The 144,179-nt window shown below is 34.4% G+C and overlaps 2 protein-coding genes and 1 pseudogene across 4 annotated transcripts; 2 read left to right on the plus strand and 1 right to left on the minus strand.

Moving 5' to 3' along the window:
• Positions 1–15,351: 15,351 nt before the first annotated feature.
• On the minus strand, positions 15,352–39,449 carry LOC124364095 (sorting nexin-20). Of its 3 annotated transcripts, XR_006922577.1 has the most exons (5): positions 39,168–39,448; positions 30,613–30,744; positions 28,779–29,108; positions 21,766–24,530; positions 15,352–21,608 (listed from the first exon to the last, which is right to left on the minus strand). XR_006922577.1 is itself a non-coding variant. In XM_046819279.1 (4 exons), the coding sequence occupies exons 2-4, from the start codon at positions 30,733–30,735 to the stop codon at positions 24,177–24,179; spliced, it is 807 nt and encodes a 268-aa protein (XP_046675235.1). In that variant the 5' UTR covers positions 30,736–30,744; positions 39,294–39,449; the 3' UTR covers positions 15,352–24,176. The 3 variants fall into 3 exon arrangements, 2 of the variants coding, with proteins under 2 accessions (XP_046675235.1, XP_046675234.1); XM_046819279.1 differs by having other exon boundaries at positions 15,352–24,530; positions 39,294–39,449; XM_046819278.1 differs by having other exon boundaries at positions 15,352–24,530.
• Positions 39,450–49,051: 9,602 nt separating this feature from the next.
• Positions 49,052–73,986, plus strand: LOC124364096 (N-terminal Xaa-Pro-Lys N-methyltransferase 1). The gene is made up of 4 exons (XM_046819280.1): positions 49,052–49,365; positions 53,976–54,159; positions 66,637–66,742; positions 73,728–73,986. Exons 1-4 carry the CDS (start codon positions 49,198–49,200, stop codon positions 73,978–73,980), a joined length of 711 nt encoding a protein of 236 aa, XP_046675236.1. The 5' UTR covers positions 49,052–49,197; the 3' UTR covers positions 73,981–73,986.
• A 15,895-nt stretch (positions 73,987–89,881) lies between these two features.
• On the plus strand, positions 89,882–109,858 carry LOC124365294 (annotated as a pseudogene).
• The last annotated feature ends 34,321 nt before the right edge of the window (positions 109,859–144,179 follow it).

Below are 144,179 nucleotides of genomic sequence, written 5' to 3' on the forward strand. Positions count from 1 at the left end.
TAAACGTGATGTAAATGAAGCGCGCTCCGTCTCCTTCAGGGTAAGTACGTGAGATAGACATTTACACGCGTTCAACGTCAGTAACTTAAATTGTGGTTGGCTGAGCTTTACCGAAGGATAAAACTCACAGAAACAGCAGAAGCCGAAGAAGCAACTAAACGTGATGTATTTTTGTAATAAGAACACCGAGTTCGATTATGGCGCGAGTCACTCCATAGTGTTTGGCTGAGCTTTACCGAAGGATAAACTATCTGAAATTCAGACTTGGTATTGTGCATGAAGCTTCATTTTTGTAATAAGAACACCGAGTTGGATTATGGCGCGAGTCGCTCCATAGTGTTTGGCTGTGCGTCAGCGAATTTTTTATGGTTAACTCGTTTTATCATTGGTAACGATGATGACAACGAGAAAATATCGGAATACATAAATTTGTAAACAAACTCAGTATGTTCGTAAGATTATTTAACACGTGACATATTAACACATATTATCGCAACACATACAACATAATTTTATTACTTAAATACTGATACTAAATCTAATTTAATTAACAAAACTGTCAATGTATCACGTGACAAGATATCTCGAGAAAGATTTCATCTGTTGATTTTAAACTGGAAGTGTGTTTTCCTATACAAAACTGCCTTTACATCACTAGAACAAAATCATATAATATTTTTCATATGTTGCCAAGAAATCAGTATCAGTACTGCCTAGTAATGCCTAGATTATGATAAGTGCATAAATAGTACTTACTTCCTTCAATCCAACTGTTTTCTGCCTAAAATACGGTGATAAACAACACATAACATGCCCATTTTCCTGCGTAAAATGTTTTAGATGATTTCTTATATTGGACCTCAAGTGCTTCCTTCTTGCATTAAAAGATAGTGCGGAGTAAGTAATGTTAGTTCAAAGTTCATACTTACTATACACTATGGAATATCGAGGGATACGGGACTTTAATCAACTGTTGTATAATACATATTTCAATACTCATACAGATTTTGTGCATACCTAGAGTTAGAGCCACTATTACAGCTGGTCTCGTGCAAATAAAATCAGAGTTTTATAGGAAAAGCAATCAGCGGAATTTACAATTCAAATCCGAATTACGGTAGAAAGGTATTAGCATAGTTATTGTAACGTCAGTTTACTGGGAATCTGTTTGGATACAGATTGAGTAAACAGCTGTATAACTATGTAGCACCAAAGTCAAATGCCCTGTTTCTGTGTAGTGTGCACTAAATCCGTATTACAGTAGAAACAGTATTAGCATAGTTATTGTAACGTCAGTTTACTGGGAATCTGTTTGGATACAGATTGAGTAAACAGCTGTATAACTATGTAGCACCAAAGTCAAATGCCCTGTTTCTGTGTAGTGTGCACTAAATCCGTATTACAGTAGAAACAGTATTAGCATAGTTATTGTAACGTCAGTTTACTGGGAATCTGTTTGGATACAGATTGAGTAAACAGCTGTATAACTATTTAGCGCCAAAGTCAAATGCCCAGTTTCTGTGTAGTGTGCACTAAATCCGTATTACAGTAGAAACAGTATTAGCATAGTTATTGTAACGTCAGTTTACTGGGAATCTGTTTGGATACAGATTGAGTAAACAGCTGTATAACTATGTAGCACCAAAGTCAAATGCCCTGTTTCTGTGTAGTGTGCACTAAATCCGTATTACAGTACAAACAGTATTAGCATAGTTATTGTAACGTCAGTTTACTGGGAATCTGTTTGGATACAGATTGAGTAAACAGCTGTATAACTATGTAGCACCAAAGTCAAATGCCCTGTTTCTGTGCAGTGTGCACTAAATCCGTATTACAGTAGAAACAGTATTAGCATAGTTATTGTAACGTCAGTTTACTGGGAATCTGTTTGGATACAGATTGAGTAAACAGCTGTATAACTATGTAGCACCAAAGTCAAATGTAGTGTGCACTAAATCCGTATTACAGTACAAACAGTATTAGCATAGTTATTGTAACGTCAGTTTACTGGGAATCTGTTTGGATACAGATTGAGTAGTATAACTATGTAGCACCAAAGTCAAATACCCTGTTTCTGTGTAGTGTGCACTAAATCCGTATTACAGTAGAAACAGTATTAGCATAGTTATTGTAACGTCAGTTTACTGGGAATCTGTTTGGATACAGATTGAGTAAACAGCTGTATAACTATGTAGCACCAAAGTCAAATGCCCTGTTTCTGTGTAGTGTGGTATTACAGTCAGTATTAGCATAGTTATTGTAACGTCAGTTTACTGGGAATCTGTTTGGATACAGATTGAGTAAACAGCTGTATAACTATGTAGCACCAAAGTCAAATGCCCTGTTTCTGTGCAGTGTGCACTAAATCCGTATTACAGTAGAAACAGTATTAGCATAGTTATTGTTACGTCAGTTTACTGGGGATCTGTTAATCTGTTCGAACCCAGGTTCAGTATACAGTCCCATTACTTTGCTGTTCCCATAGAAAAATAGACGGGTTCTTGTTGAGTGTGGACCAAACCTGTATCACGGTAGAAACGACGATATATATTTTAGAGTTAGTGAAGTTGACACAACATGGTGGTTGTGATTCCTGACTTATGCGTGTCACAACGCTCTGGTATGATTTGTTTACTTTAACCTAGTTTGTAATTATGTGGTAGGTTAGTTATTTACCTGAAGAAGAGATCAGATACCAGATCTCTAAACGTAGTGTTACTGATTTTTTATAGCATGTATATCAAATATGACTGAATTCATTTTGTTGTTCATTTCCATTAGCAATATTTCATTTAATTCAGAAATAGTAAAAACAATTTTCATTCTTAAGATGTCGCTTCATTAAACAGCGTAGGCCATTTTAGTAATAATCGATTAAAATACAATCATTTCCTTAACCCATAATGCAATTTACGTGCCGTGAAAAGGTCTTATTCTTAACTTCAACTGTTTTTCTTTCGACCTTGTTATAATACAGTAAAAAAGTACTCATAGAAAATTAAAATGCATTTATGTTTCTTCTCCTCAGAGAAGAAATCTTAAAGCTGGTGCAAAAATATTTTAATGTAAAACCATTAAACAAACCAACAGTGAATTATATTACCTAAAACCGTGCCATTTACAAGCCTACATATAATAGGCAGAGTACGTTTTCAAATCCTCTAGTAAAAAATATAAACAAGTATGATAAAACTTAGGTAAAACTAAAATAATACAAAAAAACTGGTCAAGAAAATGAAATCACAAAAACGTGTCCTGCTAAAATTATTAATAATAACAATATCATAGTAAATAGCCATAGTTGTTAAACAAAGATTAAAACCAACATTTAAGCACAGAAATTCTAAATAAGGAAACATCCACTGAGTAAATATTTGCAAACGCATTACCATCTACCTGACCGAACCGTGTATGTATTCAAAAACATTTATTACATAAATCCACAACAATGGAAAATTATCCTTTAAAGAAGACATATTATGATGTCAAGTTATTAAATATGTAACTAGGTTAGATTGATAACATACTACATAGTATATAACCAATTCTGTATTGTATTTCTACTTAGTGAAAAACCAAATAGTTAACTTTGGTATACGTAACTATCAGAGCACACTTACTCTGCAGACTCCGTGTCAAGTGTCCAGTATTATCCAGTTTGTCAAGTATCAGAACACACTTACTCTGCAGGCACCGTGTCAAGTATCAGAGCACACTTACTCTGCAGGCACCGTGTCAAGTGTCCAGTATTATCCAGTTTGTCAAGTATCAGAACACACTTACTCTGCAGGCACCATGTCAAGTGTCCAGTATTATCCAGTTTGTCAAGTATCAGAACACACTTACTCTGCAGGCACCGTGTCAAGAGTCCAGTATTATCCAGTTTGTCAAGTATCAGAACACACTTACTCTGCAGGCACCGTGTCAAGTATCAGAGCACACTTACTCTGCAGGCACCGTGTCAAGTATCAGAGCACACTTACTCTGCAGGCACCGTGTCAAGTATCAGAGCACACTTACTCTGCAGGCACCGTGTCAAGTGTCCAGTATTATCCAGTTTGTCAAGTATCAGAACACACTTACTCTGCAGGCACCGTGTCAAGTATCAGAGCACACTTACTCTGCAGGCACCGTGTCAAGTGTCCAGTATTATCCAGTTTGTCAAGTATCAGAACACACTTACTCTGCAGGCACCGTGTCAAGTGTCCAGTATTATCCAGTTTGTCAAGTATCAGAGCACATTTAACTCTGCAGGCACCATGTCAAGTGTCCAGTATTATCCAGTCTGTCAAGTATCAGAGCATACTTACTCTGCAGGCACCGTGTCAAGTGTCCAGTATTATCCAGTTTGTCAAGTATCAGAGCACATTTACTCTGCAGGCACCATGTCAAGTGTCCAGTATTATCCAGTCTGTCAAGTATCAGAGCATACTTACTCTGCAGGCACCGTGTCAAGTGTCCAGTATTATCCAGTTTGTCAAGTATCAGAACACACTTACTCTGCAGGCACCGTGTCAAGTGTCCAGTATTATCCAGTTTGTCAAGTATCAGAGCACATTTACTCTGCAGGCACCGTGTCAAGTGTCCAGTATTATCCAGTCTGTCAAGTATCAGAACACACTTACTCTGCAGGCACCGTGTCAAGTATCAGAGCACACTTACTCTGCAGGCACCGTGTCAAGTGTCCAGTATTATCCAGTTTGTCAAGTATCAGAACACACACTTACTCTGCAGGCACCGTGTCAAGTGTCCAGTATTATCCAGTCTGTCAAGTATCAGAACACACTTACTCTGCAGGCACCGTGTCAAGTATCAGAACACACTTACTCTGCAGGCACCGTGTCAAGTGTCCAGTATTATCCAGTTTGTCAAGTATCAGAACACACTTACTCTGCAGGCACCGTGTCAAGTGTCCAGTATTATCCAGTCTGTCAAGTATCAGAACACACTTACTCTGCAGGCACCGTGTCAAGTGTCCAGTATTATCCAGTTTGTCAAGTATCAGAACACACTTACTCTGCAGGCACCGTGTCAAGTATCAGAGCACACTTACTCTGCAGGCACCGTGTCAAGTGTCCAGTATTATCCAGTTTGTCAAGTATCAGAGCACATTTACTCTGCAGGCACCGTGTCAAGTATCAGAGCACACTTACTCTGCAGGCACCGTGTCAAGTGTCCAGTATTATCCAGTTTGTCAAGTATCAGAGCACATTTACTCTGCAGGCACCGTGTCAAGTATCAGAGCACACTTACTCTGCAGGCACCGTGTCAAGTGTCCAGTATTATCCAGTTTGTCAAGTATCAGAGCACATTTACTCTGCAGGCACCATGTCAAGTGTCCAGTATTATCCAGTCTGTCAAGTATCAGAGCATACTTACTCTGCAGGCACCGTGTCAAGTGTCCAGTATTATCCAGTTTGTCAAGTATCAGAACACACTTACTCTGCAGGCACCGTGTCAAGTATCAGAGCACACTTACTCTGCAGGCACCGTGTCAAGAGTCCAGTATTATCCAGTTTGTCAAGTATCAGAACACACTTACTCTGCAGGCACCGTGTCAAGTATCAGAGCACACTTACTCTGCAGGCACCATGTCAAGTGTCCAGTATTATCCAGTTTGTCAAGTATCAGAACACACTTACTCTGCAGGCACCGTGTCAAGAGTCCAGTATTATCCAGTTTGTCAAGTATCAGAACACACTTACTCTGCAGGCACCGTGTCAAGAGTCCAGTATTATCCAGTTTGTCAAGTATCAGAGCACACTTACTCTGCAGGCACCGTGTCAAGAGTCCAGTATTATCCAGTTTGTCAAGTATCAGAACACACTTACTCTGCAGGCACCGTGTCAAGTATCAGAGCACATTTACTCTGCAGGCACCATGTCAAGTGTCCAGTATTATCCAGTTTGTCAAGTATCAGAACACACTTACTCTGCAGGCACCGTGTCAAGTATCAGAGCACACTTACTCTGCAGGCACCGTGTCAAGAGTCCAGTATTATCCAGTTTGTCAAGTATCAGAACACACTTACTCTGCAGGCACCGTGTCAAGTATCAGAGCACACTTACTCTGCAGGCACCGTGTCAAGTGTCCAGTATTATCCAGTTTGTCAAGTATCAGAACACACTTACTCTGCAGGCACCATGTCAAGTGTCCAGTATTATCCAGTCTGTCAAGTATCAGAGCATACTTACTCTGCAGAACTATGTTAGTGTCCAGACTCCTTCAGTTCAGTTCAGGCAGCCGAACGGTAAACAGCTGGCGCCACGTCGTTCCACTTATACCGTTTTCAATAAGCAATTAACGTACTCTTATATTTAAACAACTATACTATTTTCCATTAAAAGGTAATTGTGTCATCGATCTGCGGTGTCTGTAATGATCAGTGTGACAGAGACGGAAGTGAGGTTATGTGTGCTGGAGCTTGTGAAGCATTATTTCATAGCTAGTGCGTTAGAGAGATTTAGAGTGGAAGAAACTTAGATCTAACAGAGACTGGAAATGTAAAGGGTGCAGAGGTTCTACTAACCAAACTAACGTGAGTACAACCGTAGATAATGATTTAATAAGAAAGCTTACTGAAGAAATCTCTAATGTTAGGTTAGAAATGAATGAATGTCTTCGCAATCAGTGCAGTTCGTGTCAGACAAAATCGACTCCTCAAATAAATTAATGCATGATATTAAACCAGAAATGAGTACACTCAGGAAAGAAAATGAAGAACTTAGGCTTAAAAATCATAACCTAACCTCTGATGTACGTAACCTGAAGGAGAGAATACGGTCACTGGAACAGTACACGCGAAAAAATAACCTAGAAATAAGTGGGGAGCCAGAAACTCCTAATGAAGACACAATATGCCTACTAAAGGACATTGCTAAAACTATTGGAGTTGAAGTAGACGTAACCCACTTAAATGCTGCACACCGTGTTCCTTCCTTCAATAAGCGCCGACCAACCCCATAATTGTATAGTTCCAACAAAGAATAATAAAAAATATTGGTTAAAGAAATTCACATAAACACGAAATCTAAGTGCCAAGCAAGTAAACCCCGCATATCCAGACCAACGAGTATACATCAGTGACCACCTTTCTCCGGAAAACAAGCAATTTCTGACAAAGCTAAAGGCAAAATGCAGTGAAGTGAGCTACAAGTTCGCATTGACCAGAGATGGTAAATTCTTTGTGAAAAGGGAGACAAATGTCAAAAAATTGATACTGTTGTAGACATTGAGAAGTTGAAATAAACTACTAGGCATGTCCATTTGCTATTTTTCATGTAAGTTTATTTTGTTATTTTTTGCATTTCTAGAAAAAAAAAAAAAAAAAAAAACATATTGTCCCGACTGTCTTCACTACGAATGCGGGTGGTTCGCGTGCTCGCAGTGAGCATTCGTGGTTACAAACTAGCTGCTAGCTGAAGAGCTCACCATGAGGCAGATGGCACGAGGCGTTCGCAGCGAGCAGCCTCGCACTGTCGATACCGGCCTTAAGAAGTCTTAGAAGAAATTTCAATAGTTTTCTAGCAGAAATTCATTGTGTCAAGAATAATGTTCATTTTATTGTATTGAGTGAAGATTCCAGGGTCTGATGAGCTAAATTTGTACAACATCCCAGGCTATAAAATCTTAGCAACTTGTAATGACTACAGGGCAGGAGGGGCTTATATGATGTGTGAAGGATGATGTACAAGCAGATAAAGTAAACTTAAGCATGGTAACTGTTAATGTGCTTATCATTGATATTAAAAGTGTTAATTTATATTTTAAATTGGTATGCGTTTATAGGTTACAAAGTTTTTCAGAAAATGATTTTATTAATGAATTGTCAAATATCCTACCGAAGCTTAGTTACAATATAATCTTGACAGGTGATTTAAATATTCATTTACTAAATGATTGTGTAACTACCCAGAATTACCTTAGTTTGATGGATGGTTGTGGTTTTCAGTCTATGGTCAATACTCCCACAAGAATTACACACAGTTCACAATCTTGTATCGATCAAATTTTTATTAAACACAGAAAATTAAATTCACTTAAAAACGCTGTGTTCTATATTGATCTGACAGACCACTGTACCATAGGTTTTAAATGGGAAATAAATTTAAAGCAGACCGATTAAACACACAGGTTAGTCTAGATTATAACACGATTAGAGAAAGGCTCAGAAAAACCAATTGGGAACTTCGCTACAAAGGCACTGATGTGAGTTACTGTTATGACATTTTCAACCAAATTTTAACTGACATAGTAAATAGTAGTAGCAAATCTAACAATACAAATTCCAAAGTCGATTAGTCCGTGGATGACAGCTAGGTTATTAAGCAAATTGGAAAAAAGGAAAAACTATACAGAACTTACTGAAAGAGGCCTTATGATAATATATTTAAAAATTATTACATTCTATTCTGTACTAACCTAAAAAATGAAATTTACACCGAGAAAAACCAATATTATTCAAAGAAACTGAGCGACTGTAACGGGGATTCGATTTGACGGGTAGGAATTTATAAAAAGGTATGAATCAGATAACTTTAGATAACGGAGTTGTGGTATCGGACGCACACGTTGTAGCAGATGAGATAAACAAATATTTTATCTCTGTTCAATCAGCTGACTATCACGGTCAAGAACAAACAACAAACGGTGCAAGCTGCTTGGCGGCCACGCCGCTATCGGCGCTAGTATCGCCAGCCCATTGCGTTCATTCCTTTTTATTATGTTTCCAACAACAGAAACAGAAGTCGAAAATATTATAAATCAGCTAAAGAATAAACGATCAACTGGATTCGACTCATTCAGTATCAAACTTATAAAAGAAATTAAAATATTTATTACACCAGTATTAACTTATCTTATAAATTGCAGCATGACTACCGAAATTTTTCCAAATAAACAAAAAAAGAGTATCGTTGCGCCGCTGCTAAAAAAAGGAAACTCTACACAATTAAGCAACCTTGGACCGATCAGCCTACTTTCAATTTTCTCTAAAATATTCGAAACAAATAGTCAATATACGTTTAGTTAAATTCCTTAATAGAAGCAATTTTAATATTAACCAGTACGTGTTCAGGAAAGGGAAATCTACCGAAGACGCGTTAATAAACTTCACTAATAATATCTACTTAAATTTAAACGAAAGCAATAAAGTTACAGGACTATTCAATGATTTTTGTAAAGCTTAGTTACTTAGTTAACCACAGAATTTTATTAAGTAAACTAGAATCAATAGGAATCAGAGGAATAGCTTTAAATTGGTTTACGAGCTATTTAACAGGCAGAAACCAGCAGGTAAAAATTGAGAGCTATCTTAGTCCCCCTCTAACCTTAAATTCAGGCGTCCCTCAAGGTTCAATTTTATCGGCAACTTTGTTTCTTATTTTTATTAACGACCTACTTGAACAAACTTTTTGTGGTAAAATTAGTGCATTTGCAGATGACATTGCGATTTTTTATGCGGAAAAAGAAATAGAAATTCTGCATCAAAGGATTACAACTGACATATCCTTAATGCACGATGGTGCTGTAACAATAAAATGCAAATAAATGTAAACAACAAAAAAATATATAAATTTCGGCTTTATAGACTTTCATTTTTAAATTCTGCTTACATATCACCTACAGGATTGTACACAAACTATTCTATGTAACTGCCAAGCTATAGAACAGGTTAGTCATTTTAAGTATTTAGGAATCACTCTTGACGAAAAATTGAATTGGGGAAAACATATTCAGGAGCTGAACAGCAAAATCTACAGTAAGAACATTCTACTTTTTAAAACAATTCTGTGATACATTTTTATTGGGAAACCTCTACTATTCTTTAGTCCAGTCAAGACTTCAGTACGGATTACTCTGTTGGGGAGGTGCGTACAAAATTCTAATAGATAATCTTAGAGTGTCACAAAATCATATAGTGCGCATAATGCAAAAAAAAACTCAAAGATAGCTTGTTCCCCCTATTCCAACAAATTAGAAATCAATCTATTCAACATTTATATGTGTAAAAAATACTGAAACTATTTTATAGAAGAAGTGGAAATTAAGGTACAACATACCTTGTATATGGAACAAGAAACGTAAATAAAGAATTTTTATAGTACCAAAAGTAAAAAAGGAAATATTTAGACTCTGCTTTAAGTAAGTAGGTCCAAAATTCTTTAATAAATTACCTATTAATATTAGATCAACAGATAAATTAAACCTTTTCAGCAATACTGTATTTGACTGGTTAATTAAGATAAATGATGTTAGATTTTTTAATAGAGTCATTAGCTAAAGTTTAAAGTTACTGTTTATTTTACATAAAAATTAATTTGGTTTCATGTACCAATTGTATATAAATAGTTGTTGTATATATGTATAAGGTACTGTGTGTGTTATTGAATGTACATGCATTGTGCAATAGTGAATGTGCTTAAATAGCGCAATGATCTTTCTATGACAGAAGTTATTAATATGTTTTATAATGTGGATTAGTTTTTTAATGTACTATGTTTGCTGTGTATTTTAATTTATTTGTTTTTTTATTCGAATTTTATAAAGAGAATACTAATTGTTATGTTGTTTTTAATGTTAATATTGGATAACTTTTATCTTGACATTATATGAAAAAGTAGTTAGAATTATCTTTATATTAGTAATATTTTTTGTATTCTTATTTTTAGTTCATTTGTAGTTTCAGGCACCTCAGAGAGTGGCCAGCATGTAATCTAATGTAACTGAAATCAAAAAGAACTATTCAGTTTATTTCATTTTGTTAAACCTAATCACATTACTGGACATGTGGTTAGGTTATTCCTAAGAGTTTATTTTTGTAATGTTTTTGTATTTATTTGAAGGAATAAATAATTATTCTCATATTCTATTCTCAGTTTGTAAGTATCAGAGCATACTTACTCTGCAGGCACCATGTCAGGTATCCATTCTTCTCTCCAGTATCATATCATACTCACTCTACAGGCACCATGTCATGTAACCTTCTCCAGTTTGTCAAGTATCAGAGCATACTTACTCTGCAGGCACCTTATCAACTGTCCATATTTCTCCAGTTTGTCAGCACCACCAGAGAATACTTACTCTACAGGCACCATGTCAGGTATCCAGTCTTCTCCAGTATCATATCATACTCACTCTACAGGCACCATGTCATGTAACCTTCTTCTCCAGTTTGTCAAGTATCAGAGCATACTTACTCTGCAGGCACCTTATCAACTGTCCATATTTCTCCAGTTTGTCAGCACCACCAGAGAATACTTACTCTACAGGCACCATGTCAGGTATCCATTCTTCTCCAGTATCATATCATACTCACTCTACAGGCACCATGTCATGTAACCTTCTTCTCCAGTTTGTCAAGTATCAGAGCATACTTACTCTGCAGGCACCTTATCAACTGTCCATATTTCTCCAGTTTGTCAGCACCACCAGAGAATACTTACTCTACAGGCACCATGTCAGGTATCCAGTCTTCTCCAGTATCATATCATACTCACTCTACAGGCACCATGTCATGTAACCTTCTTCTCCAGTTTGTCAAGTATCAGAGCATACTTACTCTGCAGGCACCTTATCAACTGTCCATATTTCTCCAGTTTGTCAGCACCACCAGAGAATACTTACTCTACAGGCACCATGTCAGGTATCCAGTCTTCTCCAGTATCATATCATACTCACTCTACAGGCACCATGTCATGTAACCTTCTCCAGTTTGTCAAGTATCAGAGCATACTTACTCTGCAGGCACCTTATCAACTGTCCATATTTCTCCAGTTTGTCAGCACCACCAGAGAATACTTACTCTACAGGCACCATGTCAGGTATCCAGTCTTCTCCAGTATCATATCATACTTACTCTACAGGCACCATGTCATGTAACCTTCTCCAGTTTGTCAAGTATCAGAGCATACTTACTCTGCAGGCACCATGTCAACTGTCCATATTTCTCCAGTTTGTCAGCACCACCAGAGAATACTTACTCTACAGGCACCATGTCAGGTATCCAGTCTTCTCCAGTATCATATCATACTTACTCTACAGGCACCATGTCAGGTATCCAGTCTTCTCCAGTATCATATCATACTTACTCTACAGGCACCATGTCATGTAACCTTCTTCTCCAGTTTGTCAAGTATCAGAGCATACTTACTCTGCAGGCACCATGTCAACTGTCCATATTTCTCCAGTTTGTCAGCACCACCAGAGAATACTTACTCTACAGGCACCATGTCAGGTATCCAGTCTTCTCCAGTATCATATCATACTTACTCTACAGGCACCATGTCAGGTATCCATTCTTCTCCAGTATCATATCATATCATACTCACTCTACAGGCACCATGTCATGTAACCTTCTCCAGTTTGTCAAGTATCAGAGCATACTTACTCTGCAGGCACCTTATCAACTGTCCATATTTCTCCAGTTTGTCAGCACCACCAGAGAATACTTACTCTACAGGCACCATGTCAGGTATCCAGTCTTCTCCAGTATCATATCATACTTACTCTACAGGCACCATGTCAGGTATCCAGTCTTCTCCAATATCATATCATACTTACTCTACAGGCACCATGTCAGGTATCCATTCTTCTCCAGTATCACACCAGAGAATACTTACTCTACAGGCACCATGTCAGGTATCCAGTCTTCTCCAATATCATATCATACTTACTCTACAGGCACCATGTCAGGTATCCATTCTTCTCCAGTATCATATCATACTCACTCTACAGGCACCACGTCATGTAACCTTCTCCAGTTTGTCAAGTATCAGAGCATACTTACTCTGCAGGAACTTTGTAAGTGTCTAGACTTCTTCAGTGTGTTGATATCAGAGCATACTTACTCTGCAGGCACCGTGTCAACTGTCCATATTTCTCCAGGTTTGTCAGCATCACCAGAGAATACTTACTCTACAGGCACCATGTCAAGAGTCCAGTGTTTATTTGAGTAAACATTTTATTTTATTGGTTTTCATTATCATCATTGAAAAACATATGTTTTTTTACTTGTTTGTTCCTTGTGAAATAAACTTTGTATAATTTTTAGTTAATTGTTATCTGAACCATCATATGAAATACAAAGAAACCAACATAGTACATTGGGAACCTCCTTCATTTAAAAGGAAACTAATCGAGGCTTCATTCATTAAATAGGCTGACCATCAAATCAGTCAACCATCAGACAAGATTAGGCCACTTTGGTTGCCAATTCTGTAAAATGAACTAACAAGGAAACCTAAAGTAGAACAGATTACAGATTTGTAATAAACAAATGTGGTGTCATAGTATGGCTTAAAAAGTTTATTAATGAACCAATAATAAAAAAAGATTCACTCCCATTCTCCCTTTTTCCGCCATCTTGCTTTTGATGTGGATGATTGCCATTTACCAGTGGCTTCTTGCCAGTTCTAGGTGTTTGGTCGGCGAATACAGATCTATTGTTACCTGTATTCTGTAGTTCAATTGTAATAATTAATGTGTTTTGTTAGTAATGAGTGCATGTTTTATAGTTAGTCTGCATAGAGTTGACACACAACATGGTTGTTGTGATTCCTGACTTATGCATGTCACGGTCTGGTATGGTTTATTTTAGATTGTAGTTACGTGTTAGGTTAGCTATTTAACTTAGGAAGAGATCTAATTTCAGAACTTAAAACATTTTTTTTCCGTAAACGATAGCAAATGTCTGGAAAAATCCTGTTTCCTTCTCATCTCTTATAACGCTTTGATCAAAAATAATGGTGTAAAAGTGTATAAGGTCTAATATTGCTCTTATGGGGAAAACCTCAAGGTTGTTTTTCTACAGCTGACGATTAAGATTTTGGTTGGAGCTGAAGCTATCTATAGCTTATTGATCAAATTCTAAAATCAGTCAAAGCCAGCATAGAAAGAGATTGCTTGCAAATCATAGATGTTATAAATCCTTCACGAATTGTTGTCAATGTTAATGGCACAGCTTAAGTACTGTAAATGTGTTGTTAAACGTTTAAACCAGGAATCAGGTTGTGTTTCTCCTTCATGGTCCATTGTACTAAGAAAGGGAAGAGACAAGCCACCTCTCTAAGAGTATTAGCTAAAGAACAGTGAAAGTTCATTCTTTTAGTACCAATGTAAATGTATACTAACTGCAAATGTCGAGATTCTTGGGTGCAAGGGTAATTCAATAGGTCTAGTCTACTGCGGGAGATGACTGTTGGAGTTGGTGGGGTTTGTTCCCTAAGTATCAGAGGTTCTTGCTAGCCTCAACAAGGGTGTGCCACCTCCTGCCTTCTTTGACTGGAGAGGCTGGTTCAGAACTGGCCTCCCCTTCTTCCGGGGACACATGACTTTGAGATGTAGTGCCCTAATTCTTCCTCATGGATCTCGATAGGAGGCGGGACCTACCCCCTAACATTATCCATCCTGAATATTCTGTCACTCCGGAAGCAGCACTTAGTTCTTATAGGAATAAGGAGAATTTATAAGCTTCTTGTCCTAAGAGAACAAAAATAACCTTCACCATACTTATTAGAATACTTTCGTAGATATTTTGAATGATAGAAAATGTTCATCCCCTTTTCAAAGAGGTGTTGAAGGGAGTAACTTAAAATGCTCAAATTGCAACTCCTATCTTCTGACGTGACAATTAAAAGTTTTAGTCAATACACAATAACAGGAAGAAAAATCTCTATGGCGTTCCTACCAAAAGTTATGAACAAATAATGCAAAAATATAATAATTTGTAAGAACAATGCCAATGCCTTGAGCATATCAACACAATGCATGCGTGATATCCCTTGGGTAAGACTTTGAGGTGCCCAACCCTTTATGTAGTGGCTAATTTTTGTGTGCATAGTTTTGGTAAGAGGTGTCTTTCTAGGTGGCATTACAATGAAAGGGGTAAATTGTCCATAACTTTTGCCAGGAACGTCCTAGATATATTTTCTTCATGTCATTGTGTTTCTATTGAATATACCTTTAAAATGTCATGTCACAAGATAGAAGTTGCAATTTGAACATTTAAAGTGAGCCCCTTCTACACCCATTTGAAAAGGGGATGAAAATTTTGTATTCACCAAAAATAATCCACAAAAGTATTTTAATGAGCATGGTGCAGGTTGTATATTGATACCTCAATCATTTTAGAATACATCCAGTAGTATCAGGATTTAATTTACACCCTGTATATTACAAATAATTAAATAAATATACATTTCCATGAATATATTATTAGATTATGCATTTTATCAAAGGTAAAAGCAAGTTATAAAACACCTTTCTATAATAGGATCTCCCAACAAATTCAGACAATAAAATACATGCTAAATATAGTAAATGTTGTTCTAGGGATTCAATAAAACCCCATTATTCCTTTATGAGTGTTTTTATTATGCTTCACATGTTTCTACACATGAACATTATTCCAACTTTATAAAATTTTGAGTATATAAATATTAGCAAGGTATATATTATATTTATATCATGAAGTGCAAATATAAATAGTTTTCAGTTTATTGTTAAATCTTTGCATTATTAAAATATATTAAATGTAGTCTAATTGACACTTTCTAATATACAAAATATCAGCCAACCTTATGCATGCATAATACGGCTAGGGATAGGGAAATTCCAAGAGACCTTGAGAATAGTTTCTAAGGGAATAAAACAAGCAGAGTTTAACACTTGATTATGCTATGAAACAAAACAAATTCAAAATTACAAAATTACAATAAGTTACACGATTATAATCTTGTCATTGAGTACAATGATGGATCCTATATACATTACAGTGTGTCCACAAAGTCATGTCACACTTTTAATTGATTATAGCTACTCTATTATTGATCGCAGGTCTATGAAACAGATATAAATTAAAACATTGGTTTATAAAGTTTTGTTTTACTAGCCGAGTTACCCACTGTTCTCATCTGTGGATAACTGTGGGTAACGTTTTTACAAAGACAGCCGTAATGGCAACTTTGTAATGAAAAGTTCAGTATATTTTGTGGCTAGCAAAGTTTTATGCTGTGATTTCAGTTCAGTGTTAGTATCACAGAGTGTTTCATGAAAATCCCTCAGAGATGTAGAATTTATTAATGGGATAAGACGTTCAAGGAAACAGACATTTTTTTCGACAACATAAAGACAGGTAGGCTATAAACAGGAGATCAAACCGTAAAAAAAATTCAAACACTTTTTGTAAGAAGTACAAGAAGTACAAGTGTGAAGTCCAACATGGACATGAGTTGAATGTCCCTAAGTATACAATTCATTCAGTTTTGAAGAAACGACTTAAATTTAACTTAAATAACCTCAAATAGTGCATGCTTTGATACCAGATAACAAATTAAAGAGGTATGACATTGCCGTTCTTATTCTGTATGAAAATTGACTGGATCAAGATTTTATAAACGGAATTGTTTTTTGTGTTGATGTTACCTTTCACTTGTCTGGAAATGTGCATCGTCATAATGCTCGTTTATTGAACACTTAAAGCAACGAATGAGAGCTGCAATTGAATCAGTTAGCCCAGAAGTCCTGATCAAAATATGAGAGAAGATGAAAGCTCGCTTGGAGGTCTGCAGGGTCAGATAAACTGACATAAACCTGTTTACAGTATTCTTTAATCCTATGTTAACCTCATTCTTGTGCTGTATATACTTTTGTAAATAGTTATTTCAAAGTGAGACATAACTTTGTTCACACACTGTATTACATTATTTTTTTGTGTTAAATAATTTTTTGGATAGAATAAAATTTAATGTATTTCAATTCATCAATAAAATAAGACAATACCATCGCCTTCGTTATCACCACCTGTTCTTATTTATTCAAGCATTATTTAGATAGAACAATTTTGTAAAGGTGAATTGTTGTAATCACTGCTTTATTCCATCCTCTGGAGTAATTAAAAAGAGGTGAACATTGTAAATATGGCTATTAAAACAGTGTTCATTTTGTACACAAATTTAAATGAATGTAATCAATTGAATTATAACCCATTAGTTTGTGTTATTGATTTTATACATTTTTTATATTTATTAGTTATTTTATTTATTTTTAAATCTTAACTTTTAGATTTATTGCTGTTGTGATGTTGAAACTGTTCTTGGTACTTGATACAAATTATATTCTTAGGCTTTTTTATAATTGAATCTGTGAACTAAAATTATATTTGATTAAGCTAATCATGTTAACATCAATCAGTAACTGTATTAATAAAGAAAATATACGAGTCACAAATAAAATACACCAATTATATTTTATGTAACAATGATTTTCTGTACTAAAGTTTTGGTAAAATGAGCAATCAACATTTCTAAGTGATACTAAATAACAATAATTACTATGAGAGCAGAACAAAGTAGTTATGACTGTTGTTTTGCCATAATCAAAAGATATATTTTACATTCATTGAATTTTCCAATTATTACTGGAAAAACAGCATTTGACAAACACATTAGAGATTATTGTATTTATGCATGGCAAAGTTGGTTTTATTACCTTATTCATTCAAAAAATAAACTAAATTTGTACAATATTTTGAATACAACCAAGAAACTTAGAAAAATTGTCATTTAATTCTGTACAATCACGACAGGTTGGAATTGAACAGTTGTTTGGTTAAATTTTATTATATTTATTATTATATTACAAGTATCAGTCACATAGTATTAAAATAAATATAACTATTTCTTAGTCACTTAAAATAATTATTAAATAATACTGTATAGATTTAACAGGTTTTTTTACAAGTTCCGGAAAACTTGATAAATTTCCCAAACAATTAATTCTCAATATATTGTAAGGTATATAGCAATATATACTCACTCTGTCTGCAGATTGCAGAAATTGCCACTTATGGACTAAAATTTTGCTTTAACTTGTAACACTTTATATTTCATACAACTTGATTAATAACAAACTTAACAATATTATAATGATAAATTACCAATAATTACATTTAATTACAATTATGACAAAATAGAGTAATCAAAAAGCATAACAAGACATTTTGTTATAAAATGTATTATAATGAGTATATTAACAGTGTAAAATATAATCAATAAATAACAATAAATAGAAGTGAACACAAGCAGGAGTCAAATGTACAATATATTGTTGAAGAATTTAAAAACTGGCTGAAGTACAAATTATTTCAGTAAAGTTCATAAAACATTTCAGAACATATTGTGATCATTGTATCATTTAATGTGTGATTTAATATCTTTTAATATTCAATTTTTATTTTTATTTAATTTATTCTTGAGGGAACAACTATGTAAATTTAGCACTTTTTATTTTTTTCTATTACAGGGTAAGACTGCCAAACAAAAACTTACGCTTTAAAATACAACATCAAGCAATTAAATTCAAACTGAAATAACTTTTAATTTTGTTAGTATAAAAACACATTACACAATAAATTTGTACAACTATTCCATTGTTCATATTTAATTCTCTAAAAATTAACAAATATATATTTTTATATTAATATATCTAATTTAAACATTCCAAAAAACACATTTAAATTTGCAAGTAAACTGAAAAATATACTTCCAACTCTAAACTAATCAATAACAATTACAATCAATAAATTGTAAGAATCGTTAAATTCTTCTACCGTAGTAGTATCGCAGTTACCAAATTATCCGTAATTAATGACAAATACTAATTATGGCTGTAATTAGTCTTTTTGAGTATTAGTATTAACAAATACCAATTTTTTGTTAGTATATGAGATATCTTTTATTTCAGTATTAAAATGATGCTCTATTTCTTCAGAAATTTAAAACCCATTATTCCTCTTGCAATACATTTAAATGACACAAATCTTATGTCCCACAGTTCAAATAACTTTTTTGTTTTTCAACAGTATTACTTAACTTAGTCTAGTGTGATTTGTCGTCTCTTTCACTATGAACACAATAATACATATTAAACCTAAAACAATATATTTAATCTCTTCATTATAACCAGAGATTTTTGAATTCAGTATATATCACAATATAACAAACATATTACTTAATAACAAAAACTTAACAATATATAAAGTGAATCACACCTTCTTCACAACCAAAAATAAATAATATAAAGCTGATTGTTTTATAAATATAACTTTTATAAATAAATAATAATAAATAAATAAAATAAACACTGATACTCCACTCATTTCATTGATGAAAGCAAAAATATACCCTTAATTATAATCAATTAGATATATTGATTACAATCAATATTAAAACAAACAAACACTACAAATATAACGGAATAATTATGTTGCATCACTAACCTTCATTTCACCATAAATTAATTTAACTTGATAATATTAGTCTGCCTGTTATTATTTTAAGGTAAATTTTGAAATCCTTCATAAAGCAACATGTACATCTGGTACATGAGTTTATGTAGATTACAAATTCGTAGTTAATATGACAAAGTTAAGTAGAATCTCACAAAAGTGTACAGATTTTCTATTACCTTCATAAAGCTATCAATAATTACAATCCGCTCTGCAATCCTTCTTCTGTTAGTTTTAGTTTGATTAAAAAGTAACTATGGGTATTAATCTAGATTTAAACTTGTTAAACAAACCTTTTAAAACTTAATCTGATATTATATAAGTGTATTAGTCATCTTAAATAATCTAATATATAATTATAGCTGTCATCTAACACAACAAAAATATCATCCAACAAGATTTGATTAGATTCGAATATATTTCAAAACCTAGAATAACGATTTATGGCTTAAATTATCTTCATAAATAATTAACTAATTATAATTAACTTGTCATAACAACTAATTAAAATTAAATTACAATCCTCATAAAAGATCTAAATGTTAGCTTTTTTATTTTTATTTGACCATTTTACAAAATTAGCAATATTTAAACATGAATTAATTTCAAAATCTTAATTGTAAATTTACACCTTAAATTGTTTTCATAAATCATTTTGTTATTTACCAACGGTTCAGTCAGAGCATGAGTACCCCAGGTCACTGTGTTTAGTATGGGAGCCACGATAGTAACAGACTATAATTGTCACAACACATTTGCGATCTAGTTGATTTCTTTCCATCAGATCACACAGGTTTGTCCTCTGATATATAATATATATATATAGTTTATATAATCATATCTAGATAATTGCAAGCACTTGGTTTATGTAATGGTAAATGGTTGGAAGAAGTTCCGCGATCTGTCCCAGACCTCTACTCTTTTTAGTTTATATAAATGATTTACCATAACTCAAAAAGCATATTATATATAGCATATATGCAGATGATAGTACACTTTTTAATTTCAGACAAAGTATTCATGATCTGGAACTATTAGCAAATGATACATTAGAAAACACATTAAATTGGTTTTATGCAAATGTTAAATAAGGACAAAAAACTTTATTTACTATTAGGCATCATTTTTGTTTATAGGCTTTTCAAACACAGTTAAATTTTTGGGTATCAATCTTGATAAAATCTTGATGGGCAACACAACACATATTCATTGTCTAAATAAAAGACTTTCTCGAGTTATTTATCTTTTGAGTAGACTAAACGATATTGCACTGCTAAATTACATAAGAGCCGCATATTTTGCCTTTTTCAACATGGGTTAGTTTTATATGGTAACTGTACCAGAATTACAAAAATATTAGTATTACAAAGAAGGTAATCAGGGGTTTTAAAAATTTTGACTTCAGAAAGCATTGTAAATCTCACATCAAATGTTTTCATTTCTAAACTGTTAAAAAATTGTATGTGTGTGTGTTTGTGTGTGTGACTTCCATACACTACAATCCAATTTCCTTAATATTAAACGTCAAATTCATGAACGCAACACTCATAATCGAAACAATGTTGAAATTTGACTCTTTTATTTAAGTAAAATCCTGATAAGTGATAAGTCTTTAAAAATTTATAACTTTTTGAAGAAAAAGATTTTCTCATATCCCTTTGATATTTTTAAAAATAAGTTCCATCTCTGGTTGTTGGAGAATTCATTTTACAACTTTAATAAATCATTCAACTCCAGAAATATGGATTGTTAATAATTATTAACAATTTGTGGATGAACTGCTGTATACCATGACTTTTTCAATAATATTGTACATTTTTATAGCACAAAAGATTATTATTATTGTTGTTTTTATTAGATCTGAAGGTATTTTAATACTCTGCATGTACCAATTGATTTGAAATTTGCTGTCACAAATGTAGTTTGCTGATTTTTAATTGTGTGTAAATATTCATTGATCATTATGTTTTTGTACTACATGTCTTGGATTGCTTTTGGTTCTTCCTTAAGAAAAAACATTTCATCGTTTGTTGAGAAAAAATGTGTCAAAAAAATTAGTTAACTTCCTGAGCTTCAATCCCAATCCATCCCTCATAAGCTGAGCATTAGAAAAGTTTATCATTCAAGGACACGAAAAATTGTATTTCTGTTTGGCCATCTACCCCTACAATACATCATAAACGAACAGACCTATAGACTTGAATTTTGATAGTCACTCCACGGGATTGTTGTAAACAAACTGAGTACAATCACTCTGTCAGTAACACATTATGTGTAGTGTAACTATCAGAATGAACCTCTAGCGAAGGTGGGAGACTCCTACCTCGTAATACAGTTAAATATTGAGTACAGACCCGGACTGTGGCGTGGCAACGTACTCTGATCGCTCATAGTGCTAACTTCGTGAGAATCAAGAAGGCACAGCAGTTCGAGTGGCAGGTTGGAGCCATATCTTGTAAACATAGTGTGACTACAGTAACCTCGTAATACAGTTAAATATTGAGTACAGACCCGGACTGTGGCGAGGCAACGTACTCTGATCGCTCATAGTGCTAACTTCGTGAGAATCAAGAAGGCACAGCGGTTCGAGTGGCAGGTTGGAGCCATATCTTGTAAACATAGTGTGACTACAGTAACCTCGTAATACAGTTAAATATTGAGTACAGACCCGGACTGTGGCGTGGCAACGTACTCTGATCGCTCATAGTGCTAACTTCGTGAGAATCAAGAAGGCACAGTGGTTCGAGTGGCAGGTTGGAGCCATATCTTGTAAACATAGTGTGACTACAGTAACCTCGTAATACAGTTAAATATTGAGTACAGACCCGGACTGTGGCGAGGCAACGTACTCTGATCGCTCATAGTGCTAACTTCGTGAGAATCAAGAAGGCACAGTGGTTCGAGTGGCAGGTTGGAGCCATATCTTGTAAACATAGTGTGACTACAGTAACCTCGTAATACAGTTAAATATTGAGTACAGACCCGGACTGTGGCGTGGCAACGTACTCTGATCGCTCATAGTGCTAACTTCGTGAGAATCAAGAAGGCACAGCGGTTCGAGTGGCAGGTTGGAGCCATATCTTGTAAACATAGTGTGACTACAGTAAGACGTTTTACTGTACATTATACTGTTACCTTGCCAACTGATAGGAATTCTAGCTCAGACAAAATGTAAAATAAACATGAAAATTTTAAACTATCCAAACAAAACTTTAATTACCCACCCTATTTGAACAGTATATAACAAATGTCAAGGACCAGAAGATAAGTTTGAATGATCCACTATCTTGAATCATCCACTTTTCACTCTATCTTCATAATGAGGTTCGACAGTTACATTTTAAAGTTATTATTACTATCATATATATATATATATATATATATATATATATATATATATATATATATATATATATATTTATATATATATATATATTTATATATTTATTTATTTGTTTATTACATATATATTTTATAAGTTTTTCAAACCCAGAAATCAATTTTTCCAATTTTGAGTGATAATATTAAATGCAATTTGACATTAATTTGGTAATCTAGTTTGCACTGACTCATATTAGAAGAATTGACATTATGTAAACATAACGATGTAATTGGTTAATATTTTAAAATATAATCAACTTATTAAAAACATGGTTAGAGCAGGTATGCTAAGAAAGCATTTAAAACTTATTAGAAATAGTGGCAATATAACACTCCTGGACCAAAAACATGTGTTCATGTTTATTTTTCAACACTCTCTATTATGTTAAATACAAGTGGTGTGTATTGTATTAGAGTCTGTCCAAACACAAGGTATTGTGCCACTCTACTTCTGTAGTACCTCTCTCTGCCACTGTCACAAAATACACCTCTTCCTCATCAGTTTCAAACCAAATTCTCCATACACATTTAAATCTAAATTACTAGAAAAACAAATATCATTACATGGATTTGTTGTGTTTAACACTTTATCCATGAATCGAACAGGCAATCATTGAATGCATCTGGGTGGTTTGATCACAATGCATCTGGGTGGTTTGACCACAATGCATCTGGGTGGTTTGATCACAATGCATCTGGGTGGTTTGACCACAATGCATCTGGGTGATTTGACCACAATGCATCTGGGTGGTTTGACCACAATGCATCTGGGTGGTTTGACCACAATGCATCTGGGTGGTTTGACCACAATGCATCTGGGTGGTTTGACCACAATGCATCTGGGTGGTTTGACCACAATGCAACTTGGCGGACCGCAATCGGTAGAGGGACAACACAGTCTTACTCACAGCAGCATCTTCAACATACGATATGAACACTAAAACCAACTCAATTCCATTGCCCTATAATAAAAATACACTCAATGTGAACGCAATGTTTCGTTATCTCAGACGATTTGACTTGAGATTCTTTAGACTAGCTTTAAAATGTAAAGCACGACAAACATTAAAACGGTTTTATTAAGAAGGATCAAAATCTGGCCTGTTCTTGAAATTACATAGCCGAACAGAAACTGATCGAATCTATAAAAACAGAAGGAAGAAACAATTTGGTAGAATGGATAGTATGGTACCCAAAATACATTACTATTAAATAGTACTTAAATATTTCACCTGATTGAAAACATGATAGATACTTTGTTTACAAACACACATTATTTTGTATTAGCCAACATTACTTTCAATCAGTGTGTGGTTTTAGTATGCATGGATAAAGATAAGCAAAGGTATAAAAATATATATTAGGCATTGACAGCAATTCCTTGGGTGCTCAACCTCACGTTCTTTTAAAACATAATAAGCTAATTTGGTCCAAGAGCGTCTTTTACAGAGAGCCTTCAAAGTGGCTTTTGAGTGTAGGCTTAAGCTAAAATCCACTTACTAGTTTACAGTTATGTCTGCCCTGAAGTGGAGGGAAAGTCGGCCAAGACGGCGTCCAGCAGCGGAGGACACCCCACCACCTTCATCCCTCTTCTCTTCATAGAGCTGAGCCGTTCCTGCAGAGCTTCTGCGCCGGGCAGCAGTCGCACACAGAGCTGCAGTAGTGGCACGTAGTAACGCAGCGAGTCGGCGTCACTCACTGCCTCGTACCGCGTCACTGCTGTCTCAGCGTACTTCTGTGTCCAGACAACACCCGCCGCGTCACAACATGCCACCAGCAGACACAGCGCACGCAGCACCAGCGGATGTCTGTTGGTGAACAATTTGTTCAGCAGTCGGAAAATCATCTCCAGCGGTGCTATTGCCTGTAAGTTAAAACAAACAACATCACATAAAATGTACTAGTACTTCATGGATGGAAACAGCTATTAAACAGCTAAATAAGAGGCGTATTCACAGAGTAAGGGCCAGTTGCTTATATTTAAATATTAGCGCTTTGGAACAGTTTTACTCTTGTAGCGCCATCATGCAAACAACAATGTCCATGACGATCGATGATCCCGCCAACTGTGAAGTGCGTTCTGTGATACGATTCTTAGGTGCGAAACGATCATCAGCTACTGAAATTCATCGGGAGTTTAGTGGACCTACAGTTATGAGCGAAGGATAGGTTAGACAATGGTGCCATGATTTTAAAAATGGACGAACAAATGTCCATGATGAAGAGCGGAGCGGCAGGCCCAGTATCCTGAATTGTTTCACCACAAGTGGACCAAAAGCTGTGATCTGATCATCGATTGACGATTAATGGCCTAGCTGAAAACTTTTCTCAACTTGGACGCACTACTGTCTACAATACTGTCATGGAAACCTCAGATACCACAATAATGGTGTGCAAGGTGAGTACCGAAAACGCTAACCAACCATCACCAAAAGTAAAGATGTCCAGTGAGTGAGAGTTGTGGGCCGTTACCAACAAGATGGAGAAGATTTGTTTCCTCGTATTGTTACCAGGGATGAGACGTGGATATTCTACATCAATACAGAAACACAACAGTAATCAATGTAGTGGGGACACTCATCTTCACCAAGACCGAAAAGGTTTAACCAAACTCTGTACTCAAGTTAAACATATGTGTCTACCGTTTTTTGGGAAATAGAGCGTTCTTATGGTAGATTTTATGGAACATGGGACAACAATTACAGCTGATGTAAACTACGAAACATTCAACAGACTGAGACATGCGATCTAGAACAAACAACGCGGGTAACTTCCATTAACAAGTATCCTCACACTGCTGCCAAAACCGAAGGGGAAATTCAAGATTTTTGTTGGGAACTCCTTGACTATCCACTGTACAGTCCTGACTCTGCATCTAGCGACTACTTCCTCTTCTGGCACTTGAAACAGTGGCTTCATGGACAACCTTTTTGTAACAAAAGAGGAACTGAACAACAGCGTTGTCAACTGGTTCAATTCTCAGACTGCTGCTAGCTTCTATGCCGAGAGGTTAAAGAAGCTGGTGCAGCAGTACAAAAAGTACTTACAAATGGAGTAGGCTTATGGCTAACTAAATGTGCCTATAAAATGTATTTATGAGTTTACTTTCTCCTGTCACTAAATGGCCCTTACTTTATGAATATGACTCATATATACACAGTCCACGTATTACAGGACTAAACTTATAGGTTCTAAATATTCTTTTATCAGTTTTACCATATTATTATCTAACAATTATGTATTTTAATTATAACTACCCTACTACCTCTTTGGATATTGAGTTTTTAAGAATAAACTAAACTGGACTATTCAAGATAATGACAAATTTCAAAATCTAGGAAATAATATAGATTCTAGATGTTTAATACAGATATAATTGAACCGTTTCCTGTTGACATGATGTATCTGACATTTCCAATTTTCCCTTGCACTGAATGAACAAAACACATGGGAGTAGAGATTCATGAGGTCATAGTAATAAATATTCGAAATTGCAAAGTTTACATGTAAGTTTAACTTACAAGCACCATTTCCAGGTATTAAATAAAAAATATGAGTTTGCCATGTTGCTGCCAAAATACATGAACCAAAATGATATCTGTGGGGTGGGCCTAGTGGTTCAATGTACTTTGGAAATTGCCCATGAATTTACTCAATTAATGAAACTTTGAAATTGACTTCCCTGAACGTTAGGCGTTGACTCACAATCCATAGTGTCAGCATTCCTGGCTTGACATTGTGGCTTTAGTTGCAAAAAGGAAGATAGAATCAAAGTAGAATGGAAGAGGAATGTAATTTAAACAGACCTAACTCCGCCTCAAAATAAAGAAATATTTCATTTCAATCTATTTGAAGAAGAAATAAGCTCGAGGACAAGGCACGCAAGCTCATCCTCGGTACACAAGTGTTCAGCTACGATTCAAGAGAGAAAAGATTACTATGCGTGCCAATTAGTTTGTTATTCGGCCAAGAATTTAGGGTACTTACGTATTATATCAATCACACCCCTACATTTCTCCAAACACAAAAATTCAACAAAAACAAACTTTACCAAACAAAAACAAAACTCTTTATTGAAAAAAAACACACAAAACTTGTTTTTATTCTTTATTACACTCCGCCACCCACACTCTTTTTACATTTAGGTAGCAACTCTTTGTCCTGCAAAAACCTTATTGTCTCCTCTTCAATGCTAGGCAAATCCCAAATTTTAATTCGGCCACCCATTACAACAATGCACTGTTAACACAGACAACAATAACCAACAAGTACACACAACAATTAGTTACAATCGACACGATGCACAGCGAAACATGCACTGGCCGTTATCGCTGGAGCGGCCGGTCGCTGAACCTTGACCAGGGGGGAAGGGACAGGTATTGCGATAAGATAACACCTTACGTCTATTGTGGGCAGTTACCTTAACAACAACCATGCTTCTAAATTACCAAATATGTTGATGTTTTAAAATAATAATAGTGTGGTAGATATAATACGTAAGTACCGAATTTAGTTCCAAGAACATCGGGGAAAATAATACTAACCAGTAACAAGTACCAGGATTGTAAAATTATATACATAATTAAATAACAGTACACCCTATACTGCAGACGCTCGATACATTGGATCTATAAAAAAATGTAAATCTGTTATATTTGTCCAATCACCAAATGCATAAACACCGGCTGCAAGAGAACAATTTTAAACAACTCTGAAATAATAAAATCAGTTTTACACAACTTTGTGTAAAATAGCAACAGAAATTGTGAAAGGTGAAAAACGGCACATGTTTGAGAAAACCTTTCCATAAGTTGGGATATTTGTAATGGTAAAACAAACAAATGTACCATTTTAATGCGTATTTTGAAAATTTATCCACACTTTTTTTTCATTGCTCAGTTAAGTTCACACTAAATAATATTTTTATATAAATTTGTAAGTTTTTGTATATGAAAAAGTAAATTTCATTCAATTACAATTTCTGTTACACATATAATGCCCTGTTAATTAAAAACAAAAAATACAATTTCAATAAAAAGAACAAAAGTGAATTTTCTGAAAACAAGTATTTTGAACAAATAGGACTCCGGCAGGTTTCACATTAACCACAGTAAAATGTCAGACAGCAATGGGGTTAAAACATGTGTAATTTACAATTGCAAATAAAAAGAAAACAAAGACCAAAGATTTGGACACAAATAAGAGCAGAAGCACTAAGTCAAGCAGAAAACAAGCATTCTAATTTCACTTTGCCAAATTGTCCATTTTACATGCTATAGTGAAATTTAATGTTGAGACGGTTTGATCATTATACACATATTGGCCATTCATAGACACACATTGGATTCATTCAAATACACATTATTTATTATATTTTAACTCACACAATTTTATGTTATTAAAAGTTTTTGGTTAGTTAAAAATATATATTTGATCAATTCTTTGTGTTAGCCAGTTTCACAATATCCAATCATGAAGTGCAACGATTTTATCTATTGCTGCAACTCATCCAGTGATAAGTCCAAGTTCATAAGTTGAATGTACGCAAATGTTGCAATCTTTACAACGCTAAAAGCTTCTTGTAGTTTTAAATTGAATCTATTATTGGTATATTTGTGCAAGTTAGTATAACAATTTAACAGGTTGTACAGTTGAGATTTTGCTGGTATATTGTGTTTTATTTAATTGTCATAGGTTTGACATACAACATCGATGTGCAGTTTTACGTTAGCTTTTTCTATTTATAATTAGATTTTTTTATTTATAATTAGAGTACCGTAACTCTGCAATGCCTCCCCAAAAGCCATATAAAACAGGCTATAAAATGCTGTAGAATGCATGAGTATAGCAAAGTAAATAGCAGCAGGCAGTATGAATTCAACATATCATGGAGTTAATGCTCAAAACATAGTTTTAAGACCTTACACAAAATGTCACATGAGAAAAAAATAATATCTTAGATTTATATTGAACTGAGGATATCATCCATTTTTATTTATTTTGATGCAAATATTTCTGCAACCTGCAATATTTTGCTATATCAATATCTCACAAACAAGCTGACCCAATTCATGTGAGCATACAATACACTTGAGCGAAACTCTTCACTTACCGCACTGTAATTTTTTTCACTGATAAGTTTGAGAGCTTCACTTTGCTCCTTCCCAAGAAAGAAATTGATCACAGAACTGGATTCCCGGATTTTTTCGTTCTGAGCCACAACTGACAGAAGAACCTCGAAACCACACTTCCTCATATCAATAGTCTCGTTTTTGAAGTTTCCCAATACTACTTTCTTTGGGAAGTTGTAGTTTGCCATGATGGTGGGAAACTCCTGATGAAGGCCTGTGTACAGCTCCAGAAACTCTGTGTAACGCCGCTCTATAACACTCGGGTGGCTGTCTGGCGATGATCCTTCTTTCACAATTGTTATTGTGTACGTCTGCAAATTTGAAAATCAATTACATGAGTAGCACTAATCAGAATCTTACATTTGAATAAACTTTAACTCATCTGATGAAAGTATACAGAAGTAATGTATTCTTTAGAATAATGCCACATTGCATATTGATGATACTAATATTACCATATGAAGGGATGCATTAAAATCAAAACTTTTTTAATGTGTCCTATAGAACAGTTTTTTAAAGCAGCTCACACGAAAATAGTCTGTTGGTGCCAATTGCGTCTGAATCCCCCTTTTACTCCCCACCTTCTACACTTTTATAAACTTCAAACACTTATAAAATTACTGGTCCATTTCAACGTCTCTTGCAATAAGCAAACATCATCAACTGGTACCATAAACAAATATCTGTACATTAATTTGATGTCATCCATATATCTTGCAGACAATATGTGAACACGTCATAACAGGAACAGTTTGTGGTCAGCAGGGATACGACAACACCATGTCAAATGTCATTGGACTATTTTCGTGCGAGTTACAACAGTTGATTTTTAAACATTTAGGAGTTCATTCTGCAAAAAGGATATTGAAATCCAGTGGAAGAATGCTATGAAAATATTTGGAATAAGGAGTTTTTGGACACGGCACTCTATTGGCGTAATGCTAAAACCATGATCATTTAAAGCAAGAAAATTCTTACTTTTAAATAAAAGAAGAAAATGTATTCTTTTTAATTCATTACAGCAATAATAAATAAAGAAATTAGTATACAAATAAAATATGTGTGCACCATAATAACGTGAATTTTTTAACATTGATGGTCAACATTAGGGACAAAGTGTTGGGTGCTTAATTTGGACCAGTTGGGAGGGAGTGACTTGTGGACAAGACGGTCAGGAAAAATGACTTGTCTCAAATCATAGAATTCTATGTAGACAAAGTACTGCATTATCACGGTGTATTTTCAAGCTGTAATAGATAAACCCTGTCTTCCTAAGCATGGCTTATTCCCTTCACTACTCTGTTTTATAAGATAAACTACAAATAAACAAAACCCAGACATAATCTTATATGATGACATATTAGAACAAGTGAAATATACAAATATTGGAGTCTTTTATTTGATACAAATTCAAATTATGTTACAGGTCAAATGTTTTCAGTCTAGCTCGCACCATTGACCTCCCCCCTCCCCTCATTATTACATGTTTTTCTTTTATCCTCCTTTCTCCAGAATAGTACACATACCACAGAACAAAATTAACTATAAAACCAGAGTGTCAGGCCCGACAACAAGCATCGCTGATTTGTACCACTTGGGAGACCCTGCTTCAGGTGAAAACTTACATCATTTTTATGGTTTGAAAACATTACTTGCAATGTGCTCTTTTACTTTCTCTTTATGATTTAATTCTAATAAATATATGTATAAATTTAAATTGTTAAATATCATAATACTGACTGTTAAGAATTAAATAATAAATAACTTAAACATATACAGTATACTAAAGACAAAGCCTTTAGTCATTCCTCTCACCACGTGTTTCTTGGGGCTTAAAGTAATATGAGCAGAAGGAATTTTAAACTCCAATTCTGGTATAACATATTCCCCATTCTCAGTTGCGGCTGGCAAATCCTCCGGAGATTCTTCTGGAAGCATTCCTCGATTCTACAACAAAAGAGGAAAATTCAATCCACAAAAAACATTAGTCTACTAATTAATTATGTACTAATGTAAAGATTTTTTCTTGAATGGTATTTTACTCTAAATAATAAAACAATATTAGGGGCAATTTAACTTTCCTACAAGTTTATTATACAACTCACTGAAACAATCAGTAAATTTAGTATCTGTGTTACAATTAGTACAAGAATCGATTCAGGGACAATGGTCTGGTTAGCTGAGCTTCTATTGCTATCCTTAAAGAAAATCTTAATATACATAATTTTAGAAGTTATGTTTATAACTCTATAGTACTAAATCTTGGAACTTCATTAAGTTCCCACCTCAAATACTTTAGATTAAGTAAAACTCAGAACAGCTACATGTACATCAGTGTAAAACTTCTTTCCCTACTACTTTCAGATACATTTATCACTACTTTAAGGAATTTCAGAAATTGTCTTGTGAAATGGCTGAAGTAGAAAGCTTTCTATTCAGTAGACGAAATGTTTTTACATGTTTTAAGTGGCCCTCAATTTTAATAATCCAATGATATTTATACCATTTTTATTTATTGTTTTTATTGTTATTTGTTGCTATTATTTATTATGATTTATTTAAGCATTAAGTTTTAATTTAATACTAAACATCATTTAGAACATTTTGTTAAATTGCATTTCCTACAGAGGTGGTTTCTGGACTGTAAACCTAATGCGTATAACATGTGGGACGACAATAAATGATCAACTATCACAAGAGTCACTTCAAGGACAATGCATCTTTAAGGACTTCATTTCAGACAGTGGGTTACCTTATCAGACTGAGATTTCATATTCCCCAATGATCAACTATCACAAGAGTCACTTCAAGGACAATGCATCTTTAAGGACTTCATTTCAGACAGTGGGTTACCTTAACAGACTGAGATTTCATATTCCCCAATGATCAACTATCACAAGAGTCACTTCAAGGACAATGCATCTTTAAGGACTTCTTTTCAGACAGTGGGTTACCTTATCAGACTGAGATTTCATATTCCCCAATGATCAACTATCACAAGAGACACTTCAAGGACAATGCATCTTTAAGGACTTCATTTCAGACAGTGGGTTACCTTAGCAGACTGAGATTTCTTCTCAAGCTACTGATTATCCTATGCCAGTGGCGTAGCGAAGGGGGGGTCCAGGGGGTCCGGACCCCCCCCCCCCCGAAATTTTAAGATATTAAAAAATGAAGCATGGAGCAGGAGAAAAAAGGAGAGTTATCATTACTCTTGTCTACAAACATTAAATTGATTGATTTAATTGATTAAAGTGACCGTTGTTAAAAATATAATTGTCCTTTCGTTTAAATCGTAAAGTATCAAATGATACTTTTGGGCTCGGCCTTTCGCATAGTGTAGTGTAATCACGGTATTTCTATAGGGCTCGGTCACGTGACGTCGCAAAGTAACCTGAACCGTAACACGGCGAACAGTTTAAATTAGCGACCACTTCGTTCAAATTCGTCTTCGGGACGTAAAATGACCGCTTAGAATTAAGTTACGACGTTGATTTTAGGTGTCATTAAACTGTAGACATGTATATAATTATTGAAAAAAAAAAATGACTTTTGGTCGGAAAATACACTTGAAAAACTCTACTGATTAGAACTTCAACTAATTTGGACTTCAGTGATTGAGGTAAACGTGGTGTTTTCGGTTGAGTTAGGACGACGATTTTTGTTATCATTAAACTGTACACTGTACCTATATAATTATCAAGAAAAAAAATCACTTCCGGTCGGTAAATAGCGAAGAAAAGCTCTCTACAGATTCAAGTTTTGACGATTTTGGATTTCATTGGTTGAGTGGTTGAGGTAAAAGTGGTACTTAGAATTATGTTAGGACGTTGATTTTAGGTATTAATTCAACGCCAACTAATACATATATAATTATCGAGCAACAAAACAATAAAATCACTTCTGGACGGAAAATACCGAAGAAAATCTCTCTACAGATTCAAGTTTTGACGATTTTGAATTTCACTGGTTGAGGTAAAAGAGGTACTTAGAATTATGTTAGGACGCTTAATTTAGGTATTAATTTAACACCGACTAATACATATATAATTATCAAAGAAAAATGGAAAAAAATCACTTCCGGTCGGATAATACACCGGAAAAAACTCTACTGATAAGAAGTTCCGACTACTTTGGATTTCACTGACTGAGGTATTATTTCATTTTCCTTAGTATTTCCGATCGGAAGTGATTATTTTTGTTTTTTTTCTCGATAATTATATATTTATTAGTCGGCGTTGAATTAATACCTAAAATCAATGTCCTAACATAATTATAAGTACCACTTTTACCTCAACCACTCAACCAGTGAAATCCAAAATCGTCAAAACTTAAATCTGTAGAGAGCTTTTCTTCGGTATTTACCGACCGGAAGTGATTTTTTTCCTCTATAATTATATATTCAAGTACAGTTTAATGGTAACAAAAATCGTCACCCTAAACTCAATCAAAAATACCACGTTTACTTCAATAACTGAAGTCCGAAGTAGTTGAAGTTCTAATCATTAGAACTTTTCATGTGTATTTTATTTCCGACCGTAAGTGATTTTTTTGATTTTTTCCGATAATTATGTACTTGTCTACAGAGTAATGATACAAAAAAATCGTCATTATAACTCATTCATAAATACCTCAATCAGTGAAATCCAAAGCAGCCGAACTTCTAATCAGTAGAGTTTTTCCGGTGCATTTTCCGACCGTTAGTTTGATCTGTACCCGAGCAACGCTCGAAAATTGCCCTCCTTTTCTAAAGGGTTTTCGGCCGTCAGTGGCCCAAAGTCCCCGAAGGGGTATTTCATTTTCTCCACACAATATAGTTGTGTCAATTATACGCTTGAGTGAAGCTCTGTTTTGTTCTTCTTCTTTCTTATCCAGTGAATGCAACATCACATCAGTGCCTTCTACTCGGCCAGAATCGAACTTCGTAAAGTTTCTGTAGCTATACAAGACAGTTTGTGGTACTAGAGTTGCTGTGAGAGTTGAATTTGCCTATTACATCTTTCCACTTTTTATAAGGCGTAGTTACTAAAGCTCCATATTTTTGGTATTTACCTTTTACCAGTGAACTCATTGCCAAATAACACACAAAACGTCCCCCGGATTCCCGGTTTCGGACCCCCCCCCCCCCCGAACGAAATTTCTGGCTACGCTACTGTCCTATGCCATACATCTTGTCCTGTATGTGCTTCTGGAACCACAAAAATAATAAATCTGCACACTGGTAGAAGCATTTTGGCATTTCCTTTCATAGATGTGAAAGTTATATTTACTGAGAAATTGTGAAAATTATGACAGAGTAAGAAAGAGTAGTTTATTTTTGCAATCTAAATTCTGAATTAGTATAGAAAATAAAACAATATATGAGTATATTTAACTATTAAGACAAAACCCCAAAGTCTCTGTGCTGTTTTGAAATCTTATTAACCATCAAAATTTAAATAACAATTATATATTTTTAAGATATTGTTGAGACAATTGACAAATATATTACAAAGAAATTTAGATTTTTCTGTCACAACATACTTATTGTTAGCCATATCCACTAGTCATGCAAGACTTATGTTGTGATGCAAATGTACTTGATAACTTCACTCTGATATGTAATCAAATTGAGTATTAATTTGAATCACTTGAATTAGTTTGAGAAAGAAAATTATCAAGGCAAAAAGTTCCAAACCAAGCAATTTATTATAGCATAAATAATTTACATCATGCTCAAAATCCAATAGTTAATAATCTATCAGTATGTTATCAGATGACAGTTATGCTTACACTGTTCTTAGATTAATAGTAACTTTATTTACTGCTTTAGTTTGACTTAATATTGACAAGCTATAAGTTAAAAATAGTGTAACCTTTAACAAATTTACATTCACTTTCTACAAATTCAATGTTATATGACTGATAATACTAACTAAGACAAAATCCCGTAAGAAACAAGTATCAAGACAAATTCAATGTTATATGACTGATGATACTAACTAAGACAAAATCCCGTAAGAAACAAGTATCAAGACAAATTCAATGTTATATGACTGATGATACTAACTAAGACAAAATCCCTGTAAGAAACAAGTATCAAGACAAATTCAATGTTATATGACTGATGATACTAACTAAGACAAAATCCTGTAAGAAACAAGTATCAAGACAAATTCAATGTTATATGACTGATGATACTAACTAAGACAAAAATCCGTAAGAAACAAGTACTGTATCAAGACAAATTCAATGTTATATGACTGATGATACTAACTAAGACAAAATCCCGTAAGAAACAAGTATCAAGACAAATTCAATGTTTATATGACTGATGATACTAACTAAGACAAAATCCTGTAAGAAACAAGTATCAAGACAAATTCAATGTTATATGACTGATGATACTAACTAAGACAAAATCCCGTAAGAAACAAGTATCAAGACAAATTCAATGTTATATGACTGATGATACTAACTAAGACAAAATCCTGTAAGAAACAAGTATCAAGACAAATTCAATGTTATATGACTGATGATACTAACTAAGACAAAATCCCGTAAGAAACAAGTATCAAGACAAATTCAATGTTATATGACTGATGATACTAACTAAGACAAAATCCCGTAAGAAACAAGTATCAAGACTACACAGTCAGGGCTGGATTTACACATGGACTTAAAGGACTATAAGGGTTCACTGTTTGAATTTTTAGTTTCTCTTTTTCTTTCTTTTGGTATTCAGCGAGGATGTGATTTTTTTTATTTTTATTATATTAAAAATGTGGTCTAGTTGTGCACTGATTTGTTTTTGTTCTTCTATTAATAGTTTATTCTATTGTATTTTAAGGCCTTTGTTTGCAGATTTTATAAGTTGGATGTTATTATATTGGTGGAAAACTGGTGATCATATTCTAATGCTACATTGGATTTATAAATGTTTTTGTTTTTTGATTGCTCCTTTGTGTTCTGTGTATCTTTGTGGTATGTTTTCTTTATCTGTCCTGTATATTGCAGTAACTGCATTTAATTATATATTCTGTGTCTGTCTTTGCCTTCAAATTACAAATTTTTGTTTTACTTTCTTCAAATCTTTTGGTTTGGTTTGTAAGCTATTTTTATATTTTTATTGATAGTTTTTTTTTTACTTAGCTTGATTTTCAATATAACTATTTTTTTCCAATATATGTTTACTTTCTGAGTTGTTTTTATCGGTTTGTTTGGGTGTTTTCAATTTTTTTTTCTAATTTGTACATGATGTTTGTTTTGTATCCGTTTATATATGTGTATATGTGTGTGTACTAAACATGTCACAGTTAAGAAGTATCAGTTATTTGTTTAAAGCGTATCTTTAAAGTGGTCGTGCTCACTTATGCGTTGACGGATTGCGTTGAAAAAAGTAATTGTTGTTTAAATTGCACAATAGTAGATATCTTTTTATATGTTTATAACGTATGTAAAACAGCTGACGCCTATCAAAACACATAATGTTTGCTGCTCCCAGCTTGTGCAAGCGTACCTTTAAAGTGGTGCTGCTCGCTTATGCATTGACAGATTTTGTTGAAACAACTACCATTGGAATTATAATGAAATTGTTCAAATAGTTGGTGCCTAATACATTTTTTAATAACTATACTGGTTTTTTGTTATTTAACATAAAAATTTTCAGCAGTCGCTATTTTGTTAATATTAAAAATAATAAAACAGTTATTTTTTTCACTTTTTTTTCTTATCTATTCAAACTTATGTGCCAAATTTAGTTTCTTTAGCTTAACTAGTTTTAGAGATAATAATTCCTGTATACAAATTACAAAGCTGCAGCTAGCAACTAAACAAGACAACCTATGTTTATAAGTAATTTTTTGTTTGAAATGATGAATACTATCACACACAGAAGTTTATGATACCCTTTTGTGAACACTCTGTATATAAAGGTTGTATCCGTAATGCACAGAAATATTTCAGGAGGTGATTTCATGGACCAAAATAAAGAAAGAATGTACTATAAAGGTATGTCCTAAAATGCTTCTTTGCCCATAAATCCGCAATTTTGTTTTTTTTTTTTTTTTATTAAATAATTTATATCTCTAGAACGGCTTAACCGATTGAGTTCAAATTTTGCATATTACTCATCCATACAAATATCATGTCTTCAAAAAAAATCATTTAGTTTGTATATTCCATTTTAAAATGGTGGATATAATAATTTTTTAAACTTACATAACTCAAATACTTGAAATTTTCATATAATGTGTCAAGAGCAATTTTTTGTAGACCTTTTAATTTTCTTGGCATAAATTTTTAAACAATGTGATTCTTAAATGTAATAGTTGTTAAAAGAATGCTAAACCCTTGTACAAGTTACTATTTTATTTCTATACGCTATTAATCAAAATACCATATTTAAAGTGAATGAGAATCAGCTGATAGTTATGCATTGTTAGTAAATGCATGGTCAACAGTGAAGAATTATTGTAATAACATTCAAAGTGTGAGGTAGATTTTATTTGTTTGGTACTCAACTCTTTTGTTATTTTTTTATTTCAATTGAATAGAAACTTTTAGTTTTTGCTATTTAAAACAAATAGACCTGCACAATATGTCAAACTATCCTTACTCACATCAAGCAGATATGATTTTTATTTATGGTTGGGCTGTTGGAAACTGTTATGAAGCTGCTAAGTGGTTGTATCAAGAAAGATTTCCGAACACACACACTAGCCGAATCCTAAATCTTATGCTGCTATTTAGAAGATTTTCAGAAAATGGAATTTTACTACCAAACTTAGATGGTAGAGGAAATCAAAGGGAAATTCATACTCCTGAGTTAGAAGAGAATGTTTTACAATGTTTATGAAGAACCTAATGTAAGTACAAGTCTATTCAATAGGACATTACATGTTTCTCATAACATTGTAAATATTCCAAAATTCATTTTACTTTGACGCTGTCTATCCAGTTGTACTGGTCATCGACTAAGGTGGAGGTAATTAAGGTAATTAAGGTAGGTAAGGTAAAGGTAATTAAGGTAATCTCACTCTACAGTATGGAAAATATTGAAATAACAGCAACTTTATCCTCATCATTTACAGCAGATACAAGCTGTTAATCCTGCTGACTTCCCAGCTCGTGTAACGTTTTGTAACTGGGTTCTTCAGAAGACTATGAGATCTCCAGAATTTTTATCTTCGGTGATATTTACAGATGAAGTTACCTTTTCTAGAGATGGTATCGTGAACTTACACAAAATCCATTTGTGGCCTGATGAAAATTCACGTGGTGTTTTTCAAGGTAGACACCAACAACAATTTAAGTTAAATATTTGGGTAGATATTATCGGTGATTGTTTACTAGAGCCACAAGTTTTACCTCCACAACTAAATCGCAATGTATACAGAAATTATTGAATCAATGACTTTCAAGAAATTTTTGAAGATTGATACCTTTTGCAAGTAGGCAAAATGTATACTTTATGCACAATGGTGCACATTACACTTTGCTGGTGAGGAAACATTTAAATGAAGTGTATCGTCAGAGGTGGTCCTGTGGCATGACCTCCATGTTCTCCAGATACAAATCCCATAGATTTCTATGTCTGGGGTCATATGAAATCTATTTTCCTTTCAACACAGATTGTAAACCACAAAATGCTTTACCAGTATATTCAAGAGTGTGACAGTCTTTTGTCAGACGAGTTGATGCATGCATTGCATCCAATGGTGGTCATTTCCAGCACTTAATTTAAATGTTTGATTGATAAAGTTAAATTTTCCAAATTGTCCATGATAAACAGGTGAAATATGTTGTAATTAAAAACATTCAAAACTAATTGTTGTCTGGTTATTTTTAACTATTTTGAAGGATAAACATGTCTGACACAAATACAACATGTGCATAACCCCTCCACTTGCTGCTATTGCAGATTTGCAGTATTAGTGTCAGTAACAGGTTATTTAGTAGTAACCTATTACGGGGATACTCTTGTTTCAGTAACAGCTAGGCTGAATTATTTGTTCTCATAACAATTTTTTTGGTTTTCTGTCACTTGGTTTGTTTTCAATATTTTTAGATGTACTTGGATATCGATGATTCGATAATCGTAATTCAATTGTAATATAATTGTGTTGGTGGCCGCTTATTATACTGCAGCCATTGTGAAAAATACAGAAGTAGACTGTTTGTTTTTATTACATAAGATATGCCTAAGCTATTCACTGCAAGACAAAATGACTATAAATAAATATAATATAAACACAGAAAGAACAACACCACTTTAAATAAATTAAATATAAACACAGAAAGAACTAAGCTATTCCCATATTTATGTAAAAATCTATACAAATATGATGTCATCAAACTTTACATAAGCTACAAGTAAATTGATAACTTACTCGAAAACACCTTAGTAAGGTCTACACCGATGACTATTAAACACCCAATTGTTTTAATATATACCTAAAGTATGCTCCACATAATTCGTATTTTCTTCAATATTGTCACTAAGTAACAGTGTTTACCTTGATGAATAGAATCGCTGAATCACTAAATGACTGTGAATAAAATCACATTAACTATAACCTTCAACACTTAGTTGATTAGCCAATAAAATCAAGTTCAAATTCACGTCCTTTATGTTTGCAAACAACGTACTGGTCGGAGGTGCAATGGAAAAAATTGAGACTTCTGCTAGGTCAGTTCAATATTTGTTACTTTGCCTGGCATTACATAATGCCGACAACCAAAGGGTTGTGCAGTGTTATATGTTATGTTATAAGTAAATCCAAAAATCAAGTATATTATGAGTTGTATTATTAGGCCTCTGGACGAAAAGAGTGAGCCAAACCTGTAGTGAGTTAAAAATTGCATATGAAATAATCTATTTCATTAAAAAATGTTGTTTTCTTGTTTTAACATTCCGAACGACATATGCAAAATATTAACATTGCTTTTTTTAGGAAGAGGCAGAAAAATGCATTTACGCACACAGGTGGCTAGCCTCTAATATCATATATAATGCCTCTAATATATATATGATATATACCTAAGCTGTCAGGACTCGCGCCGATTTGGCTTTTTGAGAACTAAGGTCGAAACCACGTGACGATCGAGATCAGCTTTCTTTTCACTGAGCATGGATGAGTGGGACACACAGAGCCAAAGTTCCTGACCTTTTAGCATCACTTGGCAGACCGAGTCTACCGATTTTGGACCAGTGGGGTAAGCCTTTCAGTCATGTTCCCACATCTCCTGCCATTTCCAATAGGTGCGGACGCGTTCTTCCTTTATAAAGTGGTCACCACCACGTCACTGATATATCGTCTTTCCCTCCCCTCCCAAGAGATTGACAGGGATGACTCCATATCAACCAACAAGAAAGATGGCTCAAAGACTTTGAGTGATGCTTGATCATGAACTCATCCCAGCCGTATCCGAAACGCATCTTCCCACACATTAGCTTGATACAGGAGAACGGACTAGACTGCAGTCATCAAATGTCTTCTACGGCTGGACCTGTGCCACCGATGTTGGCCATCAGCCGACTGAGGGATTGGACCATCTTAGAGGCCACCAGTTCGGAAAGATTCGTCCCTCCAGATCAGCTTACAATCTACAATTACCCCGAGGTACTTGGCGGTTCGGGTGGTCCGGACTGTCATCCTACCCACTCAGAGCAGTGCGACAGTTTCTATCCCTTATTTGATGAAGATTACGATCTAAGTCTTAGCTAGAGCCAGAGAAAGGCCGGGATCTACCATCCAGTTATTAACTACGCGCATGACTTAAAAATATTGTCGTACGAGTCATTCCAGAGTTCCGGAACCATGATCGAGCCCTGAGCGGGGCAAAAAGGTTACAGCCATCATTCGCAGGCCTTCAGTCGTGTTATAAATGAGGAGACGGAACCTGAGGTAATGATCCATTAACCGGAGCAGAAAAGTTGGGATTCGAAGAGTATTTCGCTGTGTGTTTAGCATATTTGATCACTCTAAAGAGTTTCAAACATTTAGGCATTTCTGGCATTATGCGTAACAAGAAACACTACCCGACGAGAATAGCGGCTGTAGTTCTCGACCATCCCCATAATATATATATATATATATATATATATATATATATATATATATATATATATATATATATATATATATATATGTGTGTGTGTGTGTGTGTGTGTGTGTGTGTGTGTGTGTGTGTAAAGTTCAAGTTAATCGAAACCGAAATAAGCAAGATGTTTACAATGAGTAATAATCTTATAGATTAATCTTTCAGTCAACATATTTCATCTTAGACTAAAAGGCATTATTACTGCTTCTGCATGCAAAGCAATAATGGGGGTAGATCAAAATGCCCCAAGTGCAATTTTTAATGCTTGATTTTGAATATTGTCTATTTTGTTTAATTCAACTTTGGCAATATGTCCATAAAGAAAGCATCCATGATCTAATCTACTTGTGATAAGACTTTTATAAATCTGCAGTACAAATTTTTGATGCGCTCCACTTGTTCTGCAACTAATTTATTTAAATATATTTGTCTTTTACACATTGATGCTGTATTTATTGGTAATATTAGTCTTAAAAGTAAGCTTATTATCTATAAAGATACCCCGAATTGTCATTGTATCGATTACAGATAATCGGTGTTCCTTTATAAAATATTGTAGATTAGAATTAACAACTCTCTTTTTAAATATAATTATACTACTTTTCTGAGCATTGTATTCTATGTGTAACAATTCAAAATATCTAACTAGATTGCGTATGGCTGCTGAATATGCGTGTGTACTACAGCATAAAAAAAATGGCGGGAGATGAGAAGTTGAGTGTTTGCGGCTTGTGTGGAAATACAATTAAACCTCGTGGAAATGCTTTAAAGTGCGGAAGTAACTGTGAAAAGTGGTTCCACATCGAGTGTGTTAACATTTCTAAAATAGAATATAACAACGTAAAAATTTCCTTACAAATCAAAGGAGTAAACTGGACTTGTGAACCCTGCCAGGAGCTAACCTCGGCAAACTCTGACAGTGAACGTTCTGGTTTAGTGCTGGAAGAAAAAATTGACAAGCTCTTCGAAATTGTAAAGGGTCTTGTATCTGACAATCTGCTCCTAAATGAAAAATTCGACAACGCTTTTGACCTAGGTAAATCGAAAAACATGTTGCCGGTAGGCTGTTTGACCATAACCTCAAACGACGTTAGCCCTAGGCCTATGAAGGCTAAAGACATTGTTGAAGTTCATGAGACTCCCAATAACGACAAGAGAGTCAGCGATAGAGCAAGTAGTGATCTACAGGATGCCCCTACTTATGCAAGTAAGGCTAAAAATAATTCTAAGCAGTACGTGGCCTGCAGGCCTAAGCCTAACCTACATCAATGTAGTAATAATTCTGATGCAGACAATGAAGGCTTCTGCACTGTCAAATCAAATCAAATCAAATTATTTTTATTGTTGAAGACATTTACATGCATAACAATCGTCAGTGTACATTGAAAATGAACTAGCCTAGTTTCTAAAATAACTAAAGGTCCTTATCAATTAGAAAACAATTAGTACTATAATATTCCTTTTCAGATAACAAGCACTTTATCTTCCTCCTAAATGATATTAAAGTGTTGGCCTCCTTGAACCCAGATGGCAAGTTATTGAAAAATTTTATGCAAGAGTAAAGGGTTTGTTTTTCAAAGAATGTTGTTGAATGTTTTGGAAGAGTTAAGGAATTTGTACCGCGGAGATTATAATTTGACTGTTGTACTGGAAAAAGGTGTTTGTTTTTAAAGAAAAATGTCAAACATTCCAGTATATATAGACTAGGAAACGTCAACAATTTATTTTGTCTAAAAAACCTCTACATGACTGAGAACGATTGAGTCCACATATCACTCTTATGGCTTTCTTCTGGAGGGTAAACAAGGCTTTAGTCTTAGTGGATTCATGACCCCATATGATCAAGCCATAACTCATGTAAGTGTAGAAGCACCCATAGTAAGCTGTCAGCAAAACATCTTTACTAGAGAAAGTAGCCAATCTTCGTAAGATGAACAGACTGCTGCTTAATTTTTTAATTACTTTGTCGATGTGATTGTGAAAGGACAAATTACAATCAATTACCAGACCCAGAAAATCAGCGCTGGGACTAGGACTAAGACGAAAGTCGCCAATGACTATATCAGAAGAGTTTGCATCTGTTCGAGACGATCTTAAATAGAATTCAACAAGTTTTGTCTTCTTTGCATTTACTTGAAGTTGGTTTTTTCCAGCCATTGCAACAAAGAACTACTCTGAATAAATATATCAGTTTCTAGTCGCTCTCTGTTTCCATTGGAAATGCTGAAGGATGTGTCATCAGCAAAAAGACATAAGTTACCCATATTTACAGCTGTAGGGATATCATTCACAAATAAGAGAAAAAGTATAGGTCCGAGAACGGAACCCTGTGGCACACCAGGTAAGGTAGACGGCAAGTTTAAACCATTACTTAATCATAAAGAAAAGACCACAAGCAAGAAACCTAATAAACTTATATCTGGTAAAAATAATAGCAATCAACTCTTAGCTGTGATTAGGCAGTCTTGGGTATATATCACCAGGCTCCAAGTATCTGTAAATGAAAATGATATTATAAGTCACCTTGAGGCCAACTTAAACTCCAAAAATTTTAACTGTGTAAAGCTACAAAGACGACATAATTCCTACAATTCATTTAAAATAGGAATCCCTCCAGAACTTGAAAATGAAGTAATGAACCCTGAATTATGGCCAACTGGAATTTTAATCGGAAAGTATTTCCCTCCTAGGCCTAACAAAAATCACCAGAATGTAAATACTACCAGTAAACCCAATGAAAATGTTTTTTTAGATCCAGTGATAAAAACGACTCAGAACTAAGTATGGCTGGCACACCAACTAAAATAGAAAGGCTTGTGCATTTTTCAAAGTATTGTGTGCTTGCAATACTCTTTCTTAATATACAAGGAGTTAGCGATAAACTTCCACTTTTGGAAGATCTTGCAATGCAGGAGGATTATGATTTCATCTGTCTTTCAGAACATTGGTTGCAGAGCGGGGAGATTGATTTCTGCTGTTTAAGTGGGTATAATTTAACTACTAGCTACACACGAACAGTCTTTGGCAGGGGTGGTACTCTCATCTTTGCTAGGGATGTATATGATTTTAAGCCTATAGACCTCTCTAGTTTTAGCCTTGAAACAACTCTGGAAGTGTGCGCTATTGAAATCGATCACTTCAGCTCATAATTATGTCTATTTACCGTACACCAGAAAGCAACGAATGGGTCTTTCTTGAAAGCATAGAAAAAATTCTCCTCTATCTCAAGAAATGGATTAATTATAAAATAGTCATTGGAGGAGATGTGAACGCCCAGTTTGACGTCACCAAGGACAGAAAATCAGTAGTAGATTTTCTCAATGTTCTTCGGCAGTTTAATTTCTACCACCACAACTACCAACCTACTAGAGGAGAAGCCTGCCTGGATAATGTGTTTTCAAACATAAACAAAAATGACATTTTTTGCCATACTGTGCCCTGTTATTTCTCAGATCATGATGGCTTAGTGTTTCGGTTATTGTCTGAACGGTCTATTGGACCTGATAAGACTGATGATATTTTTGTTCTACGCAGATCATTTTCAAAACAGAAACTAGACCTCTTCAAGGTAAAAATCAGTAAAATCAATTGGCATAATCAACTTTTTCTGTACAATTGGATTACACATGGAAATGCAGTTAATAATCCTTTTACATTGTTTTTTGAAAGTATACAGACCGCTTTTGAACAATGTTTCCCTCTCTGTAAGTATAAAACTAAACCCAAATATGTTAATAAGTCAAATCAATCATGGTATACATCAGATCTTGTCAGGCTCAAGGGTCAAGTTAAATTTGCATATGATAATTTTAAAATAAATCGGAACAACCTCAACAAACTAGCCTATAAGGATTTAGTACATAAATACAAGAAAACAATAAAAGAAGCTAAGCTTAATCACAATGCTAACTTAATTGAAAAATCTAACAATAAATGCATGACAGCTTGGAACCTAATTAGGCCTAACCTACAATCTAAGTCCAACCATAGCTGTATTCCTTTACACTCCAGTGTTCTTAATGACTTTTTTATTGAATCTGTCAGTTCCATCAGAAATAACATTGTAAAACCTGAGACTACTTTTGAGCAATTTCTTAATTTAACACAAATAGATCAGCCTAATTTTAACTTTAAACTTGTAACTTGTGATGATGTCCTTATGGTCATCAAAAAGATGAAAAACTCCAAATCTCAAGATTACTATGGTTTCTCAAATTGGTTGATCAAAGAAATAGTACATTATATTGTAACACCTCTTACTTACTGTATTAACGTTTGCCTTCAAGGAGGTATTTTTCCTGAATGCCTAAAAATTTCCAAAATCTCTCCAAAATTCAAAAAGGGGGATAAATACAACCCAGGCAACTATCGGCCTATCTGTCTGGTACCTATCCTGTCCAAGGTACTTGAACACATTGTACACAATCAGGTAAACCTCTATTTTGAGTCTTGGTCACTCTTTAATGAACAACAATTTGGCTTCAGAAGTGGACAGTCTTGCATGGATGCAATTGGGGCCATGGAACAGGATATTAGAAATGCCTTTGAAAATAAAAACTTTGCCTGGGTCTCTTTTATTGACCTTAGCAAGGCATTTGACTGCGTGGACCATGGCATTTTGCTTCATAAGCTTAGTTTCTATGGGATAAAAAATAAAACTCTTGAATTTTTCAACAGTTATCTCCATAATCGAAGGCAAGCGGTATATACAGGGGGTGTATGGTCCACTGTCGCTACTAGCAATTGTGGTGTTCCACAAGGCTCGGTCCTTGGACCCCTTCTGTTCATTATAGCCACTAATGACTTACCATATTGTCTAAGAAGTAATGTATACCTATATGCAGATGACACTACATTGCTTACATGCAATAGAGACCTAAATCAACTTGAAAACATGGCTAATCATTCACTTAAAACTGTTTCTGAGTGGTTTTCTGCAAACTCGCTCTTATTAAACGAGGAGAAACCCCAAACTATTATTTTTGGACTGAGACCAGTACCTCCAATAAATAATTTTAACACTAGCAAAGAGGTTAAGTTCCTTGGAGTTTGGATTGACCAGAGTTTGAGCTGGAAAAAACAAATAGAGCATCTTTGTACTAGGCTAAGTAGATTAACATTTCTTTTTCGTAGGCTAAGTGACATTTTACCTGATGACTATGTTAAGACAGTGTACTTCTCACTCTTTCAATCTGTTCTCAGCTATGGAATTGTTTTTTGGGGGAATAGCCCACACCTAAATAATGTTCTAGTCATACAAAAAAAGGTGTTAAGAGTTATAGCTAAAGTTAACCATAGAGAACACTGCAAGCCTATTTTTATTAAGTTTAAGATTTTAACTGTTGTTAATTTATACATATTTAATATCCTGTTAACTAGTTTTAAGAACCCCTGCTTACATGTAAAAAGGGCTGAGGTACACAACTTCAACACCCGAAATAAAAACAATTTTGATGTACCTTTCGTTAGACTTGGAAAAAATCAATCTAGTCATAGGATAGTGGGTATAAAAATGTTAAATAAGCTGCCTAAAGAAGTGCTTAATCTTAATTTTAAACAATTTAAAATAAAACTCCAAAATTGGCTAATAAGTAATTCTTTTTATCATGTAAAAGAATTTTTTTACTTTCCTGCTGCTGAAATCTGTAAGTAATTAACCTAAGGTGTTCACTTCTCTCACTGCCTGTACATTGTTATTTAGTTCTAATTTACCAAATAATTAAGGTTGTTTTCTTAAATTTCAACCACAAAACTTTCATATTTGTGTACTTTCAATCTCAATTTTATAGTTCCTTTTGACAATTTGTTGAACAACATGTTTCCTGTTTTTTTGACTATACCTAATGCATGTAAATCTGTGCCTTATGGGTAATAAAGACTGATTCTGATTCATAATGTTTATGTGCAGAGTATCATCAAGCATTTTGTAGAGATTTAATATGTGTCGGTAAAAACGTATGTATATCTGATAATATGTATAAGGAGAATGACAAAGGACTAAGAATACACCTTTGAGGTAAACTGTTACTAACTCTAGTGCAGGTAAACCTCACTACGGTTAGATTGTGCTCATTAACGGTTTGATTGTGAAATTAAAAGTTAGCGAATCACAATAATTAATACCAAAAACAAAACTAAGTTATCAAGATTGATTCAATTGTCATGTGAAGTAAACATGACAACCAAGATCGAGGTAAAAAGTTATCAAGAGAAGCTTTATCCTTTTTAGGTTCTTTGGTCACACAATAACAATTTATAACAATTATGTGATCTCATGATGTTGAAGAAATCAGGAGCTCCATCCGCAGGATTAATCAGATCGATGGTCAGTCCCAATAAGAACATTTTCTTCTGAGCTTACTAGGTAAATCAAACAAAGCTCCAAAAGGAAAAAAGAACCTTTGTAGGATACCCCTTGGTAGCCTGTACATTGCCACTATAGCCATAAATAGACCAAGAATAAGAAATACCATAAATTCAACCTGGTGTTCTTTACAAAACTAACTCAGATTTATAGCCTTAGTTTGCAAAGAGAGTCTGTTGTTTACAAAAATAGAAAGCCAACCACACTTAATGTACTCATACAATAACAGTATTTAAGTTCAAGATTGACAATATTTCCGAAAAGCTTTATTTCCTCTTCTACTAACCAATGTTCACAGACTAACAATATATCTGTGGCCTTTTGGTCACACATAACCTCTCGCTTGTTACTTTTATTACGAATTCATTGCACACTTACTGAACATAATTAAGTCTTTCATGACTAAGCCTAAACTCACAGCTCAGGTCAGAACACACGCTAAACCTTGTCCTTCGCTAAAAAAGTCCTAGAGGTAATATGAACATCACCCTCAGTGCCAAACGTTGCTTTGGCTCTACGAGGCTGAATAAATTCTTTGACAAAGATGTCCCTGGGCCAGAACTCGGCCTTCAAAACAGTATCAAAATTAAACTTAGATACACCTACCTTAAAACTAGAATAGTCTGAGTACCTAGTACTAGAACTCAGTACTAGCGTAGGATTCGCGATCACCATTTTCGATTTCATTTCTGTATTTAGATTATTCGAAACTGATTAACTCTTGGTAGTTCAAAAAAGGAAAATCAGCAGACTCAACGTCAAATCTTTCCGAGTAAAGTCAAACATTTACTGGAACGTCAAATAATGATTTTGTATAAACTCTTTTCAACCGCACCGTCTTAGTTCTGGGGCGAACTCGCAAAATCTTCTTAACTTCTGGAAGAATACTATGAAATCTATACTGCAATTGTGCCAATTTATCAAATTTCTCGTTTAGTGCGATATTACGCTCAACAACAATATTTACAGACTTAATTAACATGTCTCTACAGATACATACAAATTTATAAAACTGTCAACATCACCCACTTTTAAGATGACTTTGGTTAACCTCAAATCGTATGCTCTACACATCTACTTGGATTTCTTGGCAAGCAACTTCATACATTCACATTCTTCATCACTAATTTTAACGCATGAACAATGGAACCACTTTTACAAAATACTGCACACGCAACAGCTTTATCATTTGATAAAACTGCTTTTTTCACGACGGGCAAACATCTTGAAACAACTACTAGCCATTACAGGAGAGGAAAAACCGTCCAAAACATGGATGGAAAGGAGGTCAGGGCTCACTTAAGGGAGTGTTTGATTGATAGGCCGCTGTTCTCCTTCAAGAGCTTGCTAGTGCTAGCCACTCCCAAGCCCATTTTAGCCTTGAAATGTATATATGTAAATAGTGTGTTTTTTTTTTAAATTTTATCATGTCGAAGCTTTGGTGAATGTGACACCTGACACCAGCTGTCCGTTAAGTTCGGTCAACGACGAAACGTCAAGTATTCAAATTCAAATAATTATTCCAATATAATTATCCAATTATTACGGGATGACTTCTCCGTTATTAATCCGCGAAACATAAATATATATTAATACAAATTATCAAATATATTTTAGTAAATTTATGTTAACATTTAATTATTTTTATTGAAATAAACACTAACCGATACAGTGACACAACTAACTATAATAATTAATTGCAAATCTTCCACTGACGAGATAGAGAATAGTGAAACATCATGGTATTGGTATAAAACCAAAGTCTTTGTTTATCGAAATACAAAAAGAGAGTAATTAAACTAAGAAGAAGAAGAAACACTAAACAGTTGCACTTGCTAACAAAAATACATATGTTGTGTTTGGTTATGTTTGTTTGTTTTGCTGATTTTTATACGGAATTGTAAATTATTGTTAATATAAGTATTTACAATACTTATTACAATTTTTTGAAAATGAGTTTTGACGATACTAAGGATACGCAAGAAAATATAAATTATTTGGATGCTATAACGTATTGGACTCATATACCTCCTACAGTTGATGGCATGTTGGGTGGATTTGGATTTATATCCAGTGTAGATATTCAGGGATCTGAGCAGTTTCTTAAAACTTTGTTTCAGGTATATTACCACCATAAGTTTTGATAGTATTATTTATTTACTCAAATCTTATTTTGGGTAAATAGCCTATCGAGATTATTGAGTAGGCCTACTCTACTATTTCAATTTTAAAATGGTTTTAAGAACAATAAAAGGATATTTTTAATTTTCAGAAGAGTATTTTTTGTGTGTATTAAATATAAGTGAAGTTAACGTTGAAATACAGAGGAGTGGCCCTTTCAATGATTAGTACTTTTAGTTACAATTCTAAAAGCATTAACTATACTAATTGATTATATTGTTTGACTATCAAGCCAATTCGCTGTTGGTGAAAAATTAAAAATAATGCTCAATATACAGTACTGCATCTTGCGCTGTCAAATATATTTTTATTAGTTAAATATCAAATTGCAGAAGGTCTGTCACAAAATTTTCTGGACTTCATTGTGGACTGGATAATTGTCACATTAACCCTACAACTGGCAGTCGCCTGATTATCAGTCGATATTAATGTTTCTGTAGTGGCAGTCGCCTGAAAATCAGTCGATTTGACACGTGCCCGTTTGACATCTGTTATAATCAATACACGAACTAAACTGCAATGATTCATATACCACTGGAATCAGAAATAGTTGCTGATTTGATCGATGTATTCTGTTTTGTTTTGTATGCCATGATTTAAGTATGACATATTGAAAACGAGAGTTTTTTGTAAACAGTCGGCCATTGTTGTTGTATTGTTACCCTGTCGCGTTATTCTTGTCCAACTAAAACGTAAGTTTATTACATGAAATAAGTGTTTTTATGTAATAAGTGTGTTTATTTATGCGTATAAATTCTCGTATATTGTGTTTTATCAGTTTATTTTGTCATGTTATGAAGAAATATATGTGAAAAAATATATTAGTTACAGTAGGAACCCCTCATATCCGGCCACCACGGGACCGAGCCCCTGGCCGGATAACGATTCGGCCGGATAAACCAACCTACAGTACACAGCACTTGACGAAACAAAACAATTGTACTGTACTGTACTAACCGACTGGAAATAATCAACGAACTGTTTACAGGTTAAACCTATTAGCTCAACTGAGGACAACACAGGAAAATGTAAAACAAATAGATACACCAAAATAACGCAAGAGTCGTGGGAGACTAGTGCGTGCAACTGCGCGTCTGCAAGCCGTGGTAAATATATTTCGATATTGGCTTCCGGGAAGTGGCCGGATAAACCGAGGTGCGGTAAAACCGAGGCCGGATATGAGGGGTTCTACTGTAGTGAGATTTTGTGTTCTAGGCTATGTGCAGTGTTGTGATAGTTTTAGTTTGCTTTAGGATCAATTTCATATGCGATGATCATGATATAAAGCTTCTTTATTTATTTTTATAGGCTTACTTTTAATGTATTTTATGAATTTTTTGAGTAATAATTAAGGTTTTGATGAATTTTTGTAACACAGTCGTATCCACAGCAACGAATTTAGCCGTATTGTACTATCTTCAGATTAGAGTATTTCATAATTGTTTTAATTAAAAAAAGTGTAGTAAACTATACATTTTCTAAAACTATAAAAAATGTTCAACATTTTGGGTATTTTGGAAATATTTTTTTTCACACAATATGTCTTTTATAGGTGCACCCCCACCACTTTTACATACCTTTTTTATTTTTTGAAAACAAACTTAGTAAAAAAAAAGTGATAAATTTCTTATATTTTTGGGTTTTTATTTCCATGAATAAAAAGTAAATTTTCTTGTGAAAACAGTGATATATAATACATATAGGTTTATAATCAAATTATACTAAAAAAAAATAAAAACCAATACTACTGCAAAACACCTCAAAATGGCCTGCCACTTGAGGAAATTTCAACTGCCAGCTCGAGGGTTAACGGCCGGAGCAGAAAAATATGAGTTTTGTGTTATTAACTTATTAGAATCATCCTACCTACAGAACAAAACAAGGTTTGACGGGGTGTAAATGAGAAATAACCATGTTCTACATCCACATCGGGCATCACGTGACCTTTTGTGACCATGATTCAACCTCGTGATGGTGTCATCGGATGCAGCACCATCTTTGCAAACGTAAATGAAAAATAATACTGGAATGAGCAGAATTTTGAACCAAATTAACAATGTTTTTCTTAAATTTTGAGCTACAAATTAATTAGTGGTTATCGAGTTGAGACGAGTGCTTCTGGCCAATAAATATTGTAAGTTTTCTTTGATATCTAATTCTAGAGATGGTTTTCTTGTTTTATAATGTTGTAAAATTTATGTTATAAAAATTGTAATGTACGAGATTCTTCTTGTTGCAGTAATTTATTATAACTCTTATTATGTACGATTTTTACATATCGAAGTTGGATAATATATCGAATTGTTGATAATAGCAATCGAATAACAAGTGTAGGCCGCTTATTAAAGTCTCCCCTAGTACTTATGGAATAGGGGACACCCAGACTCTGATTACAAATTTCAATCAGAGTGGCACCTTCATTGAGCACTGTATCTTGCATTGTAAGATACATTTTTATTAGTTAAATATCAAATTGGTAAACAAGACCGAAAGTACAGAGGAAAAATTTAAAATCAATCTTCCCCATAGAGGTAGAAACTTTTGAGTAAAAGTACCAAACAATTTTTAAATGATCCTCATATGCAGTTGGTAACACAACTCTGACCTCTAGAATGCATTGTACTTTTTTCATGTGAATATTGGTTTCTTGATTATCCCCTTTATCAATGCCTATTATGCTTCCTTAGCTTGTTAAGCCCCTACCCAGAAATCCTGATTTGGCTGCAATCCCTCGATCCACTAGATTGATGAACTATTTTGGTTATAACCAATTTCAAACATATTGATTATTTTGCAATGTAATGTGACTGCTTAAAAATTCTTTCTGGAAATGAAAACATACTATTTTAAGAGATTTATAAAAGTTGTTTAGATTATTAGCTGAAGTAGCTAATGGAAACGTTATCCAAAATATTGATATTGGTTATGGTATTATATTGAGAAATGACTGTGGTACTTTCAGTATTATACGGTGGCCATTATTATACACCATGTTGCGATGGATAAGTTGGATCACATGTCAGATTATCCAATATGACCTGACATCGAAAAAGTACCCTTTGGAAATGCCCCTGACCTTCAGTGCGATCCCGCACTTGTGGCTAAAAAAAAATCACTCCTTGAGAAAGTACCTAAATTCAAACTCAGATCACTTGAGCGCTCATAGGTTAACGTTAACTTTTTCTGTTTATTATAGTGGGTATGTATTTACCTACTTATATCGTGTAATAACAAGTAATAAATAGGGACAGAGTATAATAGTGGCCTCCGTATCAGAGTACCATTACAAATTTTATAGTTTTGTAAGCTTGTAATTTAATGCCATACTACACTATAGCATGATACATAAATACATTTCACAGTAAAACAAAATTACAATGGTGTTAAATATACAATTACATTGTATACAAAATAAGCTAGTTTTATTGAATATTAAAATATGGAAGAATGGTGATTGGGATATTAACTAACCCCTTACAATTATACAATACAATTAACCCCTTGATATTTAATGTTGTTTTCCTTGATTTTGATTATGTATCAAAAGATCAAATTATAATTTATCCTTTTTGGTATATTTTTTACATCAAATACTACCTCCTAAAAAATCTTTTTGTAATTTAAAATTTTAAACCGTTATTTTAATGGTTTTTAACTTTTGACAGTAAAGAATTATTCAGTGGCAGAAGCTGAATAACTTTTCTCAGAAACCTCCAAAGGCACCTTTAACCCAAATAACACATCAGTTATTTAAAGTATTATAATTTAAATCTATAATTTTTGAAAGAGCCATTCTTTCCATACTTAGGCAATCATTTTTCACATTTTCAAAAACAAAAAAGGGGTAGCCTTGGCATTTTGAAAGTTCAAAAAACAGTTGTCGCCGCTGTAAATTAACAACACCTGCTCAGTTAAATAGGTGTTAAAAATTAAACGTTTTAAATATAGTGCTTTACAAAATTACATACCCAAAATAATGACTTTAAGAGCACCAATGTCGAATGTTTTGAACTGCCCAGCCAAGAATAAAGTTAAGATAGTAATTTAATAACAACTTTATTTATTTGCTGCATATGTTACAAATAACAATAGTTTTTTCTTCTTTCTCCTTGACTTGTACTAGCAGTACTAAATGCACAACAAATTTGTAGCACAGTAACTCGTCAAATAAATTAACTAACTAAAACTACAGCTTTCTCAATACAGCAATTTAAGTTCTAGTAATTGTATTTCTGCAATTGCAATAATAATGTAGATATATATATATATATATATATATACCATTATTGCATTGTACCACACATTTTCAACATCAGTACTTCTGATTTCAACTACTTGTCAATCTATAAGAACTTATATGTCGAGTTTTGTTTCTGTAGATTAAGTGAACAAAGAGAAGTAGACTAAAAGCATGTGAATGCATTTATTTTTGAAGATCCACATTACTTTAATTTAGTGTATACGATCTTAAAAGTCTTATAGTGTTTATACAGTTTATAAATAAGCTTTGTGTAACATTCTTATTAATTTGCTTTAATTTCTTTTGCAGTTGAAAAAGCCTCCAGGTAAAGATAGAGCATTGGACTGTGGTGCTGGCATAGGAAGAGTAACAAAACATGTACTTAGCCGGTTTTTTGCCAAAGTAGACTTGGTAGAACCCATCGAGTCTTTCATCAAAGAAGCTCCGAATTATATTAAAAACAGTGAAAAAGTTGGTGAACTGTTTAATGTTGGTAAGTCAGATTGATTTTTTTTATAGGATTATAATATTTAATAGGTTTCTGTTATATATTCTGACTGTGCAGTAAGAGTGTATAATTATACAACACTTCAGTTTAAAAAATGAAATGACATTTTTGGGATCTGGCCAATGGCCATGTTGGCTAAGACTGAATTAGAGATAGTCTGTGACTATTGTACTTTTTATAAGACAATAGACAATAGACAATAGACAAAATTTCTTTATTACGTGTTCATTAAGAACAGAAATAGGGTCATGAAATACAAGTACAACAAATATTATGTTGTCAGTGTCAATGAAACATGGCTGCGCCTCAGGTCATCTTCTCTTGCAGTTATAAATTCTTCCAGCGTGTAGGTTGGCCTGCTCACAAGGAAGTCATGGAGTCGCTTCTTGAGAGCTGCTCCTTTGTGTTGCTTTATTGGTGTTGGAAGAATGTTCCACAGTTTTACGGCCATTGTAGCTTGGACTTTTTCCATACAGGGTTGTGCGATGTATTGGCAGGACATAGTTTTTGGAGTTTCTTGTGTTATATTTGTGGTAGTCTTCATTGGTCTGTAGATTTAGCTTGTCAACGTATAAGATATATGTGTAAAAATGTATAATGATGTGACTGTTAAGATTCCTAGAGTTTTAAAAAGCTTGTCTGCAGCTTTCTTGAGGTCCGAGCTCAGCAAGAATTCGTATAGCTTTTTTCTGTAGAAGAAGAAGTCTGTTATTGTTATTGGCTGAGGATCCACCCCACACAGCAATTCCATACCTTAAATGCGATTCTACAAGAGCGTGGTACGTTGTTTTGGCAGCTTCCAGATCACTAACCCATTTGATTCGCCTTAAGGATAGATTCCAGTAATGATTCTCTTGCATAGATTATCCACATGTTCTGTCCACGTAAGTTTGTTATCCAGAACAACTCCCAAAAATGTAACAGAATTTTTTGTTGATATATCAAGTATGTTAGGGATAGGGTCTTTTTTTCTGCTGAAATTTACTTGAATTGTTTTGGAGGGGTTTATTGCTAGGTCGTTACTGTTACAATAATTGAGTGCTTTTATTAAGTGCGTTTGTAGCTGTTGCGTGGATTCCCCTGGCGGTGTCATTTTTGACCAGGAGTGTTGTGTCATCTGCATACATAACACAGGTGGTGTGTTGGTCTTGAACATGTTCGGGGAAATCGTTAACAAAGAGCACAAAGAGGACGGGGCCAAGGACCGTTCCCTGAGGTACACCACGGTTGACAGGCAGTGGGTTGGACTTGACTGTGGTTTTTACACCGCAGCTTGTGGTTTGCACCTCGACAATCTGAGAGCGGCCTGTTAAATAGTTCATGAACCAGTTTTTTGCTCCTCCTACTATACCCAAAGATGTTAGCTTTCTTGCATTTATGTCATGTCCTAAAGCAATCGAATGCCTTGCTGTAGTCAAGTAGCAGGGCAGTAACATATTGTTCTTTGTCAATTTGAGTAGTAATAAATTCAACAAGGCTGGTTATAGCAGACGAAGTTGACCTTTCTTTTAGAAACCCGTGTTGGCTGTTATTTATGAGCTTTTGGTGGTTTAGATGTGCCATGAGTCTATTTAGGACTACTTTTTCTATAATTTTTGAGAATGTCGAGATCAAAGAAATGGGCGGTAGTTTTTCACATCTGTAGTTTGTCCTTTTTTATGTTTAGGGTATACTTTTGATAGTTTTAGTGCTGACGGGAATTCACCAAGGGTGAAAGATTTATTAATTATACTGACTAGTGGTGGTGTGAGTTCATTTACACAGTTCTTCACTATTTTTGAAGAGTACTCGTCTACTCCACTGGAGGACTTTACCTTAAGGGGAATTTATAATGGATGTTACCTCTTTGTTATTAGTCAGTTGTAGAATTAGTGGGTTGTTTATGTTTTTTCTTGAAGTGTGGTCTGCTTGGTTATTGTCGTCGGTTGGTTGGCGGGTTGTTGTTTTGTTTTAGTGTCAGCTCAGCTATTTCAGTGAAAAATTTATTTAAGTGTCCTGCAACTATTAGAGGGGTTGTTTGTATTCTCTTCATTTATTGATATGCAGAGTTCATCTGGGTGATCCTTTTTAATTTTCCTCTCTTTGTTTATAATGTGCCATAGGGCTTTACTTTTGTTACTAGCTGAGTCAATTAGTTTTGAATTCGCTTGTTTTTTTTAGATCTCGAAGTTTGATATCGTAGTTCTTTTTCTTTCTTGCCATGTCTTCTTTGTCTAAGTTATTCCTGTCATTATAAATTTACTCAAGGCTCTGAGAAAAAATGTCTTTTTTAGCTCTTTAGCCTCGGAGTCATAGTGTGATTTTACCTGTTTCTTTCTCTGCTCTATTTTTTTCTCTTGGGACAGGCAATGTCAAGAGCTATTTGAAGGGTATTGGTTAAAAATGTTTGTAGGCTACGTCTGTATTAGGGGCATAGTGGATGTTGTCCCAGTTTTTGTTTGACAAGAGGGGATTTCAGATTGTTTAGGTTGGCTTGGCTAAAAACTCTTCTAAACGTGGTCTGTGAACTGTTGTTAATTTTGCAAATGTTTATTTTAAAGTACTTGTGCCGTGTGATCTGATAGACCTGTCATAATAATGTTTGTGTCATTGCCGTCAGGTAGATTAGTACATATGAAGTCAATGGAAGTGGCTGTTTTCATGCGTAATGCGTGTTGCAGGTAGGAGAGAGCCTTCGGATGTTGTGTGTAAGGAGTTCATCCTTAAGTAGGGTGTTTTCTGTGGTGTCTTTCATGTCGTCTATATTTATATCTCCCATGATCACTACAGGTTTGTTTATGGGCTTCTATGTGGTCAAGGATATTTGATAGGCTGTTTATTACAGGATTTGGCACTCTCTTTTGGGGAACGATAGATTCCAAGAAAGTAAATGGTTTTCCTCCATGCATTTAACTTTGGTCATTGCCGCTTCACAACAGAGCTCCTGACATAAGTGGGAGACATCAATGGCTAGGGCACTTTGTACCAGGGGCTGTTTGACATAGATAGCGACCCCACCTAGTTTGTGGTTTTTGCCGACTGAATTCCGCTATTAATGAGTAGTTTTCAATTTGGGGTGCTCCTCAGATGCTCCTTTTTTAGTCCGTGCTCGTTAATATGACTAAGTTTGGTTGTGTTTCATTAAGGATATGGTTTAGGCGGTCTACCTTTTTTCCTAAACCACAGATGTTTTGATGTAGAACTGTTAGCTGAGTATTTGTGATTTTTTTAAAGTCGAGTTTATGAATATTCTGGTTTTGAACTTGCTTATTTTTTGGTTGACCTGGCCCTAAAAAAAGTTCTCTAGTCTTGGTTGCCTGTGAGTTTGGTTTTTGTGTGTCATTGTAGAATCTTGTTTCGCCTGTAACTTTGCTGTAAGGCTTTGGTATCTGTCGCCGTGAAGTTTCCAATCGTGGAAGTTGGGGGTAACAAGTTTTCATATGTTTGTCCTTCTTCCCATTTAGTGGCAGTTATTGGTGGTTGTTTGTAGTTTGCTTGAGGTATTGTATTATGAGAGCTTGCCTGTGGATAGTGAATAGTTATGTCATCAATGGCTTCATTTATAGTGTGAGGAGTAGGAATGGTACAGTGTTGGTGCAGTGTTGTGGTTGGGATTTGTCTGGCATTGGAGTCCTCAAAATGCTTGTCATCGGTATCTTTCCAATTATTGCCTCCTTTTCTCGTATGAATTTTAATATGTTCAATATTTTTTCTCAAAGAATTTTTTCATACGTTTCTCCATCTTCAAGTTTCTGTGCTGTGACTGGTGGTTTAGTTGGTCCTACAGCTATGGCTTTCTTGTGTAAGACGAGACAATTTCTTCAGCAGTTTTGGTGGTGAGTAGCTGTCAGGTTGGTGCATCTGAGCCTCGACCAGGATTTGGTTTTTGTCATTATTAGTTATTAGAATTTGCTTGTGGTGTTTGGTGTATATAATTTTGCTGTATCCACTCCAGGTAGATTCCCTGTCTGTTCAGTTGTCGTAATGAGAGCTTGTTTGGATTTAACAACTTTTAGTGAGACACTGAACTGGTTTTTTTATTTTTACCTTGTATTTCTCTGATTTTGGAGGTATTCAGCTTATGAGTTCGAAGTCTTTTTGTGCTACTAGATGTTTGACTGTCTATTAAGGCTTGTGGATCTTTTGTACAGTTGTGCTGTTTTAATTTGGTCATTAAGTAGCGTTACTGAAAGTTCCATATAATCCAGCTTCTTTTCCTAGCTTTGCCAGCTCTTGAGCCACTGGTGTTGGACTTGACGGTGTTATTGTGTAGGCTGTGGCTGTTTGTATGGTTTGCGTTCTACATTTTTTGAATTTCTTTGAGTCTTGTTGGTTTTTGTCCAGCAAATCTCTTTGTCCAGATTTTTCTCTTTTGAGGTTAAGGATTGTTTGTTCTAGTTCTGATATTTTATTTGCTTGTTCATCATATAAATGAGAGTCTGTCTTGTGTCATGTTCCTCATAAAAGTTTTGTAGTTCTTGTCTATTTTGTTTTTCCTTTGTGATCTGGGCTATAGCTTCCTGTAGTTTTATTCCCAATGCTTCAATTTTGTGTAGGTATTTTTCCTCGGCTTCAGTTCGATCTTCCAGTGTTGCCCTCCATTTCAGAAAGTTTAGCCCTCCAAAGCTGAGTTTCGGATGTTTAAGTCCTCAACATCCTTTTTTCAGCTCCAAGTTCTCCGCCAAAAGGAGAACTGCCCACCTCAGCTGCCAATGCCAGGGATGTCTCAGGGTCATCTTCCTCTTGTCCCTCTTGATCTCTTACCTTTGTTTTTACAGCACTCAAACTCAGCTCCAGATCAGACTTAACTGTGTTTCTATTTGCCTTGACCTTGTGGTATCCTGATGGGCTGGGTGTCTTAAATGTGGGAAAAAGTTCTGATTCTCCTATTGCCACAAAGGTTAATTCTGACATAGAGCCGTTTTGGGCAGTCATTGAGGTCTTGCAATTTTCACATGCCCATGTTTTTATTTCAATCTTGGGTCAATTTTTTTAGGCGCTTGTCAGATATATTCACACAGCCACCATGGTACCACTGGCTACAGGACCCAGTACATATTATACCGGAGTATCTTACCCCAATACTGGCAAACACCACAGGGGTATTTGGAAGTTTTCCGAATTCGTTTTTGGCATGTTAAGTACCATCGATCTTTTACTGTTTTGACTATATTACTTATTCCGTTTGATACGATTCTTGCAAAGGATAGGCCTAGTGGCCCATGAGTAAGGCTTAAGAGCAGATCGGCCTATCCTATTAAAAAAAAATTAAATCGCCTGAAATTTTGAAATACATGTTTACTGTGAAAAGGGGGCATGAATTTCAGATGTGATTTGGGTAGAACTGTGTAACATGTAACATTGGTGAGAATTCGCAAAGGAAAGTCTGTATCAGTTTATAAGATTTTTATGTCCGCAGTACAATCATAATGAAGAAGGATAATTTGTTTAGACTGACTCTGTGGCTATTCACTATAGCTTTAAATTTTAGAAGTTAAGGTCACACAAGCCCTTTTTTTTTTTTTTTTTTTTTTTTTTTTTTTTTTTAACAGAGGGCCAGGTTTCCTAGGCCTGGTAGTTGCCTCTCAGCCATCCGGCTTATTGTGCACCCTCTCCCAGGTTTAAGCTGTATCAAATCCCAGGCCTTTACAAAACCATGAGATCTTCTGAACAATGCTTTCCTGTTCCAACCCCTCTTCCGTATGCATAAGAACACCTAGGGATCTTGAGCGTTTGCTCTGTAATGCCGGACATTCAAATATGACGTGCTTGGCTGTTTCGTCAGCCTCGCCACATTTCCTGCACAGTGTTTCCTGAACTGGAATACCTATTCTGTTCAGGTGACTTCGGAATATCCAATGACCTGTAATAAAACCAGTCACCTTTCTGATCTCCGTTCTACTCATTCTAAGGGCATCTGCTGCAATGTTCCTTGATGGTCCCTTGAGCATCCGCTTTGCCTGTACATTCCCCTCAGTGTTTCTCCAATGTTGTAGGTGTTTGTTAGCCATCCACTTGGTAACTGATCTACGTGCTAAGTTATATGAGACCCCACACGTTGGTTCAGGACCGGTAAGAAGACGGTTGGCTCCCAAGTTAGCGCAACCGTCTGCCCCTTCATTTCCTGTGATTCCTCTATGTCCAGGCACCCAAGTTAGAATAACTTTATTGGTTTTCGCCAGCAATTTCAAGACCTTATGGCATTCCCAGACTGCCTTCGAATTACAGTCATGGTTGGCCAAGGCCTGCAGAGCAGCCCTGCTGTCCGAGTTAATGTAGATGTTTTTGCCTTTGTAGCCCCTTTCCACATTAACTCTTGCACATTCTGCAAGGGCTGTAACTTCAGCCTGAAAGACAGTTGCCAGTTTACCTAGGCTAAAGCTTAAGTTAACCCTCGGTCTGGCTCCCCAGACCCCTGCCCCAGTACCCTTCAGAGTCTTTGACCCGTCCGTGTACCAGGTTAGAGCCTTCTTCATGTAGTCAGGCTCACCTTTTGACCATTCCTTCCTCTCAACAATGTTGACTTGAAATGGTTTTTCCCAGTCCGTAACCTTTGCCATTCTGTCAGACATCATTTCTAGAATATCCAGTTTGAGAATGTCAACGATCTTGGAGTGCTTACTAGCATGGTGATAATGCCAGTTCCCATTGCACTTCAGTCTGTAGGCAGCCATCCTAGCCTCTCCTATGACGAATATGTCTAGGGGTGGGAGATTTAGCACTACTTCCATAGCAGCGGTTGGTGTTCCTCTCATGGCACCCGTTGTCCCCAAGCATGCCAACCGCTGTACCTTTGACAGGTTTTTTGCGGCAGTCACCTGTTGGACTTTTGGCCACCATACCACTGAGCCATACACCATCATTGGCCTAATGACTCTGGTGTACAGCCAGTGTGACATGTCGGGTCTAAGCCCCCATGTGCATCCTACTGCACGTCTCACCATCATCAATGTAGTCTGAGATCGTCTGATTATGTATTCCAGATGACAATTCCAGGTGAGTTTATCATCCAGTTTGACACCTAGATATTTGAACTCCCTGCTTAACTGTATCTGGCCCCCACATAGGACTGGCTGTGTGATTTCCAGTTTCCTTCTTCTTGTAAATGGTATCATGACGGTCTTCGAAGGATTTACTACAAGTCCTTCTTCGTCACACCATCGCTCCACAATGGCCAGTGCTCTCTGCATCATTTCCAGACACGTTACCATATGCTTACCTCTTATGAGTATAACAACATCATCTGCATAGCCTTGAGCATACATACCCTGTTCATTCAGAGTCCAGAGTAAGTCATCCACAACTATGTTCCACAGGCTTGGTGATAATACACCTCCTTGTGGACATCCTCGCTGCGTTTTGACCTCTCTTGTGATTCCGCACAGAGATGCCTGTGCTCTTCTGCTCTTAAGCATGTTACTTATCCACCTAACAACAGTTTTCTCTCCGTACCCCTGGATGTAAGCTTAGACACTATAGAGTGAGTACTCGTATTATCAAAAGCTCCTTCTATGTCCAGGAACACTGCTAAAGCTATTTCCTTTTGTTCAATAGCTTGCTCAATCTTGCCAACCAGACAGTGTAGGGCTGTTTCACAAGATTTACCTTTCTGATAGGCATGTTGATTTGGATGTAAGGGACGATTGATGAGGACTGTGTCCCTTAAATGCCTATCCAGAACCTTCTCCATGGTCTTGACAAAGAAGGATGTTAGGCTTATTGGTCTATAAGCCTTTGCAACCTCATAGGAGGGTTTGCCTGGCTTCGGGATAAATATAACCCTAGAGGTCCTCCAAGATGAGGGTATGACTCCTGTCGCTAGACTAGTTCTAAACAGTCGTAGGAGCAGGGGTATCACCAAGTCCCCACTCTCCTGCAGTAAAGCGGGAAAAATGCCATCGGTACCTGGTGATTTGAACGGCTTAAAAGACTCCAAGGCCCGTTTTATCCCTAAGTAGTTGATGACAGTCTTTGCACAGTTCCAGTCCACCTTAGACGAGCTATCTCTAGGTTCTCGCCGCCATTCACTAACAACTGTTTCACTGGTTTGAAACGATCCTGGGAAGTGTGTATTCAGTAAACACTGAAGAGTCTCCTCAGGATCCTTGGTGTGAGTCCCATCTTCCCTAAGTATAGTACCCACCGCATTTGTGGGGCTTCGAGCTAGGACTTTTTGGAGTTTTGCGCAGTCAGGAGCCTTATCAATACTCTGACAGAATTCTCTCCACGAGTTTCTCTTAGCTCTTCTCACCTCTTTATTGTACTCTGTTAGGGCAGCAGAGTACCTATCCCAGTTCCCTGCACGTTTGCATGTATTATATGCTCTGCGAAGGTTTTTCCTCAAGGTTTCCAGCCCCTGGTTCCACCAACATGCTTTTTTCCTTGAGATTTTCTCAATCACGGGGCAGGCTTTGTGGTACGATTCTATCATGGCGTTTTTCAAAGAGTTCGCCATGTCCTCGACCCCTTGCCCCTGATACCCATTTTCCCTTACTAGATTGTTTTTTAGCTCTGCATTGAAAGCTACCCAATCTGTTTTCTTTGGGTTTCTATAGGTCTCCTTTATTTTATACGACCTCATGTCAAAGGAGATATACTTATGATCTGAAGCAGATGCTTCATCTAGCACACTCCAGTTTAAAACTTTAGTTGCAATATAGTTGCTAGTCAGAGTTATATCTAAGACCTCTTCTCTTACCCCTGTACCTCTTCTTTGTACAAAAGTAGGTTTACGGCCTTGATTCATAATAACTAAGTTAGATTCTACTATGAAATTCAAGAGGCACTCACCCCGATTGTTGATGTTGCTGCTCCCCCAAGCGGTGTGGTGGGCATTCGCGTCACAACCGACAATCAGGTGCCTCCGCGTAAGGGTTCCGAACTCCACAATCCGCCTCATCTCCGCAGTTGGCGGTGGTTCTGGAGAATCGTATGGGAGGTAAACTGATGCAAACAGGATTCTGATGTTGCCATCACCTGTCTGCAAGTGAACCTCTGTCACGGCTGTGTCTCTAGAACACATTTGTGCCATTTTTAGTGATTTGATTTTGTTACTGACATATATACATGCTCTAGGGTTGTTACTGCCAGAATCATATATCAAATTACCTTTAGCGGTGCTCATCCCCATCACACGGCTGCCAATGGTCCATGGTTCTTGGATCAGGACCACGCCTATGTCGTCAGCCAGGATCTTCTGGCAGAGTGTTGCCGTAGCTGCTCTGCTGTGGTGTAAGTTTATCTGGAACACCGCTGTCATCCACTATTGATCATTACCTCCCTGCAGCTTGAAGGTGATCCTGTCACTGCCCAAAAATGGGCGCATCGCCAGAGTCTTCAGCTTCTTCAGGGAGTCTTCGTCCACATGAAGGACCAGGAATTCGCCGTTGGTACTAGATTTCCCTCCAACAGCAGTCCATTGATCCGTGTCAAGGTCATTCTGGTTTTTGAGGGCTTCGAACAGCTCTTGCTTGCTGTCCACCTCGATGTCCTTAGGGATAAAAGTGGATACTTTAAACATCCTTACCAGACTTTTAGCTGGGCCCATTTTCAGCTGAACCCCTTCGAAAGGACTCAGCTCCTGGACCTGCTTCTCTAGCCACACCTTTGTTTCTGTGTTAACACAGCCGACCACTATCGCTCCACCTTCAACATGACAGCTGGACATCCTAACGTTTTTGCCCTTAAAGGCGCGTTTGCCCAGCACTTTCTTCAGGTTGTTGGCTTCTTCCGTCGATAGCTTCACTTCTGGGTGTTCGAGCCGGACAATAGCCAGCTTCTCCACAGAGATCCTTTCGGCATATGTTTCGGGTGTCTTCTTAGTGACACCTCCATCATGCCCCTTCCTTCTTTTCTCCCCTCCCTTTGCTTGTTCTTCAGGTGTCAGCTGCGATCGCTGCCTCTTCACACCTGCATAGCTTGGGGTTTGTTGTTTTTGGGCTGGTGCGGAATGAGTTTTCCCTTGCTCTGAGGCCCCAACAACAACCAAGTTCCCTTTTGAGGAACCGGCTTCGTTGTTTGGTTTCATCAGAGCTCGGTTTTTCTCTTCCCACCTCTTCTGCCTTTCTTTCCGGGGGATTATCGGCTCACCTCTAGCGATAGCCTCTTCTATCCTCCGCTTTCGTAGTTCGCCTCTCGAGAGCCGCTTCTTTTTTGGCTCTTCCGGCCGAACTTCGCCTTCTGACAAGAGAAGTCTGTCTTCCTCCATTGGGGTCATCTCAGACACTCTTAGTTGTTCAATCGGTAGCTCTTCTGGTTGAGTTTCGCTTACCTCTTGAGTTTCAGTTTTGGTTTTGTTTTGGTTTAGTTCATTCTCCATTCTGATCCCACGAGAACCGGGTATTTGCGGTCCATCTTCCCAGTGACCCGATTAGGAAGATAAGGGTAATTACGACTGGGTGTCCCCTGGTTCCCAGAAGGCTCCGTTGTAGACACTGAATATACCCCCAGTGCCACGAGACTCTCAGCACGGGTCGCATAACACCTTAGTCTGGGGTTGTTGGTAAAGTAGGGGTGGGACCATCAGGAAAGGAAGGGATAGGTAGCTACTCTCAATTTCAGGGCCAAACCAAGAGGGGGAAAAGGTTTTCTACCCTTGTCACTGGAATAGTGACAAGGGAAGGTGGCTTCCTCCCCTTGCCCTGCCACTCCCTTAGAAGTTGCAGCACAAGACGAGGATGGTACATCACCCACGATCCCATCTGGGACAGTGGCTGATGCCGATGAGGATGCCATTCCCCCACGAAAAACACAAGCCCTTCCTATACTCTTTAATGTGGTGTGACATTATACTGACACACTGACTTACAACCTCATTGTGAGCTTTTACGTCAATACAACACACTCTGACAGCCTGTCATGTGGTTCTATCTTGTGGCCTATTCTTGAATTATTCCGACTAAGTATCAATAAGAGAACAATGTAGACGTAACAAGGAACATACTGTATGTTCCTATTGTTTTTTGTTCCGGTTGTTTTGTTTTGCTGAATACCATCAATATTCAATAGGCTTCTATCACCTGTTGCAGTTATGCCGGTTTGAGTAAACGAAGTGGTGATATTTTGTTCTTACTTTATAATTCTATGTCTTTATATTGAGTTGAGTTTCTCTAAAAAAACATATGTTACTTTAATAGTGTAGAGTAATTTCAGTTTGTTTACAAATAAATTTGCTTGCATTTTCATATTGTTATTGTAGAACTTGGGTTTGCTGCTTAGTTTTTTCTATCTTTTTAATTAAGCTAATGATAACTCCCACCCAAGTGCAGGATTTTTTTGGGTAGGTATATTTTTTCAACCTGTATATTGTTGTTTACTCTATTTAAATGTATTTGAATTAGAAAAATAAACACATTAATTATTATTATTGGCCTACAGGGACGTATCGGTGGATTATTTACGTTAGTAAAATTTATTTTCATTAGAAAAGTGTTTCATATTGTGATAATCTGAAAGCTATCAAAGTTGTGGAAATGGCAGCTCGGGATGGTCATATCAACCGCTGGATAGATAATTTTTCTTTGTTGTCTATTGTTTTACAGATAAATTCAAACATACAAAAATAATTAAATAAAATTATTATATTATATTGATTGTGAATTTTATTTTTAGTATTTCAGTGAAAAATCATGAACATTTGACTGAAATTAGCTGAGATATTACTGTACTGTATGTGTATGTGTACTGTAGTACTCTGTGTACTACAGCTTAGTTCATGAAAGTCCTGCCGCAGATGTTGCAGCACATGTTAAAATAACTATGTCTAAGGATTAATGCAGAAGTAGAGTCCTGAAAAGTGTAAAATTTAAGATTTTAAAGCATAACTCGTAGGCATTTTGTATTAACATTTGGACTGCATTAAAAAGGTTAATGCCCTACATATTTTGTATGATAAATGCAATAATCAGCCAAATACATTTATAGAATTACTTCAGGTAGAACTTTAAAGACTTTGTTTTCTTGCACGTGTTTCGGCGATTATGCCATAATCACAATTTTATACAACAAATTATGTAATTGTCTGTTTAAAGTCTGTGTTATGAAAATTAAAATTCTTTTTAAAAAGATGCCAATTTTGGATTGTCATTGAAAATTGACTTTCTTTGTGTAGTTGGTTTTGTGTTTGGGTTTTGCCGTGAAGACTTTTAAATTGCTGTATAACTCAGTGGGTCGATCCTACGAAACTTTTGAGTTGTGCACACCCCTCATTTTCAAGGAAAACGGGGTAATTTTTAAATCCAAAAATGTGATGTTATTACATGAGTCCAAAATATAAAAAATATTTTTCATCAGTTCAGATGTTTGAACTTTTGAATACCTGGCACAGTTCTGAGCACTCTAGGGGATGTACTAATGTCATGAATTTTGTTTTGTTTTTCAAGTTACATTTGCTTTTAGAAATTTCCTCATCATATGTAAATTATTGAAATCATTGTTGTGATATACGGATATAAGTGTGTTAATAGTTTGAGTTTTCAATTGTAGGTCTGCAGGACTTCAAACCTTGCACAAGTTACGATGTAGTTTGGTGTCAGTGGGTCTTGGCACACCTCACTAACCCTGATCTCATCAGCTTCTTACGTACTTGTGGGTAAGTTGGTTAACTATTCCCATAATTATATTATGTGCTTTATTTACTTTGGGTTGGCGTAACCTAACTTTTACACTGCTTATTTTATGTTATCTTAAACTTTTTATTAATTAGATCTTTTAATGCTTTATGGACAGAGCATTATGGCTCTACGCCCCAGGCCCGATAACAGTCCTGCCACGCCTTTGTGAAGAACAGAACACAGACATACTCGTTGTGATTGAAAACGGCTTCAGTAACAAAAACATAGATCTCTCCAAATTTTAACCTGGCCAACTCGTACTGTAGACAACTTTCCAAAAGGGGGTGTCTCAACTTTCTTAGAAACCGACTTCAAATTCTCCAAATTTTCAATCAATAGTATAATTGAAAAAGATTTTGAAGAGGTCAGTATCAAAATGTATATAAACAAGTCAAAAACAACTATCATTGGTGTATATAGGTCTCCCAGTTGGAATAAAGACTTTTTTATAATTAGAAAATGTATTGACAAATCTGACTACCCGTCAGCAGGACTTCGTCCTCATGGGAGATTTTAATATTAATGCTCTGGATGCTACGCATCCTTCTACAAAACGTTTAGTCGATATCCTTCGATCCTTTGGTCTGAAAAAAGTTGTTGGTCAAAACTCGAACGAGAGTGACACAAACTATGCAATCTGCTATCGACGTCATCTCCAACCTTCCAAATCTCACAGTATCCATGGGTAACATAGCAATCTCAGACCACTACAGCCAAGAGGCTATAATTACTCTAAAACAAATGTAGAGGGAGCTCAAAATTACAAAAATAATAAACTTTAAAATAGGATATAATTTGGTGCAGGATAAATCTGAGATTGCCCATGAGTTCAATAGATTTTTGCATATTGCTTGTGGAAAGAGTCCGTGACCATCTGAGCCTCAAGTCACTCATACTCGTAAATAGAGTAAATGGCATTGGCACCTGTCCTCGAAGAAGAGTCCAGCAAATAAATTGACAGATCTTAGTTTGTTGTCTATGTTGGTCATAATGTTTTAAATATATTGTGATTCCTTTTACCCTACTAGTAAATTTGTCCTTCCAAACTGGGGTTTTGCCCTCATTCTTGAAAATGGGTAAAAAATTCATATTTTTTAAAAAGGTTATCTATGTTCTATCAACAATTATCAGCCTGTCTCAATTTTTCCAATAATAAGCAACATTTTTTAAAAGCTTTTTTGACAAGAATGCTTGGTTTTCTTAACAAACAAAATCTTGTGCAATGACCATTTTAGTTTCAGAAAGGACAAATCAATGGTAGGAGCAGTATTGAGTTGGGTCTAAATGATTGTGAATGATTGATGTGTTAAATATTGCCCGTAAAGTACGGATTACGGCAAAAAATGTTGTAACATCCAAGGCATTATAAATTCGTCTAAAACGGTTTTTGACGTCCAAAGCATTTTATAATGTCAAAGAATTGTTGGCTGATAATTGGGAGATTGCCGTTATTGAAAACTGACACTGGTGTTAGAGGTGGAAACAGTTGGGGAATGCACGGATTGTATGAATGCAAAATTGTATGTTTGAATCTGTTATCTGTTATTGTGGTGTGAGAGACAAATTTTACCCTACTGAATGACTTTGGCTGTATAATGTAAAATTATACTGGAAATAAAAGTTTAACTTTGACTTTTTAAATCATCAAATACAGAGCCAGATATGTTAGGTATGATTTCAGTTTGTATTTATAATTATTTAGATTTTTTATTTTACTAGTTCTAAATTCTGTGGGTAGTTGAAATAGGAACTTTGTACCCATAAAAAGTACCTTTTTTAAAAAAACTGCAATCTACGTACTTCCTCAGAATGATTTGAGCGTGTATTGTAATTATTTTTACTTGTAGTTTAAATTTGAATTTTTCTTTACATGCAGCACTACCTTTAATATATACAAACCACGAACAGTAATAATAACCTAATTCCGCAAAAAGATGCTTGACGAAAACTTCATTGTTCAGACAGCATATGATTCTAATGGCTCTTTTTTGTTGAACCAATGCAAAAAAGATTGACTGGTTCAAAAGCTACCTGATGGGGCAAAACCAAGTTGTAGACATCAAGAAAAATGAACATGGGCTCACAAGTACATTGCGATCAGACTTATTATCAACAACTACAGGCGTACTCCAGGGTTATTCCTAGGCTCAATAATGTTTATTCTATTTACAAATGACCTGCCAAAGTACATGGAATCATACAGTGAAACAATTATGTACGCTGATACTGTACTCTTGCTAGCCAGTAACAATATAGAACAGTTGGAATTTATCAGTAAACGTTGCACAACAGTATTGCATGAATAATGACCCTGTTTTTAACAAAAATAAGACTAATCAAATGTATTTTGGAGAAAAAGAAATGTGTCAACAGAAAATGACCTAACCTACAGAATGGGACCATGTTGAAACACTTAGGTGTAACATTGTACAGTGACATATCTCGGGACAGTCATTTAGAGAATCTATGCATTAAATTAAACTCTCCAATATTTGCCATAAAGAGGACTTTAACAATTAGTTCACCTGAGGCTACAAAAATAGCATACCATACATTTTCTTTTTTATCTATATTATACTGACTTTTTTACACTTTAATAATTGACATGTATTTTAATCTTGACAATTATTAATACAGAATTTCTGAATGTGAATCTGTTGCCATAATAACCTATCCATATTTCCTTTAGTAGTAGCATTGTATATGCCAATTCCAGAAGCTAATCCTAATTGTAAGATTGTTCTTATACCAAATGCCTGGTGTGTTTAGTTTTGTCATAATTAATACTCAATTTTATACTTATGTGTTAATAATATGTTTACAGTAGCCAATTTTTAATCAGGGAGTCTCAAACAATGATAATTTCACTGAAAAGCAAGTCTTTTTTTAATCATCACAATAACTTCTTGATGTATACCGAGACTACTGTGAGAGCCTACTTGGTTATGGGATCGCAACATGGGGGTCATCTAAACTACTGGAAACATTAATCAAGTGCCAGAAAAAGATTCTGAGAGTAATTATAGGCTTAAGTCCTAGACATACTAGCAAGACCATCTTTCAACAAAACAATATTCTTACCGTATTTTCAATTTACATCCGGGACTTTGTTATATTGACATTCAAAAATGCTTTAATATTGAGTAAAACTGGTGGTTATCACGGCTTTAGTACTAGAAAGGGATCTATGTCAAGTTTTCCTATACACTGAACAACAACCTTTGAGAGAAGTCCATTGTATGCTGGGTTACTTTTTTTCAATAGGTTGTCAGCGGAAATAAGGGAGATTCAAGATTCAAGATTCAAGGTTTTTATTGTCGTTAGGCAATCCATAGAAATGCAATTGACAAAGTCATAGCTAATTATCTACAATGATCATAGCATATAAACCTTAAAAAATACATATTAGGCACATATTTATCATGTAGGTCAATTGAATAAATATGACAGTCAATAAATAAACTAAACTAAGTACATAAATTATTTACTAAAGTTAATGTAGGGTTTAAAAGTTGAATCTACACACAGTTAAAAATACCATAAATAAATGAATAAATAATTTAAAATCTTAGGCTACTAATATCACAGTTCAAAAAATCATTCACTGAATAAAAAACATTTTGTTTAAACCACCTTTCTGTTATTTTTTTAAAACTTTGCAGGGGTACAGTCCATGCCTTTTCAGGTAATTTGTTAAAAAATTTAAGTTTCATTTTAATGTGACTTCTATTGGTTTTCTCTAATTTTATTTGAGGCAATTCTAAAAAATAATTTGATCTAGTTGGATATCTATGTACTTCCTGCCGTACTTTAAACAACTCAAGACTCTCTTTAACACCAATTAAACAGCAATATATATATATATATATAAATTATAAAGGGTCATTACTTCTAGTTCTTTAAAAATTTCTACACACGACGCCCTAGGTTCAACATTTTTTATTATCCTAAGGGCTTTTTTTTGCCATACAAAAACTTTTTCGGAATTACAAGAGTTACCCCATAGGGTTATGCCATAACGCAAATGAGATTGAAAAAATGCATAGTAGGCCATAATTAGCATATTTCTTGATACACAGTTTTTTAACCTTCTCAAAAGATAGGTTACCCTTGCCAGTTTTTTACACAGTTCTTCAATGTGATAATCCCAGCTTAACCTACTATCTAGATACATTCCTAAAAGCTTTACAGGCTTAATGTCTTTATATATTGTGTGATTCAAAGAGAAAATTATGTTTTCAGTTTTGCTGTTGTTTACCATAAGTTTATTAGCCTCAAACCAATCTAATGCCCTTTTAACTGCCTGGTTTTCTAACTTAACAAGTTCATCAAGACTTTGATCAAAATTTAAGAGAGTGGTATCGTCAGCGTACAATATTGTTGTACACGGTGTATTAAAAGCTAAGTCATTGATGGCAATAACGAAGAGTAAAGGTCCTAACACTGAACCTTGCGGGACACCCACTTTTATTTCTCTAAAATTAGATTTGTCTTGCCCTTGTACAACCATTTGCTCTCTATAACTAAGGAATGATTTGAAAAGATTTAGTTCATTATTCTTAATACCATAACAAAACAATTTTTTCACTATTAATTCATGAGAAATACAGTCAAAGGCCTTTGACAAATCTATCAGTGTTGCAGACGTCAGAAACTTCCTTTCAAAATTTAAAAGAATTTTTTCCACTACTCTTTCTACAGCTTTTACAGTACTACGTCCAGAGATGAATCCAAATTGTTGATCGCAGAACAAATTATTTTGTACAAAGAAAAGATTTAGTTGCATTTTTATACACCCTTCTAAAATTTTACTAAATATTGGTATCAAGGAAATTGGGCGATAACTTGATGGATTAAGTTTATCTCCTTTTTTATAAATGGGTGTAACTTTACTTATCTTAAAAGCTTTTGGATATTTACCTTGTTCCAGAATCATATTAAAAATAAAGGTGAGAGGTCTTAAAATTATGTCTATGATGTCCTTTACCACTTTGTTAGATATCCCGTAATAGTCCTCGCTCCTTGATGAGCTCAGGTTTGATACCAATTTTAAAATGTCACTATCTACAATTTCTTTCCAACTAAAGATCTCTATTGCCCTATTAGAATTCAAGACATAATTATTTGTAAGTTCTATTGCATTGTTTTCCAATACACCAGTGTTTAAACCACTACCTATGTCTAGATTACTTACTAAATTAACAAAATAGTCATTAAATGTATCACATTGAATGCCTGCTGCCTGATCATATTTATTGTTATTGCCAGGGTTAGTTTCTGCTTTTATTACATTCCAGGCTGCTTTACATTTATTTGTGGCATTTTGTATATAGTTTTCATTTGACTTTATTTTTTCTTGCTTAATTTTGGACCTGTACTCTTTTAAAGCTCCTAAATATTCCTTCTTATGGTAATTTTCATTAAGTGTACCCTTGCTACTTTTGAACCTATCATAAAGGCCAACCACAAACTCTCTAAATTTTCTTAACTCTGATGTAAACCATTTATGGTGTGGGATTTTCAAAGCGTTAGTTTTAATCTGCTTCACTTTACAAAACTCATTGAGAGAGTTTGTCACATTAGCAATAAAGTAATCACAGGCTTGATCAACCTCTGAAAAATTGCCAATATGTGACCAGTCTACAGCTTTTAAATTTTCCCTAAGATTTAAAGTGGCATTATATGAAAGGTTTCTAACATATTTTACTTCCTTATTACCATTTAATTTTGGGTTAAAACAACCAAACTTTGCCAAAATCCCTGCGTGATCCGATAAGTGAGGTTCTACAACTATACAGTCAACATGTTCTCTAGATACATTTGTGGCAATATTGTCTATACATGCTTTACCTCTAGTTGCTTCTTGATTCAGACAGTACAGGTTACGAGATCTTAAAACATTTAAAAATGTATTTGTTTCATATGATTCCTTTACAATATTTATGTTAAAATCTGCTGTTAAAACAATTTTTGAATTTTTATATTTTTTGTACAGAAAAGTTAAAAGTGTGTCCAAAGAATTAAGAAAAATGTCTATATTAGAATCTGGTGGTCTGTAAGCTGTAACTATGGCAAGGTTTTCCCTAGACAGAATCACTGCTGTTGCTTCAAAGGTTCTTTCGATACAAAAACTATTCACATCAATAGTCTTGAAATCAACATCCTGCTTGACAAATATAACACTTCCTCCTCCTAGTGACATTTTCCTACAACTAATATTTCCTATCTTAAAACCATATGGAACATACATGGAGGCTTCCTCAGTATAAAGCCAGTGCTCACTTAGTGTTACAATATGACAATTCAAACTACTTAAAAATAAATCTAACTTATTTCTAATGGATCGAATGTTTAAATGAAAAATATTTAAGGATTTATTGTCGCTGTAGTCCGACCTGGATGCGAGACAATTACAATTACCTCATTGTCACCTTTTAAACGCACTCTGACATTTCGGCTTTGCACCCAGGAATTTTATTCTATCTCAAAGTTCTTAAATGGTTGAAATTTTGTTCATTTAAGTCTGTCTTTAGGGTTTAAATGTTTATTTATTCCATTTTTGTAATCATAGTTAGCTTAACTTATTTTGATAAGTTAAATTATGTTTTTCTTTCTTTTAACTATTTATTTTTAAAACAGTTTTAAGTTAAATATTGTATATATTCTTATTAGTATTAATGACAAACCACAAAATTTGTAACCAGTCAATGTTGACAAATGAATATGTGAAATAAAATAAAAAGAATATAAATAAAAAAGAAAGATACTTCTTCATATATATATATATATATATATATATATATATATATATATACGTATATAAATTTATACATAAAACTGTGTTATGCAGTGAATCAAGCTTGCATTTTAATATGGAGGTGCTCCAAGAATTTTTGTCTCTTATTTAACCATTATAACGGTTAGGAGATGTTGACGGAATTTTAAGAAACCATTATTTTTTAGGAAGAGTCTAAAGCCAAATGGAGTAATAGTGGTGAAAGAAAATCTGTCATCTTGTGAAGAAGGAGATATGGACAAAAATGACTCTTCAAGAACTAGGCATGAAAATGAATTGAAGAAAATTTTCATCTCTGCCGGACTCAAGATCACCAAAGAGGCTGTACAGAAAAAATTTCCAAAAGAATTATATAGAGTAAAAATGTATGCTTTGAGACCAGATAGTTCATATGTTATGAATGAAATAAACTCAAGTTAAAACAAATTTGGTATTTTATTCAATTTAATTAACCTTCTCTTTGACGTTTGACTAATATACTCAATCTGTTACATACAAAAACAATTTGTAATACTGTAACTGTACTGTCAGCCATCCAGGTTTTTAAATGTAAAATACAATATGCAATATCAGGATATTTGCTGGTATCCTGGTATGTAATTTCACCATATTCAGTAACTTATCTAGCTCATTGTGCTTTCACTGAGTACCCAAATCTCCAATAATGTTTTTGGTTCAATCTAAAGTTTTAATTAACCAGTTATTATTTTTTAATTATTTTATTTTTTGTGTTGCCACATAACACCATGTACAGTTAGTAATTAACTACTTTATGATAGATGACATGTCAATTTGTTAAAAAAATACCTAAACTAAATTAAAATGTAAATCTATTATTATAAATTATATAGATAAGACGTATAGAATAAAATTTAAACATACAAAATTGAACATTAAGCATTAATATAAATAAAATATAACTTGTGTAAATAACATCTAGTAATAAAATTTAAACATAAAATATTAAACTCTAAGCATTCAATATAAAAATAGACAGTAAACAGAAAAAATCTACAACACAGTAAATTTGCAATTCTCATCCATATTATCATGCAAATTTTTCACTTCTTTATTCAGGTTCAGTTTATTTGAATATATTTTCTTTGGAAGATAAGTACTCAGTCACACGGATTACTCCAAACCAGTTTCTCCGCATCATCATAGGTTTAGACAGTATACAAGATGCTTTGATTGTTAATATCATCAAGACATGTTACAGAGTCACACAGTTTTTACAAGTGAACTCTGTTATTAAATGAAAGGTCTAATTAGGATTCATCAGTCCATGAGAAGAACTCATCGAGTGTGCAGTATGCGTGGTCTTGCAGCCAACACTGTAAGGTTCTCTTTATAGATCCTGGGTTGTCTTTCAGATGATCTGGTAGCTTGTTGAAGAGTTTCATTCCAGCATATGATGGTTTTTACTCGAGCAATGCTGTTTTTTGGACTGGTAGAGTGTAATTGCAGTGTAGATCTCTTTGTTTTGGAGGATCCTTACTCATGCAATAAAGTATGGTTTCTAGGATGTAAATGGATGTTATTGTCCATATTTTCCAGTTTTTGAAAATGTTTCTGCAGCTCTCTCTAGGTCCTATTCCAGCCATTAACCTTATTGCTTTTTTCTGCGTTACCAGAACTCTGTGGAGATTGCCACCTGAAGAAGCACCCAGACTGCTATTCTATAACGGAGGTGGCTTTCGAATAACGCATGATATGCTATTCTCGTGGCTTCAAGAGTACTAGTTGTCTTGGTTCTCTTTAATACAAAGAACGCTGAGTTAAGCTTCAGGCAGAGACTAGATAGTCTCTATGGGTATCTAAATGGCTTTTTTCAGCACATGTTCTTGTCAATTATTATGCAAAGATGTTTAACTATTTGTTTATGAAAGGTTGTGGGACTGTCACTAACGTATTACCCTCCAAAAAGTACATGTATTATCATAATTTTAGGTTTAAAAAACCTAAGCTGATACAAATTGAATGTACCATCATAATACTGTTCTGAATAAAACATAACTAATTTCATTACTTACGTTATAAAAAAGGTTTGTAAATTCTGCCATTACAGTCTATACACTTCTTAACAAGCTTCCGAATATTTTGTGTTACTGTTGCAAGAACATCTTTCTTTTCCTTTATGAGGGCAGCAACATCAAATATTCAAGTAATCAGTTCATCTTGTATATTAACTTTCACTTTGTAACTTCACTTTTCATCCAACCCCATATACAAGAGTCCAGTAGGGTAAGGTCTGGAGGCGTTGGCGGCCAGTTAATAACTCCTCCAGCACCAATCAGTTTGCCTGCAGTGTTCATTTAAAAATTCTCTAACTCGATGAACAGTATGTGGAGGAGCGTCGTCATGTTGTAAATACCTATTCTTTCGTGTTAAAAGTGGTGTATTTTCCAGAGAAGTAAACAATTCATTTCCAAAAAATTGCATGTATGTGTCTGCTACAAGTTTGTTCTCTAATATGAAAGGGCCAATTAATTCATCATCTACAGTACCACACCACACATTGACTGAAAATCTGCACTGAAACTTATTGTCTGTTGTAGCATCACTATTCTCATCTGACCACTGATGGACATTTCTGGTGCTGTTAACACCATCACGAGTAAATGTAGCTTCGTCAGTAAAAAGTATTCTTGAAACAATACAACAATGCCTTTTAATCCATACACAGAATTACAGACCCACAGGATTATCTCTTAGATATAAACTTTCTCTGTTTCCTGTGTTACATCTCATATTTTCTGTATGTATTCTTGAAACAATACAACAATGCCTTTTAATCCATACACAGAATTACAGACCCACAGGATTATCTCTTAGATATAAACTTTCTCTGTTTCCTGTGTTACATCTCATATTTTCTGTATGTATTCTTGAAACAATACAACAATGCCTTTTAATCCATACACAGAATTACAGACCCACAGGATTATCTCTTAGATATAAACTTTCTCTGTTTCCTGTGTTACATCTCATATTTTCTGTATGTATTCTTGTTTTTTTTTTTTTTTTTTTTTTTTTTTTTTTTTTTTTTTTTTTTTTTTTTTAATCTAGTAAGAACATAAATTAAAATCCTGAAACTATTCTTGTATATATCTGTATATGCTAAATGAATAAAGCTGTTTTGAATTGAATTGGCTGAAGATGTTGCACTTATGTACATCAAATAGATACAATCCGTGTAAGTTCAAAGTTCACGTTATGAATTTGTGGAATATTTAGTTGCTTAGATATTCTTCAGGAACTTTTAGTGGGACCACATTGAACTGCTTGAAGAATACTTTCAGCATCATCTTCACGTTGAAGCCCTCGATCAGATGAATTCTTGTGCTAATAAAAATCCTGGTAAATACCTTATGATTTGTTACTCTGTGCTGAGAATACCGAAAACTGATGTTTATGTTCTGCAACTGAAGCTGTAGCATTGCCATTTCAAATGACTTACACATAAACCATATCTGCTTACTCTGTGTAAAAAAATACGTGAGGCATTATTAGAAGAAATGTGAAACAAAACCAGTAAATCACCAAATACATAATGAATTTTAATTAAATTCAAACTATTGATGAACACGGTAAATGTAATTCTTTTACATTTATTTTAAACCATTCATAACAATTTTGTTTACAATAGCTTAATTTAATTTATTTGTGTGTTTTATATGTTTTAATTAGTCATTGTTAGTACATGTAAATACAGTGTGTTAATTTATCATTTCTTCATTAAGTGTTTTGTTCTTGTGAGGTTCCATAGACAATATAATAAGATGTTAAACTCAGTGCACCGTGTTTGCAACATACCAGTATAATTTAAATTGTCAATTTGTGTATATATTTATTTTTTTTATTCTAACCATTGTTCGTTTTTGAAGTCCGAAGTAAATTTATTTCAATAATGATAAATTAACCTCTTTTATTATGTTTTCTTATAAATAATGAGTGCTTTAATTTATGATTTACTATTTTTATGTATATGATATTGTAACCTTTATATTCTATTGACTTGTATATTATATTGAGATCTTCTTTATATCTTATTTATTAGTCACTAATTTTGTTTTATTCTCATGTACTCTTCGTTATGACTTGATTTGAAAATGTTATAATTACAGTACATGAAATAAATTTCAAAAACCATAATTAATGATCACTTTTAATTTTTATTTATTTATGATCTATTGCAAACATTAGGTACTTAACTCGAAATCAAAGATCTTCCATATTAAACACCATATGTACGACTTTCTTACAAGACATAAATAGAAAGATTACGCAGTTGTTAAGGTTATGTTTCATGAATTATAAGTTTTGTTTAAATATAAAATAGTTTAAATATTAAATATAACAGTAGTCCACTTATTTAAGTGTAATGGTAATATGTAAATAAACTCTGAAGAAAAGAATAAAATTCTATAATATTACAAAATAAATTGGGTATTGTAATTCATTTAATTAATGTGAAGTCTATACAATTAAGCGAACCAGTCAACATAGATTTAATTTTAAAAAGTAATCGGCCATTCATTCGACTAAAATAACTGTTTAGCTACAGAAATAACTGACTATCGATAGTCGGTTATAAAAAGCGTTTCGTTATCCCATCACTAGTTATTTTATATTTTTTATTATTATATAAATGCCTTACGGCTGACTTGGAATTACACAATGATGTCAATTTTCACTTTAAAAAAATTTTGCATTGGTTTCATCTGTGATTGCCTTCGATCATTATTCCTTGATTATGCTATATGTTTCTTTTTATGGTTGTCAGAAATCGACTTATTTCCTTATATAATGTTGCGTCAGAATTAGATTAATTTTTTTTAGTTTTTCTGGTGTATCGTCATCCGGTATTCTTTTAATTTGTTGGAAACATGAGTTCCTTGCATAATCAAATTGTGGGCATTTCATTAGTAGATGATATACAGTCTCATTCACTCCTGCTGTGCAATTTGAATAGTGCTAGTGCTATTGAAATATTGAAATCTTCTGGTATAAGAAATCCCCAGACATTACCTTTTAAGTGGAATGATGTTTACCCTGTCGATTTTTATAACACTGTACTTAAACTTAGTAACTCAAAATCAGAAGATGTTTTTGGACTTTCAAACTTTGTCTTAAAGAAAGTTATAAGTGAAATTTTATATCCTTTAACAATACTTATTAACTGGATGCTCAGGATTGGTGTTTTTCCACAATGCCAACAACTGTAACAGTGCCAATTTACAAAAAGGGTGACAGGTCTAATGTAAACAACTACCGCACGATTGCGCTGGTTCCTGTAGTATCTAAGGCAATGAACTATACTACTGGAACGCGCACTGCCCATAAGCCACATGTTGTGTTTTTTCCGGTCGCACACAGCTGTGCGTTGTGGGTGTATCCATGGACTTGCAGGCGCTTAAAGTGGGCAAGAACTTACCGAGTTGTGCAGCGATCAACGGGACGATACGGCATCACGCCTTTTCATGCCGAAACACAAATCATTGTTGTTATTTGCGTTGTTGGCAACTCTTCCTGTTTATTACGTCAAGACGTCTGATCTGAGCATCTCAACTAGTTTGTTTTCTTTTTATTTGCCAATGTTAGTAATGTTTGTTATTTCGTGATATGGTGAAGAGTTGCACTGCGTACAACTGTACGTCCAGATGAACTAAATTCAGCCACATTTCTTTTCACAAGACGTAAATTCTTACTATATCAACCATGTCAATATTTATTTGCAACTTCCAAAATAGTAATTTTCACCATTATTATTTTCAGTATTGCCAAATTATTATCGGGATTACCCAAATAATTAAAAGTACGGTAAGACTCTTAATGAGTACATTAATAAATAAGTTATCGTTTTTTAATCATGAACAATAATTAAATAGTTGAGTAAAACATGCTTATCCCTCAATTATTTCATCCGCATTGATCCAAGATATCAATGTTGGTCGTTATAGCACTTATTATCTCTTCTCTTCTATAATATAAAAATGAAACTGTTCGTGTGTAACAGCATCACTCACAAACGGCTGGACGGATTCGCCTAATTTTTTTTTAATTTGTTCGTCTTGATCTGTAGAAGGTTATAGGATACTTTTTTATCCCTTTCCCCGATTCAGGATTCCCCCCCACTGGTTACAGAAATACCCGTAAGAAATGCATTGCAGCAAACATATGTTATTAAGAGAAAGAGTCTTTTCAAATTTTTAATCAGCTGTTCTTTGTAAACATATATAATGCGACAAAAAATATATTTATATATAAATTTCTTTACACTTACAGTTTTAAAGCATAGAGTAATGAAATGAAATGAATGAAATGAAAATTCTTTATTTTTTACAGGCAAAGTTAGGGCCGCATGGCCCTTTCTTACACTTAACCTGTTGCAATGTAATATTTAAAACATTAAATAAATAGTATTTAAGAATAAAACAAAACATAAATAAAGATAATAAAATAAAGAAATAATTACATTTACTCAAAGTGGTGAAATTAATGCAATATTTTAACGTGTAATAAATTAAAATTTAACACAATAATAAATTAACCATCTCTACTATTCTTAAAACATAATATAAATTTATATTTTTAATATACAAATAAATTAAAGTATTTATTGCTAAATTAACTTTTTCACACACAATCTCACATTCATCCCTCTGCCAGTGTCACGCCCACAGCATCTCAGAACCGGGAACTGCCCCAGCTAACCGCTCAAGGTACATATCTTTCAGTTTCGCCACAAACCGGGAACTGCTATCGATGGAAGTAATTGTTTGGGGAAGGGCATTCCACAACCTACAAGCCAATTACATGGAATGACTTATCAAACACTGCAGTCCTGTGCTGAGGCATTCTCAAAATGTATGAGCCAGAGCGAGTGCTTCTTACACCTACATGAGACACAGATTTAAAATATTCAGAAAAATATCTTGGAAAACCAAATTTTCAATATTGAATGAACTAGTTTTAAAATTTTGATGGATCTTTGATCTATTAATTTTAGAATATTTGACTGAATATAGTACGGTGTGATGTGCTGCTCCCGTCTCACATCGTAAACGTAACGTATACAGTAGTTTTGAGTTCTTTGCAGCTTCTCACTCAGCACTATGGTCATATCATTGATCACGGAGTTACAGTAATTGAAATGTGGAAGTACGAGTGATTTAGTCAAGAGCAGCTTGATATGTTTCTGGTAAAAATCGTTGTAAACGTTTCAGTGAGTGAATAGATGCGAAAACCCGTTTACAAATCTCCGCAACAGCGTCAGTCCAAGTCAAAGTCGAGTTTATAGTCAAACCAAGATCCTTCACCTTGTCGTAGTATGGCATGGCTGTTACCATTTACAGTTAACGTTTCAATAGTATTGAAGTTTATTGAGTTTCGTAAACGAGAGTGACAAATAATGATTGGTTTCGTTTTTTGCATGGTTTAGTCTCAGGCCATGATTTTTGGACCCACATAACGATATTTGGTAATGTCACTATTGATTTTGGTGATACATTCATTAATGGAGTCAATTTTAAAGTGTGAATAGATTTGCAGGTCATCAGCCATACATGTGATATGAGCTATGTTTAAGTACAGAATGAATGTCGTTCACGTACAGTACAAATAATAAAGGACCAAGAATCGATCCCTGTGGCACCCCACAAGTAACAATTTCCCAGTCCGAAGTCATGTCATCCACCTTTACACACTGCCGTCTCCCTGACAGATAAGATCTCAGCCAAGTTAATACATGACTAGAAAACCTATTAGCCTTAGTTTAGCTAGCAATACTTTGTGGTTTACGCTGTCGAAAGCTTTTGAGAAATCGAAAAGAGTGAGAATTGTGCCCTGTCTGTGATCCATAGCAAGCCTTAATGTCATCCGTCACTTTTAAAAGTGCAGTTTCTGTACTGTGGTTGGTCCGAAAACCAGATTGATAGTCACTAAATATGTTGTTGTAAGATAGATATTCAGTGAATTGGCAGTGCACAATTCTCTCTAGGGCCTTTAGATAATGCAGGAAGAATATTTATCGGCCTATAATCTGAACATGATACTGGTGCTGAAATCTTATTAAGAGGACGGACAAAAGCAGACTTCCATTGTGATGGGAAAAATACCACTCCTAAGAGACGTGTTGAAAATAAATGTGACTATTGGAAGGACAGCAAATAGAATATTCTTTATGAGGCGTATTGGGATATCATCGTACCCAACAGCATTACTGCGAATACGGCGTATAGCTTTCAACACGTCACCTTGTATCACAGGTTTAAAAGTAAACTCAGGATAACCACAACTACGGCGAGGTAGGTTTTGAAGATGTTTTAAGTAGTCCTCCACTTTTTCCTGACTGAAACTTTGACTACAAGATGTAAAAAAATTGGTTCAACTCATTCAGAGGTATAAGAACTGGCCTGTGAAATACGTTGTTTTCCTATTTCAAGGCTTTTAACCTTACGCCATAAGTCGCTTGACGACTGTTTCCTATTCCTCAAAAAGACCTCGAGTATATCTCAGCCTGGAATTACGCAGAAGTTGTTTAACCCTGTTTCGAATTAAACGGTACTGATCCATAAGTATCTGGTCATTAGAGCGCCTCGCTCTTCGATATAAGCTATCGCGATGGGCCATCAGGCTAAGAATATCCTTTCTCATCCATCCATGGCACTGGGGTGCCTCTTATTTATTCGTTTTGTCACATAAGGAGCATGTTTATCATAAACAGATAAAATTTGTTTATTAAAACCATCCACCATGTCATCAACAGAGTCAAGATTCTCTAGGTTATGCCATGGGAGCAATCAAATATCGGACATAAATTCAGCCTCATTCATGTTTTTAAAGTCTCTATACTTGATAAACCTAGTTTTAATCTTAGGTATATTTACTGAATAAACACAATAGATTAGGTCATGTTTTGATATGGCAGGGACTGGAAGCTGCGCATGAAGGACGATATCTTGTGGTTCCGAAACCACCATGAGGTCAAGAAGTGTGTCAGACTCGGCAGTGTGATGAGTTGGCTCCAGTGGCAGTATTGTTAGATTACACGAGTCAAACATGGAAGTCAGCTGTCTGTAGTTATAGTGTTGATTGTTTTTCATCAAATCAGTGGTTGAAATCGCCCATGATCAATATACGACTATATCTGTGCATGTGGTGCAAGAGAGCATTTTCAAAATCTGTCATATGTCCAACTCTGGGTGGGCGATAACACACTCCCAGTAGTAGTACATCCGAACCAGACAAACCAATTTCAATAAACATAAATTCTGGCCCAGCCGAGTACTCAGAAGGCGAAAAAAGAAGCGGTTTAAAATTTAAGCCCTCCCTAATATACACTGCAACACCTCCGCCATTTTTTCCTGTTCTATCGTTCCGTTGCAAAACATAACCGGGAAGGAAAACTTCGCTTGACTGAATACTCGGCTTAAGCCAGGATTCTGAAATTCCAATTAAATCAAACTGTTGAAGGCCAAAAATTTCTCTAAGCTCATAAACATGCCCCCTCAGCGATTGCGCATTGATATGAGCGGCTTTCAAATGTCTAGGATAGGGAGATAAGGAAAGAGAGAGGACATCAGCTGTGGATGGAGGCGAGGAGGGAGTTTGGTGAAGGCGGGGAGGCGACCCGGCGTGGCGAGGACTGTGTGGACCCACTATCCCGGGTCCACAATCAAACGGCGCCGTGACACGCCCCGCTCCGGACCGCAGCCGCGACACTGACTGACTCACACACACACGCACACACACATACAATACTCTAATTCTACGCAATAGGCCTAATACATTAACCAAACACATGCCATGACAATTTCGGCTCCTTAAAGTTAATGAGTACAATGTTAATAGTATCAATTTAGGATGTCTTTCAATGATAAAATTAAAAGCAAATGTTCTGAGAAGGAAATAAATAGCCAATATGAACTATAATAGTATTAAATAAAAAATCAAATTCGATGAAATATCAGTTTCTACAACATATAACCAGAAACAACAAAATAAACAATATTTAATATAATAGAGTAAGCTTAAGAGAAACGACGAATTTTGTTTAAACTGTTTCTGCAATCATAATATATAAAAATGAATGTTTGTGTGTTTGTCCTTTATAGACTCAGAAACTATTGGACCGATCACTATGAAAATTTGTATTTTTCTATGTAGAAGGTTTATACGCAATGCCCATTGATGTAACTAACCACCAGGCTGTACTGCAAGATATAAAAGTTATCAAAGCGCCTGCACATTATAAACTGCAATTACAACACAGTAGTTACGTATATTAAAATATCCAAACACTATTTGAAGGCAAAGAAATATACGGGCAAAGCTTAAGAGACGCGTGCGAAGCCGCGGGAAACAGCTAGTAAATGCATAAACTTATAAATCATTGCTAAAAACAATATCTACTGACCTGCTCTACTTTATAATTATAGGATCTTTGTGATTTTCAGCTACCTGTATTTTATTATTTGTAAATTTGTTTGTTTTAGCTTTCCATTGAATGATGAAACTTTACTAAAAAAGAGGATTACTGCGACAAAGAGAAAAACATTTAAGCAAACAAAACATACTGTTTTATGCAGTAAATATTTTACCGAACATGATTACCATTTAATTTTGCCTGACACTAAGAAAATGTCTCAAAAATGAAGCAGTTCCAACAATTTTTTATTTTCCATTTCATATGCAACAGCCTTTGGAGTAACGAAGGAGGATTATTGTCAGAAAGAAGGCATCCATTGAGCTACATAATGCTGATAAGTGTGATTTGAATTTTGTCTTTGGATGATGAAATTGAGAGTGCCATGTATATCATGGAAACTTATGATAGTTCTAGATTTAAGGATGAAATACTATACTATATTTGTGGCGTCATTGTAAGACGTATTGAAAAATGTATTAAATGTAACGATTGTAGTTCTGTACTCTATGCCAATGATTCTGATCTTAGAACACATTAACTTTTTATTGATTTTAAATCTAAGGGTAAATTAATTAGATCAAGTGGTGATGTATTGAAAATTGTAAAATATTGTTATTTGCTCAAGTTATCTCAAATAAATGCGACCACTTCTGAATTGACATTGAGAGTTTGTAACCAGTTTACTGGTAGTGTTTTCAAGGGGCTTTTTTAACTAATGACGAATTCACTGGAAGCCACGAGTTATTTTTAATTAAAACTGTGATTAACTATTTTTTAAAATAATATCTCATCACAAAACAGAAATCTTTTGACATTATAAAATCCAACTTAGGGATAAGGCAAAAATTTGTAAAAATTATTTTATTTTCTAACACGTAGGTAGATTAAGTATGTAATGTTTGTACATTTTATGTAGTTTACTTTGAAATAAAATACTGTTAATAAAAAAGTTGTTTTTTTTTCACCTGGGAGATATTGTAATATTACACACATTCCGACTTTATAAGTAAAATATCAAGTAAAAATCTCAGTTATTTTTATATTGTACAACAATTTGTTTTTTTAACTAGAAATAAAAATCTACAGTAGTTATTAACTTTTGTAATAATAAATAAAATGTGGCATCTAACAATATTATTAAGGCTAGAAGTGACGTTAGATCATTACTATAATGCCTGCCATATGGGCGGAGTGAATTCTTGCCCATTTCCAGCGCCTGCAGACTCGGAACGCAGCCCAGAATTTCGGCTCGGTTTCTCCGGCCCAGAGCGCGTTCCATTAGTATAATTCGTTGATCTAAGGTAATTGAAAGCTTAATTAAACAACAGGTTGAATGTTATTTTGAGTACAATCACTTGCTTTCCTCTGAACAATATGGATTTAGACATAGTCTCTCCACTGTCAAAGCAGTTGAAGGTATTGTCTCCTATATCATTAGTGGCTTTGAAGGTAAAGAAGAGATTAGTACCTTACTGTTAGATCTTAGTAAAGCTTTTGACGTTGTGCCTCACTCAGAACTTATTGAAAAACTAAACCACTATGGGCTGGAAGGTGTTGAGTTGTCTCTCTTTACTTCTTATTTGTCTGACAGGTACCAGTGTGTCAAAATAAGTGACCAGAGGTCTGATCTCAAGAGGGCGACAAGGGGGGTACCCTAGGGCTCTGTCCTGGGTCCCTCTTTGTTCACTGTTTTCATTAACGACCTCCCAAAATTTCTTCCCAACAAGTGTGTCCTTTATGCAGACGACACTACCTTGATGTGCTCCAATAGACTTTCCCAACTTAATCTAGTAATGATCAATTATATGAGAGAGAGAGATCACACCTCTGGTTTTCTGCAAATGGCCTATATGTTAACGAGGATAAATCAGAGCATGTTATATTTAGTCTAGGTGCCAACTCTGAGAATAAGTCTGTGAAGTTACTAGGTCTTTATCTTGATTCTAAGCTCACCTGGAGAACACATACTGATGCCTTATGTACTCGGTTATCGAGAGTGATCTTTTTGTTAAAAAAACTGACATCCTGTACTAGTCTTAGTTTAGTTTTAAAGTTTTATTTTGCCTTCTTTCATTCCCACCTTACATATGGTACCCTTCTCTGGGGTAGCTCCAGCGGAGCTAGAGAGGTTTTTCTGTGCCAAAAGAAGGCTGTGTGAAAAATTTTTAATCTTAGCAGTAGTGACTCGTGTAAACCTTATTTTATAGAATATGATATACTTGCGCTCCCTTGTATTTTTGTATTGCAGAGTTTGATATATGTAAAAGAAAATTTAGAACAATTTGACTTAAGAAGCTCAATACATACTCATTATACAAGAAACCAAGACTCAATCAACCAAAAACATGCTAGGCTAGCTAAAACCCATAATAGTTATCTGTATATAGGCATAAAGCTCTTTAACAAGTTACCATTAGAAGTTAGGGAAATTTCATGTAATAATTTTAAAATAGCTGTGTCTCAATGATACTCATTTATTACCGGTAAAGATTACATACATTGTCACATTGAAAAACACAATATTGTACATTTCAATTTTAAAATCAATGCAATCCTCCAGTTCGTCCAGATCTTTAAAAGAAGTGATATATTAAATAAATAAATCAATTAAAACAAATCAATTAATAACTAATTACAACACGGATAAAAGAATTTCCCAAGATCAACAACAATTATCTAATTTATGATTACTCCCAAAAAACTCATCCACTTCATAAAGTGGGTGTTCCAAAAGGAAAAATCCATATAAAGCAACAGTTTATACACAACTAAACAAGGGACTGTCATAATATGAAGTTCTTGAAATTTTTATTTACATGCATCCTTATAGCCAATACCAGAAATATAACGTACTGCTTTTTTTGTATTAATACAATTTTATTAATGTTCTTCTTAAATGTATTTCCCCATATTTCAATACCATAAACCAACTGAGAGTAAAACAATGCATAATATACCATTTTAAGAGCTTTTTCGTTGCAAAATTCAGACAGTTTTCTCATCATAAATATTGCTTTAGATAACTTTAAACAAAGAGTAGTTATATATATTCCAATTTAAATTTGTGTCGATAATCAATCCGAGAAATTCTGTAGAATCATACGTTGGTATTACTAAATTGTCAACTGCTATTTGAATTTCAAAGGAAGGTTTTTTTATTTGAAGTAAAATTGAGAGCTGTTGATTTATTTGCATTTACTGTTAAAAAGTTTTCATTAAAGTATTGCACTATATTATCAATTTGTATATTTGTCTAAATGGTTGAAGCAAATTGCATTCTATTCTATCGAAGAAATATATCTTTACAACATAAGTAATAGGATTTTCATGTAGTTAATGCATGTATGCTCAGCATTAAGGATATAACTGTGCCATGTAGGCTATGTTAAGGTTTGTGTATGTGTTTGTATTTGTATATTGTATATTATATATGTTTTAAGGACATATTTTAAACTCTATGACTTTGTCAATGCATCGTTGTGTAGGATGGCAATAAAATATTCTTGATTCTTGAATTTAAACACAGAGAAGTGAAATAAAGTTTTATTAGATGAAGAGTCTTGTTCACTGTGACATGTCCTATTCTTAGTCTGATTATATTTACTGTTTACCTTCTGCTAAGTCTCATATCTTGGTACCATGGTAGTAAAGGACTGATAGCTTTGTATACTCCTATACTACCTGGCCTTTGTTGTATTTAGCAACAAGTTGTTTTTTTCTTCAAGTATCTTCCTCTTTTGGAACGATTTGAGGTCAGATAATGGAAGGGCCATGTCTTGAACAGATATTCCATTCACCACTGCCTCTTTTGCGAGCGTGTCAACCATTTCATTATATTTCAAACCCACATGGCTAGGTATACACTGAAAGGTTATTCTGTTCTTGGAGTACACAGTGTTTTATTATTTTTAGAGACATGTTATCTTCTATTATACCATCACATGCACTTTGTAGTGATTTGACGGCAGATAGAGAATCAGTGCAGATTAATATATCACAGTTGGGGAGGTTATTTATAAGCTAAGAACACAAACATGTACAGAGCAAAAATCTCAGCTGTATAAATCGATGCATTTGTTGAAAGTTTATATTTCTTTTCCACATTCATTTGTGGTATCAAAATTGCTGCTCCTGTACCTTTGCCTGTTTTAGACCCGTCTGTAAATATTTTGATCCTGTCTCTATAGGTTAAGTTGATCATTTGGTTAACTATCTTTTGGAAAACTTCCGGAGAATTATCTTCTTAGTTACAATTTTGTCATCTATTGTATCATTAATCTGTACTGAAATGTTTGCTAGCTGAGGGGGAATTTTCCAATCAGTAGTTCTGAATTTTTTCTTTTTTATTTATTTCAGGAAAGTCTGGGATGAAGTTTACCATGAAATTTATGGCCTTGATATAGAGTGGAGTCTTTTTACAGTTCCAGTAAGGGTTGATGTTGATCAGTAGTTGTAGGTATAGGCATCTGTATCGATTTTGGTTATCAATGTCTATGATAGTTTTATACACAAGTCTTTCTTTTTATACACAAAACTTTTCTTCGCAGGTTTAAAGATTCCAAAGCTGATTCAGATTGTAAGGCAATTATAGGAGATGATTTGAGGGCTCCTAAAGCTATCCTTAGTACTTGGTTTTGAATTTTTTTCTATTTCAAACAATCTATGTTCTGAACAATTCCTAAACAGGAACGAGCAGTAATCAAGTTTAGATCTATTAAGCTTTTATAAACTGTAAGTGTGAAATGAGAATTAACACCATTTCTTCCACAGGTAATCATCATCTTTATGGTATTCAGATCTTTACTGCATTATTGTTTGTTAAGTTGTTTATGTGTTCATCAGATTTTAATCAATTATCGATCGTTATACCGAGCATTTTAACTCTTGACTCAATTGGGAGTTGTTAACCTTCACTTTAAGATTTACAACATTGTTTATCCTCTTTTTTCTAGATACAACCATAGCTTTGCATTTATTCACACTTAAACTAAGGCTCATATTATTGAACAGGTTATCAATATTTGTGAGTGCAGTCTGCATTTTAACCAGTACTTGATCAATTTTCTTATTACTTGAGTACAAAGCCACATCATCAGCATATTGTAGAGATATGATTCCTCCAGGCAAACAGTTGTTTATTTCTGCCAAATATAATGAGAATAGCAATGGGCTCAAGGTGCTTCCCTGAGGCAGACCTCTACAGGTCACTCTAGATATGATGCCTTGGTTTGAAACCAAATTAAGTGATCTATCCACAAGCCACTTTTGACAATGATTAATAAACTTTTTGGGAACACCAAAAATGTACATTTTTCTAAACAGATAGGGTAAATTTACACCATCATATGCACATGATATGTCTAGACTTGTTAATATTAATGTTTTATTATCCAGTTATCGTTAGCAGTTTCCATATCCATTATTAGGTTTAGTATATAGTCCGCGCATCCTTTGTTTCTCCTAAATCCATACTGAGTTGAGGGAATCAGATTGTATTTCTCTACATACCATTCTAGTCTTTTCTTTATCATGCCATTCATCACCTTAATAAAAACGGAAATCAAAGAAATCGGGTGGTACGATTCCTTGTGACCTTTCTCTTTACCTGCAGAACTATGACTTTTATATCTTTCCATTTTTGTGGTAAGCTTAGGTTGTCATTCCAAATATTATTATATATATTCAGTAGTACGTGTAAAGCCTCCTCAGGTAGGTGAGTAATCATACCATAGGAAATGAGGTCATTTCCTGGAGCAGTGTCTTTTTTCTTTGTTTTAAGAACTGCAATAACTCAGTCATTGTGAAGTTTTCTTCAAGTATGTAATCTGTATCTATGATGACATTTCTTTCTCCCTTCTGGACCAAAAACTGCCTTCCAGCTTTCCAAAAATGACACTGCCTGGGTGCCTGCTAAGAAAAATAGTGCGAAAGGTGACTCCACTGGAACTAACAACCATGTCTGGTAGGACACATAACATAAATGAAAAACCTATGTAATGGAATATCATCTTTATTTAATTCGCTGATGAAAATTGCAGCCAACAAGTAATTGAAACCAATGTTTTAAATCTAAATGCACAGAAGAACAATATTATGTGGATACTGTATGCAAGTTTAGTACAAAAATTGTATCGGTAAGTTAAGTTGAAGAATTATGATTCTTACCTATTGTTCTCACTGTGTAAGATTATGAGTTACTATTTTAAAATATTCCTCAGGTACTAACACATATTTTTACATCATGTATTTTATAAAATGTATTTGACAAATATTATATTTTAGAACATAAATTAAAATGCATATACATTTTTGACAGTATAAATAGATCTAAGCAAATTATTTTTCCTAAAGTGCGAAGTGCTATTTTGTGGTTATGAGTATTGTTTATTATTTTATACCATTATTTTTCTGGTTTTAAATAATTTTTATTGTAAATCCTAAGTAGGTTTAAATAAGGAATATAATGTTTTTGAGCATTAAATATAAGTTTATTGTTAAAATAATGATTTAAACAAGCCCTTGTTTTGCTAACTTGGTCCCCCCGCACAAGCGAGAAAAAGGGTAGCGCTTTTAACTGAAATTCAATGCTGTATATCTCTAAATGTAGTTAAGTCTCAGTCATAATTTTTTTATGAGATATTCCTATTTGTATAAAGAACATTCTGTAAAATTTTCATTTATTTTCATTCAGTCCCTTTTTAGTTATTAACCCTAGAAAATTGACATTATTAGGCTTTCGGCCATTTTTTGAAAAGCTCTAGAAAAAAAAAGGAGAGCATTCTCAGGGCTAAAAACTTTTTCAGTATGTAGTTATATTAGTTTTCAACAAAGAAATAAAATATTAGTAGTGAGTCTCTTTTCCTTCTTAAACTTTTATGGTCTTTAAAAAGTAACAATTGATGATTTTCTTCCGATATTTTGCAGAACAAGTTTGACTGGACTTTCTTGCACAAAAGAAACATTATTATAATGTCAAATTGAAGTTCATTTTATGCTGAACACACTGGTTTTTGGATTATTCTGATATCTTTAAAAATAGCTTGGCAATTAAAACTTTTCGTGAACCGCGTATTTTACTAAAATCCTGCAAAACCGCCATTTTAAAAAAATGGCCGCCAGGAAAAAACTATGGCTTGTAAAAATTTTTCAAATAGTGTTTTGTGATTGTCTACCCATAGGGAACTCATAATAAAAAAATTAGGCAAATTAAAAATGTTGAGCAACAAATTTTATTTTTATTGGGTGATTTGAAATGGATTGACCTCTTCAGCTTTTATAGCCAGCTGAACATTTATCAAGCCAGCACTATTATGGGGTAACAGCGCCCAAAATCTTAACTTTTGATTTTTAGCCTATTGCATTCATTCAGCATTATAATTACAAAGTGTAATAACTATTATAACAAAAAAGTACTCTTACACCACTGTGATGCCATCGGTACTAAACAGTGTGGACAGTGTAACACTGACTGAATATTTACATTGATACTCTTGGTGTAATATTGACATGTGTATATAGTAATGAAGAACAGCTGTTAATTATTTCTGTCAGACAACATTCAGATTCTTTTTCTATTACTAAATTCCTGAAAAGAAGGCATTTTCACACATTTAAACTTAATGTTCAAATAACAACCTCTCCCTCATCCTGTTTTGGTAAAAAATGATGCTGTTATAGAGTTTGAAATTTGGAGTAAATCTATCTATTCAGCTGTCCGTTTTATTCTCGCTTAATGCAATAATATCTGGTTTTAAATCGTTAAGTGAAATTTCCAGGAGATCTAAACAAGATGGGAGATGTTGAACATTATCATGCAAAATTGCAAAATTCTTTATTTAAGATTCTATTATTAAAATTTTTAAAATATATTTACTTTTTTTTTATTGGAATCGAGGTTCCTAAATGGGTTGTAGGTCTTTTTGGTTATGAGGTTGACATTTTTTGGAATGCAGGAGAGGTAATTAAATTCTGTAAGATTTGTTTGGTGAGTCAGTTAGGGTCGTTAAGGTAAGGCCAAGGCAACTTTCTATAGAAAAGCTTATGTTATGATAAGATTGGGAGGAGATGATGTCTTCTTGTATACTGTTGTGACCTTTTGCAGTTGTGATTTGTGCATAGCTGTGATTGCCATGGATGTGGAGTGACAGTATGAAGACAGTTTATGAAAACTGAGTAAACAGGCTGTGTTGACTAGTGGCAGCAGCTTTTCTAGTTTGTGAAGTGATGTTGATTGAAACTGTACAACCCTGTTTTCTACTGACAATTGTACTTGTACATGTCAATATTATGTATTTAGAAAAACTTAGGAGATATCTATATTTACTTGAGTCTCACACTTTTTTAACCAATTAGGGTTAGTTTCAAACAAAATTTTAGTTTTGTAACAGTTTATAATATGTAATATGAACACGTGAGTATGCTTGGTAGGATATGTAGACTAGTTTAGTACAAATGAAAATTAAAGAGAAATTGTATGAAATAAAGTTTGAAAATAACTGTTTTCAGATAGACTCAATAAATTGATAAATAATTTCCAAAAACTATGGTCATGCTGAAGAATAAGATAAAAAAATTTTAAAGTTCACTCACACACAAAACATGTTCCAGTCATAAAGTCACTCTTCAACAATTAGAATATTTTCTTCTGATCTGGATGTTGAAAGATGGGTGGTTTTTCTACTGTCTTTCCACTGATCCGGTATTCATTAATTTTTAATGACAGTTTTATATTGTTTTTTTGGGATCCAAAACAGCACGAGGTCTGTTGATATTGCCACTACTTTTGCCAGACCTTTTGTAACGGCAAGCAATTTGTGCTCGCTCTTTAAGTGACAATCGTCCTGCAGCCATTTTCTTGAATTTTATTTAATTCTTAATCTGTAAGGAAAAAACAAAATTAGATTTAAAGTATTTGGCTGAAACTAGCAAAACTGGTAGTCCAAATAAAAATAGAGAGTTTCTTTACAACCACCCAGTATTTAATGGTTTGTATGGTCTTTCAATGCAGTTGATGATAAAAGATAGGTTTTCTGTTCAATTCAAACTACTCATTATTTGTACAGAGGAATTGAGAATCGGGAACTGTTGATTTAACTTATAATCGGAATGATTCTGTATTCAAGAATTATAATTGGCCTGTATCATGTATTTATATTAAGATCAAGTAGATATTGAACTAAATTAATTAATTTCAAACTCATGCTTGGAGATTGGTTTTGTTTCTAGCTGAACGAAAGTCATAGTGCAGTGGTTGCTGCTCACTATAATTCTCTTGAAGAGAAGGGTCTGACAGAAAGAAGCAAAAGTAGAATTGTTCACCTAAGAAATTTCAATAATTGGATTAAAAGTATGCTGATAAGTAAGTAGTTCTCATTATTTATTAATCGTTTAAAAATATATATTTTAAACATTCCGACCTTAAATTTAAAAGGAATGTTTTGGAGATCAGGTTGTTTTTGCCTAATCTGAAAATCCAGCAATGAAAGTTTTGTTGACTCTACAAGACTAGAATCACCTAACTGTTGCCTGCTTAACTTTTAACAGCGTAACTTGTCTTAGTAGCCTTTCATGTTTTCCATTGAGGATATAACTTATCCTCAGTGTGTCTGCATGTAGAAACGTTTATCAGACAGCTCTAATAGTTACAAGTTTGGTTAAATGGTGATTTATCCTGTCCTTCCAAAGTTTGTTCTTACGGCTTAAAGACATGTTTCATACGATTACAGCATTATCAAATGAATCAAAATTTCACTGAGGTGGGTTGTCAATGTTAAAAATATAGAGATATTATAACAACAGCCGAGTGCGACTGCTTTGTGCATAGGCTCAACTTTTTTAACTTTTGAGACGATTAGCCTAAGCGAACTATTAATTTATTTTTGTAGTACTTGTTAATGTTTTTAGGCCTTCACTGTGTTTTTTATTTATTAGAGTGTATGTTTAACGATGCCGTAAACATACAAAACCCATCATGTCTGAAAACGTAATGGATTGCTTAATATTACTTACTATGTGCTATAATAAGTACATAATATACGATTTATACTATGTACTCACATGAAATAGTTACATCATATGATGTATATATATATATATATATATATATATATTTATTAAGGTATGAGGATCTTCTACAACAGACTGTAAAACGTCAAGTGACAATGTTTTATTTGCAGCTGATTTTGGTCGTCCAGGTTTAGGGGGCGGTCTTTAACGCTGCATGTTTCCTGGAAACGTTGATTTGTTTTTTGAACCCCTGATTTAGATGCAGAGTTTTGATTGGGATGTGTCATTAAATAAATTCCTTACTTCACCATAATATCTCACCCCAGTCTTGTAACCTCGCATCATCAGGATCATAATAAGCTCTTGTTCACTTAAACACTCCATATCAACTGAATAACTGTAAAACAGAAAAAGTGGTTGTCTATTGAAGTTATTTACCTTCTGAATGTGGACTCGATGTTATTTACTCATGTTTTGACTCAATTAATTTTTAACTGATCTCAATGAGCTGCCATTTTGTACTGGGTTGAGATAGAAAGCTCTTGTTTCCACCGTTCTTCTTTTATCAATACCTTTCAAATGAGGTATCACTGAATGGGTCTCTACATTTAACAATTTTGAGGCAAAGTTGTAGCAGTGACTGAAAAGTTCACTTCTATTTCCCAGAAAGGTGTCCTGAGTTCCATCCCTACATCTTTACCGATCAAAAATTAAACAGAGTGTATCCATTACTTTTATATTCGCACTTTATTGACACAGAAACTCGTCAGTATTACACAACTGAAAAGCGCCAAAACTGCCTCAGAGTCGACCACACGATTGTGTTTATCCTCTACTTTGTGTAAACGCAGCACCGATCTTGGCGAGATTTTTTTCACACCCAATTTTTCTTGGTAAATTGAACCCACTCAACCTATTTTTCCATAGTGCGTCTGGATTTGTACTCATCTTTTGCGTTTTTATGACCATTTTTAAATTCATTCACCCATTTGTTTACAGTTGTAAACCCAGGATCAGATGTTGCCATGAATTTTGTTCAACTCAGCTTTGATTTTATTTATATATATTATGATTTAAAGTTGTTTACTTCAAACGAAACACAGTAATGAAGTATGTGATGGGTAAAGCTGAAGCTTTAACAGCTGAACTGTAAGCAGTGCTACTTAATGTAAAATACCATTCCTGTAATCTATTGAATTATGTTATTACATGATTGAAATCAGTAGTTGTTTAAGATTCTGAAGTTAAAAATGCTTATTTTATTAAATTCTTTGTAGTTTCTTTAGCCTTTACCAAATGGTGAAAAGTAAGTAGTTTTCCATTTTTTTGATTGTCCTTAGACGAGTACATGGCCTTGATCAAGGAAGGTAGGAAGTGTCGGGAGGCCGATACACGTGCTGGACATGTGTTTGTGGCAAGGGTGGGGACCTGCTGAAGTGGCGTAGCGCGGACATCGGTTCACTTAATATGTGCCGACATCGCCGGTACCAGCGTGGACCAGTGCAAGAGTCGGTTACGAGGGACATGCGTCAACGCCAGCGCAGAGAACGTCATTACCACCAAGGGCTTCACTGCCGAGTTCATTGTGGCCGACTGCACCAAGGTCAGCCTTCATCGTCGAACCAGTCTTTCATGTTCATGTTTCCAAGTGTAGCAGGAAGTAGAGTAGAATATGCACATAATTGTAAAACAAGAGTGCTAAGGGAAAGTTAGAGCCTGAAAAGTGGTATACATGAAATGTGGTTGGGGTCTGGTATAAAAATAGGTCTGACCACTAGGTCATAGCTGGTCAGTTGACTTGCTTGTGACCTATAACAATTTGAATAAGTTGTATATATATTTCTCAAAATTTCTTACAATTTCAAATTTTAGTAACTAAGAAGAAAGAGAACTCTTTATTTCATTAACATTGAGAACAGAATATTTGTCACATCATGGAATAGTAAAAAGTCCAAGTCTGTTACATTACAAGAGAAGAAAATATAAAAAAAGAGGGCAAAAATTAAAGGTCAAGATTCGCTATATAATTCTTCTATGGTGTTAGATTGACTTCTTCACCAGCCAGTCATGTAGTTGTCTTTTCATCGTCTTCGGATTGCAACTTTTAAGGTCCTCGGGGAGTTTGTTGAAAAAACTTGGCTCCAGAAAATGATGGCTTTTTGGTGTAGAGTGTAGTTCTGTGGGCTGGAAGATGATATGCCTGAGCTCTTCTAGTTTGATAAGCATGTACCTCTTCATTCTTAACAGATTTTGTTTTGAAGCATAAATAATTACCTTTATTATGTAGATTGAGGTGACTGTAAGGATGTCTAGGTCTTTGAAGCCTTCTCTACAGCTGTCGAGGAGAGAGAGGTCGGCCATAACCTTTATTGCTCGCTTTTGAAGAATTAATACCTTCTAGAGATTACCAACTGAGGAGCCACCCCATAAGGTGATTCTGTATCGCAGGTGAGATTCAAAAAGGGCAAAATAGGCAATCCTTAAGGCGGATGGTGTGCCAGTTGCTTTAATTCTTCTAAGAGCAAAGATGGCACAGCTTAGTTTTGAGCAAAGATTATCTGTTTGGCAGTTCCACGACAGACATTGGTCAAAAAACACACCAAGGTGTTTTAGTTCATCCACTCTCTCTAAATTAGGTGGTCCTGATATGTGATCTTTAAGCCTTCCCACTGCAAGGAGCTTGGTTTTAGATGGATTAAACACCAGGTTTTAAACAATACTTCTGTGCTAAGCTAAACTGAAATGAAGGTGTTGATCTCCAGTGATTGTACTGATTTATTGCAGGTAACTAGTGCAGTATCATCTGCATACATGACGGGGTGACTATAGGCTTCATGTTTTTCAGACAGGTCGCTTGTAAAACAATATGAACAATACAGGGCCCAATACTGACCCTTGTGGGACTCCTCTTGTAATATTTTGTGGTCTTGACTTTAAAACTTCATTAACACTATTCTCACACTGCTTTAATTCCACTACTTGCTCTCACCCAGTTAGGTAACTTTCGAACCAGCTAAGAGTTGTTCCTTTTATTCCAAGGGCACTGATTTTAGTTAGAATTAGTTTATGAGACAAGGAGTCAAAAGCTTTACTTGAGTCAAGAAAAATAGTTGTGACAGTGTTCCCAAGGTCAATATTATCTATTATTTTTTCAATGAGTTCAGTCAAAGCAGTGATAGTTGATTTTCTTGGGATAAACCCATGTTGTCCTTTCAGTATCAGGTCATTGTGTTTAAGGTGTTCAACAATTCTTGAAAGTACTATTTTCTCTAGTACGTTAGACACAGTTGGAACTAAAAAAAATCGGTCTCAGGTTTGATATGTCATGCTTATTTTCCTTTTTTGTGTAGTGGATAGACCATAGATAATTTTAACTTTGAGGGGAAAACTCCCTGTGATAAGGATTTATTGATTACAACAGTTAAAGGCTGACAAGTCACGTCCTTACAGAACTTCAAAATTGTTGATGAAATCTCGTCATAGCCTGAGGAGGAGGAGGAAGAGGTTTTTAGTGAGTTGATGATTTTTAACACTTCATCATTGGATGCCAAATCAAATGAAAGAAGTTCATTTCCTAGGAAGTTATTGTGTGTTCCTAAAGGTATTAGTACTTGTCTCCTTATTAAGTTTAAGGGTTTCTTCTGCGATTGTTGTCAAATAAGAATTAAACTGTTCAGCTATAGTAAAAAGATCTTCTACATAATTGTCAGCAATTTTTAACCTCCAGACAGAAGCTGAATCTTCCCTTCTAGTTGATCGTTCACTATTAATGACTTCCCAGATAGCTTTACTTTTATTGTTTGATTCAGCAATAAAGTTGTGATTAGCTTCCTTGCGCAAACTTTTTAATTTTAGGTCATAGGTTTTCTTTTTGTGTGCAGCTATAGCTTTGCCTTCATTTTTGTCCTGTAGTTAAAAAACGGTCACGGGCTTGAATAAAAGCTGTTCGTAGCTCATTTACTTCAAGGTTGGAGGCAGTTTTAGTTTGTTTCCGGGTAATATACTTTTTTGTTGAAGGTTTTCATTAAGAGCTGTTATCAAAGTCCCTATGGAGTATGCATCTTCTGAGTTTTGAGATTGGTAGAGACGTTCCCAAGACTGAATTCCAAGAAGATCATTTAAAGCTGATAGTTTCTCATGGCTTAGGTTTCTTTTGGTTAATATTGTTTTTTTTTTTGTAGTTATTGAGCAGAAATTCATGGTGTAAAGTTGTCCAGAGTGATCTGAGAGACCGTTTTCATAGATTGTTATGTCAAAATTATCAGAGGATAGGTTAGTACATAAAATGTCTATTGAGGTGGCAGTTGCTGGTGTAGTCCTAGTTGCAGGTAGGTGGCATCGAGTTAAGTTAAATTGAGAAAGAACATCACTAAACTTGCTATTTTCTCTGTCCAAGGATCTGTTGGGGCTCTCAATATTAAAGTCACCAACAACGCAGATTGTACTGTTATTTGTAGGAAATTTGTCAAGTGATCCAGCTAATAGTTCCAGAGATTGTTCTAATGGACTTCTCGGAGGGCAATACACACCTGAGATGTAAACATGATTTTTTTTTATGTGAATGCCAATAGCAGCCATTCCACAGATGAGTTCTTTGCTTTTGACATTAATGCATTCAATTTCATTTTGAAGATCACTACGCTTGAATATCGCATCACCTCCTTTTTTATGCTCTTCCCTACTGTATTGGGCAATCAAAGTGTGTTGAATGAAAGTGTGTTATGTTTGTATCTAAATAACAGTACTTATGCCGGGGGCGGGTGAAATCGAAATAAAGAACACTTTTACATTTCTTAAGACACGGCCACACGAGGGGTGGTGTGGCAAGCGAGACTGGGAGTAGACTGCCTACTGCGGCTCAAGGAATGCTCGGGTGAGGCAGTGACCAAAGGAGAGGGGGGTCCAGGTGATCTCGAGTAGCCAATGCCGTTTATTCAAAATCATACGATTGAAACAGCCGACACATTACGTCATATGGGGTGATGTGCACCTGTTGCAAATATATTTAAACTTACTAGATAATGATACAAAGAATATTCATATATAACAATTTCCTCCCTATTAAATTCAGAAATTACAAACAAATCAAATTTAAAAATTAATTGTCCTTCAATAGTTTGAATGCTTCCTCTTGATACTTAAAGTAATAATAGATAAAGTACTGATATGACATGATTCTATAATTAACAACAAGTTGACAAAAAGTAAACACTAAACAAGTTTAAATTAAAATAAACGCTTGATAAAACCACAATATAATAAAAAGAAAAACACATAATATAACATAATACACAACCATTACTGAATAAGTACATCTTTATTACAAGTCAAGTTTATTTACAGGTTTTCTAGTGCGCTCAGGATAGCGTCGCATCCGACTTTGACAGGTGCTGTCAAGAACAGCTGATTTTATGCGCGCTGATACGGGTGTAGTACGGTGCGGGGTAGAGGGGGAAGAGAGTGACCTTCCACCACTCGCCGTAGTGGTTGCCATGCCAACTGGCGATCGATTTACGTCATGGGCAGGGGGAGAGTTACACTGCGATTGGTATTGCGGCGCTGCCAAGTCTACGTCTGCGTATGCGGAAGTAGGGGTTGTCACGTTTTTCGGTACAGTTTCTGCTACTGCACTCGAGTCTCTGTCTAGCGAACTGTCACTCAGACCGATCAATTGATCTATGTGATGTTTCGTTACAATGCCAGAATTTAACTCTATTTCATACATAACAGGACTGATTTGTTTATTTACAATACCTTGCAACCATTTGTTGTTTGACCTGTAATCTCGCATTTAATACAGTTTTGACCTGGATAAACTACCCTAGTAATATTTTTATTAAAACTATTTTTGCTCTCCTCTTGTTTCTTATTTACAAACTGGGTAATGTTTGGTCTCAATAGATCCAACCGGGGTGCGCAGTTTCCTGCCAAACATTAACTTGCTTGGTGTTTCATTGGTAGTACTATGTACAGAGTTACGGTAGTCAAACAATATCCTACTCAAGGCTACGCTAGCATCTGCATTGTCATGAAATGCTCGCTTTAATTTGTCTTTAGCAAATTTCACGCTGTTTTCTGCTTGGCCATTACTTTTTGGATGATACACAGGACTGAAAGTATGTTTTATACCGTTCATTTCCATGAACTGTTTGAACTCCAATGAGGTAAAGGGATGGTCCATTGTCAGAATGTAAATTAACAGGTAGACCAAAGCGACTAAATAGTTCTCTTAGAAAACTTATAGCTAGTTTAGCGGAAGTTGAACTAACTTCGCCTACTTCTAACCATTTTGAGTGAGCGTCAATGACGATTTAAATACATTTTATTTTTAAAAGGTCCTAGGTAGTCCACATGAATACGTTCCCAGGGAGCGGAAGGATAGTGCCAAACATGTAATTGACTCTTTGACGGGTTGTTCCGTTCCCGGAGACAGGAAGAACAACTGTTAGCCATATTTGTGATCTGTTCATCAATACCGTTCCACCAGACGTAGCTGCGTGCTACCGATTTCATTTTCACAATACCTAAATGACTAGAATGAAGCTCTTTAAGTACATAATCCCTTAAAGTTACTGGTACGACTACTTTATAACCCCACATAATTACTCCAAATTCAACTGTCAGTTCGTTCTGTCTCTGGAAATACGGAGTAAGCTCTTCGCTTCCTCAGGAATGACATTAGGCCAACCGTGTATAATGTAGCCATACACACTTTACTTAAAACTGGATCTTTCTGTGTATCTATCTGATTTTACATGTTCAAAAGTCAAAGGTAATGAGCTTTCTTGAATACAATGTAAATATGTACCTTGCCACGCAAACTCATCAGTAGCATTGTTGTGATTGACACTTAAAGGCAATCTAGATAACATATCTGCATTATTTAGTTCCGTCTTTACGTATTGAATGTCAAATTCGTAACCGGACAGGAACAAAGCATATCTTTGCATGCGACCGGCAGCAAAGATAGGTAACCCTTTTTTATTTCCAAAGATACTTAAAAGAGGTTTGTGATCAGTGTACAAAATAAATTTCCGACCGTACAAGTATTGATTAAACTTTTTGACTGCAAATACGATAGCCAGAGCTTCTTTCTCTATCTGTGAATAGTTCCGCTCAGCTTGTGAGAGTGTGCGTGACTGATAGGCTATTGGTTTCTCTATACTACTCCTGGTGAGATAACACTTAGGACGGCTCCCAAGCCAACTGAACTAGCATCTACGGCTAACTTCAAAGGCAAATTAGTGTCATAATGCGCCAAAAATTAGTGCGTTTGAAAGTAACTCTTTTACTTTGTTAAAAGCTGCGATACAATTCTTATAAAAATTAAAAGGTGTGTCCTTCTTAAGAAGACTGGTACATGGGACTTAGTATGGTGGAACAATGTGGTATGAACTTTGAGTAGTAATTAATTAGACCTACTAAAGCTTTGACCTCTGTCACTGTTTCAGGTATGGGAGCATTCCTAATTGCTTCTACCTTAGATTCGGAAGTGTGCAACCCTTCTTTGTCCAATACAGAAACCTTAAATTACTCCATTTTAGGTGCAAAAAAATGTGCATTTTATTCTTTTTTACTGTGAGACCATTTTCGCTTAGGCGCTTTGCAAACTTCCCTAAGTTTTTGATAGTGTAGATCATCGTTTACATCTGTAATCAATATATCGTCTAAAAATACAACAACATTGGACAAGTCTTGTAAACACTGTTCGATTCTGTACTGAAATATACTCGTTGCGGAAGAAATCTTGAACGGCAGATTCTTTGATAACTGAATAACCCTTTATGGGTACTGATTAGTTGCATAATTTCTTAGATTCTTCATCTAACTCTAGCTGCATATAAGCTTGGCATAAATCTATTTTACTGAATTTCTCGCCTTTCTGTAAACAAGTAAACATTTCATCTATTCTGGGGATAGGGTACTTTTCAACTTCTTAAACATGGATTTAAGGTAACTTTAAAATCTCCGCAAATGCGTATTTCCTCCGTCTGGTTTTATTACTTGGAACAATGGGAGTGCCCCAGTCACTACTTTTTACTGGAAAAAGTACTTTTTCCTCAGTTAACCTTTCTAGTTCTTTTTCGACTTTAGTTTTAAGTGAAAAGGGAATGGACCGTGGCTTAAAATACCTTGGTGTGGCGTCAGGTTTTAAACTTTAAATTTAACTGGTTCACCTTTGTATTGACCTAATTTGTCACTGAAAACTTCCGGAAATTCTTTGATCAAATCTTTAGTTAATTCAATGCAATGTTTACTTGTAACATCCGGATTACTGTCTTTATTGCTTATGCCAAATATTTTATTTTTGAAAGATATTTCCACACCGAAACTTTGAAGCCAATTTCGTCCTATGAGAGGGTGAGCTCCTTTTCTTGATTACAAACAATTCAAGAAATTTGCTAACTCCTTGATATTGAACATCCACTTCAATTTTCCCTAACGGGACTTATAGGTTCATTCGTATACGAACTTAGAGATAAGTCAGTGGGTAATAATTTTACAACTATATAAAGGTTTTCTTTGTAAAATTTCTCGCTGCACACGCTTACTGACGCGCCTGTATCAGCCTCAAATAGATTGGCTTACCCTTAACTATTAATTCTAATTTAACCGGACTAACTGTAATGTGCTCAACTTCCCTTTCATTCATTTTAAATAAATTTGAAATATCTTCTCATAGCTTTACAGGTTCAAACATATACTATCAGTTGTTTTGACTACATTACTTCTTTCTTACATAATTTATGTCTACTATCATTTTTATTTTTAAAGTGTTTAAACTTAGATTGTTGGTTTTGGGGCTTACCCTTTGATCGACAAACTTTAGCAATGTGATTCTTTTTTTCCACACGCGTTACACGTAACACCAAACAATCGACACTGATGGCGCAAATGGCCCACATTACCACAACACGAACACTGCACTTTGTAGTTGTGCAAAGCGCTGCTTTTGGGGTTGTGTGGTGGTGGTGACTTCCAGGTGTCGTAGCGCCGCCGGCACCCGCCGATGCTCTGCTCCCAGCTGTTACACTGCGGTGATAGAGCTGTCATCTTTTGTAGTCGCTCGGCGTTGCGGCTTCCGTTGATCGCCAAGGCTGCTGCATTTCTTCTCAGCGGCTTCTGCTGACGTGATGATTTTAACTGCTTGGTCAAATGTCAAGCTGGATTCTCCTAACAGTTTTTGTTTTTGTTGCTTCATTTCTAATTCCGGAGACTAAACGATCTTGCAGGTAATCGTTTAAAACTGCCCCCAAATTCACAAATGGGTGGACATCTTTCTTAAACTGGGCGATGTAGTCTGCTGCTGATTCGCCTTTGTGCTGAATCCTCCTTGCTGACTGAACTTGTACCTCTCGGCTATGAACGATGGTTTTTGGATACAAGTGATCTTGAATCAAAGGATACTAATGCGTCAAAACTTTTTGTAGACGGCTTATTGGGCGTGCATAAATCCCGTAACAGACTGTACGTTTTTACACCGGCAACAGTTAATAACGTGCTAACCTTTTTCTCCTCCTTAATATTGTTGCACTCGATGAATAGTTCGAAGCGCTCGATATAAGACGACCACGTCTCACTATTTTGATCGTATTCACCGATTCCGCCGATTATTCCCGACATTTTTGTGTTGCCCGGCAGTTCGATATCGTGTAGTAACGGCGCTAAATCCACTTCGTCATCCGACATTTACACGTGTTGTCCGAAATTTACACTACGCGGCACAATCGAACAGTTGCATTGCCCGGTATGTAAATTTAACTGACCTCGTCGCCATTTGTTATGTTTGTATCTAAATAACAGTACTTATGCCGGGGGCGGGTGAATCGAAATAAAGAACACTTTTACATTTCTTAAGACACGGCCACACGAGGGGTGGTGTGGCAATCGAGACTGGGAGTAGACTGCCTACTGCGGCTCAAGGAATGCTCGGACGAGGCAGTGACCAAAGGAGAGGGGGGTCAGGTGATCTCGAGTAGCCAATGCCGTTTATTCAAAATCATAACGATTGAAACAGCCGACACATTACGTTCATATGGGGGTGATGTGCACCTGTTGCAAATATATTTAAACTTACTAGATAATCGATACAAAGAATATTCATATATAACACATCACCTCCTTTTTTATGCTCTTCCCTACAGTATTGGGCAATCAAAGTGTAATTCACTAATCGAACATTGTCAATTGTATTTTCTGAGAGACCATGTTCTTTAAGCACTGTAAATGTTTAGTTTTGAAAGGACAGAAAGTGATTTTAGTAAATCAATTTTATTACTAAACCTGTCAATATTTTGATGATATATTATCAATTTCTTTTTCTCTTTCTCAGGAGAAAACAAGGAAACCTCATTCCCCCGCTGAATGTTTAAACAATTAACATTGTTTCATTATTGAAAATTGTACTCTGGGCACAAGCCAAAATTAGGCCTAGCCCGAAGTGGTAAAGCGATAAGCGGTTTCCAGGCTAGAATCCTAAGAGAGTATTCTACATAAGTAGGAGTCCCCCACACTACAAACATATTGCTTCACAACATTATCTGGTTAGAAGAATCATGAATGTTCCATTGTGATCCTGACATTAAGAAATATAGCTCAATGTAGAAGAGGTTTGGCATCACCACCGGCTAGAACAATAATAGTGTCTTGAAGAAAGGGCAAAATACTGATGATCATCTTTCTTTGATGCCACACATACTGCCAAATGGTAGTCAAATATAACACTAAAGAAGCTTAGACATCAGAAGATTTGCTGAAAATTCGTCAAGAATAAGCCCTAATATTCCAGATAATCCTTCATTCTTTTGGAAAATTATATAGAAAATACCACATTGTTACTGCATGTGAAATATGATATTGGTAAATGTGAAAATGGAGTTATGTATGTCTATCTTCGTTGACAAAAATGTTTTTTTTTTAACATTCTATTTTAGTCACACACTATGACAAGTACCAACAATAATATTGAAAGAAATAGTTTAATAAATAAGCTGTCATGTAAAAATAACGTCTTAAAATTAAGTCTAGTGGTTCACTCTTTGCTCAGACGTACCTCATGAGTGAAAATTCACTGAAATTGTACTAGATTCGCACTACTACAAATTGTTACTCATCTCTAAATAGTTCTTTTCCTTTTAGTTACCAATCACTTGTTTTACCACAAAACACTAATTGTGCAGTACTACAGGTGCGTTTGCGAGAACGTTACAAGGACGTAAACGCTGCAGTTGGATCTGGTCAGCTGTCAGTTCTCCTTCCACTACTGCTTCGAGAGCCTGCCACAGGCTGAGTGCATGTTGCGTAACGCAGCCGAGTGTCTCAGCCCGGAGGGTACTTCATCGGTACGATGCCGGACGCCAACGACATCGGTCGCCCGGTACAGGGCTGCTGGCTCCCCATCGTTCGGCAACCCCGTGTACAAGATCGAGTTGGAGAAGGAAGACCAACCTTTCCCACTGTTCGGTGCCAAGTACGGCTTCACTCTGGTGGATGTTGTCAACTGTCCTGAGTTTCCTGGTGCATCTGCCGACCCTGGAGAGGTAACAGTCAACAACCACTTTCTTTCTGACTGTTCAGGTTCTTACCGTTCTTCTATTATTGTTAATTGTCCAATATAATTTTATTTGACGTCTAAAAATTCAGTACAGTGATAAAGTAATGAACAACTGTGCAGTATTGGAAAAAAAAAAATCATAAAAACAAAATGAAAGTATAAAAAATATACCAATATTAACATAAAAAAAGGTTAATTTGGTAATAATGATTACTAAAATAAAGTAGATTGTATTTGTTTTAATCATTTTGTTAGCACAATTAAGGATTACAGTGTGCTTTGTTATTGAAAAACACTTTCTCTCTTTGTTCTGTGCAAGGTTAGCAAGGAAATACGGATTAGTAGCTGGTGTCAAAATCCAAATTTGAGGAATATTACGAGAAAAACAAAGAAAAAGGAAGAGGCTTACTTGGAAAAAATGCAAGCTTTTGAGGTGAATATATTTTCTTTGTGTATAGTAAAAAATCTACAATAAAACTGTGAGTTGATGTAAGACAGATTTCTTCACTGTTGATGGCAAATTTATTAGTGTAGATTGGTAGAAACTGAAAGACCTTGAAACAAGTGAGATGCAGATTAACGAGAAAACCAGTTTCATCAAAGTGTGGCACTGGTTAATCCTCAACAGATCTAATTGTGTGGTTGAGTAGAGTGTGAATGTAGGGATGAAAACACCTCATGGTGATATGGTTCAAGTATAACTCCAGCAAATTATGTGCCCCACTGCTGTAGTAGTGAAGCCTTTAGAGCTGCTCTACTGGCAGCCGTCTTGTTTGTAATCACAGCCTTACACTTTTATGACGTTTTTCAGTCAGAATTATGGAAGCTGTCTCATTTTGAATCTATTATTAATATGCATTGAAACAAATTTTTAGTTTTTCAATATTTTTATTTTATTCTGAAAATAATTTGTTAACTATGTCATTCATTTTTTAATAATTCAAAAAAGTAGGATGGCTTTGTACAAAACTAAAAAGCTTTTGGGTGCATAATAATTACAAACTTTCACAACTGTTGTCATATACCTGACTAAGTACATTTTGCTATACATTTCATTATTGGATTTTTATTGTCACCGGTCTTGGTGGTTTGTTAAATGTGATCCAGCGCTTAAATAAATACCTTAGTCTATTGTGTACCTCATTGTAATACAGTTGCTTAATTTTTAAGGCAAATTGATTTGTTAGCTACCACTTGGGGTATTTGAAAAAAACATGTTGAAATAAATATTGTGCAAAATTATGAAGCCTACATACAGTTCTTGTTGATTATACTTACATGTTTAACGCGCAAATAAAAAGATTACATTTTACCAGCTTCTTCTTATTGGAAACTAAATGCTTAATTTATTAAAAAAAACTCTCCAATAAATGATATATTTTTATTTTTGTTAGGCCTTTCGTGCTCAATGAACACATCATCAGACCCACATAATAATCTATTTATCTTCAGTTTAGGTAATATTTTTATTGACTTCAGTTATGTGGGTCTGACGATGTGTTCATTGAGCACGAAAGGCCTCACAAAAATAAAAATTTTTCATTTATTGGAGTATTTAATTTAATAAGCTTTTAATTTTTTAAGAACTATAATAAGACATGAGTCGTTTTGTAAACCAGCAATTATTGTTGAAAACCGCTCCAAAATAAAGTCCTTATTTATTTATTTATTTTATTTATTTATTTGTTCATAAATTAAGCAGTAAAAAGATTACCACTTTTGTTATTATTATTGAAAAATGTGACAAATAAAAAAATTCCGGAAATAAGCCATTGTCGTGAACACAATAAAATAAAACACCTCCCAAAATGTACAATCAAAAGACTGTGTGTATTTTGAGTTACCAATAGCAAAAGCGTCTGGATATTTTATTAATAGAGAAATGATTACTCCACATTAACAATACTTGTAATGTTGTGAGACCGGATTCAATTGAAATGAAATCTTCTTCAGTCACAAAGGCATAAAGGAAGACTTATGTTACTTTTCTATCACCCTTTTTGTGATGATCGGTTTAATTTACAATGTACAAGACTGGTCATATACATAAAAGGCACACAGGACATCTAATTCTTTAATGAAAAGTAAAATAAACTAAAGTCTTTGTGCTATTTTATGATGGTTGACCATCGTAACCTTGTTTCTTTCGATAAACTACACTACCGATCAATCCTTTGACCCCAATATCTCGGCATTGGCGGTTAGTGATGTGCCGCTCTTCATCACGATAGGGTTCCTCAAGTGGCACATTGGTTTATGCTGTAGCCAGAAATAAACCCTCCTTTGCTACTCTTGTATTCAGGGCTTTAGATTATTTTCTAAGTCTCTTTGTGGGGTTTGAACAAGTTCAATCAAATATTTTAGAGCCTTTTTTGAGGTTTTACAAAAGACGTGTTTTTTTTTTTTTTACTGTATAACAAATATTTTAACAAAAGAAAAGTTAATCTGCAATTATTAGTAGACTGCACAACTATGCTCATATAGCGCATTGGTAGAGCCTGTTTTTCTACTTATGACATGTTACATTCAAAATTGCTCATAATAGTTTTTTAGTCATACATTAAAACAAGTTACTTGTATTTTACAGAGTTATCCACCATTTGAAGGAAATTCATTGAATGGAGAGGAAGACGAATACACACATGCCAAAGACTTCATGGAGAAAAATAAATGTGACAGGATTGGCACCCTGTCAAAACCTGAGTGGGAAGCTGCTTGTAAGTGTTTCACAGTTTATTAATAAAATTAAAGTAATTAAGTAGAGATCTGTTTAAGTTTGTGAAGTGGAAGACACACTGATAGTAGACTGCAGAGGTGGAGCCACAGAGCATCCTTCAACGAATAGTCAGAGTGACTCGAACTTTCAGGTGCAAAAATAACAAAAAGGTGGTTAATATAAGGTGCTAAGAAACAGAAGTTCAAGATTTAGTCCATCTAAAATTTGAATCTTTATGAAGGTAACTTATAATTCTAGGGACACTAGTATGAGGGCCATTCTAAATATTTATTTTAAGACACCAGCAGATGGTAAATTTTTTCTTGTCAAAAAAGCTGAGAAGTTTCACGCTGCTTCCAGAGTAACAGGATATTGTGTATTGGCTGAGGTTGGGGGTAGGGACCGCCTCCTGTCGAGATATATTAGGAAGGTTTTTGGGAATTGATCTCAGTGATGTTTCTTTGGAAGAGGGGAAGGTTAGCTCTGTACGAGCCTCTCCAGTCAAAGTGGGCACAGGGGGGGGAAGGGGGGGCACCACCCTCATGTCTAGGCTAGCAACTGCCTGTAACACTTCACCAACTCCAGCAGTCATCTCTCGCAGTAGACTGGACATATCGATATACCCTTGCACTCCAATATCTCGACATTTGCGGTTAGTGATGTGCCGCTCCTGGACATAGGGTTGCCCAAATTTATGTGACGTCGGTTTTTGCATGTGGTTTCAACTGGAAGTTATAAACCAGCCACAGAGTCGACATTTCCAGGAGGATCCACTCTGTCCTGCAATAGCAAGGGACTGTTACGCCATTAGAATTTGAACAAAGTATTCTGGACAATAGATAGTGACAACGACTTTCCCGGCGGTTTGTAGGACTGCTGAAATTGTAGACTGGTAGGCCTCGTGGAATACGTACAGGGTTTGCAAAAAGCCCTTGAGGCTCAACTCTGTGGTAATAGGCTGCCCCTTTCAAAAAGAAGAAGAGATGGAACAACAATATTTTAAAAAAAGCACAATAATAAAACATGATCAATTTAAGAATTGTTTTAATGCTAAGTTAATGTAGTTTTGCAATATTATGCCATGTGGTATTCATAGCCTATAATGTATAATAATTTATAATGTAGGTTAACATTTCTTGTGGTTGCTCTTAAAAGTAGGGAACTCTAGTACATTTCCAGAGAGATAGTTGTAGTGCACTTTAGGGAAGTGGAGCTTTCCTTGGTGGCGGCTCCACAGTCCACGGTAACAAAGCAATCTTGCATGAGATACAGAGACTCGTGTGAGTTTGAGGCATGTACTTGCTTGACACTGTAGTAGTTCTAGTTGATGCTAACTGTTTAGTGTTGCTCAGTAATGTTTGGTGTTAACCGAATGAAATGTTTAGCACTGTACATGGTGTTCGCGTTCCGTAAGATGAAAACCGATCACCATGGACAGAGAGGGCAGGCCGGTGTACGAACAACAGAATGCAGATCAGCCTTCCGACAAGAAAGAAACACCACACAAGAGATCTGCGGAAGTGGTGCACAGCACAGAAGATCCCAGCCCTAAAAAACTGGAAGGAGATAGCACTACGTGATAACAGGGTCGTTGGTTGCGTGTTCCAGTCTTTAAACTAGAAAAAAACCAAATAGACTTCTGTGTTGAAGTCTGATCTGCAGCTTGACCCGTGTCTTTGTTGACACCATTCATTCCACATACTTCATTTTTTTTGTTGACTGACGTTAACATTGTCTTTGTCAATGTTAATTAAGTGACTCATTCCTGATTGCAAGATTAACAACGTCATTCGTTTCATGTCAACATTTACCACCATTGCTTGTTGTTTTATAAACATCATGGTATATGACTACAACAAATTAGTTTTCCTTCAAATAAATATACCTAATCAATATTCAATGGTGGGCAAAGAAAACAGTATAAGCAAACCCTTCCTACTTCAACTTTCTGGAATCACTGGTTGTTTTCCTTGTTCTTGCATTTATTCTTACATTTGTTTTGCTTGGTTCACGCATTATATTTAAAACACAACCCCCCCCACCCCCCCCCCCCCCCACCCCCCCCCCCCCCCACCCCCCCCCCCCCCCACCCCCCCCCCCCCCCACCCCCCCCCCCCCCCACCCCCCCCCCCATAGCTGACAGAGATACGAGGTCTCAAGCTCTCGTGGGTTTTCCCGGTATAAAACTACAGTTTTCTGTTCACAGTTCACAGATCCAAGGAGATAACACATATTTACTGTATGTTTCAATAGCTGACAGAGATACGAGGTCTCAAGCTCTCGTGGGTTCCCGGTATAAAACTACAGTTTTCTGTTCACAGTTCACAGATCCAAGGAGATAACACATATTTACTGTATGTTTCAATAGCTGTCAGAGATACTAGGTCTCAAGCTCTCGTGGGTTCCCGGTATAAAAACTACAGTTTTCTGTTCACAGTTCACAGATCCAAGGAGATAACACATATTTACTGTATGTTTAATAGCTGACAGAGATACGAGGTCTCAAGCTCTCGTGGGTTCCCGGTATAAAAAATATCCAAAACGAACGATGCCTCAAACCCTCAAGTTCATTTTCCAAAAATCAAACTCACATTTCATTTAAAGGTTATTTTTATAATTCACACTCTTGGAGGGTGTTTTGAAAATAAGATATCTCACAATCAGTCCCAGATGATACCTCACTATTACTTACTTTTCCAAGATGAAATTTAACATCTCTCATATAAAAGGTCCAGACTCATGTAGTAACGCTCTTTTAATGTAACTGTTAACCTTTTATTCAAGGTCATGTTGTTGCTCCACATTCTCTGGCGCTCATTGTTTTCAAAAATAAGTTGAGTAACCGTGTTGCCAGCCAAGGCACTCATTTTCTAAGGTCATTTAAATTAGTTACTTACTTGTTCTGTTCCATAAGCATTTCCACGGTCATTTAGAGAAGCCTAACTCTCTTTTGCTCAGGGTTGTTTATTCCAAGGTCAATATTATTCTCAATCTGCTTTTTATTATCAGTACACTCTTAAACAAGATAATGGCTGATGTTCTGACATATTTTTTCAAAACAAGAAATGAAAAGTTTTTAGAGAAGCCAAAAGAAGATTAATCTCAATTAAGTTTAAATGTGAATTCTTGTTTTCAAGTTTTAAATTCTCATAATCTTGTGTAGGAGCCAACCTTAAAGATCCTTACTCTGCATTCTTGCTTTTACAGAATTCACTGTTTTACTCAATCTTAGTGGTCAAAAACTTCTACACATGAAGCCATAAGGGAGACATTGCGATTCTGGGAGAAGTTTTACATTGTTATGCTTATCTGTAATAATCTTTTTAAGCTCACAAAGTGATAACTCACTCGAATTCATTTAAACAATGAGACAAACATAAAATGAATGCGAAAATGAGAGTGATGTAAGAGCTCTCGATTGCTTATGCATTTCTGAATTTATATGATTGTTGAGTAAGTAGCATTCGAGTTGTGTTGTGTTTTGTTGCATAAACAATTGTGTTACAAATAATCTCTACAAAATCCTAGAAATTACCCAAACTTTACTTCTCGCTCAAATACAACTACTCCCTAATACGAGGGACAGCAGGTATCGAGCGCAGCTGTGCCAGATGTATTACACTTTCATTGAAAAGTTATACTTTAGATCGAAGTAATTGCAATAATTAGCTGTGAAAAACACCCATAATGTTAAAATAGTCAAACTTATTTTAACAGTATATGTCTCATCTTCTTGTATTAAATCAAATGTATTCTTTGGAATTTGGAAATTAAACATTTTATATTAAAAGATGATTGTTTTCCTTACTCTATTTTGGTAAAGTTGCAGGTTTTCCTCATCTCGAAAAACAAAACACGTAAAGAGCCTTTTTAAAATTCCAACAATATGTACGGAAACAAACATATAAGGAATAAGATTAATATACAGGCATGGATTGATAGAAAAGGATTCATTCACTTGTCCCCACAAAAGCTCCCGCAACTTTGGCGATCATCTATTTCCACTTGTTCCCCTCAAAGCTTCGACAGCTCTGGCGATCATCTAGTTCCACTTGTCCCCTCAAAGCTTCAGAAGCTCTGGCGATCTTCTAGTTCCACTGGTCCCCTCAAAGCTTCGACAGCTCTGGCGATCATCTAGTTCCACTTGTCCCCTCAAAGCTTCAGAAGCTCTGGCGATCTTCTAGTTCCACTGGTCCCCTCAAAGCTTCGACAGCTCTAGCGATCATCTAGTTCCACTTGTCCCCTCAAAGCTTCAGAAGCTCTGGCGATCTTCTAGTTCCGCTTATCCCCTCAAAACTTTGGCAGCTCCGTTGATCATCGTGTTCCACTTGTCCCTACAGACCCTTTGGTGATTATTTTTTTTATCAACTCAGGCGATCATCTTGTTTCATAAAACATCATACACCAGTCTCAAAAATAACTGTTTTGATTTCTTTATGTATTTGAGATCTGGGGCACAAACAATAGTATAAACTAAGATTTCTACGGCACAATCTCTAACCTATAATTGTTTAATTTTATCATCACTGTAATGTATCCGTAATCTAAAATCCCTTGAGGTAATTTTTACTTGAAGTAATAAGGATTTTAAAATACATACCAATAATTTATAAATCAGATAATAGTTAATCCATTTTCTGAAACATCATTTCAATTGAAATAGTTATAATAGCCTTGTATTGACGTAATGAATACTCAAAAGTACCATTTTGTATTTTAGTAGAAAGTTTTTTTATTACATTTAATTTATGCAGGCCAATGTATCAATGAAAAATTATAATATAATGTTAAATAATATATGGTAAACAAATAAATACAACCCATTGTACTTAATATAATAGGAATATAAAATTTATCATTAAAAAACACCTTTGTTTTAGAAAACAAAAGCGGGGAATATTAGAATGTCCAGTTCGGCAGGTAAACCAGTGTATATGCGAGTAACACGGTTGAATGAATATCGTGGATGGGTGGTTACAAAACACTAGAATGTTTATTGCAATTTTTGTGCGATGAAGTTTCGCTTGGCTGGTTATTCAGTTTTCTTTACATGAAAAACAGTTATAGTAAATGTTTAAATGAAAATAAAATAAAACTAAGTTTTCTTTGTTTGTGAAGTTTATTTCAATAAGCCAAGGTGCGTGAATGAATTACGTGGTAAATATTTCCTACAAAACTGAAAATATGAAATTTGTAACTTAATTCAGTGCATTGGAAACACTCTATTTCCATGATGGTGTTCTTAAAATATGTGATACCAAAGACCAAACATGTGATGTAAATAGGTTTACTTTTCATCATAAATAAACATCTGAAGTCTTTTTGTAATTTCTCGTAAGTTAGTTTTCCCTGTTCTCCATCACGTTTTATAACGTAACATGTTTATTTATTGAGCAGAAGATTTAAAACTGTATATATATACATATATTCACCCGGCAAGTGAGAGATCCGGGTTCGAGTCCCGGCGGAGCAAGTACTTTTTGTGATTCAATGTTTATTGAAATTAAATTAGGCTATTGCCACTTATACAATTTTTTTATATATATATATATATATATTAGTAGATAATAATATGGGGTTCCTGGCGCACTTTCGGAGCCGACCGAAAAGCAATGTAAAATACTGTTCAATGTACCATAAAGGAAGCTGAGAAATAACACAGCAAATCTCAATGAAAAATTAACCGAATCTACAGTCGTTCGTCTCCAAAAGCGATCGGTACATTACTATCTACTCTGTGGAATGAAAAATTAACCAAATCTACAGCTGTTTGCTTCTACTTTCTTAAGCTGTTGGAAACTAATCTGATTTGTAAAATGTTGTCAAATCTGCTACGAATAAAGGAAAAATCTTCGAAATCTTAATAAAATTTAATCAATTTAAAACATTTTTACTAAAAAACATACTTTAATAAAAAACTTTTCTACTAAATAGTCACCAAACAACATGAACTCACCAAAGTCTCTACAATTTCTAGCATTAAAACAGTGCAACAAAGATGAATTCAGTGAATTGCCGGTTTATTCTCAACAACAGTTGATACCGTCTTCGATACTTTCCTTAAATGAAACAGAATTAAAAAGAACTTGTAGAGTCTTTTGCAGAAAGAACGAAAACTGCACACGTGTACACACAAAAAACGAAAAAAATAAGGGATTATATATTTAATATAATTACGAAAGATATTGAAAAGAAAGTAAAAAATAAACAAACAGAGAGTTTTCATCGTTTTTTTATGAAATTTTTCCCATATTATACGTCCTTTCAAGATAATCAAGACTTAATTGATGAATTTCTTAGGAATTTTTGTAAGTATCAAGATTTATCAACACAATTCATTAAAGAGCATTATAGAATTTTTCTTATAGAATATAGCCACATTTTGTGTGAAACAAAAGGTATTACTGTAGATAATATTCCATGTGATTCCTATGAAGAAAGACACCAACTATGGTTATCAAAACAGTACTATGACGTGGGGAGGGACTGCAAGTTTTAGAGCACAACTGAAAAGACTTTATTCTATAAAGTTAATTGTTATAATTTCTTTATCTTTAATAGTCTTCTTTCCAGTAACAATCAAGTGTAATTTTTTCATTTTTGTTTAATTCTTTAATCTTTTTCTCATCCAAAACAGTCAAAAATCTGTTCGGCAAGTGTACTTTACAATCTTCCAACTCGGCAATTATTGTAAACCCGAATTTATCTTTCATTTTCTCCAAATTCAAGATTCTATGTTTCTTCCTTTCTTCCAATTCATTTAACTTCTTATACTCTTTAAACTTACATTCTCCAATATCATTTAACTCTTTCAAGAACTCCATTTAAATAGAAAAAATTTAAAGACGGAAAAAATGAAATTTGCTAACAATCACTCGAGAAGTCGGGGAGAATGTGAGTAAAACCGCATTCTTTTCACGAGGTTCTTCGTTTAATTTCTCCAAAATGTACTATAAAATCATCAAAGATTTCAGGCTTAAAATCGTAATCAAATTCAATATCCAAATAGTGAAAGATTATAGGTAAAATCTTTTCATAATAAACGTGTGTATCGATACCTACAAACCTAATGTATTCTTTGAAAAGGAAAATAATTTTTTCAACGGTTCCAAGAGATAAGTAAAAATTTTTATTCTGTTTTCTAAATTCTGTAACAAATTTTGTTTGCTTCTTGTCTCCGTATTGTAATTTTCATAAGCAGATTATTCAAATGTGTTAGTTTATTTCGAAATTTCTTAGGTTTAGGTCTTTCGTACAAAATTAAATTACAACCTCTACAAACTAAAATATCTTTTATCGATAATTTCTCCTCTATTAGAACACTTGTAACAGTTGGCATTATACTCTTCCATTTAAACAGAAAGATTTTTTGTTTAAATGGAGATTATGGAACTAAGTCTGCCGAGATATAAATTTTTCAACGCAAATGTTTGTGTTTACATTTCTACAACAGAGATAAATAGAAATAATTTCATTCTATTGTACAACTATTTAGGATATTATGTGTACGATTATAAAGATTATTACGGGAGAAATCGGGATTTTTCAGTGGCGAAAGATTATATTTTTTGAAATATTAGAAGGAATGAAAGAGAATAATATGAACATCATTAACTACTGAATTTCTCTAATATCGTTCTTAATCACATCAGAGGCTAAAAATTTCTCAGAAACCACAACCACATAACAAATCGCGTTTGTAACAGCTTTTTGAAAATCCATGTTGATAATTATATCGTTCTTTGAACCAGAAATATTTGTCATACTCTTTGTTGTATCAATGACATAAATAGGTCTATTCGCTAAAAAATTCTTTAGGATTGTAATACATTTCCTTATTATTACAGTAAACTTTCTTAAAATCTTGATACATCTGACACATGATTCTGAAAAGACCTCCTGAAATGTTTAAATTTTGTAATTCATCTGGATAATAAGAACCGTTCAATTTTACTCTGATATTTTTTACATCCAAACTATCAAACTTTGAAGGATTTTTTTCTTGATTATTCTGTCTATCTGTTTGAAAACCGATGATAAACGAACTTGGGATTGAAGATATTTCTATAAATATTTGTGATATCGAACGAATAAGTTGTTCCGGAAATACCTTTTTGTTCAATACATTGCCAATCTAGAAAATTAAACATAATGTTTTGACTTTTTGTAATTTCATCAATCAACCTAATTTTACTCGTGGTTTTATAATCAATCATTGGAACTCTAATAAAAAAATCAGTAATTGTTATTTTTCCATCAACAGGCATAACATTTCCAGTTGCAGTCTTCAGAATCACATCATCGTCTTCTGCTCTTATAAAACTTAGATAAAATCCTCCTTTATAGATCGGAATAGTAACATTTTCAAAAAATCCTAATCCAAAATGAGATAAATTTCTAGCTGCTTCAAAAACACCAAATTTAAAATCTGACTCAAAGCCATTAGAAGTTTGAGAAATAACATCACTTTTTGAATACGAAATAGTTCCTTTAATTGTGCTTAATTGGCCACAGTTTTCGACTTCTTCTATCAATTTATTGTGTTTTCTTACTTCAATCTTAGAAAATAAAAACGGTTATAAAATTATCGATTAATCTAACATTATCAGTTCCAAGATATGCTTGACCATCTTGTTTTGTTAAAGTTCCAGAAATATAAAACTGGAAGTTAGACGAGCAAAAGTTATCTCCAAAATCAATATTAAACTCAGTTCTTTTATTCGGTTCATTCAAATGTTGTTTACTAATTGGATAGAAATTTTTAAACTCCGCCCTTTCAATATCACTAGCATATTTTCTGTAGTCCGCCATTTAATAAGAGAAAATTTAGAAATTTTAAACATCGTGTATCATTTTTTCATCGATCTAATGTACGTTTTTATAAGAAAAGATATAAATTTTAGTAAAATAATTAAAAAGATTAGAGTCATTTTTAATGATCTACTTCGTCATATTCAGGATTCTCTTCCTTAAATTTTGCGATCTCGGTCACATATTTCAATAAAATCTGCACAGGATAGTAACCGCTATCTATAATATTGTTCCAATCAACTGTATCTTTATTTTCATCCAAAAACTTTATACTCAAGTGTTGATAGAGGCAAAGAACAGACATATGATCTTTTAATTGATAATGTATATTTTCTTGAATGAACTCTGATGATAAAGTTTGATATTTAGCAATGTTATACCAATTCAATTTGTTTACGTATAATCTCATCATATCTTCGGATAATTCATATTTTTGAGAAATATCATCCCAATGTTCTTTTTTCAAATCTCTTTCGTGTTGCATGATAAAAAGATCGAAAGCACTGTAATGTCCCGCCATCTCTATTTATTAAGAAAAAATTTCAAAATCAAGTTTTTATAAATTGGCTCTTTTTAGCGTTACATTCAGCACATTTTCCAGATATTCTCTTAACTCCGTTAATGTTTGCATAGTATTTTATATCGTTTGTGGCAGTTTTCTCTTTGCACCTCACACAGTATATGAGCGCCATTTATATAAGGAAAATTAGTCATCATAGCCGCCTAATCCATTAAATCTGTTATCAATGTTTTCAAAAGATTTATTAACATCTTCTTTAAATTTATTAAAGTTTTCTTCTAGTTTATTTACTTTATCGAGATATAAATCGTTGTATTCAACGAGTTTATGATCAATATTCTCAAAAGTTTTTGTGGCATCTAAACTAAACTTATCAAAAGACTGCTTATTTTTTATAACTTTTTCATTAATTTCGCCAAAGTTTTCTTCTAGTTTAATTAATTTATCATGAAGTAAAGATTGATTAGTAACTACTCTTTTAAAAACTTCACCATTTTTTCTATCGGTTTCATTAAAACCCTCTTGAAATTTAGCGAAATGTTCCAAAAAGTTTGTTATTTTTTCCATAAAGATCGCCTTTATATAGATTGAAATTTTCCTCAAAATTTGTAAATTTTTCATCACAATTTTCTATAGATCTTTTACTTCTCGCTTCAAGTTTTTCATAGACTTCTGTTGTAAAATCTTTAACATGCTGTTTATGATTCTCATAATTTTGTTTTAGTTCATTAAACATTTTAATAGGATCTTCTAATTGAATCATTACAACAACATCAAATGGATTAATTCCTTTACTAACACCGCTAATTCTTTTTCCATTAAAATCTAAGGCATTTTTAACATTCGGATCATGTAAATCAACAATATCGATGTTTTCTGATAATTTTAGAGGTTTTAAGATTTGTTCTTTAACAACAACATCATGTTTGTCAATACCAGGTCGAACACCGACAATTCTTTTCTTATTAGCCAAACTAACATAATTCTTTTCAACTTTGATCGCTTCAGTAATTTTATCAGCTTTTTCGATATGAGACATTAAATTGGTAAATAATTTTTTTACAACCATCATCAACTTCTTTTTCCAATGTTTTTATTTTATCAGCAACTTCATTTGAACTCATGAAATTTGCAAGTTTGTTATCATATTCTGCTTTAAAATCTTCAATCTCGACAGCAAACGTATCTGAATCTGGAAGGTTTTGTAATAAATTTTCTAACTTGTTATCAAACTCATTTCTCAAACTATCAAAATTCAAACTATTATCTACATTTTGAATAATTTGTGTTCCAAATACGTCAAAAATATTTTGTGAATCCATATTTATTAAGCAATAATTTGTTAACAACTTCTTTAAAATCTTTACCAGTACTCAGTTCATTCAACACAAAAACACATAAATGACCGCAAATTGGGGGATCTTTATAGTCCTTGAATCTGAGAATCATTGTAGTAGACGCTTGATTTTTTTCAAATATTTAATCAATTCTATAGGTGGTTTGTCCTCAATTCTTCCATACGAATCAAAATAATATGCATTCTTATCATTTTTATAATAACAAATCCAATGTGTTCCACTTCCCATAATCGAGTCTAAATTCACAATTCCACATTCAAATTTCTTAACTTTTTCAGGTAATGTATCTCTCATAAAAATTCCTCTAAAATGTTTAATATTTTTGCAGATTTCTTCCAATTCCCCGAATGTTAAAGGTTTAAATTTTTTTTTCAATGTTTGATTTCACGTAATTCAAAGTTTTTTCATCTAATCCAGATTCTGTAACATCTTCCAACTCTTTATCTAACCAATTTAAAATGTTTCGAACAATAGGAATCACATCCTTTTTAACGATTGGAGCAGCTTTACGAACATAAGGAACAACATTTTTAACAACTGGAATATTTTCTCCAAAATCTAATAAATCTTTCAAAAGTCCACCATTTTTGAGTTCTTTCAACTGATTATAAGAAAATTCTATTCTGGTTCCTTTATTGTTTTTCTTATGTTTTTCGAGTTTATTGTATTGTCTATTTGTTAAAAATATCTTATCTTCGCCATTTTTTAGTTGATCTATTTTAAATTGAATACTAACGGGTATTTTCTTCTTAAAAGCGGATTTTATTTTTTCTTTCTGATTTTTGCTGAAATTTACATTCACCTCCATTTATATAGTTAAAATTTCAAGTTCTCTTCGATTCCCATTCCTAGTTTTCTCTTCAAAAACATTGCTCCAGCTGTTGGAAGCGCAACAAATCTTTCACCTAAACTAGCATCTTTTGATAAAAATCTATCCATTGCCTTATCTTGCAAAACTTTATCTGCGATATGTCTGGAATTTGTGTCTCTATGTTTTGCATAAAAAATATCGTGTTCCATAGCAGCTTGATCTAATTTATTTATACCAGGATCTCCTCTTTTTAGTCTTTTTTCGAGTTTTGTGCCAGGCCCCAGATACTGATAAGTTGGTACGTGTAATTCAAAAGGTAAATTGTTGATAAAATCATTCAAAAGTCCACTACCTTCAATCATAGATGAACTTATTGCCGGCAAAACTCGTTTTTAAATATTTAATTCCATCAGGTTTTTCAATCATTTCATCAAGTTTGTTCGAAATAAAATCTTTAATCGCTTTCTTTTCGTTCAAAAAATTGTTGTTTCCAGCCTTTTCTTGAGCATAAATATAATTAATAATTCCATCGAGTTTTTGTCAAATCGTCGATATATCTGTATTCAATCTTATTATCACTGTATTTTCTTACACCTGATCCTTCGATTCGTTTTTCCCAAATTGGTTTAATCAAATTGAGATATTTTTTTACCTTTACTTGACTTTGGTTTCTTAGTTGATGGATCATTATTTTTGTAAATTGAGTCAGATTCCCATAAAATTTCTGTATACTTTTTCAAATCTTCTTCAGAATATAAATTATCTTTTGGAACATCAGTGCCTGTTAATAATCTCCATAAACCTTGAGTTCCTTCATATGTTTTTTCATTAATAATGATATCATTATGCTCAAAATTCACGGGCAAATTTCCAATCATAAAACTTTTCTTTTTTCTGTCCCAATACAAACCAAATTTATCATCCTTTGCTCTAGGAAGAAATTTTTTAACCAATTTCACCAATTATTATATCCGTTGTTCCAGGACTTATTGGTTCAACTATGGTAGAGTCTTCAATGATTCGAGGTCTAAATGGTGTTGAAGATGGTAGTTTTGGCAATTTCAAACTCAGATTCTGGTATCGAAATATCAGCAAATTGTCGTACAACTGGAACCAAATTCATCAAATTTTGATTATCGCTTAAAACATTTTCAATTTTGCCCTCAACATTTTTTATTGCAGATGTTACAGGTTGATTAATTTTTTGAATAAATTCTTGTTCTTTTTCATCAATTCGAATCTGTTCTTTAAATTCTTTGATTAATTTCTTTTCTATTTGATCAAGTTTTTTTGCTTCTTCTGAAGTTACGTTCGCCATTTATTTAGGAAAATTTGAAACGTAAACGTGGAACGTGGAAACGTGAACGTGGAACGTGGAAACGTGAACACGAAACGAGAACACGGAACGTAAAACGTGAACGTGGAACGTGGAAACGTGAACACGAAACGAGAACACGAAACGTGGAACGTAAAACGTGAACGTGAAACATGAACGTGAAACATGAACGTGAAACATGAACGTGAACGTGGAACGTGAACGTAAAAACATGAAAACAACTAGATTATCACACGTTTTATATTGGAAAATTTATTCAAATATTTGCCATTTTTAGGCTTCAAAGTTAGATTAATAGTTAAAAATCCGTAGTCTTCCTTCCAAATTTTATCACATAACTCAATAAAGTGGTTAAAACTCATATCAGATCCCACATAATTGTTATAAAATCTTTCTCGAATAGTGATCATCTTGCTTAAAAAATACACAACATATTCAGGTTATTTCTTATAACTTGTTTATCAACCTTTGAAAAGCATTGGGAAAGATAGATACAAGATATGTTTTTGTGACGAGACATTACGAAATATTCCTTAATAACGTCCTGATTTTCCAAAATACAATCATCAAAAACGATTAACGAATTGGGTTTACATTCGCTTAACGGAACTATGTCCTCAGAAGCATTATAAAAATGTGATATTTTTTTGTTTAAGTTTTTCTCAATATTTTCAAATCTTTCTTGTAATTTTTTATAGGCGTCTTGTTCTAAAGATTTACTAAAAACATACAAATTGGAATAAGGAATCAACCTATTGTAGATAAAATTCAATAATAAAGTTGTTTTTCCACATCCACTTGAACCAACAATTAACAATCTGATTGGTTGATCTTTCTTATTTTCTTCAAACGTTTGAAGTTTTATCTGATCTTTTTGCTTTAAAAATTTCTCCATTTAAATAGAAGATTTTCATCTTGAAGCAACGCTTGCGAAAATGAAGCTGTTCAAGTTGACTTCAGAAAGCTCTAAATTAGTTTTAAACTTGGAACATCCTATACACTTAGAGGAAGAATCAAATTATTTTATCGGTTTAAGCGGCTTTTATTCTGACAATTTTGTAATAAATATTAGTGAAAGTTCTCCTTATTGTATAGGATTTAGTGAGAAGAACATAACAAAATACTATGGTTTAAACAAAGGATATTATACTTTCGATCAAATAAAAAATTCCCTTAAAAATTATCTGAAAACATTCAAACAATCAGATAAATCTTTAAACTTTGACGAAAACAAGTTTGAAATGCAAAAAAATTATCTCTCTAATAAAATTCAAATAAAATCACCAGTAAGAATAATGTTTTCAGCAATTATTGTAGATTTGTTAGGGTTTGTTCAAGAAACTATTGAGCCAAATCAGGTATATTTAGGAAATAAAACGCCAAAATTTAGACCGTTCGATGTAATTGAAGTACATTGTAATCTCGTTGAACCTAGTTTTGAAAATCATACCGAACATTTACACAAAGAATCTGAAATTTTGTACACTTTTTTCCCAAATGTTGCTTATGGATCAAAAATCAGTGAAAAACCGAATGAAATCGATTATATTCCAATTAGAAAAAAATATTAAAAGAATTCAAAAAATCGTTCTAACTATACAAGACTCTGAGGGAAATTTATTAAATAATGAGAGTAAAACAACAATATATTTAAGATTGAAAAAGGAATAAAAATGAGTTGATGATGATGACAAAATTCAATATTTTTTACTTAAAAAACAAGGGGCTATTCGAATGGCCCCTTAACAATCTTCATCCTGACACTGTTTTTATCAATGAATCTGGCCTTTATTCTCAAAATAAAAATTACTAGTTAAATTTCTTTTCTATCTAAATGGAGTCAGTTGTAGACCTACTCAATAATCAACTAAAATTCAATAACAAACATATCTTTAAGATTGTTGACGAAAACAATGTGATCTGGTTTAAGGCTAAAGACGTAGCAAAAATTCTAGAATATGAAAATACTATGCAAACGATCAGAATAAACGTTGACGAAGATGATAAAAACTTCTATTTTAATCTAAATATAAGGGGGGCTATAAATAGCTTACCTTCAAACTTCCAAAATAACACTGTTTTCGTTAATGAATCTGGACTTTATTCTTTAATTTTGAGATCGCATAAACCAGAAGCGAAATTGTTTAAAAATTGGGTTACGAAAGAAGTATTACCTTCCATTAGAAAATATGGTGAGTACAAACTCAAAAACGAAAATAAGCAGTTAAAAGATGAAATAAAACAGTTACAAATTTCAGGTCAAATGAAATCCTTGAAAATAGAGAATCAAGAATTGCGAATGGAATTAATGAAGAGAGATATGGTATGTAAAGATTTTGATAAGAAAAAACACCATGTTTTTGTATTAATTAAGAAGAATCACATGTGGGAATGGCCTTATTATGTTATCAGAGCTCAGAAACGAGAAATACCAAACCGATTAAAACATCTAAAAATAAATTATCCTGAATTAGAGATTTTGTTCATTGATGACGAACCAAATTCTATCAATCTGTATAACCAAATGAAAGAATCTTTGAATATTTTATACAACGGAAATCATTTTACTACAAATATGGCAGAATCTCGACTGATTTATAGAATATCTAAATTACACGATGAAAATGTTTCTAAATTTTACTAAAAACTCTCGATTTATTATATTTTGTTTGTAAATGTTTAGCATAACTAGGTAACCATCGTAGAATTTTTTTTTCATATTCACAAGGCATTTCGTTTTTTATAACTTTCGCTGAAAATTTTTTTTAGCACAATCTTTGCAAAAAGCATCTTTTCTATCTTTACTATACTGCCAGTTATTAAATTCAGAAATATTTTTAATTTCTTTACAAAAGTAACACTTTTTCTCTTCTAAAGTTAATTTGTTCATTTTAACGTATAATTCCTTACAATAACAGTCTTTTCTATTCTCTTCTTGACACTTTGTACATTTCTTTTGAGACTCCATTTATATAGAAAAAATTATTACACAATGAAAATGTTAAACTCTTAACTTATGATATTTGGTTTGTAAATGTTTTTGATAATTATTTAACCATTTTATAGTTCTTCCACATTCACATTGAGTATCTTCATAATATAATCTATGGTGATTCTTCTTTACACAATCTTTACAATATGAGTCTTTCTTATCTCTACTATAGTGATCACTATTAAACTCTGAAATTTTTTTAGTTTCTTTACATTTAAGACATTCTTTCTCTTCCAAAGTTAATTTTTCTATTTTATCATACAGCTCTTTATGATACTTCCTATAACAATCTTTACAATTATAATTAATTCCATCTTTTCTATTCTTATCTTTATAAAATTCTTCAAAACCTTTTAATTCTTTGCACATTGAACATTTCTTTTGAGACTCCATTTATATAGAAAAAATCTTTGACTTTCTCAATTCATATTCATAAAACTTTCCGGTTATTTCTTCATTATTTAAATCTTTTATACTATAAGTTACAGGATCTGTGTTATTAATTTGATAAATCACAAAGATTTCTCTTGACCAATTGTTCTTATATTTGTTCGAAAATGTTTGTTTTTTACTAACAATTCTTACATGATCATTGACTTTAAATTTAGTTTTCGTGTGAATTTCAGGTGGAACATACTTGAAAACGGTCTCTAATAACTCTTTTTCTGCATCTTTATCTACGTCTTTAGGCTTCATTTTGATTGTGCTATGAACAGTATCGTTATATTTCTTTACGATTTCTTGAAGAATATCGATCCATTTAAAGTTTTTATTAATCTCAAAAATTACTTTCATTCTCTCATTTTGAGTTCTGTTATATCTCTCTACAATACTTGATTTCTCTTCGTTTTTCAGTATGATAAATCTTAATGTTGTATTTTCTCAAAACATCGTTAAATTCTTTATTTTTAAACTCTAAACCCTTATCTGTATGAAGTAGGTTTGGAGGTTTGTGATTGATCTTTATCGCGTCTTTTACTATATCTTCGAAGGCTTTTGAAATATCCTTGCCGTTTTTTCTTTTGATAGCTCTTGACCAAGCATATTTTGAGAAAGTATCAATAACATTTAACATATACTTGAATCCATCATTTTGATCTGAATAGTTAGACATTATAACTAAATCTGCTGCCCATAAATCGTCAATTTCCTAATGTTATAATTTTTCTCTTTTTAAACTTCTTTCGTACCGGTGCATGAATTTCTCTAGCTTCAATCTCGATTTCTTCCTTATTCTTAGATTCTTTCTTTACTTGTTTTTCATAAGGATTCTTTATAAATTTACTCTTATTTGTCTTACATTTTGAACATTTTGCTGCAATTCTATACAATCCATTTTGAGTTTGAACGATTTTTGAATCTATATTTTTCGTTTTCTTTTTACACTTGTGACAGTGAATTAAATCATCTTCCATTTACATATCAAAGTTTCCAAGTTTATTTAATTCGTCTAATATATCAGATTTTGCTTCATTTTTATAGCCATACGGTACTGTATCGATCTTATTTTCTAGGACAATTCTCTTATCATCTTTAGCGTTCAGTGCCAGCTTGTTTATGGTAACAGTGTACAACTCATGTTTATAACTTTTGATGACTGTCATCTCCCTAAATTCTTCTTTATCTTCGAACAAACATCTCTTCAAGTTTTCGATATGTATTGTTTTATTTACAACGCTTCTCTTAATTCCTTTACACCTAACTGGGTTTTTTATCTAGATATTTGTACGAGTACATCTTAGACCTTAAACCACAAAATTCTTCTAAAACTTCGCTATTTAACTCATCTTTGAATTTCCCTATTACCTTCTTATTTTTAGTAGTGAAACATTCATGATCTTTTGGATAATCACTTGTATCAAAGTCATCTATATTTTCTTTAATAATTTTAAAAGGATCTCGTTTCAATTCTAGAAAATAACTGTCTGTATCCATGTAACACAGATTCAAATCTGGATCAAACTTCTTTAATTTGTTGTAATAAAACTCGTACATTAGCAATTTTGAGAGGTCGAGAACTGAAAATCCTATGTAAATCGGTTTGTTAAATTTAACCTTTTGTTTGTACATGTGACTCGCTATACAGTTGTCGTCAAAGATGTTAAAGCATTTGAAATTTGTTTTCTTAGCTTGTTTCATTGAAAATTCTTCATTTCCTAGTCTAATATCGCATCTATTTCGCACATTTTCCATACTTTTTCCAAAAACTGAGTTGTTCATCAGCTTATAAAAGTCCTTTTCAAAGTCGCTTGTAGCTTTGGTTCTCATATTAGTATTAAAATCAATGTACTCTTTCATAAAAGGCTTCTGATCGAATGCAATAACTCTATTCACATGTTTCAAAATCATACCTTGTTCCAAATAGAACTTCAAATTTCTCGAATGAACAACGTATTCAGTTTTATCCAGTAGAGTTGTGCAAAGTTTGTTTTTAAAATGTTCTGGAGCAAGAGGTAAATCCTTGTGATGTTCGTGTAAATTTGTTGGATATCCAAGATCGACTTCGAGAATATAGCCATAATCTTCGTCGCCAGTGAGTTCTAAAATTGTTTCTTTCCATTCTGCAGTTGTGTAAGTTTTTGGATCCATCCACTTGATATCACTAAACGGCAGTTTTTGCATTAGGCCATACCCATAAAGGTTATTAGCATCGAGATAGAGTAAATAGTTTTCGGGCTTTGTCTTATCAAAATCTTTTAAATATTTGTTATTTGCTTTCACATATCGTTTAATACATTGAGAAATGCCCCCGCGAATGCCTTTTTCGATCATTAAATACATATCGTAATCGTGTATCAGTTGAAGCTCGATTTTAGTTAATTTTAACATTGCGTCCCATGCGAGACTGGGAGCTGTTAGATAGTGTGCCGGATCGAGTTTATAACAATTAAGGCAAATGTTTCTGAAATTTTCGAATATATCAGCAAGCAATAAAACATCTTGGATATTGTACAAATCAGAGTAATTTCCAAGATTTTTCTCTTTTAATTTGTTCCAAACGCTCAAGTAGTGTTGATAATCTTTCTCAGATATGCTCTCATCTGTCAAAAGTGAATAGAAATCTTGAATTCTCAATTCTTCTGTGTAATCAAGTTTTTCAATACTGTCGATAAATTCATAGGGAAATATTCCTTTTCCAGATAGAATTTTAAAAATCTCGTCGTCGTCATTTGGCTGTCTTTCTATTATCTCATTCAGTCCATCTTGTATAAAATGATTTGTATGTTTGAAGTCTTCTCTCTTTAGATTTTTAGCTAACTTTTCTATAGACGAGGCCATGAATCTGAACGTGTCTACAAACGAAAACTTGATGAATTTTCTTGGCTTATCACCTTCGAATTCATAGCCATATCCAGAATTTACAGAATAATTTATATATTTTTCATCGGTGTTTGCAATCAAATCAACATTTCCATATTGTTTAGCCAATTCTTTTATGTACAAATGAGTATCGTAATTTGACATATTGTGGCAGAAAACGGGAATATTCTGAGGAAATTTCAAATTTAGATTGCAACATGCATGAGCTGCGCCTCGAAACTTGCCGGTTAAATGACAATGATCTCTCACTTTATTATAACTCTTATCTTTCCAACTATCAGGAGTAAAACCATACTGAATTGACCCAACATCATAAGCAGACCATTCACAGATATGACAAACGTTTGAATTTTGATACGAAATTTCTTCTTCTTCTGTCAATTTCATAGGTTTCATGTTCTTAGAATTATATTTTTTCGCTATGTATTTCGATAATTTATTGAGTTCTTCAAACAATTTTGTCGGGACGTTTTTCAAATCTTCTTCATTTTTGGCACGATAACATATCGGTTTGTACATGCGATTGGTCACATTCGACACTAAATATAGAGTAAAACCATAAGGAATGTGCCTCTGAATCTTGGTTGTAGTCAGATCTTTGTGGATTGTTCTTGCATGTCGGAATTTTTTCTAATATGCTCTCAAAGTCCATATAAATTACGTACGGATGGTTAAATTTCTTTTGATAATTAGTAAATTTAGTTGTTTGACCTGGAAATGGCATAATTGGCTTACAAACTTCATGATTTTTACAAATTTCTAAGTGATCTGTTAAATCTCCAGATTTGTAAAAATGGCTTAAACATCTTCTACACAAAAATTTTCTTTCTTTATGTTTAGACAACTGCGAAGAAACAAGCTTATTTAAATCGGTTATCAAAACATAATGAGATTTATCATCTTGTTTAACATACAATAAATCAATGTTTGTTTCAGCGTCATATTTTTCAGAAATTTGTAACGGAACAATGTTAATATTTTCATCAAAACTGTAGACATTGATAGACATTGTTGGATACTTATACTTGGAATTGTAGCTTCGTTTTTTCAAATATTTGTATATCTTTCAGAGACATTGGATACTCAAAACCTGAAAATATTTCGTCATTCACAAATTTTTCGTATTGCTTTACACGTTCACAGTCTCTTTCTGGTTTTTCAATAGCACATCTTATTGAGTAAATAAAGCAAAAATCATCTCTATTTTTTATATTTATACAAGCTTTTTTATCTTTGATATTCTTTGGTAAATCGATGTATGATCCTGCATTCATCATTTCGTGTTTGTTAAGGCTCAAAACTAGTTGTTTACAACTTTTAAATGTCCATCCGGAACCTTTATTTGGATTATTCGTTTGTTCTCGATGTGTTAATTTATTAAATTGCTTAGTAATAAAGTCGTTTACGTCAAAGATTTCGTCTGCTTTGATAGTAAAATACATTAGACATGTTTGCGGTTCACCATTCACTAAAGTTCGTTCGTATTCACATTCCAAAGAGAGATAGCCCTTCATATTTTTAACATTTTCTTGAAATTTCTCGATTAAACTTTTAATTTCTGACCGCATAATTGAAAGATATTTGTAAATTGACATGGAATTGTCGTTCAAGTTTGTTAAAATGTATTGCTTGAAAAGACCGTGTATTGAGGATAAAACTTCTACATCAATGATATTTTCGGATTTTACTTTAAGAGTTTTATCAATTTCTTCGATCATTTCAGACTTGGTTTTATCGTTAGTATCGATAGCCAACTTTTCAGCTATTGAATGAAGTTTTTCATCATTAAATAGGTCGAGATTTTTCTTTTCAACTTTGAAATTTCTCTTTAATTCACGTAATTTCTCAATATTAAACATGTTTTCGTGATCGGCAATTTTATTTTCTCTAGCCCATTGTCTTAAATAATTTAGTTCATTATCGTAAATTTGCTTGTTTTTTTCATGACTTTTAGAATTATAATGGCGATCATAGTTTTTTCTTAAAATTTCTTTTTTGCAGAACGGACATGATATTTTTTCGCGCTCCATTTAGATAGAAAAATTTATTTAACTAAATGGTGCTTGTAAACCAACGATTGCGCCTCTTCACGGCGTGATATCACTACGGATATGACGCAGGCGAAGCGATTATCGTGATGGTCGGTCTGTAGTAGCACACCTCGACTGTCATTGATACACACAGCGCAATCTTTCGGAACTAAAATGTCGGTAATGCAGATTTGCTTTTAAGAATAAAAATTGTGTTCCCGTTTACTATTATAACATTTTCTTTTTCAAAATGTTAGATAATTTTACCTATTTTAAATATGCGTACATTTTGTTACTTGTAATTTTCAAATTATATTTTAAATTAATTTCTTAAATTTTTACTTCTCGATGGGCTGTTGTATTGTGTTGCTGAGTATATATGTCCGCGAATTCGGTTTGGTCGGTTAGGAAGTTTACTTCTGAACTGTTTCAATGCGAGTGGCCATAGCGGAGAAACACCAAGTTCAGAAGTATTCAGATCGTATTCCGGAACCATTTCTCTATCCGTATCTCGCTCTTCTCTCTCTCTCTCTAGCCTGAATATAGATCCTAGCCTATAAACGGCAGAAGTGATCGTGTCATAGGCATAAAAAGAGAGGGAGAGAGAAAGAGACAGAGGGAGGAGAAAAGGTCGACCGAGAAATGGTTTTGCACTTTTTGACTTTGAATTTTTTCTATTTAAATGGAGTTCTTGAAAGAGTTAAATGATATTGGAGAATGTAAGTTTAAAGAGTATAAGAAGTTAAATGAATTGGAAGAAAGGAAGAAACATAGAATCTTGAATTTGGAGAAAATGAAAGTTAAATTCGGGTTTACAATAATTGCCGAGTTGGAAGATTGTAAAGTACACTTGCCGAACAGATTTTTTGACTGTTTTGGATGAAAAAAAGATTAAAGAATTAAACAAAAATGAAAAATTACACTTGATTGTTACTGGAAAGAAGACTATAAAAGATAAAGAAATTATAACAATTAACTTTGTAGAATAAAGTCTTAACTCTAAAACTTGCAGTCCCTCCCCACGTCATAGTACTGTTTTGATAACCATAGTTGGTGTCTTTCTTCATAGGAATCACATGGAATATTATCTACAGTAATACCTTTTGTTTCACACAAAATGTGGCTATATTCTATAAGAAAAAATTCTATAATGCTCTTTAATGAATTGTGTTGATAAATCTTGATACTCACAAAAATTCCTAAGAAATTCATCAATTAAGTCTTGATTATCTTGAAAGAACGTATAATATGGGAAAAATGTCATAAAAAACGATGAAAACTCTCTGTTTGTTTATTTTTTACTTTCTTTTCAATATCTTTCGTAATTATATTAAATATGTAATCCCTTACTTTTTTAGTTTTTTGCCGATAGTAAAACACTCCATTAGACGTTTTTTCTGCAAAAGACTTTACAAGTTCTTTGAATTCTGTATCATTTAAGGAAAGTATCAACTGTTCTTTAAAATGTTTTGGTAATTCGTTGAACTCGTTAAAATTGTCTTTCTTTGTAAGTTTTTGAAATGCTAGAAACTGAAGAGAGCTTGGTGAGTTCATGTTGTTTATTTAGTAGAAAAGTTTTTTATTAAAGTACAGTATGTTTTTAGTAAAAATGTTTTAAATTGATTAAATTTTATTAAGATAAATCCTTTATTCGTAGCAGATTTGACAACATTTTACAAAGCACAGCTTAAGAAAGTAGAAGCTCAGATTCGGTTAATTTTTCATTCCACAGAGTAGATAGTAATGTACCGATCGCTTTTGGAGACGAACGACTGTAGATTCGGTTAATTTTTCATTGAGATTTGCTGTGTTATTTCTCAGCTTCCTTTATGGTACATTGAACAGTATTTTACATTGCTTTTCGGTCGGCTCCGAAAGTGCGCCAGGAACCCCATATTACTATCTACTTATATTAATATATATATATTAATATATATATATATATATATATATATATATATATATATATATAATCCTTACATATACTTTCAATAAACTGTAGCATTCATATTCCTTACATCGTTTCTATATCAGAGACATCTAGATTACAAAATAAAGAGTGTTTGTAAGTTGTGTGTTTAGTTTTTTTAACAGAGATCTATTTTGCTTGTCATTAACAATTATTTAATATGAATTATATAAATGAGAAGACCTATATGAGTACATTTTAAGGCTGAAATTGTAAACTCCAGTATATAGATCAATATTACATACGCAGAAGACGAGTATTTTATATTGAATAAAAACAAATAGCTCTAATACATAATATTCTAATATACATATTATATAACAAGTATGAACCGAGGCTCAAAAGTTAGTTCTGCGTTAGACCACCAGACATAGAACTGAACTAATTAAACCTTTTACCGCCAGAGAACGGTGCTGTGCGGCTTGAATAGTTCGCGTTGTATCTGTCAGGTGCGTCATTGTGGTTATTGCTTTTCAAAAGTGGACTTAAAACATAATATTTGGCAAGAACGTATTTCTGTAATTAATGTATTAGATTATTATAAATATATACAAAAGTCATGTATTAGATTATTATATAACATATTCTACCTTATCTCAGTGGACTCAAGTAGAAAAGTAGAAAAGCAAGTGTATTATTATACTAGCAGTTACCCGCGGTTTCGCAGGCAATTTCGTAGGTTTTGCACCTGTATGGGTACTTCAGGTTCGAGTTAATTATATTTCAGACACTTGTGTTGAGTTTGCTTTGTTGACACGATCAAGAAAATATGTCAAAAGTTTATAATTATGACCATTGTAATTATGCTTTGTTCCATAGTTGATTTTGTTTTGTTTTTTAACAAGAAAATATATATCACAGATAAGAGAAGTCTACTTCTGTTATGAGAGAAATAAGATGGGTTTTATATCAGTCTTTAAATGTATAGTAAATGTTTGTTTTTTTTATTTATAAAACTTGATAGTTGGACTCGGTACATTCGTTCAAATTTTCCAGCCAAATTTCATCTAACACAGTTCTTGACTGCTTCAAGGGAGCCTTCGGAATCAAACTCTGACCTTCACACGTTTAGGGCATTTTCTAAGGCAGATTAGTACTTATCTAATCGCTTAAATCTAAATTTATAATTCTTGATAAAAATATACTCCATAAATTCTCTAGTTGATAACTTTCTGATGTTTTATTTTAATTTTCAGATATGAAAGCAAGCGTTAATAAGATGTTTTAAAGCTGTTGTTATGCAAAAAATAGTTTCTGAATTTCAATGTAAGAAATCTGCCGTGTAGCATCTAACAAAAGCTCCATGAGTTACCAAATTATACGAGGAAACGTATTCTAACGTGGCGTTCTAACATCAAATTATGAAATAAAATACTTCCACAAAACCAGTGGCGTAGCGACAGAGGAGCGAGTGGAGCGACCGCTCCAGGGCGGGGGCGACAGGGGGGCGGCGGGCGGGCGGACGATAAAATTGCGGGAAGCAGCCCCTTCCACGCGCATCACGGCCGCGCAGAAGACCACGTCCTTCTTCAGGAACCTTTTTCTAAGGTAGGCCTAGTTAAAGCTGAAGGTACCGATTGCGAGTACCTTAAAGAAAATGTAACAGCTGTTATAAGTTCTTCTGATAAGGGTAATTTTGAAAACACTCTTACAGCCAAACAAAAACGGCAAATAATAAAATTAGGCCCTCATCAGCCTAAAGGGCCATTTTCAAAAGAATCAGAAGGGAGAAATAAAAATAGGGGATTTGACGTGAAATGGTATTTTCAAAAGAATAAAGAAAACCAATTGAGAATAAAACGTAATTGGTTATGCTATTCAAACATCCTCAATGTTTGATATTGTCAGCCATGCTGGCTTTTCAATATGGCCTATACTGATGTGGGATTTTCGAAAGGTACATCTGATTGGGCACATTTAGGTCGAAACATAAAAGACCATGAAGAAGATTCGCAAAGTCATGCAATTGCGTGTGAAATATACTATCGCTGGCAGTTAGGCCTAACAGTTGATAGTGAGAATCTGGAGGAGATTAAAAAGGCCACTGATTACTGGAGACAAGTTTTAAGGCGAGTGGTGGACGTCATTATTACGTTAGCTACAAACGACTTACCACTGAGAGAGCACAGATTGTGTAATGACGATGAAGATGCAACAAAATCGAAAGGAAATTTCCTTGAGATAATACTTATGCTAGCACGATATGACCAGGTCCTTGCAGATTTAATTAAGTTACCGAAACGTAGTGTTAACTACCTTAGTCCTCAGATTCAAAATTATTGTAAAATCAACCTGATCAACCTGATTTCCAAAGAGATAAAAAAAGAAATCAAGGAAGAAATGAAAAAAGCCCCTATGTGTCTATTATCTTTGATACAACTCAAGATATAGCGAAAACCGACCAGCTGAGTACAGTGTTTCGTTATATAAAGATAAAAACTGACGAAGGCCAGTACAACTAGTCATAGAAGAAGCGTTCGGGGGCTTTTTGGAAGTGGAAAGCTAGAAATCAGAACACTTATCAAATGTTGTTTTCAATATCATAGTAATATTGATAGTTATTGAAAGTGTGTTGCTTGAAACTATGGACATAATTTCTAAAAAACTTCAAAGTACCGAAGAAGACTTGGAACACGCAAAAAAAATGCTCGTAAATCTCAAAACAAAAATTAACAAACTTAGGAATGAGTGGCAAACAGTTAAAGCAGATGCAACTAAGCTTTGTTTGCAATGGAAAGTTGTACCACATTTCATTGACTCAAGAACAAAAAAGAAGACAAGAATGTTTGATGAAGTGCAAGTTGATGACCCTATTAAAGACAATGAGAAACGTTTCCGGGTTAAGGTGTTCAACCGTAGCCTTGACATAATCACAACACAGCTGACAGAGCGTTTTGAGGTTGTTACTCACATTACTATTAGTTTCCAATGTCTGAAGCCTTCTGTTTTAATTGGAGCAAGTGATGAAGAAATCTTAGAATCAAGCAAAATTTTGATATTAAACTACCAAGATGACGTCTTCCTTAACTTAGGTCCACAGCTTGTAAGGCTAAAAACTTGTTTTTTAAGTCGCGTGGAAAAATTCAAAAGTATAAGGGATCTTGCAGATACTTTAATAGTGCGTGCTCAAGTTGGTTCCAGCTTTCCAGATGTGATCAAATGCAAGTGCAGAGAGATCATTTTCAAAACTTAAACTGATAAAGATCTATTTTCGCAGCGCCATGTCCCAAGAACGTCTGAGTGCCTTAGCAACCATATCTATAGAGCGCAGCAGAGCCAGGCACATCAACTTGGACGACACAATAACACAGTTTGCTAGCATGAAGTCACGAAAGAAGATTAGTTAAGATAGTAATATGCGAGTTGGTTTTGTAACTACTTAACTACTATGTTCACGTTTTAGATAATGTGCTCAAATTTAAAACTAGGGTTTTCAATACATATTTATTAAATACTAGCGGGCCCGGCGCGCTTTGCTGCGCATTTCAATAATTTTTTGCAAAAGTTGCCCGCGGCTTCGCACGCAATTTCCCGTTGAAAACAGTACACTATATTCACTTATTCTTTTTCTATCACATTCTAAACATTGCTGAGATAATTGATAGTCGTTCCATCGTGAGCCTCTTGGGCGTATTATGAAGGTATGTACCATATTCCTGCCTCTATCTAGCTGTTACCCACGGCTTCGCACGCAAATCTTAAGAACCGAAGTCCTTATATTACTTAGTAAATTTTTTTTTTTTACTATAATAAATTTTAGATTAAATTAGTTATATCTCCGATGCCACGATTGAGCTTGCTTTGTTGTCTCGATCGAGAGAATATGTACACACGGAGTTTTGAGAACCATACTTCTGTCAAAAAAAACAACTAAGGTTGATTTTATAACATTCTTTATATTTGTAGCCAACGTAAGATAGTAATTATGATATCTGCATTACTCTTCTGATCAAGCATGAGCATGGTTTATATTAAATAAATATTGCAGTTAAAGGTGAATTTTTACGTCAAATTTGAATTGTATTATCTGGATAGTAAAGTCTATGTTTAGCAGTGATTGCAAAAACAGTTTAAACAAAATTTGTCGTTTCTCTTAAGCTTACTCTATGCTTTAAAACTATAAGTGTAATATATGTTTACAAAGAACAGCTGATTAAAAATTTGAAAAGACGTTAACATATGTTTGCTGCAATGCATTTCTTATGGGTATTTCTGTAACCAGTGGGGCGGAATCCTGAATCGGGAAAGGGATGGGCATAGCTTATAAACCTTCTCCGTGGAAAAATACATATACGTACAAATTTTCATCATGATCGGTCCAATAGTTCACGATTCCATAAAGGACAAACATACAAACATTCATTTTTATATATATAGATATTGAAATTTGTACTTTTACTCCAAACCCTATGGAATTGAATTGAGTTTTAAATACATATTGCTATACACGTAAACTAGGTCTCTTACAAGGAACAAAACTTTATAAAGAATAGTAGACTGTAAGTTATTATAAAAAATTATGTTTGGTCAAAGACGCCTTACATTGCTGATGAAATGATGGCCAAGAAAGGTTTGTTACGGTAGTGAGGTGAACTGTCGGCACTGATTGATCATGTAGGTAAAAGTTGGGGAAGGGGCGCCAGCGACTGAGTCGCTCCATGGCGCCCAAATCCTCACTACGCGACTGCACAAAACTGTAACTCGCGTTCACTATTAACATTTTGTGTTTCTGAGAGGAAAATAAAAGGTAAACTATAATGTCGAAATTTGAGTTGTAAATAAAATTGTACAAGTGTGTAAATAAACTGTTGCTAATCTAAATCCTTAGGGCTATGTTTTAAGCTACTGACTTAGCGGCCGGATGTACCGTGTACTGTACGCCATCTTGGTGTATGTATGGTGCCCTTATATTCATTATATGGACGCTTCATGAAAGTGGTTTGTAATTAATTACAGTTACTATTATTTATTGTGAAGTAAATATTGTACATGATATATTATAAATTACCATTTTCAGACAATCAGATGATTTTATTTAAGTTTGTAAGTGAGTTAATTTCGATTTATCAACTGTTTGTCTGTCTTCAATTAATTTGAGAGAAGTTGAAAAGAGATTAAAATGTAATCATTTGTAGTGACATTTTGTAACTGTATTAAGATTAGCATGAAATGTTAAGTTTTGAAGTATCAAGATTAACAGAACTTAATGTAATATATAGGGACACTATATACACGCTTTATAGAAGTGATATAATTAATAATAACTGTTGGTATTATTTATTGTAAAATAAATCTTTAAGAACATATAATTTTCAGTTTTGATGTCATTTCGAAACATGAGTGACAGTTTTATTTTTAAGGAGTATTGAAACTTGCTATATTCAAGAGATTGTGTGGTCAATTTTAAGTTTCAGTGGACATATTAAGATTTTAAGGCTGAGAGGACCAGATGGTTTATATTTAAATTTATGAATTGATTGGTAGAACAAATTAACATTTATAAATGTAGTATATATTGCCTGTAGTCAAAAGAACTGAACAATATATTTGAAGTATTAAAGATATAAGGGTTTCCATTTATACAGATCAATTGCGATTTTTTTCTTGATGTAGTTAGGGTATTATAACCCGATCTTCTCAATTTTTGAAGAACGGTGTAAGGGTGCAGCCTCTTTGGCAGAACATTGCATCATTTACATTCTTTAGGTCCACAGGAAGAGAATTATAAAAAAATTACGGCATTATAAAAACAGTGATGTTTGAAAAAAGAGGTTGCATGGGGGGAATATTTAATTTGTTGCTATTCCTGAGATAGTGTTCGGACTGTGGAATTAGTGACTCTAAAATGCCCTAGTTTTGCTTAAAAAAGACCAATGTGTGGTAAATATAGATACTAGGAAAAGTAAGGAGATTGAACTTCTTAAAGTGTGATTTGCAGGATTCTGTTTGACGGATGCCAGCAATAGCTCTCACCGCTTTCTTCTGCAAAAGAAAGACATGGTTTGTTCTGCAATTTTCAAAACCCCAAATTTCAACAGCGTATGAAAGGTAGGGATAAACCAATGCAAAATATGAAGTCAGAAGCACATCGGTGCCCGTGAAAGATGAAAGTCTACGAAGAACAAAAATACCAGTACAGACTTTACGTGCGACATGATTTACATGAAAGGAGAAGCTAAGATTCCTATCGACAATTAGGCCTAAAAACTTGACCATTTGCTCAGAATAAACCTCTGTATCGCCAACCCAAATACTCAAAGAGTCATTGCGTCTTGATGAAATCGGAAAGTCCAGCAATGTAGTTTTATCAGTATTCACGGCCAAACCATTACTCTGAAACCACTGGACTATTGAATTACACTTATAAACGTATTCATCTCCATATTGAAACGACAAGACTCATCAATTACAAGTGATGTGTCGTCAGCAAACAAACACAACAAGCCCCTCGAAAGACAACTGCTGAGGTCATTCACATACAAAATAAAGAGGAATGGTCCAAGTATGGAGCCCTGTGGCACACCCGTCTTGACAATCTGCTCATCAGAAGAGCATCTTTTCCTAGTATTTACGTCAACGTATGGAATTTCCACAACTTGTCTACGCTGACTCAAGAAAGATGAGAGCCATTGATTTGCTAAGCCACGCACACTCACTCTGTCAAGCTTTTGCAAAAGAATTCCATGCGAAACCATGTCAAATGCTTTTCTCAAATCAAAAAAGATACCAGCAGAAAACTTTCCTTCATCAAGAGCTTTAACAACTTCCAAGAGGGCTAACATTGCCTTCACAGTTGAGCCTCCCTTGACAAAGCAAAACTGTTTGTCAAACAAAACGTTATTACTCTCCAGGAAAGCCGTTAACCTTATCAAAACTGCCTTCTCAAACACCTTAGAAAATGTCGATCTAATCGAAATAGGCCTGAAATTATCAAGTTTCTCAACCAGTCCCCTTTTATGTAACGGTTTCACTATAGACAACTTTAAATGTCAGGAAAAACGCTATTTTCAAACGAAAAATTTATTAAATGAGCAAGTGGCCTAATAAAATACTCCGTACATGATTTAAGAAGCTTTGATGATATATACAGTTGATAACGAATTATCGTTCAGTACTCATATAGAAACTTGCGTGAATGCTACGAGTGGAATGATGGGCTTTATTATGAGACAAGGTGTGAATTTTAGAAACATCGGGTCTTTTATGGTGTTGTACACATCCTTGGTCAGATCGAGACTTGAAAACGCCGCCATTGTATGGAATCCTACACATTTAATTTATAATGATATGTTTGAAAGAGTGCAAAAGAAGTTTTTAAGATATTTACATTTCAAGTGTTTTAATGTTTACACGTATTTAGTTCCATACAATGAGCTGTTGGAGATGTTTGGGTTGACGAGCCTGAGCCTGAGGAGGGGGGTCTTGGACCACATTTGTGGGGCCTGGTCCGGGGTCGGGTATATGACGCGTAGGCCTACTGTTTGGGGACCCTCAGCTATCGCGTACCGAACTTTAACAGCAGAAACAAGTTTTTGTTTAATTTACCTCACTCACGCGCAGTGATGCGATCGTCTTTTCCTCTGTTGCGGATGATGAGGGGTTATAACGCAATGCTTTTGGGTGGATCCGACATTGATATTCACTTTGACAGTTTGAATATCTTTAAAGAGAAATGCATTTCATTAATTTTGTATACCAGTCCTTCATAGTATATTTATCCTTTTACAATTTCTTAAATTCAAGCTATATTTATTAAATGTTCATTTATTATCAATTTATTAATTAAAATTCCATTAATTTATTAAACTAATTTCCCGATATTGTCATCACCATATACTGTATTTGTTATTTATCTGAATGTGTATTATTTATTGTTTATTTATTTATAATAGTGCCTATGTAACGTTTAGAATAATATTTATTTATAGTTATTTTACTTATAAATATTCCAGTGATACAATGGACATGGGACTTGGACTCAAACCACTTATTTAACATTTTTATTTGTTTTATTTGTTACTGCTAATAATATAATGTAATTGGATGTACTTCCTGTTTTATAGCATGAAGATAAAATAAAATAAATAAATAAAATAAATATTGTGAAAGCCAGAAGAAGCCTTTGCTTTTATAGATCTGATGATGTCAGATACTTCCACTTCAGAAACAGGTGAAAAGAAAAATGAAGACACCCCTACAAATGATTGTTGTTGAAGAAGAGACAACGATATGGAAGATGAACTTGCATTCGACACATTAATGAAGTTCGACACATTGAACAAGTTGGAAACGTCCTTCGGATCCCTAACAATGACTCCATTACTATCCTTGATGGTTCGAAGGATATCTGCTGAAACTCTTGCCTTACCTCTATGCTCGTTCACTATGTCCCACACAGTCTTAACTTTATTTGAGGAAGTCTGCAGTAAATTTTTAACTTTAGATGACTTAGCTTCCCTCACACTAGCCCTATATTGCCTCTTCAAAGAAAGGTAGTGTTTTCTTCTCTCATCAGAAGAACTGAGGTCTTTAGTTTTATAATACCAATGCGCAACCAAATTACGTAGCTCAATTTGCTCCTGGGTTAAAGACACTTTGGCATTTGGAGAACGCCCACGAATCCGAACTCTTTTCTCAGGAAAAGCCTGAGAATGAAATAAAAACTCTATAGAGGACATAAACAAGCTCATTTTATCATCCATTGTTCTAGCTGCATAAACATCATGCCATGTTTCCCCAAGAAGATGTCTAAAAATACGAACATTATACTCTACAAATGATCGCTTAAGCATAAACTTAGGGCAACCAGGACCAGATAAACACCTGACATGTGAGATTTGTGCATGGTGGTCGGACAAGGCATTTATCTCGACAGAGCAACTGAAAATGTCTTCAGAAAGATCAGTATATACGTGATCGATTAGGGACCGGGAGTTTTTTAATTCCCTCGTAAATGAAGTTACTTTATTGCTTAAATCGTGAGATGCCATCATGGATAAAAGATTATCTACTTTTATGTCAGCAACAGAGATTAACATTGAAATCACCCACAACAACAGTTCTAACTGCTGGATTTATAATTTTTTGAAGGAAATCGGATAAACATTCATAAAACATCTCATGTTCTTGCACTGACGCCGAAAGAGGTTTCGGCTTATAAGCGGTAACAACAAGAAGAGAAAACTGTCTGAATTGAAAAATCGCTGCCGCAAGCTCACACCTACCCTCCTGAAAAAATCGGGAGACATCTAAAACATTGTGTTTTATTGAAGATTTACTAAAAAATGCAAACACCTCCCTTTTGGTAAATTGTCCTACAAAAAGCTGTAACACCAGTGTAACCATTCAGTGACAAAACCTCAAACTCAAAATCTCTCAGGTGGTGTTCAGATAAACAAATTATATCTACATTTTCGGCGTCAATAAAAAGTTGAAAATTATCAATCTTGTTATTTAGACCCTGAACATTTTTATGAAGAATCTTTACAGTATCAGGCGGGCTATCTAGATGTCCAAGATTTGCCACTGCAGAGTCCCTGGGGGGACCACTCATAAAAAATCTGTGCAAGGGGTCAACACCTCTTCAAAACCCTCAGACCGCTGCAATGCCGCAATGAAAACAGACTCAAAAAGCGTATCTAGATGAGTTATACCTCCTATTGAGGTGTCGTCCGTCTCGGGCCAGGTCACGCCTCCCTACAGAGCAGTTAGCCTCCACATAAGTGACTCCAAAGTTACTACACATCACCTCAATTTGTTCATTAAAGTGAAAAAGGGCCTTGTATGAAATGTCAGTTCTAGTCAGTACACTGTTTACAAAAACTTTGGAATTTGGAAACTGAGTCCTTACAGTGTACAGCAAATCCGCCATGCTGTGAAGTGCTTGACGTTTACCATGGCCGCCATTGTAGCCAGGCCCCCCCCTTGTAGCCTCGTATAAGATTGTTTGTATCCACGTGTAAATAAATAACAGAGAACTGCCTGTTAACTAGCTTCAATAAGTTCTGCTTCATATCATTAATTTTAGCCCCAGGACAACACTCGACATGACCCCCTTTTTGTTGAGTTTTTTTACATGCATGTCTTATGATTGAATCTCCAATCAATAAAACATTCTTAAAATTCAGGCTGTCGCCAATTGAAAGCTCTGAACAAGCAGATTGTGTTGAGGTTTGACCAGAAACAGAGGGGACGGGCAGTAAGGCATCCATCTCCCCCTCCCCATCCACAGACTCAAACAGTTCAGCCATAAGATCGGGAGAACCAACATACCTCTCCCCAGACAGCACCTCCCCCTCCAGTCTTACAATTTCACTATTTAAATATTTAATGTTAGCTTCCAACACCTGTATGGTGGTCAGAAATCTGCCACGTTCTGCCTCCATGTCAGAAATCTTGACCTCCAGTTCCGAAATTACAGTGTTTGTGTTGTGAGTGATATCAGACACAAAACACTCCCCTGATATGTACCACAAATACAGCCAGTTTCTACACTATTCACTTGGTCCCGTAAAATAACATTTTATTGCTTACAAAGACTGTTTTTCTTGGAGACTTTTTATTTCAAGGTCACAGTAATCTTCTATAGCATCACACTTACTACATGTGTTCCTATAACTAGAGTTAAGATCTGTAAACTTAGTCTCTACAGTTTGTAATTGATAACAAAGACCTTCATTTTCAATTTTTAGATCCCTACCGAGCTCTTCTGTAGAGTCCAGTTTGGCCATAATGGCAGATATGTGAGGTACAAGCTTTTCAACAATGTCATTACCAAAAGTGCTCCCTACTTTTTTAAGTTCAGAGCAGAAATTAGAAGCCAGTTCAATTACTTCATCATTTAAATGGTACAAACCATCAGTGCAATTAAGCATACCACTACCTCTAGTTACTGGTGGCATGTTGTAAGTCATTAATAAAATTATGGTCGCTAATTAGTTATACAATCATATTTACAGCACAAATATTTACAGAAAATCAGTAATGTATACAAGAAATAAGCACACGTTAAATTAAAGCTGATTTACTACACTTAAAAACAAGTAACCCTTAACAATACAATAAAAGCAGCTTATTAATCAAGAGCAGTTAGTCCAAGCGATGCACCGAACACAGAAGCCGTGAAAAACAACAAACAGTCAGTAATATTGAGTAAACACAAACTGCAGAGCAGTAGGGTGCCAAAACTGCAGGATAAGGCCGTTCAAACGCCCTCAAACAAGAATCTGCAAGGCCTGCAATGCAGGAGAGTGTTTTTATTGCAGTAAAAAAACGAAGGCGCACCAACATACACTCCCAGCGGTCAGTTAGAGCCGATCCGGTCTGGTAGTGTTAGTCACAGGCGGGATATTTGCTGCGGCGAGCAGTGGTTGGCAGCGGCGCACACTGCCTGCGCTGATGATAATAACGCTGCCTGTAATGAACTTGCATTGGCCAACGTGTAGTGATGGAAATTACGGTTACTTTGACGTAATAGGTTCCAACGTTACGTGACGGAGCCGTAATAGGTTCCAGTAGCCTATTATTTTTGTCACTATTACGGGACAGCTCCGGCTCCACGCCTGGCGCTGTGGCTCCGCTCGCGCTCGGCCGGTCTGTCACTGTCACCATATTATTTAATGGTGACAGTTACGTTACAGCCGTAGCTCTCGTAACTTCAGCAAACACCCGTCACCGCAAACACTGATAATTCAACTTAATTTTTGAAATTACAGGTTAGAGTTGCAATACTAAAACATATTATTATTCGTAATTCTAAATTGCTTATGAACTAGTGTGTCATTTAAAATTTACTTAAGTTAAGTTACTATTAAGTCTTAAACCAGGGCTATAAAGTTGATAAGCCAATACCTTTTAGAATGTAATTTATGAGATACAACGTATTGAAAAAATATACAAAGTATATTACAACTACAATATGCAAGTAAAAATATACAACTAAAAAAACTTGTACTAAAAATATGTCGGCATTATAAAACAACAGCTCTTAACACAGTTTGCCTGACATATAATAAGAAAACTAAACTAAGAACAACTAAAAAAACTTATTGCACTAAATATCTGTTAGCATTTAAAAACAACAGTTGTTCACATCGTTTCCCTGATAATCTGGTACGTCGTTCTGTAATTATGTATCCTGCTTTTGAGAATAATCTCTCACAGGGGACCGATGTTGCCACTGCACAAAAATGTTTTTTTACAAACTTGTGACAACAGAGGGTAAAAAAACTTCATTTTGTTTCCCACCACAGTAGTGGGTTTTCTGAGCGTCCGATGCATTCCTCGTCTAAATAACGGTTCATTTCAACAATTGCAGCAGATGTCTTTGAAACCTGAAAATACAATGAATTATTGTAAGTGGATAATAAAGTGTTTTAACACGTAATTGAATATGACAGCAGATGCCTTTAACCCTGAAAATACAATTATTTTAAGTGGATAATAAAGTGTTTTTTTAAACCCAATTTAATATATGGTTTACAGATTAATATATTTTAACGTACCTGACGGTTTCTTGGATGCTATCATCTTATCAAGGTCTGCCCAGATAGAAAACTTTGCCTGTTTTTGTAAGAGGCTGATTTCCATCGTCTTTTTCCTGACTTCCACTGACAGACGTCACAGAAGTGCTTGTCTTCTTGCTCCATATGGCTGACATGAGCTCAGTGCAGTAGGTTTTTATGGATCCAGCTGATTTTTCATCTGAAAATACTGCAAGCTTGAAACGTGGATCTAACAACGTCGCCAAAGCTATAGTCTTGCTG

The sequence above is a fragment of the Homalodisca vitripennis genome, chromosome 6 (assembly GCF_021130785.1).
Source record: "Homalodisca vitripennis isolate AUS2020 chromosome 6, UT_GWSS_2.1, whole genome shotgun sequence".
NCBI classification, from domain to species: Eukaryota; Metazoa; Arthropoda; class Insecta; order Hemiptera; family Cicadellidae; genus Homalodisca; species Homalodisca vitripennis.

Bases quoted from the DNA above. Each gene is read 5' to 3' on its own strand.
- LOC124364095 (XM_046819279.1), bottom strand. From the start codon at position 30,735: ATGCTTCCAGAAGAATCTCCGGAGGATTTGCCAGCCGCAACTGAGAAT. The intron at 29,109-30,612 runs GTGAGAGGAATG...TCAAATTTGCAG, and splicing joins TAAGCCCCAAGAAACACGTG to ACGTACACAATAACAATTGT. The intron at 24,531-28,778 runs GTAAGTGAAGAG...TTTAACTTACAG, and splicing joins GTGAAAAAAATTACAGTGCG to GCAATAGCACCGCTGGAGAT.
- LOC124364096 (XM_046819280.1), top strand. From the start codon at position 49,198: ATGAGTTTTGACGATACTAAGGATACGCAAGAAAATATAAATTATTTG. The intron at 54,160-66,636 runs GTAAGTCAGATT...TTTCAATTGTAG, and splicing joins TGGTGAACTGTTTAATGTTG to GTCTGCAGGACTTCAAACCT. The intron at 66,743-73,727 runs GTAAGTTGGTTA...ATTATTTTTTAG, and splicing joins AGCTTCTTACGTACTTGTGG to GAAGAGTCTAAAGCCAAATG.